This window comes from Natator depressus, chromosome 6 (assembly GCF_965152275.1).
Source record: "Natator depressus isolate rNatDep1 chromosome 6, rNatDep2.hap1, whole genome shotgun sequence".
Classification (NCBI taxonomy): Eukaryota; Metazoa; Chordata; order Testudines; family Cheloniidae; genus Natator; species Natator depressus.
The window spans coordinates 82,966,247-83,110,425 of NC_134239.1; the positions used below are offsets into that span (position 1 = coordinate 82,966,247).

The 144,179-nt window shown below is 40.9% G+C and overlaps 1 protein-coding gene across 2 annotated transcripts; it reads left to right on the top strand.

Moving 5' to 3' along the window:
* The first annotated feature begins 13,388 nt into the window (after window positions 1-13,388).
* Window positions 13,389-89,668, top strand: ARHGAP5 (Rho GTPase activating protein 5). Of its 2 annotated transcripts, none has more exons than XM_074955826.1 (8): window positions 13,389-13,626; window positions 18,663-18,753; window positions 22,786-26,685; window positions 36,341-36,488; window positions 68,953-69,030; window positions 70,318-70,449; window positions 73,671-73,776; window positions 87,911-89,668. In XM_074955826.1, exons 3-8 carry the CDS (start codon window positions 22,960-22,962, stop codon window positions 88,239-88,241), a joined length of 4,521 nt encoding a protein of 1,506 aa, XP_074811927.1. In that variant the 5' UTR covers window positions 13,389-13,626; window positions 18,663-18,753; window positions 22,786-22,959; the 3' UTR covers window positions 88,242-89,668. The 2 variants fall into 2 exon arrangements, with proteins under 2 accessions (XP_074811927.1, XP_074811928.1); XM_074955827.1 differs by having other exon boundaries at window positions 13,390-13,626; window positions 36,344-36,488.
* The last annotated feature ends 54,511 nt before the right edge of the window (window positions 89,669-144,179 follow it).

Sequence of the window (144,179 nt, forward strand, 5' to 3'; positions counted from 1 at the left end):
AAAAGCTGCACGGGGGAGAGACACTTTTTTTGTAAACAGGAATTTGCGGAATGTACTCATTTTTTGGTTGTAGTGGTAGTATCCAGAATTCCACAAAAACCCAAATAAATGTTGCTATTTGGTATATTTGTAAAAATAAATAATAATGTTGTATCATCACTAAGCATTGTCTAATATAGAGCAGTTACTCTAGCTTACTTTGGCAAAAAGGCAAATATTTTTGAAAATTATAATATAAAATAGATCCAAAGCTTGATTGATTGCGCAAGTCCCTGAATGATTGGAATATGATTCATTTTGACTTTTGTAGTAGAGGGAAAGTACCCTAATTGCAAAATAATTTGGTGATAAATTTGTCAAGTTGTTTGATGAAATGGGATTATAGTACATACATACTCGTTCCACTTGCAAAGACTATTTTATGTTCCCATTTCAACGTTGTTATGGATGAGGTATTCTTATAAATTCCTCAATGCTTATATTTACTGTTCACCCAACACTTCCTTCCCATTGTTTCAGTGGCCAGAGATACAGGGGTGTCACACCTCCATGTATTCAAAACAGATTCATAGTCGGAGGGAGAAGTTGGCAGTTTCATGAGGGGTACTCAAGGAGGAGAACAGCTGTCTACCAGCAAAACAATTACAGCTGATCTTTTCAGCCACTTGCTGTACCATTGCTGTGTGTGCTCATGTGCATGAGCGTGCGTGCACACCATGGCAGGTGTTTTTCTGTATGTGTAGAAGGGTAGAGTGGGCGAGAATAAAAAACAATTGTAAGGAGCTATGGAAGCATTTATTAACTGGTTTAGTAAAAAAAAATCATTTTAATAATAGAACAAATAAACATTTTTGTTACAGGTTTCAGAGTAACAGCTGTGTTAGTCTGTATTTGCAAAAAGAAAAGGAGTACTTGTGGCACCTTAGAGACTAACCAATTTATTTAAGCATAAGCTTTCGTGATTTTTGTTACAGACAAAAGGCCTGATCAAGTTTTCTGGAAAGTTTTGTAATCTGTCTTTGCTCAGCAATAAAGGGGAAATATCTCCTTTTATAACATCTGTGGTTTGGCATATAAGAGTTCTGCAACCAACTTGTTCTCTAGCAGACTCTCTGGGAGAAATCCTGGCCCTAGTGACGTCTGTGGGAGTTTTTCCATTGACTCTAATGGGGCCAGGATTTCACCCTATGATTCTTGCCAGCCAGACCTACATATATGGCAATATGCAACAGAAAATGACATTGCAGGGGCCACTGAGAGAGAATTAATAGGAAACAAAAAATCATCAAGAGAAGAATAGGTCTGTAAAACTGTGACAAAGCAGAACGAGTCACATAATTTATGCCAAGAATTACTATGTTAAGGGGTACTTATTGAACTGATTCTGCAAACACATTCAGGCAACAAGTCCATAATCAAGGGAGTAATACCCTTGACTGCAATAGGTCTTCTCACATTTATAAAACATACCCATGTACATACAGGTTTGCAAGAATAGGCTCATTGTCCTGAACTCATATACTGGGTAAAGAAGAAAGCTGCATGAGATGTTAGGGTCTATATTTGAAATTTTTAGGGACCTTTTTCATCTAAGAGCCAGTAGAGTCTATGATGAAAATCAGCTTGTTCTGCAATTTTTATATGCTAAAGATCTGCATACGTTTTCAATAGGGGAAAAAAAATACATGCAGAAAGAATACACTTGTAAAGAATACATTTAATAGTTACATTTACTTGTTTTAAATGAAAATACCTAAAGGTATTATTTACACTGTAGGCTGAAAGGACCAAGTCCTGTTGTCTCTGTTAAGGTCTGCTCCTGCTTCCACTAAAGTTAATGGGAATCTTGCCTGGGTAAAGACAGGTATTTGGCTGCCAAAAAATATTTTACATTTTTTCCTGTTAAGATTTGGCAGGAAAATTTCACTGCAAAGAATACATCTTTTAGTTAAAGATGCGGAATGAATTAAACCAGACCCCAAACACTTTTTTCTTTTCTCCTTTTTTCTTGAGACATAGGTGGTTTTTTTTCCAAATTTGCTTTTGGGTGTATGGTAGAAAAATTATTTATATCAAGATATGAAGCCCGTGATCACAGTGGTTTACAATGCAGTAACAAAATCCTATACCTGCAGTGGCATGAATGCCAATGCTTTTGATAAGAATGCACTTACTGCTTAAACAATATTAGGGCCTGATCCATCTCACAGTGACTTAAATATGTGCAGCTGTGCCTTCAAATATGTCTGTATAAAGTCCCATTAAACCATTTACAAAAACAAAAGAAACTCCAAAACATGTTCCATTTATTATATATGTGCAAATAACTTTTGTGTTTTGACAACATTTTTTTTAAGGTTTGTTTGCCAAGATGACCATTTATTTTATATTTGTTTTAAAATTATGATTTAGAAAGTAAGAAGTTGGCATACAAAACTTTTCTGCTGAGTCGCCTTGGCGTCAGAGCCCGGAACCCTAGATATAAAGATTTTTGTGAGATCAGCTGAAGCCTGCCAGTATACTATGGCCCTTATCCTGCAAAGAGAACAATGCGTATGGACTCCTGTGGGCTGCAGGAAGCCCCATTGAAATCAGCTGGGCTCCATGCAATCAGGGGGCACACAGCTCTCTTTCCAGGATCAGAGCATATGTTGGTAGTTCTGCACCACTCCTATCTCTTTACATATGATTTAACAAATAATTGGTGTGATCCCTACCCAACATTTTAATACTACCATTGACTCCAATGGGACATTTGACTAAGTAAAGGCTGCAGGATCAGGATGTAAGTTTATTTAATAATTAATCAGGAAATACTAGTTAGTTAATAACAAATATCATAACAGGTATGTTTCCTATTTGATCTCATTTTGCTCTCTTCCAAAGCAATTACTTTTAGAACATAGTCTTATGATGCATCAGAATTACAGTACTATGGTACATTAAAGGTTAACTCCAAGTGGATGCCCAAAAAGTATCTAGTTCTTTTACACTTGCATACTATCAAAAAGATATTTTAGAACCCAAGACCTTTTCCATCTATCCCTTGCAAACATAAAAATGCAGTTCCTTTCTTAATAGCTAACCTCTTCCAGCATGCTTTTCTCAGAGCTTGCCCTTTAAACCTGGGAGAGACAAATGGGAACAGCAGCCCTGGAGTTGCCATTTTATGTCTGACTGTTGTAGCTATACCTTCCTCCCTGCTAGTGGGTAAGTACTTTTTGTTCCTATTAGGTTTTCAATTTTTCTTATTTCTGAGGACATGGGATATCCTTACAATTAGTGCTTTAATATTAGAAATCTGTATACAATGTATTATTTTCAAATTCTAAAATGAACTCCATAAATTCAAGTTGTAGCCCTTAAAACCCACCAAATGGGTTTAATTTTGAGGCAATAGTTCTTTTTATGATAGTAAAATACCAAAGTATTTGAATTAACTATTCTTATTGGGGAGGGGAAGAAAATACTTTCCCTATAAAAAAGACTTTTGAAAATAATGATTTTAGTAATTACATATGTTGTAAGAGCCAAGGGGCTAATATCTGAAAGTTCTATAATTTGGCCATCCAAAACCTCTTGGTGTGTTGGTTAGGATTTGACCAACAATACTACAGTCAAATGAGGATTTAGAGTATATATGCTTAGTTAGGTCATCTGCATGCATAGCAGCCTTACAGTGTTTGCAATCGTTTTGAATGGTGTCTAAACATTTTCCACCACCTCTCCTAAGGCATATTTAGCATCTTTTTATTTCATACAGAGAAATCCTCAATTATAGCTTTAAAACATTCGGCAAATAAAATCAACCCATTTCCTGGACTGTTGTATCCCCGAGGCATCAGGGGCTGCAATATTTTGGTACTATCCAATTATCTAACAGAAAGAGCTAAAGGAAACCATCTTCTCCCTAACCTTCCTTCCTCCCCAAAAAGAGCAATGTGCACCTAAATAGAAATGCTTGAGTTGAATGAAAGCAGAGAGGGAGGGATGGTAACAGCAAACCACCTTCATACCCCTGTCCCCAGGAGTCTTCTTTGGTATCTGCCTCTCTCAGCCCTTTTCTTGTTCACCTGTGATAAGTGTAATCTCTCACCAGCAGCTGCCAAAGCCTCACTCATTGATTTCTTCAGTAAGAATGCAGGCAAGAGAAAAAGCATGTTTGTTCACAAAGATCCTTCCTCCATCTCCTGCACCAGACTGGTACCTGATTTGAAATAATTCATAATTATCAAGAAGTCTATGGGAATGGCTATCCAACTCAGTACAGGCTACAACAATTGGCTGTGTTGGCTGAGAAGGATGCTAATGCAGTGACTACCCTGAGCCTCCTAAAGAGGGTGCAGGGGGTGTGTGTGGCGGGGGGGAGTGCCACCGGTGCATTGCATTCCATTGTACTGTACTCAAGATTTCTCTGATGCTGGATTAAGGTAGTCAGGGCCTTGGAATTGAAACTAAGATTGGTTTATTATAAAACAAACAAATAATTGGCTAGCCTACTCTTCAGTTGTGTGTGGGTAAGTAAAAGTTTACCTCTTGTAGAGTTCTGAAAACACCATGAAAGTTTAGGTTCTATTGGCTTATTGCGAAGTGCTAAACTTTCCCTGTAAAATCTCTAAATCAAAAACATGCAAGATCCCTGGCTAAACCTTTGTTTGGTTAATTTTGCGAAATAAAATGAAGAACAGATATTATGTGAAGTGAAACCTCTGGTGACGTTTTAAATATCTGGCATTGTGCAATTTTTTTAAAAATATATTTCTAAGGCAAGAGCAGATGATCTTTGAGACAGTCAAGCTTTTCAGACAATATTTTTAATTGTTTTGCGTTTTAGTCTTACATTTTTTTCTTCGATTTTCTTTATTTTGAACTGCTAGGTATCTATTTAACCTCTCAGACTTATTGATTTTTTTCTTCAGAAGAATTTGTTTTCTGCATTTTATTTTGTTCTTTGGATTCTCCCTATGTTGTCTTTTCTTTTCACACTAAGGTATGCAACCTTCTTCAGGATGATGAAATTCATCCATGGTAGCAGAGGCTATGAAAAGCTCTCAGAGTAGTGAAACCACTGCAGTTCTGGGTCTCACTGGCCAGGAATAATAATAAATACATAATATTTAAATACCACTTTAAATCTTCAAATTGCCCTACAAATTTTAACTAATTAATCCTCTCAACAACCCAATGAGGTAGGCAGATAAGTATTATACCCATTTTATAGAGGGAAGACTGAGAGTAAGTGACCCGCCTAAGTAGGACTAGAATATAGGTCTGTGAAGCCCCAGTCTCATGCGCTAACCATTAGACTATTTGGACACCACACTTTCTGTGTGCAGTGGAGCTGGGCTCCATATTGCCCATTAACGGTGTGGATTTAGGGTTGGGGGAGTCAGGGAAATGACAACTGCATTCAGGTTTACATGTATCCAGCAGCCACCACTCACAGGATCCATGCAGGGGTTGTCCAGGAGAATACTGAAAGGAACTCTCCTCCCATTGTGTGCTCATGGAAAGCAAGGTTATTTGCAGTTCCCTAAGGAGCTCCCAAAAACTGCTTTTTCTGTACACTCCTGGGGAGAACACATTTCCCTAATGGTGCATGGCAAAGATGGGTCTATGGCTCCACCTCATTGGCCCACAAAGTTATCTGGGAGCACAAGGGAGAACAAGCTTCGCTATTTTGAAGTGTGGAACACACAGTGAAGGGAGGGAGGGATTTATACTCGCCTAACAGAGGAACAACAGTCTGTCTCGGTAGTCCACCCCCACCACCAAGGCAATGCTGTGCCAAAAGTCTCTCCTAAACCTGTGGCTTTAACTGAATAAACGTAGTGTTTCCTGAGTATTGATAGGGAAAGAGTGATGATTCTGTCACTCACTGTTGTCAAAACTAGAGTGAAGCAATGGGACGATAAAGTAAATCACTTAGTGATTACACTTAAGACCAGGATCTTGTCATGGAAATTATATCCTACAATATTTACAAAACTCTTCATTTTCTTTAATGAACAATCCATATAAAAATAGTTTATTGACATACTTAAGTTTTACTGACACTTCAGCTTTTTACAGATAAACTATCAACCCTACTCCAAAAAAAGCCAGTAAAGGAGGGATTAATATATACAAATTATCATATTTTCAAGAAGCCTACAATCTCCTACAATGACTATTTATGGATGCACATATCAATGATTACATACAGAGCATTTCTTGAGTTTTTACTGGTCCTCTTTGCTCAATAATTCTTCTAGCATGGGACAGTTCATTTCCGGTATAATAATAAGACTGAGAAAACACCACAGTTATTTTACAAGACAGCCCTACTAATTTATTTCTGCAAATCTAAACACTGAGCTATGGTAACCTAATGGTTTACTAAATGGCACTTTTTGTTTACATACAACATGTCAAGAATTCTTTGCGAAGATGCATCATAGTAAAAGTATGCTTGATTTTGCATAACCTGGCTTCTGAGCAATGATTTACACTAGTTATGAAATTCCTTTGGGAATTGCAAATCATGCAAATATCTCAAAGATACAGGTGAATGCAATAGCATAATTAACAAATGATAATTCAAGCCATGTGAAAGCAAAAGGGGGGATGTAGGGAATACCTTCCCTGGGACTGGAAAGGTATTTTATGTTTTATAACTAGGAAACCAATAGGTTTTTGGGGGTGCTGTCTTTCCACTATAGCTGAATCCCTGGTTGTGAGTCTCTGTGATGTTGTGGGCCTATTAAGTAACTAAAGATGTCTAAGTGATTCCTATCAGAAATTAAATAACATTTCTGTAATTTATAAATACTTTGTGCTTCCAGGTTGACTTGTTTTCCCTTTCAAAAATACTAGCTAGTATGCTACAATAATTAATTAAACCATGTAGTAATAATTAATTAAACCATGTAGTAACAATGTTGTAAGCATTTTGTCTATTAGTTATATAATACAGTATTTTATAACCAATAGACACCATGCTTACACCATTATGGAAAGAAAGCAGTGATAGAAAAGTAAAGGCAATGAAGAAAATACTATGCCAGTGGCAGGAGTGTGTATGTTGCTGGTCTGCTCTATGATTTGTAAGCAAGACTGCATTTCTAACCTTCCAGAAGTGTTGGGGGAGAAGGGGGAGGGAATGGATAAAGACATGAATTACCTTCTCCTCTCCTCTTGCTGCCAGTGAAGGAAATGCGTGTGTGTGTGTGTGTGTGTGAGAGAGAGAGAGAGAGAGAGGGGATGGCAATGAGTTGTTGCTTCCTCTTCACGTCATGTTGCCTTAGTGAGAGATAGAACTAGCCAATGAGTTACAGAGCTTTCATGGAATGCCAGGCACCCAAGAGTGAGACACTTGAGGTACTGTGGCATTTCCAAAGGGGATTTGTGTCGCAAAGAAGGCACAAAGGATAATTAGCAATAAACAGCATATTACTGTAACAGAGAGTGACCCGTAAGTTTACAGATTCATTAAAAGTCCTTCCCATTGGGCTTGCAATGTCATCTGCCAGTTCTTTTGATATTCTTGGATGGAGATTATTCAGGCCGCTTGATTTGGCCCCATTAATCTGTTTGAGGTTGACTTCCACCTCGGATGTGGTAATTTCTACTTCCATGTTCTCATTTCCTGCTTCAACTACCCCTAAGCTCATTACCTTTATTTAAAAACTGAGGCAAAATATTCATTTAGGTGTTGGGCCATGCCAAGATTATCTTTAATCTCTACTCTATACTCAGTGTTTAGGGGTCCCATTTCTTTCATTGTTTTCTTTTTATGGCTATAGAACTTTTTACTATTTTAATTCTCATTGCAAGGTCTAGCTCTACTTGGCTTTTGGCAGTTCTCACTTTTCCCGTACACCTTCTGACCTCCAAGAGGTAGCTTTCTTTACAGATCCTTCCCATCTTCCATTTCTTGTAGGCTTTCAGCTTTCTCTTAATAATCTGTTTGAGATACCATGAGTCAGAAGAAGAAGAATGAGCATTCCCCCTGACTCTACTGCACTCCACTCCTGCAAAGAGACTTTACAATCTCTGCCCCTTTCTCTAGTGGAGCATTCTTGGTGGGACTGAGGGAGGGGGCACAAGGAAATGGTGTTGCAGAGGCAGTTAACTCACTCTGCTTCCATATCTGAGTGAGGAGATTCCCCAAAGACCTGTAAGCAGAAGGGACAATCCTACTGAAGCTCTGAAGGACTGCAACTTCTAATGATGATTTCATATGCTCCTAATTCAGGCAGCCTGCCTCATCTTCATATTCTTAAGGTATGGGCTTGCTGGACAGGTTATCCTGATATTTCCTGGTCCCACTTAGTACTATGGTTTATATAAAAATATAAACCTACTCATATTGTGTTAATTTTACTCCCTGAATGACTTTAACATTCAGATTGCAGGCAAAATGGGTGGTTCATATGTGAGTTGCCTTATACACAAATATATGGGATAAAACATTTTTTAAAAATTCCTTTAAATTACATTACTTTAAAATGTTCAGATAAACAATATTTCAATGCTTTTAGAAAGCTATACAAATAAGTTTTCTTAAAATATGAGGCAAAAACTTTCAGATCGAATTTAAACTGTAACTTGATATACAGTAATGTAAAATGTAATTATAATGCTCAAGTTGTAAACTTTAAACAAAACAGAAAAAGAAAAATACCCCAAGCACTTGAAAGTCAGGCAATTCAGAGTTAAGATTAAAAATTCAAAAGTCAGAAAAGTAGGATGCTGTAGTGGTGAGTTTAAAAAACCCTAAATTGGTTCAGGCCTCTTGTGTGGACACTCTCTTTCATTTCAGTTTTAAAGTGGATCATATTGATTTAACTTAAACCAGTGAGGAATTGATGTAAGCTAAATTGGTATGGGTATTCTTATACTGAAAGTGTTCACACAAGTAGTTTTTACCAATTTACGAAATTGGTTTCTAAACCAATGATGTTAAATTGGTGTAACTTTCTCATGTAGAGAAGAACTCAGAAGAAGCGGGTCTTCAGAAGGGATTAGAAGATTGTTGAACTAGCTGTCTAATTTCCTGTTTTCTTTCCAGAATTTTATAATATGTGTATATATAATTATGCACAAAAGAACGTTATTAAGTCTGCCAAGTTAAGGACTCAAAAGTTAAGAAATGCTGGAATTAGGGAATGCCTGATTTCTCAGGCTTAATGTTTGGTGGTTTTCGTTTCTGTTAATTTCCTATGATTTTAAAAAGGCAAATTGAAAAAAACCCAAACAAATTCAATTTTTTGGCATTGTATGGACACCCACGTGGATCATTGACAGGGCTGGAACCTTTACACTCCCATACGCTTCTGCTGCTTGAGCTAATAGAGTGACTGATAGCAGTAGTAGGGTGGTTTTTTATGCAGACCAGCATTAAAAGGGGATGATACACTTTGTCAGTGGGTTTCAGAGATGTTTGCTGGCAGCAGAGGTATGTTGAGACTCAGGAATTTTGGGTTCCATTGCAGGATCTAAAGGGGACAGGCTCTGTCTGTCCTCTCACAAGCTTGACCCCTTTTGCTTCATCCCCTCCCACATATCTCAGTGATATGTGGCAGGTGGGTGCCCTCCAATCTGCTCTCTGTGCCATCAGCTGGGGTACAGGTCTGCTACTCTATCTGGGCATCTACCGTTCTGCCACTGATCCCTTCCCCCTGGAGCAGTGGTGAGCTGGAGCTGGTTTGCACCGGTTCGCTGGAACCGGTTGTTAAATTTAGAAGCCCTTTTAGAACTGGTTCTCCCGCAAGGGACAACCAGTTCTAAAAGGGCTTCTAAATTTAACAACCGGCCAAAAGTGGCGCCTTAAGCACCGACTCTATGGGTGCTCTGGGGCTGGAGCACCCATGGGGAAAATTTTGGTGGGTGCAGAGCACCCACCGGCAGCTCCCTGCCTGGCACCAGCTCACCTCACCTCACCTCTGCTCTGCCTCCTCCCCTGAATGCACCGCCCTGCTCTGCTTCTCCGCCCCACCCCCCGGCTTCCCATGACTCAACTGTTCGTGCGGAAAGCCTGGGAGGGCTGAGAAGCAAGCGGCAGCTTCGCGCTCAGGCCCAGGGAGGCGGAGGGGGAGCGGAGGTGAGCTGGGGCGGGGGGGCGTGAGGAGGGCTGCCCGCGCTGCAGCAGGTAACTCGGGGGATGTGCAGGGGAACGGCTCCCTGCCCCAGCTCGCCTCCACCTCCCTGGGCCTGAGCACGAAGCCGCTGCCTGCTTCTCAGCCCTCCCAGGCTTGTCGCATGAACAGCTGATTTGCGGGAAACCTGGGGGGCTGGGGCGGAGAAGCAGAGCGGGGCAGCGTGTTCAGGGGAGGAGGTGGAGGTGGAGCAGAGGTGAGCTGGGGCTGGACGTGGGGCGGGGAGCTGCCAGTGGGTGCTCTGCATCCACCAAATTTTCCCCATGGGTGCGCCAGTCCCGGAGCACCCAGGGAGTTGGTGCCTAAGGTGCCACTTTTGATGTGACTGGTGGGGGGAGCAGCTGCTCCCCCTGCTCCCCTCCTAGCTACGCTATCCCGCCTCCAGGAGCCAGAGGGACCTGCTGGATGCTTCCTGGGAGCCGCCCCAGGTAAGCACCCACTTCGTCCCCCGGCAGGTCGCTCTGGCTCTTAGGGGCAGGGCATGGTGGGCACCCACTACGGTGGCCCACGGGACCTTCCTGCCCGGTTCTGGGGACAGGGGAGGGGGGTGGATGGGGTAGGAGTCCCGGGGGGGCAGGGGTGGGCCATGACCCCCTTGGGGGGTGAGGATGGAACTGGTTGTTAAGATTTTGGCAGCTCATCACTGCCCTGGAGAATTGGGTCAATAACAAGGCCAGGTTGGTCACCGGTTGCAGAGATGGACAGGGCTGCTCCGGTACCTTTCCCTTTTGGGGGAGGGCACTGGTGCTCAATCAGATGCTCTGGAACTAATTTACCACACTGAGCCTGCTGCTGGGAACCCTGGATGGTCCCCAGAAGATAATCCTGCAGTCTTTCTGACCAAGGCTGCACCAGGTCTTTGTGGATGTGCTGAGTCTCCCCCTGGGGTAGGGAAGGCAGGGCTTGGTCTGCAACTGCAGCCAGGTCCCTGCCTGCCATTTCCATGTCCTGCAGAGTCTCCTTTACAGTGCAGGTAGTCTAGGGTGGAGCACGCTGGTGCATACTTTCCTCCACCACCTCTGAGGACTCCAGTATGACCAGTGTGTCCCCTCAGACCTCTGAGCTGCCAGTCTTCCACCAGGACCTGGAAGCTAGTCTCTGCAACCAGGAAAGTGGCAGCCACCTAGCGGGAGGATCTCCTCTCAGAACCCCTCCTACATAACCCCCATCTGTGTGTGCAGGTGGTAGAATCTCCCTTGGTGCACTGGAGGTTGGTCCTGGCTGGTACCACCAGTCTGAGACCTCCTGGACTATAATAGGAGAGTCTGAGAGGACCCTATGGTCTTTAACCACTGCATGAGGCTGTCCACCCTGGCCCTCTGGAACTGATCAATGGGTCCCTGTCCTGTGAGCCTCCCTGGCTGACCCAAACATGCAACCAGAGCCGAATGCACAATATTCAGCTGGTTTGCCTCTGAACTGGGCCCAGGAAACATCTGTATTACTTGTGCTTCATACCATCCACTTCCTTGCCCTTGTGTCCTGCCCCAACACCGAGTGGTGGGACTTGTTGCCACCGAAGGAGGGCGAGGAGCCCCAGTGGGCCAGTCTGCACTCCATTCTGGTCCCACAGCTTGCCAGGGATATTAGTCAATGGCATAGACAACTTGTGCCTCCTTATGCTGGGGGGTCACAATCTAAAGGGAAGGACATGTGACCATCCCACATATCTCCTCTGCCCAATGACCTCCCTGCTCTGCGCCCAGTCTAGGCCCCCATGCTTTCGCTGCCCCACCAGAATTAGCTGCAGGGGAGAGGGGGGCTCTGTCCTCCTCCCCTGCCTCCTGGCACATTTGACCATTCTCCCTGGCAGCCGGGCCCAGGAAGGAGCCGCTTCTCATGTTGGCTAAAGCTGGCTGCTCTGGGTCACTGCTCTATGAAGCGCAGTGGTTGCCTGCATGAGCCAAACTGCAGAGGCAGTAGGTTGCCCGCTGCCCAGGCCCGACTGCTGGGGACAGGGGCTGAGGGATCCGGAAATGTGCCTGTGCACCCTGGCTCTCGCAGAGCGGCAACCAGGAGCAGTGGACGTGAGAAGTGGCTGGTCCCCAACCAGACCTGGTTGCCAGTGACAGGACCTGAGTGTGCCAGGGGGCAGGTGCAGCGAGACAAGGACAGAGCCCTTTTCCTTCCCCCTGGCAGGCCAAGCACAAATCTGGGGGAGGTGAACTTGACCTTGCATGCCCCATCATCCCCCATACATTGCCTATGGTTGTCGGTTCCTTCATAGAACCCTGAGCACAGCTGTGTACCTGGTGTGGTTCACAGACACAAACTCCCCTAACAACTGTCCTTTTTGTGTACCTGGTGCACATCTACACAGAATGCATCAGGTTGCAGCCCTTCCTCCAGAACCTCCTACTGAGGTTCTAGCTACACTTCTCCCTGCACCTCCCTATTCACTCACCCCCAAGCTGTAGCCTCAGAAAGTTGCAAGATTTCCTTGTCAGCTTGCTCCTGATGCTGGCTAAGACAGCCATCCATCACAGCAGGAGAAGGAAAGTGGAGAAGGGGGCAGAGAGGAGAAAGTTCGGGCAAGGACGGAAAAGGACCCACAGCTGTAGATCACGTCTCTGGGCAGATTTCTTCGGGGCGGTGTGTCCACTGACTTCTTAGATGACTTTGAGGAGCAGCAAGTGTTGGTTGGAATTCTCAGTCCAAACAGTTATAGTTTGGCAAAGTTATAAGCACTTGAAAACAGTCTCAGAAGGGGAAGTGTTAAGGAAATTTCATAGGCTGTAATACTGATTGTTGTGCCCTCATACTTTTAATTCTTGCTTTTTTTCCTGCGTGAATTAAATTTCCCAAATTATGTTACTAGGTAGGCAAGTGTCACGACCCCATTTTATAGAGGGGAGTATGGGGTGTGTGGGCAAAGGTTGCCTTCCCCTGTTGTAAAAGACCATCTTCATCTGCTCAATGCTTTGGACAGCTACTTTCAAAAAGCTGGGCTTAAGTGTCTGGTGTCCAGGGCCGCATACGTAGCCCTTAATTAGGGTTTGAGGTGGGATTAGAACTGGAGGCTCAACCTCTGCCAGTTCCTTGGACTAGCCATTTAGCCAAGAGGGAGTAAATCAGCCTCAGCAGCTCGCGCCCGTACGGATGCGCGCACTGGGAGTGCGGGAAGGCGCGCGTCCGCCCAGCTTCCCAGGAAATTCGCGGGAGCAGCAGAGCTTCTTCCCGCGCACGCGCAACCGGGCCTCGGGAGCGCGCGGCGGCGGGAGCGGGAGGGAAGCTGCTGAGGTAAAGTTAGGGGGAGAGAGAGAGAGAGAGACTCCGTCAGCGAAGCGAGAGCCGGGGAGGCTCAGCGGCCGCCATTACTGAGCCGAGAGCGCCGGGGAGGTGGGACGGGGCCGCGGCGGCTGAGAGCGCTGAGGGCCGGCGAGTCCAGGAAGCCCGGCGGGGAGGAGAAGCCGCTGGCGAGGAGAGCGCGTCCCGGGAATGCTGCTACCCCCGCCGCCGCGGAGGAGCCGGATCCCGACCGCGCGAGGTAGGGGAAAGAATCCGTCCCCCTGGGATCTCACCCGGCTCCCCACCCCGGGCTGCGGGGGCCGCGGCCGGCCGGCGGAGAAGCGGGAGCTGACGCCGCCGCTGGGTGTAACCAGTTCGGAGAGCCGGGACGGCTGCCCGCTGGGAGCGGCGGAACCGGAGCCGGCTGCCCCAGCGCCGCCCGGCACCTACGCGCGGGGGAGGGCGGGAGAGGAGTGAGCTTGCCTAGTCCCAGACAGGTGAAGGGCAAGGCCTGAGCAATGGGAGGGTCTGAGCCTGCCGTACGAGGCTGCCAGCTGGTCACGGTTGTGGGGGGAGCTTTCCTCGTCCTCTCGCCTTCCTTCCTCCTCCTAATTCTTCCTTTCTCTTTTTTCCCCTTCTCTAATGGATTTCAACTGTTCTCAGTTCTCCCACCCTCGCCCCCTTCTCTCACGCCTCAAAAATTCCTTGAAATTAAATCTCAGCAAACTTCGCTCCCTTAATGATGTGTGTGCGTTTCTATTTTTCCACCAGGTGGGTTTTAAGCCTTTGAAATAGGGGATCCAGGATAAGATGTTGCAATTTACAGCATTTATATCCCTTCCACCGGTGTAACCTTTAGACTTTCTCCACCCAAGGAAAGCTCCAGAGATACATATAGAAATAACAGTACGGTGCTGCAGATGCATGATATAGGGAGGGTGAAACACTGGATCTGTTAAAAAAATTTAGGATCAATAACAGAAAAAATGGGAAGCTACCCCCCCTTTTTTGCCCCCTCTGGATATGAGGCTTTTGGTATATCCAGTGTTAAGGATTTATCTAATAAGTGGGAGTCAAACATTTTAAGTCTAAAACAAAATAGTCGTAGAGGGGTGTGTGTGTGTGTGTGTGTCCTTAAGTTGAGATTCACACAGATAATTAATTTTTTTTTGCTTAGGTAGTGGAGATTGACAGAATTTTTTTTAAAAGTGTGCACTGCAGAATAAAACTGAAATGGATCACTGCATTTGCTGATCAATCGAACGTCCATTTTAACTGTGTGTCTTTGGAAGGCTTTCACTACTATTGAAATGAATTACAGCACTGATACTGGAATACCCATGTCATAAATGAATGCGGAGTTAATAGGTGGTATTTTTTTATTGTGTTGATGTCACGGTGTCCTACCTTATAAGGTTCTGTGGTATGAAAACTGTTTTCAGCTGTGACAACAGTTACCATAATCCCAGAATTATGCTTTTAAAAAAAAAAAAAGAATTAACAGTGCATATTTAAAACTTGTTGGTTTATAAATGAGCATCCAGGTACATTTTTGACATGGGCGCTTATATTCTTTTCCTGCAACTATTGGTTTTGTTTATGGTAATATGCTACAACTTAAATATAGTAATTTTACTATAACATAGTAAGTGTGCAGTTAATATAGTGGTGATATTTTTAGCGGCCATATAGTACATCATACAGTGTCAGAACACTACTTTAAGAGTTTGTTACGTTATCACTAGCTTGTTGCTTTTAATCTGGGGAAATAACATTCTAAACACTGAATATGCAAATTATTAGAACACCTTTTATAAGCTTGATGGGAATGTAAATAGGTTTAATAGTGCAATTGTGAACAACGCAATAAAATGAAAAACTTACAGCCAAGTTTCTTCTTTTGTGGTGTTAGGCTTTATTTTTTCTAAGGTGTGGCATGGGTAACATAATTAATCCAATTAAATATTTTATGCTCAGAACAAATGGTCTTAAAATCCTATTGTTAGCACAGGTATAAACAAACAGAATTTGTTTTTTGAGGTTAAAGCTAGAAAATTTTTTTTGTCCCATAGGTCTTTACTTTCAAGGAAAATTTCTCTATGAAGTTTACATAACCATATTAATATATTTGGGTTTTCTGAGCATCTTTATTAAAGAATAATGCTACTAAAAATAATTCCATTCCTTTTAATAAAGGTATTAAAGGATGCTGACAATCTTATCAGACCACCAAAAAGTACTTCCTTAACTAAAGGTAAATATAGTGGCACTCCTGGAGGATGCCTTACATATAATTTTAAAACATTTATTATTTTTAATAGACTAATATGTGGGGTATTCTTTAAATTTTATAGAAAGCAGCTTCCAGAGTTGATTCTAAATGTGAATTTACCTTTATTGAAAGAATAAAAGTTTGTCTAAGTGGATGTCTGGAATGAATGAGTAATTTGTGACTTCAGAATTTAGTCACATAGAGGGGTGCATAGAGATGTTCTACTGTAAATGGGCAGTTACTAGAGAAAATGTTGAGTAAATCTACAATAATTTTATCCTACTACTATAGTGAGCAATTATTTTAGCACTGGAAGATAACATTTGTTACTGATGATACACTTTTAGAAATCCCAGGCACTGCAAAATGTTTTCAAAGGTAAAATTTGGCCTTAAGTATCTCTTTATAATAGTTAATAATATTTGGTACTTGGAGAGTGCTTTTTATGCATAGATCTCTAAACACTTTGCAAATGTGAGTAAGCATTATTTTCATTTTACAGAGAGGGAAACTGAGACAAAGATGTTTGATTTGCCCAAGGTCATAAAAGTCAGTGGCAGAACTAGAAATAGAACCCAGATCTCCTGACTTTTAGTTACTGTGGTCTAGGCCATCCATCATAATTCCTCCTTAAACAAAAAGGACACTTGATTTACGTGGCACAATAAATATGGGTTGCTGAGTTCTGCTCCACTATTTTCTCTGTCCTTTTAGTGACTGGATTTATTCTCTTTTCTTCCACATGCCAAACTGGTTTTAGTTCAGTTTCACAGTTTCTTCCTCTAATTATGATTTTTCTTTTTTTCCCTCTTTATCACTTCCTTTATCCCATTATCTTGCAGGTTCTGTCTTGAATTCCCCATAATTCCCTTTGGTAATCTTCCTTCCAGCAACACTTTTGTGGTCTTTGAGTAACTATAATGTTATCTGTAAATGGAGAGCCTGACCCTGCAGTCTTTGCACTGAGAAACATTTGTTGAGCAGCATGAATATCTTTAGTGGGAGTTGCTCCTGCACAATTACTACAAGATCAGGCCTAGTCTAATTTTGTGTTACTGTTTTACTTTTTGCTTCTGTTTAAATAATGGTATTGTATCTAAATTTAACAGTTGTCTTTCAGATATTTGAAAATCTTCTGTAGAAGACCAATAGCTAAGTAGTAGAAGACTAATTTAGAGAAAAAAAGTTCAGACTTCCATAATGATGGTAATTTGAACCATTACTGTTTGCCAACATGTGTGTCTTCATAAAACAGTTGTTTGAGATTTCAAGACAACACATGTTGTGGTGGTTCCTGAATGTAACATCCACTTGTAGTTAACTTTTTATCTGAATACAGTAATGTAATAGTCATAAAAATGCTTCCTAGGATTTTAGAAAGAAATTTAAAAATAGCAAATGGTAAATTTATTTGGTGAGCGCTATGTGAAATTGTTAACAGTCAAAATATAGTTACTCTTAGAACAATTGGAATACAAGATCCCATCCTGAGAGCTCTGTGGGGTGTTTTGTTTTTAAAAGTGGAAATAATTTGTAGGTTATGTTAAATCTTAAGAGAATTAGGGATTTTCAAGCTGAGTGTAGTAGTAGTCAGTCAGAGATGAAATGGAAAATCTAGTGGATTGAGAAAGGGACTGAGAACTTGGAACACCTGTTTTTTAAGCCGAGTTTTGCCTTTTTGGGGGGGGGGGGTGGTTCCACTTTGGACAAAGCACTTAATTTTTCTGTCCATCCCAGTTTGTAAAATGAGGATAGCAGTTTCTTTATAGGATTAATTAGGTTGTATTGCTCTTTAAAAATGTAATGTGATATATTTAGAATTCATATAATAAAGAAAACAGAAACAAATAAAAATTTGGATCATCCAGTCTCATCCGCTATCTATTTCGCTTTACTACTTACTGTTCCATTCAACCTAGTATCTTCTCTGATCTTGAAATACCTGCAATGTTAGTGTTCAAGCCACCTCTCTTGGTAGTTTGTTTCTGTATTTATTCTTGTTAGTTATTCCTGTGTTGCACTTATTTCCTGAAATGTAGCCTGAATGTTTTCTTCCTTGGTTCAGTGTTTCTGGGTTTTTAACCGTTTAAAATAATTTATTGAAGTTATTTACACATTTTCAATTTTTTAAATAAATAATTCAGTTTGGTTATAGTCACTCTTACTAAATTTTTTAATGCTTATGAAAGGTGCCCAATTGGCAGTCTTGGATACTTAAGATTAAATATGGTCAGAGGTAGTGCAAGCATTCCTAATGGACTGAGACTATCAACTCATTTTACAAAGGCTGTCATAAGTAACACCTAAGGGTAACTCTTGGTAACTAACATCCTGGAACATCTTGAGATGTCTGAAAGTAATGAAATGAATACTGGTGGTTCAATGGCTCTGGTATATGCATCATCAATATAGTTCATACCCAGCCTTGAACACTAAAACCTAGTGAATGTTTCCCAGGACTCAAGGTTTCATTGTATACCCTCCCCCACCCCCAAAATAAAATAAAATAAAACCAGTCTAATACTTAATTAAGAACTGAATCACCACCAGAGACAGGAAAAAATGAACCTTTGTTCATGTCCTTTTTTCAAAGGACAGCACAGTAAAAGTGTAACACCCTTTCCTCTCTTATTACTTTATTGCAGCATCCCTTGGTATAAATTCAATTTTTGGGGAGGATTAAAATAAAAAAACTTGTATCCAAAAGCTGAGGGTTTTTCATCTTGAGCCATAGCGATGCTTTTATTTTTCTGCTCCAGTTGTTATAACCCACTGTAACTTCCTAATGACAAACATATCTAGTAACTTGTAATGTAATATATAACTGTATTTTAAACATATATTTCTTGTAAGTATTTTTAAGGTACATATATGTGGAAAAAATGTAATTCATGTATTTATAGATTTAAACTAAAATAAATCTTTCTGATGAATAAAATAAAGTTTTGTACCTTAGCCCAATGCTGGTTTTCTTATGTCTTTATAACTTTGAAAGTATTAATGGATCATATGTTCATTTTCAGATACCTCAAGGAAGGACTCATTGAAGGAGATAGTTTAAATGTGTGACATCACTGCAGGGAAAGCTCTGGAAGTTAACCATCTTCTATCAGGGTAAGTTTAGGCTTTTGATCTTCATGATGTTCTGAAAAATTAGTAGAAGTGAATAGATACTGATCACAACATATGTTATGGGTTTTTTTTTTTTTTATAACTACATTCTGAAATTTAAAAACCCGTTCAGTCCCATGGCAAGACATAGGCAATTCAAAGCAACTCTTTTTGCAATGATGTCATGCATTTCCTCAGTCTACTTTAATTCACAAAGCCTTTCTTTTAGGGACCCAAAAATAGAAACTCTGTAATCCTTTAGTAACCCCAAAATCTTGGAAGGTAGGGGATTTTAGAAATGAAACAAAACAAAGGTCTGAACTCACAGCAATCAAAAACCCTAGGGAAAGTTTCTAGAAATTCATCTTTTAATCAGATCTTTAATGATACGTCAGTGTAATTATTTTATGTTGAATAGAATAAGACTTTATAACTCATATCTTACCATGAATTTATAGAAAATGCACATTTGTAAGTTTACAAAATTTGTAAACATGGAACATTTAGAGGTAGGGTTATATTGGTGTACTTAGAAGAAAATCTTGCTTCCCTTTAGGGAACAATATGGTAGTAATGGTCTGTTAAACGCCTAATCATAATGTATAGTCAGCTTATTTCTTTAACAGGTTTATTACTTTCTCATGTATTTATTTAAAAGGCATTTCATTGTCTATTTGTGTTATTTTCTAGTTCGATATCTATCTATATATCTATAGCTATATCTGTATATGAATGAGATGGAAAAAGACCTGCTGGGTCACGTAGTTCATGTTCCTACTAATGCCAATCCTCCTTACAATTTTTTCCTTTGTCCATCTTCTTAATGCTCCAGCGCTCCAACTGATGCAACTTTTACCACTTTCCATGAAAGATCTTCATCAGTCTAATACACCTGTCAGGAACTTTTCACCGCTACTCAGCAAAATTATTTTTCTTTCCTTAATTTCATTCTGTTATTCCCAGTTGAAATAGCTCTTAATTCCTCTTGTTCTTAGGTCTTTAATCTTTTAGAATAACTTCCTTCTCTGTCTTCTCAGTTGTACAACTTGAAAGTTGGTATTATGTTCTGAACCCAGATTCCTTAAAAGGAGAGGAGAAGGAAAGACTTAGTGTGCAGTTTATATATTAAAGGGGATACGTTAAATGAAAAATCAATTATGTCTGAAAACATTTATATGCTAGAATTATGAGTAACTCCAAGTTTGTTATAACTGAAAGCTTAGAAGATTTTTTTTTCTATGATGTTTGTTTACCTCTCATTTGACAGTATTCTGTCTGCAGCTGGTATCAGTCTTTGGTGTTGTCATTCATTTCATCCTGTTTATGCCATCTCACAGCCACAAGGGAAATAAAACTTTTAAAAATCGAAAAGGAGAATGTGAAAATAAAACCTTAAATTTGTAGATATAGTAACTGAAATTATTGTTTACTGTTTTTTTCAACTAACTGGATTTCAAATGATAGTGTCTTGAAATAAATCAGTGAATCAGACCTCCTTGGCCAAGACTTTACATTCCAACTTTCAGTCCACAGCAAATTTTTACTGGACTGTGAGGAACAGAAAGTAGTTTATAATGAAAATGTTGACTCAGCGTCTAAGTCTTATCTTGTGAATGATGCCACTATAATGTGTTTTACTTTAAAAGACAAATAAACCTAGTATTATCTATAAACAATGTTCCAATTTATTTTTGCTAAATGGTTTTGCTGAGAGAGCCATTTTGTTTTTAGCCCTGCATTCTCCGGGTTGTAAGAACAGGGAAAAACCTAGGAAGAAGGAACTTACAATATCTTACATTGTTTTACTCTTTTTGAACATGTTTCTGTCAGAGACTGTTGGCAAATAATATCAAGCATAATAAAATGCATAATAGTTTTGCCTCTTGTGACCAAAAAACTCACTGTGATGTAGAAATCAAGCTGAGTTTAAATTCCTTGTTTTTAATGAAATGTATTTGGTTTTAAAATTACCCATTTTAGTAATAGCAGCATAGCTGAGATAACACTGTAGGTGAAAACTGTTAAATTTTAAGTAAGTGAGTATCATGACAACGGATGGTACATGAAAGCATTTTGCTTCTGATCAGTTTGAAGCTCAGTTTTAGTTCTTTCTAATCTAGATGTCAAATGGAAAGCTGTGTTGAAGTGTTACATTTGTTTTACAAGATAAAGCCATGAAAAATAATTTCTTGACTATTTGACATCAGTTTAGTCTATTTACAATACATTCTTATTTGCCTCATCTTAATTTAGGATTTCAAATATAGATACATTTTAATATTTGCCTATCCGTTTTAAGTCTTGACCTAAACTTTGGCAGGTTTTGGAAATGTATTATGCCAACCTTTTTTTTGTTTTTGTTAGAACTGAGAGCTTGTCTATATGAGACATTAGTGTGCAGCAAGCCACAGTGCAAATCTGCAGCACATTAATTTGCAGTGTACTAACATCCTGTGTAAACAAGCCCTAAAGAAGCTTTCTTGGAATCATATCATTCATATCCACTGTACTTGATGGATTTCTTAGGGTAATAAAAATAAAGACTAAATTATAATTTAAGTCTGATTACAAAATTGAGATACAAAATTGGAATTTCAGTCTGTATAGCCCACCTAAAATTTTTTCTTTGTGTTTTGGTTGCTTATACATGCACAATTGCATGTTTGTTTTATGAGCCCATACATCTGTACAAATGTATGGGTGGTACTCCAGTGTCATCTGATACTCCTTGTTTTCCCAGAAGTCTGTCAAAACGGATCATAATTAGATAGACTATCTATCGAAATGTACTCTACTCTTTCCCCTCTCCCCATAACTTCATAGTTTCTAAACTAAATAGATGATCTGTTAAGAAAGCTAAAAGTTAGTGGTAGTCTTTGTGCCATATTATTGTTTCAGAGATACCATTGTGAACCTGGAGTAACTCCATTATATTTGGTGTTTGTTTAAAATTTTTTTGTTGCTGTTTACAACAAATTCTAAACCTTTAATTTTCTTGAAAGCAACGTGAGTGGTACCAAGTAAAAAATAAAGATTGTGTGTATTTCAGTATTAAGGTTATTTTGTAAATCCCAATTCTGGATGATAACATTTTGTTTTCTTCTACACTTTTAGTGATTTGTTCTGCTCAAATGGGTTGCTGTCAACTATGAAATCTAGTCCATTTAAAAAAAAATACCAAATATTAGTTTTTAGTATGTGTGTGTACTCCTTAGTTACTCTACCAAGTCTTTTGTTTTTATACTCTGTTTTTAAGCATTTCTTTACTGAAATAAGTATTCAAGGACTATCATGCAGATTCCTCCTATGTTTAGTAGGACTTGGATTTTACAAACATAAGACACAAACCCATCCGTGTAACTTTATTCATATGAATAGTCCCATTAACTTCAGTTGAACTACTCACCTGTTTAGAGAGATGCATAAGTTTGTACAGCATCAGTTCCATAGGGAATTATATTTTGTATTGTTTTTATCTAGGTGAGAATTCAGTGTTCTTTTTTTTTTTTTTAGGTTTCAGAGTAGCAGCTGAGTTAGTCTGTATTCGCAAAAAGAAAAGGAGTACTTGTGGCACCTTAGAGACTAACCAATTTATTTGAGCATAAGCTTTCGTGAGCTACAGCTCACTTCATTGCCTTGTGGTATGTGAAAGACCAAAACAAACAAAGGAAACAATGGAACTGATTATGTGTAAAGTGCTGCCAAATGCACAGAGCCAACAACCTGAAAAATACCCCACAAAATTTATTTTTCTCTCATCTTTTAGAGTAGTTTAAAGTGTTAATTTAGCAACAGTAGTTGAAAATTTTTCAGACACAAGTTTAAGTTTTGGTGCTTTAAATAATATAAAAGGGTGCATTCTGAACTACAAATGTTTTATTTAAAGTATTTATAAAATTTCTTCCTAACTTGAAAAGGGCATTTGTAATATATTTGTAAATTGAAATTGATTCACTTTTGCTTATTGATTTTGTATCTTAAATATTCAGTGAAACCATAATCAACATTTTAAAAAAGGACTTTTTTCTCTTATAGGACGATGATTCACCTAATCCTGAATATATAAGCTCTCATGGTGATGGGGGAAACAAGGAAAACTGAAAATTAATCCTGGAGACGAGGATATACAATTTTAATTTGAAGAGTTTTTTTCAGAATGAAAATCACATTCAGTTATCTTGATGAGTGCAGAAGGATGAGAAGAAAGTTATGATGGCTAAAAACAAAGAGCCTCGTCCCCCATCCTATGCTATTAGTGTGGTTGGACTATCTGGAACTGAAAAAGACAAAGGTAATTGTGGAGTTGGAAAGTCATGTTTGTGCAATAGGTTTGTGCGTTCGAAAGCAGATGAATATTATCCTGAGCATACCTCTGTGCTTAGCACAATTGACTTTGGAGGACGAGTTGTTAATAATGATCACTTTTTGTACTGGGGTGACGTAACACAAAGTGGTGAGGACGGAACAGAATGCAAAATTCATGTAATTGAACAGACTGAGTTCATTGATGATCAGACTTTCTTGCCTCATCGGAGTACGAATTTACAACCATATATAAAACGGGCAGCTGCCTCCAAATTGCAGTCAGCAGAAAAATTAATGTACATTTGCACAGATCAGCTAGGCTTGGAGCAAGACTTTGAGCAAAAACAAATGCCTGAAGGGAAACTGAGCATAGATGGCTTTTTATTATGCATTGATGTTAGCCAAGGATGCAATAGGAAATTCGATGATCAACTTAAATTTGTGAATAATCTCTATATCCAGCTCTCAAAATCTAAAAAACCTATAATAATAGCAGCAACTAAATGTGATGAATGTGTGGATCATTATCTAAGAGAGGTTCAGGCGTTTGCTTCAAATAAAAAGAACCTTGTGGTAGTGGAAACATCAGCAAGATTCAATATCAACGTTGAGACATGTTTTACTGCACTGGTACAAATGATGGATAAAACTCGTGGCAAACCTAAAATAATTCCGTATCTGGATGCCTATAAGACACAGAGACAACTTGTTGTTACTGCAACAGATAAATTTGAAAAACTTGTGCAAACTGTGAGAGACTATCATGCAACTTGGAAAACTGTTAGTAATAAACTGAAAAATCATCCTGATTACGAGGAGTACATACATTTGGAAGGAACAAAAAAGGCCAAAAATACATTTTCAAAACACATAGAGCAGCTTAAACAGGAACATATAAGAAAAAGAAGAGAAGAATATATTAATACACTACCGAGAGCTTTTAACACATTGCTGTCAAACCTTGATGAGATTGAACACCTGAACTGGTCAGAAGCCTTGAAGTTAATGGAGAAAAGGCCAGACTTCCAACTTTGTTTTATTGTATTAGAAAAAACACCCTGGGATGAAACCGACCATATAGACAAAGTGAATGATAGGAGGATTCCATTTGACCTTCTCAGTACATTAGAAGCTGAAAAAGTCTATCAAAACCATGTACAGCATCTTATATCTGAGAAGAGGAGGGTTGAAATGAAGGAGAAGTTCAAAAAAACTCTTGAGAAAATACAGTTCATTTCACCTGGGCAGCCATGGGAAGAAGTTATGTGCTTTGTTATGGAGGATGAAGCGTTCAAATATATCACTGATGCAGACAGTAAAGAAGTATATAGCAGGCATCAGAGGGAAATAGTTGAAAAAGCCAAAGAGGAGTTTCAGGAAATGCTTTTTGAACATTCGGAACTGTTCTATGACCTAGATCTTAATGCAACACCCAGTTCAGATAAAATGAGTGAAATTCATGCAGTTCTGAGTGAAGAGCCGAGATACAAAGCTTTACAGAAACTTGCACCTGATAGAGAATCTCTTCTTCTTAAACACATAGGATTTGTTTATCATCCCACAAAAGAAACTTGTCTCAGTGGCCAAAATTGCATGGACATTAAAGTAGAGCAGTTACTTGCCAATAGTCTTTTGCAGCTTGACCATGGTCGCTTAAATTTGTACCATGATAGAGCCAATATTGATAAAGTTAATCTTTTCATTTTGGGTAAAGATGGTCTTGCGCAAGAGTTGGCAAATGAGATTCGGACACAATCCACTGATGATGAATATGCCTTAGATGGAAAAATATATGAACTAGATCTTAGGCCAGTTGATGCAAAGTCACCTTACCTTTTAAGTCAGTTATGGACCTCTGCCTTTAAACCGCATGGATTTTTCTGTGTGTTTAACTCTATTGAATCCCTCAATTTTATTGGAGAATGCATTGGAAAAATAAGGGCTGAAGCATCTCAGATAAGGAGAGACAAGTATATGGCTAGTCTTCCATTTACGTTAATATTGGCTAATCAGAGAGACAGCATTAGCAAAAACCTACCTATTCTGAGACACCAAGGTCAGCAATTAGCCAATAAGTTGCAGTGTCCTTTTGTAGATGTGCCTGCTGGTACATATCCACGTAAATTTAATGAGGCTCAAATAAAGCAAGCTCTAAGGGGAGTGCTGGAAGCAGTTAAACACAATTTGGATGTTGTAAGCCCAGTTCCCACCATTAAAGATCTGTCAGAAGCTGACTTGAGAATTGTGATGTGTGCCATGTGTGGAGATCCATTTAGTGTGGATCTTATTCTTTCACCCTTCCTTGACTCTCACTCGTGTAGTGCTGCTCAGGCTGGCCAGAATAACTCTTTAATGCTTGATAAAATTATAGGTGAAAAAAGGAGGCGGATACAGATAACCATATTATCATACCATTCTTCAATTGGTGTAAGGAAAGATGAACTAGTTCATGGGTATATACTAGTTTATTCTGCTAAAAGGAAGGCATCTATGGGAATGCTTCGGGCATTCCTTTCAGAAGTACAGGACACTATTCCTGTCCAGTTGGTGGCTGTAACTGATAGCCAGGCAGATTTTTTTGAGAATGAAGCTATCAAGGAATTAATGACTGAAGGAGAACATATAGCAACAGAGATTACTGCTAAATTTACAGCTTTATATTCTTTATCTCAGTATCATCGTCAGACTGAGGTTTTCACCTTGTTCTTCAGTGATGTATTAGAGAAGAAAAACATGATTGAAAATTCCTATATGTCTGATAGCATCAGAGAATCAACACATACGAGTGAAGATGTTTTCCTGCAGTCTCCCAGAGGAAATTCTCTTGCGTATAATTACTACCCAGATTCAGAAGATGATACGGAAGCACCACCCCCCTACAGCCCAATTGGAGATGATGTGCAGTTGCTCCCAACACCTAGCGATCGTTCAAAATATCGATTAGACTTGGAAGGAAATGAGTATCCTGTTCATAGCACACCACTCAACTGTCATGACCATGAACGCAACCACAAAGTACCTCCTCCTATAAAACCCAAGCCGCTTGTACCTAAGGCAAATGTGAAAAAACTGGATCCAAACCTTCTAAAAACAATTGAGGCTGGCATTGGTAAAAACCCAAGGAAACAATCCTCTCGAGTGCCTTTGGCACCACCAGAAGATTCAGACCAATCCGATAATTATGCAGAACCTATTGACACTGTTTTTAAACACAGAGGTTTCACTGATGATATCTATGCAGTTCCAGACGATAGTCAGAATCGTATTATTAAAATTCGAAACTCATTTGTTATAAATGCGCAAGGAGATGAAGAAAATGGATTTTCTGATAGAATATCAAAGAGTCATGGGGAAAGAAGGCCATCAAAATACAAATATAAATCCAAGACACTGTTTAGTAAAGCAAAATCTTACTACAGGAGAACACATTCAGATGCAAGTGATGATGAGGCTTTTACCACATCTAAAACAAAAAGAAAAGGAAGACATCGTGGAAGTGAAGAAGATCCACTTCTGTCTCCAGTTGAAACCTGGAAAGGTGGAATCGATAACCCCGCTATCACTTCAGATCAAGAGTTAGATGACAAAAAAATGAAGAAGAAAACTCACAAAGTAAAAGAAGATAAGAAGGTAAGTTAGCTCAATCCATTTTGTTAAATGGTGTATAGATGAGTTCCATGAAGCTAAGACTCCTTTTTTTTTTTTTTAAACAGTTCTTTGGCTGTCCTAACTTATAAAGCATTAAAATTCATTTCTGTGATTAAAAAGTGGCACTTTATTTATGAATAGATCTGCTCTTTGTATGTATTCAGAGTTGTATTTGCTTTCTTTTGTGCAAGTTTTTACTCTTGTTAGCACTGAACAGCCAGTTTAATATGAGGGAATGAGCTGGGTTTTTTCTCCTTATGCATCAGTTGTTTACGAAGTCCTAGACAGGTTCACCTTTGCAAACACATGGAAGGCAGTGGGGTTGCATGTTGTCCCAAAAGGGATCATTTGTCCTCAGATCCTTTATTTTTAGTGATGATGCAAGAAAAGGGGGGAATAAAGCCGGCTAGAATTTTGGATCCTCGGTAGAGTTTGCAGAGTTAGCATTTAGGAAAAAAAATTTTTTACTTGTAAATTATATACATTTTGCGTGGAAACTGGGACTCTAAACATAGAATTCTACAATACTGTTTTTAGATGCATTCTACATAGAACTGCACTTAAAATTTTTTAATATTTATTTGCAGTGTTCAGAAACATACACAGTTACTCTGCACACAAGGCTAAATAGATCTGTGTGCAGATATTGCATCTTCGTTTTAAAAAAAATACTAGTAAGAGCAATGGTGTGATTGTTTCACATGTGCAACCACATGAAGGGTTTCTATTTTTCAGGATCCCTTTTCTAATTTTTGTGCTCTGGTAGGTTAAGTTTCTTCGTTTAAAATATCTAATGATATAAAAAGAATGAAAACTTTGTGGTACTTGTATGACCTCTACTTTTTTAACTTACGGTGTCTAAGGTAGTTGTGCCACACTTTAGTCTCACAGGAATGCTTTGGTCATTGTACTCCTGGTTTTCACTTAGTATGATACCAGAAACACATTTGGTCAATTAGTTGTCGTTTTGGTCACTATATAAATAATTGGTAGATCTTATGGATGTTGCCTTTTGCAGAATCTCTGAATTTCCCATTAATTTAAGGTTTATTTGCTGTTCTTGAATAGCATTTACAAATTTTTTTCATGTAAAATGAAAATCCACATTTTATAAATGGACTACTTTCTGAAATACAGTATTCAGTACGAAGTCACTGCCAATTTCTTGAGGTTCCCAAACTAGCACAAACAAAGCCTTCATATTCATGAAATATCTTCAACAAAGTTGTGCAGTTACAAAAATACTCACTTTGAAGTTATGCTTTTTAACTAAGTTCAGTGCAAACAGTCTTGCTGTGTAGAGTTGAAAATGTCCTTTGCTGTACTGCGTTACTGGCACAAAATTGCTCTGAAGCTGGCATATATAGCTCCAGCAGGATCACCTAAGTGTTGGAGGATTCTCTGGCAGAGTGGAAGTTCAGTTTGGAAGGGTGTAGTCCTTTCTGTTTTCCTACACTTTTTAGATGTCATTATTCCTGTGGGAATTCTGCAACAGTGTGCATGTGCAGAATTTGTCCCCTGTAGATTTCTTTGCTTCTCTGCAGAAAAATTGTTTCCCCATCAGAATGTCAAGGGAAGCCACAAGAGCAGTCATGCGACCCTCCCCCGCTGTATGTTTTGGGTGCCCAGAGCAGCCGGCAGAGAGGTAAATCACTATGAGGCAGGAGGTGGGACTGGGGAAGATCTAGCTGGTGGTTCCACTCCTCCAGCATCTAGGTCCCCCACACCCAGGCCCCTGTGCTGAGCTCTATTGCCCTCACGCTGACCCCCTGCTGATCCCCAATCACCTTCACCTAGGCCCCCCCCGCAGAGTCCCATTAGAATTGCACCCAGAACCCCCCCAACAAGCACCTGTGCAGTTAGATGTCCCCCCGCACCTGGGTCTCCCACTGAGTTGTTTGCACCCAGATTGCCCCACACAGAATCCTCTCAGCCCACACCTGGATCCCCCCACACTAGGCCCCTCCACACTTGTATCCTGCCTTGCTGAGCCAGCCTGCCCACAGCTGGTGCACCTGGCATGAAGGGACAGGGTCCTGGGATGTTTCTGGGGCAGGCCCAGTCCTTGCGCTGCGTGGGTTGGGTGCAGCCTCACTGCTGAGTCCGTGTCCCGGGGGGGTGGAGGGAGCTGCACAGTGATCTCCCACCTCCGTCAGCCAATGGCCTGTGCTCCCTAAGGCCATGCTGGCGCTTCCACGTTTTTTGACAAAATTTGCAGAATTTTAAAATTGTGCACAGAATTTTTAAATTTTTGGTGCAGAATGTCCTCAGGAGAAAGATGTAGTCTTTTGGCACTTAGTGAATTTTTTAATTGCAGAATGAGACTCTTATACTACATCTATTCCTCACTGAATAGAAGAGATATGTTGCACATATGACAAACATCCAGTTTCTCCTAGTACCAGCAATATAAAACTGTTATTGACTTTTGTTTTGAGGCTTTTTAGCTTTTCCCCCTTCAACCATGAAACGACTGCTGTTAGAGATTCATGGTTAGAAGGGTGTATATACAGGCTTCTTAAATTTGTTGATCAGTTTCAATTGTTCAGCTGTAGGTGGTGGTACAAGACAGTTGGCTACCTTTCCCAGCTAGTGACTATTTCATCTATGACATATGGTACAAAATTCATTATTTTTATGTTATCATTAGGCAAGAAATACTTTGTGGAATGTACTGGTATGTTTCAGATAGATTTATGGCCCATATATTCATAAAACTGTATTGAAACTCCTGTCTTGATTGCAATAAGTATGTAAAGAAAATGAATGTTAAAGAAACAAACATGCATGGACTCCTGTCCTCTCTTTCTCTGTTGGTGCCATGAACACTTACCATTCTATAGTTACTGAGAAATTCCAGATAAAATGCCCTTAGAAACTTCTGGCTACTCAGTTTAAATGATTGTTTTTGAAACACACTCTCCTTTCTTTTCTGGCTAAGGGAGTGAAAGACTTGGTATTTAATCTGGGTCTCTTGTATAGAACTGCAGAGGACGCTTCACGTAGAAGGTTGTGGAAAATCTTTAGGTTTTTAATCTTCTGTCTGCTATGAAGCAAAGTAATTATGTACCTGAAGGCAGAATTTTCCAGTATAGACTTTTACACTTAGAGTTGACTCTTTGTTCCATAGTCTCTAACCAAGACAACGTATACACATCTTTTCTTTTGTCTAATGTAAAAAGCTTGATATATTATTGGAAGTAGAAGTAAGTATTTAAAACAAAATACCCAGACAATAAACAAAACTTATGCAAACTAATTTTTTCTTGTGCTGTGCCAAAAATAAAAGTACTTTTCTGTAGAGTATACAAATTGGATGAGAGGATAAAAGTATATTACGTCAGCATTTGTGTGGCTGCTGTTTCTCTATTTAGAAATGTCTTTAGCAAAGAAAATCTTGCTCTAGTTATTTGCCAGTAAGATATTTTTATATTTCTTTATATATGTATATAAAGAAATCAGAAAACATTTGAATGCAAAAAGCTACATCTATAACTACCCCTGCTGCCATGTTATTGCTTTAAAGTTAGGGTTATTGGTGTATAATGTAAGTATTTTGATTTTCTCTAATAGTTGAAACTAGGCATATAGCTGAGTTTTGTTGAGAAAATAAAAATCCAATAAGCTGGTCAGGTTGAGGGGTTGTTAGATCTTTGAATTTCTTTGTACCAGGAATTAGCCCCATTTTTAACCACTAGTGTAGCTGCACTGATGTAGACTCTTTCTGTAGACAGTCACAATTTCCAGTGGTGGCGCACACCTGCTGGAAATTCAGGTAAACTTCATAAGTGTGAACTGACGTTCTCCTCATCTGTACTAAGGGTTTGCGCTGTTGCAGCTACACTCATGCCTGAAATGGAAATTAATTCCAGACAAGGTCCTTAGGTTCTGCTCGTAAATTGTAATACTGACTTCAGAAGTAAGATGTTGAAGATGGTTTGTTTTTCTTCACCTGGTTCTTGATCCAGGTACTATTAATCATCTCGAGGTGTTCAGTGTATTCCCCTTAGACTTGACACTAGTACCACAGCCTCTTACCTTTATAGGCTAAATACACAATGGTTCATATTGCAGCAGTCAGCCTGTTCTACGAGTATTGCTAAGAAGTCATAATCAAAGTAGCCTAGGTAACCTTCTCTAAAGTTTACCACCTAATATTTGGGAAAAATTGCATTGTGATACATAAATCGAGAAAATCTTCTGTTAAAGACTTAGAAATGTGTTAGCGCTCATGTTCTTTTATAAAATTATGGTCTTTTGAACTCCAGGACATGTACAAATAGGTTGGTGATCCAAAGTAAGGTCAGTTTAGGATATAATACACTGCTAAAGGAGCACATTGCTATTTTATGAATGGGGAAAAGTGGTTTTTGCTTTTCCTGATCAAGAAATTGGAGAAGCTGTATTGTGACTGAGCATACACTGGGCATGTGGAGGAATTTGGTGGAGATGCAAAGTATGAAAATAAAGAATCTGCATAGTTTAACTTTTTAACTACAGCTATACAGTGAATTGCTTGGAAATGAAAGAGGAGATGACCCAAAAGTTACATGATGCATGTCTCGCCTGATTATATATTGACACTTTCCAAGCCACAATAACTGCATGTGTGGGAACATTGAATAGGATAATTTGGAGACAATGAGCTAAAGGACAAGCAATGACTTACTTGTCCACAGAATTTAAAATTGTGGCAAATGGAAAAACACCTAATAGTGCTTCCAGGACGACCATAGATGTTGGATTTTGAATATCCCTATTAGTTCAACCTTTATGAATCTGCAAGAATTAAATCTTTTTATAGAAAGCATATATAACAATTGCCCAAAGGCTAAAAAGCTTGAAAGTAAGTTTTTTTTTCGGCTGCCAGTGAGTTGCGGATGACGATATTTATAAACCAGGCTGCTACAGGAGGATATTCATGCATGTCTCAATCCTTCCATGCGACAAAATATAGGGAAAACTACTGTAAGTGATGATGTTGAAGTTAAAATTGTAGTAAGCAGAAGGGCAGATCTCTCTTTGGGGCATATGTTTCAGGAAAACATTTACATTCAAATACTTGTTTAAAATGTATTGTTTATAATTCACTTAAATTTCCCTTTCTTCAATCATGATTGAAACCTAATAGCATTATTTTTAAATATTTCTATAAATGTGGCTGAAGATTTTTGCCCATTTTGAAACTAAATATTAAATGGACCCTGTTGGGATTTAAGGTGGGAAACTGAGTCCACCCAATTTAGGCTTGCTTAATTTCTGCCTTTATTTATACCATTTCAGACAGACTTGTCACTTATACTGTCTGAACATATATTTCTGACAGCCAATAAACAATAAGACAGAATTGTTATGGGTCCCAAATTACCATATTCTGGGGCACCTAGAAGTTCTCCTATACTCCATGATGGTTGTCAACTCCTCTGATCACTCAGTCTGTTCCTTCAGTCTCTGGTCTGCTATTTCTCCAATTTGGGCCTTGTTTATTTCGGTCCTTTTATACATTTCCTCATTACATATTTTTTAACCTTCAGTCAGTTTTAAGCACATTAAGCAAGCGTTTTAGGTAATACGCATGCACACGCTTCAGTTTACACAACTTTTGCTGTTTATTTTCCATGTCGTCATGTTTCAGTGTCATCCTTCCCCTGGATTTTCCCATGAGAAGGGGGTTCTCATTATTACAGGTTTGTGTATTTTTATCTCAGAACTTCCAGCACAACATGACACCTTTATCGTGTCAATAATAACATCATTTTAAGCAAATCTGTATGAGAGGAGGAGAATTGGCAAAACCACACTCATGCCAATAAGGCCTTGACTTAAGTGTTACCTTATCTAAGTTCATTAATTATTCATAAATATAAATTATTAAAATATAACTCTTAATCTTACCATTTAGCTATTTCATATTTATATTTCAGTAATATAAGTCACAAGCAATATATGTGTGTCGTATTCCTACCCATGAATCTACTTGGTGGGGGGACCTTTTAATATCACCACCAGTTTTTTGTCTTCTGCAAACGTATTTTTCAAGGGACTTTTGTCACCCAAAGTCCAAAACCTTATATTTTTGAATACGTGACAAATGGATTTGCTCCTCTCTACTTCTTCAACCTCCCCTTCCCTCTTTCGTGTGTGTGTGTGTGTGTGAGAGAGAGAGAGGAAAAATTGATAGAGCTGGATCCCCCCGAGGAGGAAGGGTGAAGAACCTCAGGAGGAGCAGAGGTACATTGATGAGCAAGAGGAAGATGTAAGGCTGGGAGGTGCATACATTGATCGGCTGGGGGACAGGTCAAGATGATGCCGGGGACAGCACAGAATTCATTAAAATTTTGGGATTTGGAGAGAAGTTGGAAGATCCACATCATCAGGCAGCCTGCGAGAGTTCCTGCAGCAGGGGCCAAAATCACCTTACTTTATGAATTGGGAGAGTTGGCCACACTGTTTTGCCATACACGCATTCAGGATCACCAGGGGGAGTTCAAAAATGAAAAAATTTTCTTGTACTTTTTGGTGTATTTAAAAAATACTTGTTTTTTGGGCCAATCGTGATTATTTTGGGGTCTGACTCCTGATTTTAGAACTTTTGGGGGTTGGCAAAACTGAGGACTTTTCCTGCAATAGCTCGTCCTGGCTACCCAGGGCTGGCTATGTAGTGCTGAGCACAAAAAGGGGGAGCAGGAAAACTTTCATGTGTACTAAATACCCCTCTCTCCCACCCCGAACAAACCCATTTTACCCAGGCACCATGCAGTAGTGGAGGAAATAATTTAACTTGCTTGATGAATGCAGAGAGGGAGGGCAGGAACAAGCTGGAATAGACAGGAACAGGCTAAAAACAGGTGGTAAGAGGGCAGGAGGCATGTGCATGTGGATAGGAACGGGGAAGGGACAGGAGCAGTGTTCATGTGGATAGGAGCTTGGAAGGTGGAGTGGGTGGGTCAGGAGTCTGACAGGGGAAATGGGGCAGATAAGGGCAGGGAGTATCTGTGAAGGGGAAGTGCAGAAGTGTGTCTTAACTCCTAGAAAACATTCTCCTCCAGAACTTTCAATTGAATCCAGGGTCTTGGAATCTCAATAGTTCTGTGCTGTCTTCCAAATAGCTGTGAAACGCACTGGCAAAATGTCTTTTCCCTTTATAGTTTCTATTCTGCTCAGTGGCTAACCGCTATCAGTTACTCAGTTAACTCAAATAGTTTGGGTGATCTGTGCTCTGGCTCTCATGATTCCAACTCTTCTAATGAGCTGTCTGGTAGTCATGGTTCCACATGTAATTCCTGTGGGGTTTTTTTGTTTTCAATAGGCTTTTAAAAAAAATTAGGAAGTTACCTTTAAAAATACCTTAAGAAAATATTACAGTTGCAAAGTCAGGTACTCAAAAACAAGGAAATTTCAGTGTTGAGGTTCACACTGCTGTGTCTGCAGCTTTTAATCTTATTGGCAGTGGGTCAGCTTTCATTTGAGTGCAGCATGATCTTTCTCGTGCAGGAGCGTCAAGGTCAGGAAGTACCCACACTGTCAAGTCTTTTCAAAGCCAAACATCCTAAGTCCCTTATGTCTGAACTATGAGTGAAGCACATACTTAGAGGGATCTCTGAAGAAAGGAGTTGATGAGGGTGAGAACTGACCCTGAGAAAAGCACACTTTTTATCCTTCTTAGCTTTTTGTTCTCTTGCCCTATCCCACTGCCAGCAGGCCTCTGGTGTGGCTGTGCACAGAATATAGTGCTCATGTGCAGGCATGGCTTTGCCTCAGTTGCCTTACCTGTCCTGCTCAAATTGCTCCAATGGGAAGATGCACCAGCACCGCTTCTGGCCTTCTCCTTGCCTCCTCAAGAAAACACCAAGAGAAGAACTTAACACATGTATCCATCCTCACTGTAGTATGTGAGTGCTTCTCCATCATTAATTAATTTTATCCTTCACAATACTCATGTGAGGTGGGGAGGATGTTATTCTTGTGTTTGTTGGTCTAAGACTCCTTAGAAGGAGCAGCATTGCAGTAGGCAAAGGGGTAATAAATAACTTACAAATACTCAGCTTTGGGGGGAAGCAGTCACTTTTAATAATCTGTTATATGCAACCCAGTTTAGAAGGTAGACATTTCTATTAAAGTCTGGTTTTTTTCACATTATTGGGGAGGATGCTGCAGTGTTTTATCCTGTGCAACTTCAGTTTGCTTTGACTGGAAACAAATACATTTTTAATTACTTTCACACCAAGGAAAATACCCTCTTGTAAACATGAGATTGAAGAAATTATGTGAAATTTCAGAAGAAATAACTTCCAAAAAATTCTGTCTTCATATATCCTAATAGGTCCTTGTGTCTTGCAAGATGATGAGTTGGTATGGAATTTTTTCCTAATATAAAATCTTGGATTATATGCTGTACTTTAAATATTAATTCAGGTGATAATCTTGTGGACATATCAGCAGAACTGTAATTATGGTTAGCAGTTTAAATAATGTTTTATTGAAAAGTTGCTTAACAAATTTAAAAGCTTTTGTGGTTTTTAGATGGCCCCCAACTCACTACTCTTGCACTATTTTATAAGTGTTGACTCATAATTGCATTTTTGTGTTGACACATACTTGACCCTGATCTTAGTTTAGTTTGACATTTTTGTATGTCTGTAACTTGTAAATGAAATGTAAAATTTTATTTCTGGTTGCTAGTTTAATTTCCACATTTAGGTGCTGATTTTACAAGTGAAATGTAAAAATAAGTGGATATGTAGCTGCAAACAGTCCAGTAGTACTACATTTTTGACAGATAAAATGTTTGATATCAGGATTATTTTCATCAGTTTAGTAGCTGAAACATGAATTTCATTGTGGAAAGCTCCTGCACATGCTAATAGTAAAAGACTTGGACGTGAAATTCAGCCATTTTCTCTTTAGTTTTCACCCAGTACAAACTTTTTTTTTTTTTTAGCCAAAATCACAAGCCGAGTGGCAAAACTTTTAATGATAAGTACCAATGAATGGGTCCTAGATGTCAAACTGATGCTACATTATACTTTTCTTTTACATTTGTTGTGGGATATTCTGCGTGTGTGTGTCTGTAAAATAACTGGTGCGCAGAATGCAGTATCCTTAGTATAAAACATACTGAAGGGTCATTCAGAGTTCAAGCAACTTGGTTCTCAAAAGATGCAGAAATATTCTTTCCTCTTTTGTTGTCAGTGTGAATCTTTATTACATCTGTTTTTGTGTATGCATAATCATAACTGACTTCTGTAGTTTTGTTGTGAAAGATGGCATCATTATAATTTCACTCTGAATGGTGTTTCATGTTAACATGTTAATTAGTTTAAATACAGAGGAAAAAGCATCATTGCAACTCTAGACAAATAGTATATTATGATTCTTGGGGCTTCATATTTGTTCTTGTCTTTTTTTTAAAAATCACCCTGTTTGCTTTCTGGTGCAGATATGACCTAACAGAATGGAAATGATTGAATGCTTTTTACTTAAAGCACACTATTTTAAATATCTTTTTACTTAAGTTTTGCTGTTAAGGAAAACTCACATACTGTAGATGTGATCTTAATTGAGGGTTTGTATTGTGAATGTTTTATTACACTGCTTAATAATATTTTTGGAGTAACTGTGGTATGTTTTGTTGTAGCAGAAAAAGAAAACTAAGGCATTCAATCCTCCAACCCGTAGAAACTGGGAAAGTAATTACTTTGGGATGCCCCTACAGGATCTGGTTACACCTGAGAAGCCTATACCACTGTTTGTTGAAAAATGTGTGGAATTTATTGAAGATACAGGTAGGATAGAAGTATTGTTGGAAGAAAGATTTTTACTCTTTTCAGCGAGGAATGTGTGTCTTTCCTTTAGTTGTGAAATTGATTTTATAATTTGACGTTGACATACAAGTATATATTCGTACAATTTTAAGATTGTTTACTGTAAGATAAAAAATACACTTCAGGAATATCAAGTATGTTTAGATCATATGCTTAAAATGACTGGTTTTATGGGTATTTACACACACAATTTTTAAATATAGCCACTGCAGCTCTTTAAGTGGCTAGCTTCATTTTTAATGTCAGTAGAATTATTTAGAATTTTAACACAATGGCACCATGATTGTCGCTAATATATTTTGCATAATCATAGATTAAAAAAACTCAATCCACATTTTTCAGGTGGCGAAAACAATTTCTTGATTTTAATGAGTGCAATTTGTTCAATAAAATCCTTTCTACCAACTTAAATTTTCTTTTTAAATTGACAAAATAATGCTCTTCTTAGTAGTTCTCTTATGATATTTAACATTTTTCATGTAGAAATTACTGTTCATGCAGTACATTGAAAGAAAAATAATTTGATTGTGTAGTCCAGTTTAACACTTCTGAGAATTCTCTAATAGTGAAAAATATTTGACGACAGTATATGCATGCACATTCTGTAATACAACATAACACACATACTTAATCTGTTTTGTATTTTTTTTTAGGCCGGTGGAAGTATCATACTAAGATGTTACTGATTCATATTGGCCAGCATTCTTATCCCCCTGTAGCATCCCATTGATCGTAGGGTGACAAAATATATCTATTGCTAGTAAAATGAAACTGGATATTTTTATCAGTAATACAAATGCTGTTTAGTATGTGCTATTGTAATGTTTCTAAGAGAGCTACTACAGGTGATATGACTAATAGTCATCACCATGGAGAAGTTCCATCTGTTATACATGGCATTGTTATGATGTACATACATTAGATGAACTGATCAGCCATTGACCTTTTGTAGCATCAGAGAATTAAGAAACTGAATTGTCTGTCTCTAACACTTTTCTTTCATGGCTTCCATGCCTGAAGGCAAGAGCTGGTGTTTGACCCCCACCCCAAAAAAGAGAGAGAGAGAGAAGGCACTGTATAACAGTAGTCTACTTGATGTTGGCTTGCAAAAGTTACTAGAGTATGGCAAATGAATATGTTTGTTGGTGGTGAATCCATTGCCCAAATCAAAAATGTTCTCTTAAAAATGGGAATAAAATGTTCTAAGTTAAAATAAGGTTTCAGAGTAGCAGCCTTGTTAGTCTGTATCTGCAAAAAGAAAAGGAGTACTTGTGACACCTAATTTGTTACTCTCTAAGGTGCCACAAGTACTCCTTTTTTTAAGTTAAAGTAACTTTTTTATCAACAGATATTTTAGAAAAATTACTTTTTAGAAAGTTTACAGATAGGTAATATGCAATCTTATCTAAATAAACTCTTGCATATTCATAGGTCTTTCAGCTGTCAAATGAGAAATTGGACGTTTAATTTTGTGAGAGCACTTTCAATTCTCTGAGAAAAGTTAATTTAAAAAAATTGATAAAAATAACATCCTAATACCTGGAGTATTCAAACTATAATTGTTATCAAACATAGGGGATGAAAATATGACTTCTGCTTTGGGCGGGGGGGGAGGGGAGGGAAAGCTCTAATGATTTGGAAAGTGGGTTACTCTTCCTTTTATGACAGGTTTCAGAGTAGCAGCCGTGTTAGTCTGTATCCGCAAAAAGAAAAGGAGGACTTGTGGTGCCTTAGAGACTAAGAAATTTATTTGAGCATAAGCTTTCGTGAGCTACAGCTCACTTTCAATCAGCTGGAAAAGACTTGCCATCTTTATGTTCTCAGCCAGTAACCTGCCTTCACTAATCAATCCCTTTTCTGCCTTTGAAGGGATCATATATTTTAGTCAGTCTCTTGGCTTGTGGTGACCTCTCAAAAGAGGAGACTCAGAAAGTGCTGATGTGGATTGGGCATTCAGTTGGTTGCAGATATTCTACAGGAAGCAGCATTTGATTTGGCCCTATCTGTTCTACTGATAGCATCCTAAATTTCAGAAGTATGTTATGGATTGGGTTCCAGAAGGCTTAGTTCTGTCTCACTGCCACCCACTTTGAAAGGAAATGTGTTTTGGGATGTCCTGGATCAAAAGCTACTTCCTCCCAGTAAAAAAAAAAAGGGGGGGGGATATCTATCCTTTCCCCGCTCAGGCAATAGTCCTTCCTTTTGTCATTCCTCTTACAGACCCTGGAGCAGATCTTTGTTCTAGGGCTGGGATAGGGGGTTGGGTTTGGGAATAGGCGCAGGCTCTGGGCTGGGGTTGAGGGGTTCGGAGTCTGGGAGGGGGCTCCGGTGCACAGAGACATCCAAATCTTTGTTTGCCATGGTGCTCTTTTGACATGCTTTTCAAAACTGTCCTCACGTAGTGGGAGTTTGGCCAGTGACTTGTCCTTTTTGATGACTAGATTGAGGCACGAGCAATTCAGATCTCTGTGTGTCTCCTTTTCTTTTTCGCTCTGGTCATACAGCACTCCTACCAACTTCCTTGCTGCAGAAATTGCAGCTTGTCTGTCAGTCTTTCCCAGCTTGGCAGGACTCTGAAGTGATAAGCTACATTTGTTTTAACAGCATTAAACACAGACCCCCCCCCCAATACCAAATAGGGATGACAGTCACATCCTGTTAATACGTGTACAGCAGGAAGTACGTTGCAGAAGTCAGGAGTGAGTGCATCACAAATTGCATGCACAGATATGAAATGAAGCTTGTCAGTTGTGCTGATAGTGGTGACTGTTACAGTCCATATATCTGTGTTCAATTTTTTAAAAGAACGAACAGCAAGGAGTAAAACATCTGTCATGTGACCTAATTACTACGGTTCCTTTGACACCAAGAGGCCCAAAACCCATATTGGTATATACAGCATGCAGAAACATCCTTCTGTCTGCTTCCTCTTAAGTACAGTAACTCCCCACTTAACATCCTCTCGCTTAATGTTGTTTCAATCTTACATCCCTGCTCAACTACAGAACATGTTCCATTTAAAGTTGTGCAATGCTTCACTAGAACATCGTTTGGCTGCCTACTTTGTCAACAGCTGACAGCCCCCCATCCGCTCCCCTACGCCCCCCGCGCCCCCACAGTGCCTCCTGCCCCCCAGCAGACCCTGCGGATCAACGCCTCCCCCCTCCTCCTGCCCATGGCAATCGGCTGGCTTGTGGCATTCAGGAGGGAGGGGGGAGGAGCGAGGACTCAGTGCGCAGGCTCCCCCTCCCTTCCTTGCCTCCCAAATGCTGCAAACTAGCTGATTGCCGCGGGCCGGAGGAAGGGGGGAGGCTGCGTGCTGAGTCCTTGCTCCTTCCCCCACCCTCGTGCCCCCTGACTGTCACGAACCAACTGATTGCTGCAGGCAGGAGGGAGGGGGGAGGAGTGAGGATGCGGCCTGTGGAGTAAAGGGGGAAGGTGCGGGGGAGAAGAGGCGGGTTAAGGGTGGGGGCTTGGGGAAAGGGGTAGAGTGGGCGGGCTGAGGGTTGAGCCCCCTGCCCCTGGTGCTTGCAGAGTCAGGGAAGCTGCTGCTGCGCAACGTGCTTCTCCTAGCCTACAGCACCTTCAGCCTCCTTGCTTGCCTCATTGTCTCCAGTGCCAGTGGGCTGTGCCTGTGTGGGGTAAGGTGCGGGCATCACCCAACTATAGTACTGTACTGTATGGTCAAAAAAAATTTCGCTGGAACCTAATCCCCCCATTTACATTCCTTCTTATGGGGAAATTGGATTCGCTTAACGTCGTTTCACTTAGTCACATTTTTCAGGAACATAACTACAACATTAAGTGAGGAGTTACTGTACTGTATAAGTCTTGGGCTTCTTCAACACTTTTGCTGGTGATGGACTTGGCTACTTAATAACAGGGAAAGTGTCCATCAGGAAGGAGTGGTTTTGTACTGGGTGTGCTCCTTCACTCTCAGGTGCATTTGGAACCCTATATTAACTGGGGAATTTTACAGGTGACTGCTTGTTGAATGTCAAAGGGTGTCCATGGAGGCACAGAGCATCCACCAGTCACTTGGTATTGCTTGCAGCTTAACCTTATATCCTGTCTTGTGCTGTCTTTCTGCATTTTTTAGAGATACTATTGTCATATCTTTCAAAGACTTGGATTACAGAATTAATCCTTTTAGGACACGCATAAAATGCTTAGCAGCCAATTCATCGAAAGTGTGGAGTTTGTCTCCAGCCATCATTGGTATGATGGCCATGGCATCGCTTATGTACACTGTGGATTATTTTCTTGTGGGTTTTTAGCTCATGGATTCTTTCAGCTTAAACTCCTAGTTGATGCCCTAATTTAGCTCTGTCTGACATAATCACCCAACAGGATTATGTGCCTAAGAACAGTTCCCATTGAAACATCTTTGTCTTGCTAAGGACAGGGCTCTGTGGAAGCAATTTCTGGACTGATAGCTACTGTGATTCTCCTTCCCTTGCCAAACTTCAAATTTGGTCTTCTTGGCCATGTCAGCAGATGTTTTGATGACAGATTTTCTTGACTGAGCTGAAGAAGCTAGATGTCCCATCAGAATCAAGTGTACTTCTCACCAATCTCTCCATTTGTTCTTCACCAACATCTGCTGTTGTTAGTAGAGTCTCTTGTATATCTGATGTTACATGCAGTCTGGTAGATATGCTGATATTCACTTCTAGATGTGATTCAGGATCAATGGGTTTGTCAGATTGTTAACGACATGGTTGGTAAGAGCTGTAACATGCTTTGCATCCCTCTTCAGTTCAGAGAACCATAGAATCATAGAATATCAGGGTTGGAAGGGACCTCAGGAGGTCATCTAGTCCAACCCCCTGCTCAAAGCAGGACCAATCCCCAACTAAATCATCCCAGCCAGGGCTTTGTCAAGCCTGACCTTAAAAACATCTAAGGAAGGAGATTCCACCACCTCCCTAGGTAATGCATTCCAGTGCTTCACCACCCTCCTTGTGAAAAGGTTTTTCCTAATATCCAACTAAACCTCCCCCACTGCAACTTGAGACCATTACTCCTCGTTCTGTCATCTGCTACCACTGAGAACAGTCTAGATTCATCCTCTTTGGAACCCCCTTTCAGGTAGTTGAAAGCAGCTATCAAATCCCTCCTCTTTCTTCTTTTCTGCAGACTAAACAATCCCAGTTCCCTCAGCCTCTCCTCATAAGTCATGTGTTCCAGACCCCTAATCATTTTTGTTGCTCTCTGCTGGACTCTTTCCAATTTTTCCACATCCTTCTTGTAGTGTGGGGCCCAAAACTGGACACAGTCCTCCAGATGAGGCCTCACCTATGTCGAATAGAGGGGAATGATCACGTCCCTCGATCTGCTGGCAATGCCCCTACTTATACATCCCAAAATGCCATTGGCCTTTTTGGCAACAATGGCACACTGTTGACTCATATCCAGCTTCTTGTCCACTGTAACCCCTAGGTCCTTTTCTGCTGAACTGCTGCCTAGCCATTCGGTCCTTAGTCTGTAGCGGTGCATGGGATTCTTCCGTCCTAAGTGCAGGATTCTGCACTTGTCCTTGTTGAACCTCAACAGATTTCTTTTGGCCCAGTCCTCTAATTTTGTCTAGGGCCCTCTGTATCCTATCCCTATCCTCCAGCGTATCTACCTCTCCTCCCAGCTTAGTGTCATCTGCAAACTTGCTGAGCGTGCAATCCACGCCATCCTCCAGATTGTTAATGAGAATATTGAACAAAACCGGCCCCAGGACCGACCCTTGGGGCACTCCACTTGACACCGGCTGCCAATTAGACATGGAGCCATTGATCACTACCCGTTGAGCCCGACAGTCTAGCCAGCTTTCTATCCACCTTATAGTCCATTCATCCAGCCCATACTTCTTTAACTTGCTGGCAAGAATACTGTGGGAAACCGTGTCAAAAGCTTTGCTGAAGTCAAGGAACAACACGTCCACTGCTTTCCCCTCATCCACAGAGCCAGTTATGTCGTCATAGAAGGCAATTAGATTAGTCAGGCATGACTTGCCCTTGGTGAATCCATTCTGACTGTTCCTGATCACTTTCCTCTCTGCTAAGTGCTTCAGAATTGATTACTTGAGGACCTGCTCCATGATTTTTCCAGGGACTGAGGTGAGGCTGACTGGCCTGTAGTTCCCCGGATCCTCCTTCTTCCCTTTTTAAAAGATGGGCACTACATTAGCCTTTTTCCAATTGTCCGGGACCTCCCCCGATCGCCATGAGTTTTCAAAGGTAATGGCCAATGGCTCTGCAATCACATCCGCCAACTCCTTTAGCACTCTCGGATGCAGCGCATCCGGCCCCGTGGACTTGTGCTTGTCCAGCTTTTCTAAATAGTCTCGAACCACTTCTTTCTCCACAGAGGGCTGGTCACCTCCTCCCCATGCTGTGCTGCCCAGTGCAGTAATCTGGGAGCTGACCTTGTTCTTGAAGACAGAGGCAAAGAAAGCATTGAGTACATTAGCTTTTTCCACATCCTCTATCACTAGGTTGCCTTTCTCATTCAGTAAGGGGCCCACACTTTCCTTGACTCTCTTCTTGTTGCTAACATACCTGAAGAAACCCTTCTTGTTACTCTTAACATCTCTTGTTTGCTGAAACTCCAGGTGTGATTTGGCCTTCTTGATTTCACTCCTGCATCCCCAAGCAATATTTTTATACTCTTCCCTGGTCATTTGTCCAATCTTCCACTTCTTGTAAGCTTCTTTTTTGTGTTTAAGATCAGCAAGGATTTCAGTGTTAAGGCAAGCTGGTTGCCTGCCATATTTACTATTCTTTCTACACATCGGGATGGTTTGTCTCTGTAACCTCAATAAGGATTCTTTAAAATACAGCCAGCTCTCCTGGACTCCTTTCCCCCTCATGTTATTCTACCAGGGGATCCTGCCCATCAGTTCCCTGAGGGAGTCAAAGTCTGCCTTTCTGAAGTCCAGGGTCCGTATTCTGCTGCTCTCTTTTTTTCTCTGTGTCAGGATCCTGAACTCGACCATCTCATGGTCACTGCTGCCCAGGTTCCCATCCACTTTTGCTTCCCCTACTAATTCTTCCCGGTTTGTGAGCAGCAGGTCAAGAAGAGCTCTGCCCCTAGTTGGTTCCTCCAGCTCCTGCACCAGGAAATTGTCCCCTACGCTTTCCAAAAACTTCCTGGATTGTCTGTGCACCGCTGTATTGCTCTCCCAGCAGATATCAGGGTGATTGAAGTCTCCCATGAGAACCAGGGCCTGCCATCTAGTAAGTTCCGTGAGTTGCCAGAAGAAAGCCTCATCCACCTCATCCTCCTGGTCCGGTGGTCTATAGCAGACTCCCACCACGACATCACCCTTGTTGCTCACGCTTCTAAACTTAATCCAGAGACTCTCAGGTTTTTCTGCAGTTTCATACTTGAGCTCTGAGCAGTCATACTGCTCCCTTACATACAATGCAACTCCCCCACCTTTTCTGCCCTGCCTGTCCTTCCTGAACAGTTTATATCCATCCATGTCAGTACTCCAGTCATGTGAGTTATCCCACCAAGTCTCTGTTATTCCAATGACATCATAATTCCTTGACTGTGCCAGGACTTCCAGTTCTCCATGCTTTTCATAGGCTTCTTCCATTTGTGTATAGGCACTTGAGATAACTTGCTGTTTGTCCTGCTTTCTTAGTATGAGGCAGGAGCCCTCTTGCACTTTCCTGCTCGTGCTTCCTCCCATGTCCCCACTTACCTCAGGGCTTTGGTCTCCTTCCCCCAGTGAACCTAGTTTAAAGCCCTCCTCACGAGGTTAGTCAGCCTGCTTGCGAAGATGCTCTTCCCTCTCTTTGTTAGGTGGAGCCTAGCACTCCTCCTTCTTGGAACACCATCCCATGGTCAAAGAATCCAAAGCCTTCTCTCCGCCACCACCGGTGTAGCCATTCGTTGACTTTCACGATTCGACGGTCTCTACACAGGCCTTTTCCTTCCACTGGGAGGATGGACAAGAACACCACTTGCGCCTCAAACTGTTTTATTCTTCTTCCCAGAGCTACGTAGTCTGCAGTGATCCGCTTAAGGTCATTCTTAGCAGTATCATTGGTGCCCACGTGGAGAAGCAGGAAGGGGTAGCGATCCAAGGGCTTGATGAGTCTCGGCAGTCTCTGCATCACATCGTGAACGTTTGTGAACTTTGTCTTCACTACTTCTTGTTGGGCCACTTCTTTCTCTATTATGAATAGCTTTTGCATATTCATACTATGAAGCTGTGTATTGTCATGCATAACACCAATACTGACCTGTGCAGAAGTGACACAGAATTAAAGAGCTAGTCTCTAGAATATTTCAAAATCTAGTAGTGCATGCACAGGCTATTACAAATTAAAACCTTGTACTAAGGCTATGTCTGCACTACTGCAGTAAGTCAACGTACGCTACGCAACTCCAGGTACATGAATAACATAGCTGGAGTTGACGTACCTTAGGTCGAGTTACCGCGGAGTCTGCACCGCAGGGGGCCAACAGGAGAAAATCTCCCCTCGACTTAACTTACTCTTCTCATCAGGGGTAGAGAACGGGGTCAACTGGAGAGTGATATGCAGTCGATTTGGCGGGTTTTAGTAGGCCCGCTACATCGACCGCCTGTGGATTGATCTCACTGTGTCGATCCCTGCCGTAGTGTAGGCATGCCTTAAGAAGACTAGAGGATGCATTTATGAACAAAAGCTGACAAATCGAGAAGCATTACGTTCGGAATTCACATACATTTATATCTGCCAGCTATGCTATGCGAGCTATGAGAACGCATGCTCCTGGTGCATAACCTTTAGTTTGAGGCTGATCTGGTCAGCAATGTTCAGTTGCAAATATAGAAAACTGTTATAATCACTTGTGAAATACTTCAACAGTTAAGAATATGCAATGTGCAAATATTTCATGTTAATATGTTGCAAAATGTTATTTGCTATTTTTGACACACGCTAAACAGTTTAATCTTTTTCGGGGGACAGGGAGGGAAACCCTTGACCATTCAAAACCACTAAAAATCTCTTAATATGCTGTCATTTGGGAGCTTTGACCAATAAATACCACATTAAGGTGTTGAGATTAATATAATCGGTAATAACTATAGTCAGTAGTCATGTTGCAATGTTTCTGGAACTGTGCGAAAAAAAAAAAAAGACCCTTTCTTATTATGGGTACCATTGTTTCACCTCGCCTACTAGCACCACTTGGCAGCTCCACATCAGATCTCATCTAAACATACAGAAAATAAACTTTCAAATCCTATACGATGTGGGTGTGTATATGGTGGGTATATTAAATTCCAAAAATATGGACCTTTTTGGATAATTGCCACACTTCTACTGAGGTAAGGAAGGGACTTAACATGTTAGGATCCTGCAGTTTTATCTACATAGGTGAAAAATCAAGGACGTCCCACTCTCTCAAAGTTCTGGAAAGTGGGCATGTTAGCTTAACTGAAACTGCATTTAGCAGAAAAGTATAGTCTACTGTAGTATCTCTGTAAGGTGGAAACAGATATGTAAATTGTATGTACAGTTCTTAACATTTTTATCTCCCACTCTGACTACACAGTGTGCTAAAATTATGCTCTACTTATTAACCTTCCGTTGTATAGGAAAACTTATGTGTTTATCTGAGAATCTCATCAGATCTAGTTTATCCTGGGCTAAAACAGTGTTGTTATACAAACTGGTAGCTGTTAAAGTGGAGGAGAAAATTCTTAAGATCTTCATTAGAGAACTGCAAATTCATAGTTTCTCTGTTAGAGTTCACTGTTACAAATGTTCACGTTGACTTCTAGTTATAATTACAGTATTCTTAGATGTGAAAGTTTTCAAACCATTGGCCTATCCAGGAAAAGGACCACTTCTTTACTGCCAGTGGCTGACAGGTCTGATTCTCTCCTCAGATCAGCACATAGGCTGAAGATTGACTGCAAGGTTTAGTAGACCTTCCTACTAAAAGGAAGCTTTTACATAAAAATGAATAAATTTTCGTAACATTTGTAGTTGCTAAAAGTTGATGGTACTATTGCAGGAAAGCTTGGATTAAGTGAGTTTTGCACTTAGCTCTGAATTCTGCTAATGCTGGTTATTCTTATTTCATCTGGCAGTGAGTTCCATTGTCTTGTTTTGGCTCCCATGAAAGTTCTGTTCTTGCAGTCATAAGTTTGCCATATAGATCAACAGTTTCATTGTACCAGTGTCGCTGTCATGGGAGGTTGTCGTGGACAGAGAAGCATTCTGTCACGTAGGACTCTGAAAATCTTGACAATAGTCTTGAACCAGTCTGTGTGTCACTGGGGAGTCAGTGCAGAAAATGGCAAGTTGAGGTAATATATTCCTGGCAATCTGTGTTTCTGAGCAGGCAGGGTGCTCTGTTCTGAATCTCTGCATGGGACTTCATTCCTAATACAGAATTACAAGAATTGGTTAGATTTTCCCCCACATAAATTCTGCAGTGCAGTTTTATATTGTCAATACAAAAGTAGGTGGAACATTGAAAAAGTTAGGAAAAGCATATTAACAAAATAAGTACTATTTGGATTATACTCCTTTGTGTATTTAGTTAAAATCTTTATTTTAAATGTGTTTGAGGCTGATCCAGAATTTCCAATGTACTGCTCCAAATGTGCCAGAAAGCAAGTGATTTTGTTTCATTGTACCTTGAGCATTGCTTAAGAGTCCCGCTTGCCACACCCCAACTGAAAGACTTCCTGCCCCAGATGTATCAGGATACACCAGTCTTCCTGTGTGGATCATGACACTATTATATATTCTTTGTATTACAGCAGTGCCTAGCAGCCCTAACTGGCATTGGGTTACACTAGACGTAACCTCTGGACCAGGAAACTTAACTGTTGATATAGACAAGACGAAGAGTGGGAGAAAAGTATGATTAACCCATTTTACAGATTGTGAGTTTTTAGGTGTAGAAAGAAAAGGAGTACTAGTGGCACCTTAGAGACTAACCAATGTATTTGAGCATAAGCTTTCGTGAGCTACAGCTCACTTCATCGGATGTAGCTCACGAAAGCTTATGCTCAAATACATTGGTTAGTCTCTTAGGTGCCACTAGTACTCCTTTTCTTTTTGTGAATATGGATTAACACGGCTGCTACTCTGAAACCTGTCTTTAGGTGTAGAGAGATTGACGTGTTGAAGGTCGCAGGAAATCTGCAGTGGACATGGAAAGTTAACCAAGAATTTTCTGAGTAACAGTCCAGTGCTTTTAATCCTGGAATGTCAGGGTTGGAAGGGACCTCAGGAGGTCATCTAGTCCAACTCCCTGCTCAAAGCAGGACCAATCCCCAATTTTTTCCCAGATCCCTAAATAGCCTCTTCAAAGATTGAACTCACAACTCTGGGTTTAGCAGGCCAATGCTCAAACCACTGAGCTATCCCTCCCTCACAAGGCTGTATCATTTCTCTCATTGTTGAGGAAGGAAAAGATTTGTCTGATTCAGCCGGTGTTATACAATTGTTGGGCTTCATAGCTGTAACAGTATTAGGAGTCACGGGCATATCTACCTATGAGGCAGTCTCAGTGGTCCCATGCTGCATGGCTTTCATGTTTTAGTTATGTAATTGAACTAAAATAATATAAATACATACAACTGAAGGCTAAGATACTGAAAGCCATTTGGCCATATGTGAATCTAATTGTCATTAGTAGGAAAACTGCCTTTCTTTCATTTTCAGAGGTGTGGGAGCACGCCCATGACCTCTTCCTCCCCCCCCCCCGTTTAGCATACCACTAACCGATAGTTGTCAGCTATTATACGTTATTCTTGTTTAATTCTGTTTTCCTCCTTCGTCTCTTTAGGTTCAAACTTCCAAGTACAGAACATATTTAGTATTAGCGTTGAGGAGTCCTAGTATAGCACTGAGCTTTTGAAATGACTGAAGAGAGATTGAAAATAGCCAGGGTGGATTTGATTTAAATTAAGTTGATTTAAATCATGGTTTAAATCACTAGTCAGGAAGACTTGATTTAATCATGGATTTCTACATAAAAGTGCATTCTTGTTGGTGGTTATAATCTTAATACATAGTCTTCACAACTCAGAGATAGATGTAGGTTTCATTTTTAGAAGGTACAGATTATACATTTTTAAAGTGATTTATTTTGAAAACTTTTCAGATTAGTTTTACAGCTGTATCAGAAAATGAATGATTGTTTGCTTATTTCATTTACCAAAGGTAACTGAAGCAGATATTTATGGAGTCACTGGGAGGTGATTTCTAATTCAACAGGTTAATCATTTAATATTTGGAGGATTTTCTTGCCATGCTGTATTAGGAGGCAAACATCACCAGACAGCCATTTACATTGCTTTATTTAACTAAAACAACAACGTTAAGTATTCTGGATTTTTTTCTTCAACCGCAAACATATAATATTTTATCAAAACAAGCATATGAATTTTTGAATTTAGTTAAACATTTAAGTTTTTTAAAATCAGATTTGTTTTTGTTAAACTTGTTTTTAACTAAAATAGTTAAATGAAATATTTTTAAAAAAACAGCAAAAATTAAATCGACTACGTCAGCCACGTCAACATGAGAAACTTAAAATATTGGCTTCTGCAGCTAACTCAGTCATCTTCACTTCATTTTCCTGTTTGTTCATAATCTGGAAAAGAAAAACAAGCTTTCCTGCTTTTTCAGGTCCCAAAGGATTTCTCAATTTGGAATGAATTAGTCCAAAAGAAGAAAATATTCTTTCTACACTGGCAGAAGAAGCTACTGCTGTTAAGTGAGATTATCACTTCAACGGTCTCTGAATCCAAGTGCTTAAGTGACCTCCACCAGTTCACTAATGTGACTTTCTTTAAAACATCATCAGCAAACATATATTTCTTGAATGGTTCACCCTTAGCTCTGAAGTTTATTATACTTGGCATTATGGAGGGGTGATTGCTGGATGTCCATGTCATAGCCAACTCCTCTTCTTCAGCAGTTAAGGTTTGACCCTGGTACCGAGTATTGAGAATATTTGCAAGAAAATGAGCTGGAGATAGTGCTTATCCCATTTGTTTTTTTAATGCTTGTAATTTAACTCTGTCGTTGCATATTTCTGTTTTTAAGATCTCACTCAGTTTCTTCCAAATTTTAACAGCATCAGCAATAAAACAGCTATTTCCCTGCATTTTGTTCAAGGCTACAGAAACAGGCTTTGGGGTACTCAGCATGTGTTCAACACATCTCTTAAGCTGAGTGTTGAGAACTTTGGCTGTGACAGTGCCATCTATTTTTTCACAATTTTGTTCACAAACTCATCCGATTAAGCTAGTTCTTGATGTAGTGCTCAAAACAGTCCACTACTGAGTTCCATTGCACGTCTTGTGGGAGAGTTAGCTTTGTTCCTCCCCCTTTTTTCAGAGCAGCTGCTGCAAAGTGGTTGTTACAGAAGTATTTTGCATTTTCAACAACATTAGCCTTTATTTCTGGAACACTGAAGTCTTTGGCTAGGAAGTGTGCATCAAATGAGCACTGCAACCATATGTTATTAGTTTGGGACTCTCTTCTAAATAATTTCTTCTCATCTTGGATACATTTGCAGGATTGTCTGTGACCAAGCTGTGTACTCGACATTTGAATTTTTTTTCACAGTTTGTTATAGCTTTTACTGCTACTTCTTGTAAGTATTCTGCTGCTGTGTGTGCATTTCCTGATGTATCAATTGTTTCTGTAAGGAAGACATTCCCTTTTTCTGTTGTCACACAAGCACGTTCAACAGGATCATTGTGGACATTGCTCTACCCATCAAGACTCAGGTTAACAATTTTACCCTCTAGACCAGTGGTTCCCAAACTGGAGTTTGTGAACCCCTGGGGGTTCGCAGAACGTTACAGGGGGTTCGCCAGAATAATTTCACTAATGGCGGCCAGAGGCCCCCGGGCATTGGAGGCACCAGGTGGGACCCGGTTACCGGGCAGACAGCCTGAGCCCCAGGGAGAGTGGGGCCGGGCAGTTTGGGCTGGCAGCCCGAGCCCTACCCCTGTCAGCGGAGGAGCCGGCAGCCTGAACCCCAGCGCTCTGCACGGGGCTGGCAGCCCAAGCCCAAGGAGAGTGGGGCCGGGCAGTTGGGGCTGGCAGTCCAAGCCCTGGCGGTCAGTGGGACCTGCAGCCCAAGCTCAGTGGAGCTCAGTTGACTGGGGTGATCAGCGGGGTCCAGCAGCAGGAGCCCCATGGAGTGCGGAGGAAATTTAAACGTAAATCCCTGGAAATACTCATTTTTAGAAGGGGGCTTACGAGATTTCACAATTTAGTGAAAGGGGTTTGTTTGCAGGCTGTTAAAGTTTGGGAACCACTGCTCTAGACCTTTTGCACACTGCTCAGTTTCTCTTTCATACACTTTATCCAGCAATTTGCCTGTGACATCTGCTCTGTTGGGTGGACTGTGTCCTGGTCTTGATGACTGAGCCATGTTAATGAAGTGTGGGTTCTCAATTATACGGAAAGGAGAGTTTGTTGCATAAAGAAACAGGGCAATTTTTTCATCAATTACCACTTTTTGTAGTCTGCTGGTTCTTATCACAAACTTATCTATGGTTGTTTCTGGATGATGGAGATTTTTTTTTTTTCCTTTTTGCTACAGGTGATATACTGTGGTTATGTGACATACATGATGTGACTGAAACACTATCATTGGCAGATAACTCTGAAACTGTAGAAAATGATGGTGATCTTGAAGGTGGATAGTCTTCAGAATTCTGTATGTTGAGGATGGATTCTCCTAAACAAAATAAGTCAACGCAGTTATTTAAGTATTATTACCACACTGCTCATTTAGTATTACTCATTGCATTCACTGACACTTAGTACTCCTTTAAAGGTGAAATTGTAAAAGGAAGATCTGCCTATTTCAGCTATTTATTTTTTATCACAACTGCATCTAAAATTATAGTACCATAGAATAACAACTATATTTTTTTTGCTCAAACATGAGAATTAGAATAGTACAGAAGGAAGACAGGCAGTCCTTAAGAAAGAAGTATGAAATAAAAAAGTTTACCAACCTGAAGATCCTGCATGTTCAGACATGTTCCTGTCATCCTCATCAGTGCAGCTTCGTCCTGAGAAGGAACACTTCTCATGATGATGTTTCATTCAGGCAAGCAGGCCTTGCATTTCTTTGTTGCACTGTTTGCATTTTGCACGCATGCCTGTCTTACCCACAGGTAGAGGAACTTCATTAAAATATTCCCAAACTGGGTCTGTTTTACGGCCTGCTGCCATTATAGGTTTTCCCTGCTAGTGGGAGAATGGTATGGTAGATCTCAAATCAATGAAGGCTACACACAGAAAGACCTCAAGACTTCTGGAATATGCTGCTCAAACAGTTTCACTTTTTTGTTTCTGCTGCCTATCCCTCCCTTCTCACATTTATCTCCAGACTTCTTCTCCTTGTCCAGATCTGTTCTGCCCCCAACTTTTTGAAACTTTGCACTTTTAGAGAGAGGTAGGGGATTGACTCTGCGTACACAAATTTGCAGCGGGACAATAGGGTTGAGGTCTGTTATTTCTCACCTCTATATATTATTTAATTATTTTAAAACATTTTTGCTGTTATCTCTGGAGACACAAATCCACAGTTTGAGAACTGCAAAACGAAGCATCTCTTATGGTATCTTCTAGACTGAGCACTGCGTCTCATTGGGTAGATAGAAAGATTATTTAGGTTAATCTCTGCAGAAGCCCCTCAAACCCTGTAAGATTGGGTCCCTAATCCATAAGCTATATGAACTCATTTTCCAATTTTTTCTTAAACATTACATGAATATATTGTCTAATACTACAGAATTAGAATTTATAATCCCTATTCCATGATGAGGTATCTTTGAGCTATAATGTATCTTAAAACTATCTTTAGATAAAATGCTTTTTGCAAAAAAATTATTTAAAAAATCAGATTTAAATAAAATCAGATTTTTTTTTTAAATAATTGATTTTTATCCACCCTGAAAATAGCTTCACCATCCACCCTTTCCATTTGTACTGCCTCCTTAAGGTTGTATATTCAGTGAGTAATTGCTGTAAGAATAAACAACCGGAACTTCTGCAAAGATACTGATATTTAAAACATGCTGTAAAACAAGCATTTACTCCATTTACTAAAGCTTCTGTTTTATGACAGGTAAGCAAAAATAAATGTTAAAGCAAATCTGTTTTCAGAGCAGTGTGATATCCTAAGTTTTTAAAGTAGAGTGGTTGGATTTTGCCAGTTTTTTCCCCCATCCCCCAAGCAAGTTTTTACTCTTGATCTTTGACACCAACATTACATGAAGCTTTCCTTAGAGTTCTAAACTGCTGTTGATTTTTCCAGTGACTTAGTACAGTGGTTCTTAGCATTCCTTCCAGGTCCTTTCTGAATTTGTAAGGAACACTTGCTGTCTTGGTATGCCAAGGTCTGGCAGTTTTCTTTTCTCTTCTGTTGCAGGCATTGACATATTGTACAGAAATCACGTGGACTGCTCTGAAGTGGTAATTTTGATGGCAGAAATAGAAAAAGGAGAAAATTACAAAATAATTCAATTATATACATTCAGAATTACTTTACTTTCAGCGCCAGTTTTCTTACCAATTGTTTCAAAGAACAAGACAAGTAAGCCTCAGATTTGAGGCTTAATCTTTCACCTTTCTCATTCCTCACCTCCAGTTGTAAGACTCCCATTTTGTTTTATTATTCAGGACTTTGCTTTGTGACTAATCTCCTCTCAGTGGTGATTGAGGGCTAAATACCCCTTGTGCAGTATGTAGTTTTCTCTGTTTCTGTGTGAGATGCTCAGATGGGAAAACACTTAGGGCATGGCTACACTTGCAGATGTAGAGCGCTTTGAGTTAAACCAACCTCCGTAGAATGCAGTAGGGAAAGCGCTGCAGTCTCTCCACACTGACAGCTTCAAGTGCATTGGCGTGGTACATTTGCGGCACTTTCAGCTGCATTGGGAGCGATGCATTATGGGCAGCTATCCCAGCATGCAAGTGGCTGCAACGTGCTTTTCAAATGGAGGGGGGTGGAGTGGAGTGTGACAGGGAGTGTGTTGTGTGTATGTGGGGGGGAGAGCATGTGAGCATGCTGTCTTGTAAGTTCAGACAGCAGCAGATCTCCCCCTCCCCCGCCTCTCTCTCAAATAGCATTTCACACTAAAGGTTGCTTTGTCTTGGAGCAGATAAGCAGCCGGCTGTCAGAAACAGAGCTTTCAAAGGGCATTTCCGCATTCCTACAGGCGATTCCAAACAGTGACAAGAGTGGCCTCTTGACTTAAGGGGATTATGGGGATTTCCGGAGGCTGATCAGAGTGCAGTAAAGCAACACCTCGTTCACACTGGCACCGCAGTGCTCCAATGAGGGCGCAGCAAATGTTATTCCACTCGCCGAGGTGGAGTCCCAGCAGTGCTGTTGCCGCGGAGTCAGACCGCTCTATGTGCCTTGCCAGTGTGGTCGGGTAGTGAGCTAGTGCGCCTGGGGCTCCTTTATTGCGCTGTAACTCGCAAGTGTAGCCAAGCCCTTAGTCCACACACTGATTTATTCTGCTTAATTCTCTAACGTTATTCAGGAATACGTGTCTACACATGGAGTTAATCAAGAAAAATTAATCGGGAACAACTCGATGTGTAGCCAAGCCTTCCCTTAGTCCGAAGTGATCTTGAAGATTCTTGTTTCAGCATAAGCCTTTTGGCAATGAGATCATTTGGAAAGTGCAATAAAATTGTCCTTTCATGAATGCTGTTAGAAGTTCTGCTTATAGAAAGCAACAACCACACCACCATTGTGCACATCAGTAGGAAAGGAGGCACTAGAAACAAACAGATCCAGAAACTCAGAAATCCTGCCAATGTCTGTAACATCTAGACCTCCATTTTGGACCACTTACATCTAGTGGAAGTAGCCCACATGAGGCTGAGAGCTCTCTTCACAGAAATAAAGTAAAATGAGCTAGGATATTCATAGAATCATAGAATATCAGGGTTGGAAGGGACCTCAGGAGGTCATCTAGTCCAACCCGCTGCTCAAAGCAGGACCAATCCCCAATTAAATCATCCCAGCCAGGGCTTTGTCAAGCCTGACCTTAAAAACTTCTAAGGAAGGAGATTCTACCACCTCCCTAGGTAACGCATTCCAGTGTTTCACCACCCTCCTAGTGAAAAAGTTTTTCCTAATATCCAACCTAAACCTCCCCCACTGCAACTTGAGACCATTACTCCTTGTCCTGTCATCTTCTACCACTGAGAATAGTCTAGAACCATCCTCTTTGGAACCCCCTTTCAGGTAGTTGAAAGCAGCTATCAAATCCCCCCTCATTCTTCTCTTCTGCAGACTAAACAATCCCAGTTCCCTCAGCCTCTCCTCATAAGTCATGTGTTCCAGACCCCTAATCATTTTTGTTGCCCTTCGCTGGACTCTCTCCAATTTATCCACGTCCTTCTTGTAGTGTGGGGCCCAAAACTGGACACAGTACTCCAGATGAGGCCTCACCAATGTCGAATAGAGGGGAACGATCACGTCCCTCGATCTGCTCGCTATGCCCCTACTTATACATCCCAAAATGCCATTGGCCTTCTTGGCAACAAGGGCACACTGCTGACTCATATCCAGCTTCTCGTCCACTGTAACCCCTAGGTCCTTTTCCGCAGAACTGCTGCCTAGCCATTCGGTCTCTAGTCTGTAGCTGTGCATTGGGTTCTTCCGTCCTAAGTGCAGGACCCTTGTGCTTCTAGCCCAAAATAATTCTTTCTACAAGATAACCTTGTTTGCAAATTACCTATACAGAAGTTTCATTGTGGAGTCTTGGAAGATACACTCTTTTTTCCTTCCAGTTGAGGAGTGCTTGACTTGTTGCCTTCTATTTGTTGGTAAAAGTAGCTTGGAAGTTATATAGGGATTATGCCTTTTTGATTCTAACTTTCCAATTTTGGCCTCGCAGACGATGGTTCTCTTATCTACATCAGACTAATAGCTACTTTTTCTCATGAGATGCTTAATTCATCAAGGTGCTTTTCATTATTCAGACCTCCTGAGACTCCAGTTGTTGTCTTATGTAGCACAAATACTTCAGACAGCTATTGGATTTCCTCCTTAAATTAATAAAGGCACACTGAGGAAGAATAAAAGAACGTGCAAGAGGATGGGTTTTTCTAGTGTGTCCAAAAGCAACACCATCTCTTGCAGGCCACTAGTAAAAAAAAATGTACTGGTTCCTGTTACCTGTTTTTCAAAAGGCCTGAGCCTCTATTACAATAAAGGCCAGGTATCTGCTGTACAATCAACCAATTCTTATCACTTAGTCTGAACACCAGTTCTTCCTCCTTGTCTTTTGAGATTTTTGGCTAGGAGATCTTGATAATCTGCCTGCTCCTATTGAATGGAAACTCCACAACGACAACAAGAAGGAAACCAAACTTAACAGTGACATCTAATTCCTGAGCAAAGGCAAGAAACAAAATATCATCCCCAGAGGACTCACCTTTTACAACCTTCTGACTACCACATACGCTGCATAAATGTCCACATACGCTGAACAGCTCTGCAGACGTTCTTTGGAAAAACTGAGGAACCATCTTCTGCACCTCACATACTCCAGAAGGGATCGTGTCAAACGAAATCCATTACATTGTCCCACACACTGGAAGAAAAAGTAATTATGTAAGTTACTGGAAATCATGCAGGAACCCCAAAACAACTATCGAAAGAACATGGTGACAGCCTGTTACCCTGGAATTCAACATTCCTGCACCCCAGAACTTGATGGTACTGCAGTCAGTTATTTTGTATGTTCAGCCATTGCCAGCTGAAAACCAAATGCCACATAGCGAGGAATAATTTTAGGCCTTTGTGAGGCAAGGTCAGACAACTGCATACTTGCAGTTTGCTAATCAGAATGGGAGAATGTGACACACCAGCTATGGAAGAGAGTGAGTGAATAGAGACCTTGTTTTTAGCTGCCCCTGACATATTGTTTTTACAGCTACAAATGTTTTGAGATAGTGAGTAGTTTGTTGAAATTAGGAGAATTGGTGATCCAGTAGAGATTATGATGATGACCCACTAGGAGTCCCTATAGATTTTATGCTTTGTTATAATTAGCTCTAAAAGATTAGGTAAAAGTAAATACCTCAGAGCAGTTCGAGGGAGCTTTTCATAGGGCAAGGAGCTGACCTCTAAACTCCCCATCAACTCGATGGAAGGAGGGTCCCTGGAAGCCCTGCTGGAGATCACTTGAAACCATCTCAGACTATGGGTAACTATACCTGGGATATTCTCAGCCTGTTGCGGGGGTGTGCTTAATATCTAATAAATAGTAGTTTTAGATAAAAGCATGCTTGCTTGCTTTTATCAATCATTTATGAGATGGAAGCACAGTGTTCCCATTGATTTGTTTGTTACTCCCTGGAGAGAAACAGTTAAGTTACCACTGCTTAGGGTTCTGAAAACCCTGGGTAACAAGCCATCCAACACAAAAACAAAAAGTGGAACCAAATATAACTCCACAAACAGAACACCACCTCTAGAGCAGTGGTTCTCAAACTTTTTCAGTTGTGCCTCCTCTTCCCAGTAATGGAATCTGTCTGCGCCTCCCCTCTGTTACTGCACAGCCAACGCTTCCTCAGCAGTGGAAATTAGGTTGAAGGCAGAGCTGGGGGCAGAACTGGGGATGGGGAAGGAGCTGGGGATAGAGGCAGAGCTGGTCTGGGGATGGAGAGGGAGTGGAGGTAGAACCTGGGCCTGGTGGTGGAGCAGGACTGGGGGCTGATTGGGGTTGGAGGTGGGGGTGGAGTGGGGCTGGAAGTGTGGCTCCCCCCCCCCAACGTTTCTCCACAGTTGCACCCCACCTCCAATGCACCCCACAGTTTGAGAACCACTGCTCTAGAGTAACCATGACAAGGGACTGAACTCCTGCACCACTGCAGAAACTGGTATCATATTAATGTGGTGAACAAAAAGAATTGTTTCACTGACTCTGCCTCAGAAAATTCTTTCACAACAAAGATGATACTACGCAGAACTACCACATCCTGGACAATCATAAGCAAAAGGAATCCTCTGGCTGGACACCCCCCAGTGGACAAGACCACACAATGAATCATTACATCGATTGTATCAGAAAAAATATTGACTGTGAAATCCTTAACAAACATTATATCCACCACAATTTCTCCTCGACTGAGAGGGTAGTTATTCAGTCCCTGACATTCAGCTATGACAGAGATCAAACCAGCAGACAAAGGGGGTGCCATTGTAGTCCTTAACCGTGATGAGTACGTCGATGAGACCAACCGACAGTTCACTGACACAATGTACTTTATAAAACTCAGAAGACCCCACACCACGCTTCACACAGGAATTTAAATATATCTTCAAATACTTCTCCCAAACAATATGCCAGTCTCTTCATGGGCCACCTTCAGGAAAAATTTCTGGACAAATGTACCACAAAATCAGTAATATAATTAGATACATCAATGATATCAAGCCAAACAACTACAAGAGAAACTCTATAACCTAATCCCCCATGAACCTGCCCCAGGGACTTCTACATGCTTCCCAAGATAAAAAAGGGAACATTGCCAGATGCATCATATCTGGCTACAACACTCTTACTAAGGGAATATCAGATTTTGTAGAAACTATCCTCAAGTCATTCACTACACACAGGGCCAGTTTCCTCCATGACACAGGCAACTTTCTCCAGAAACTCCACAGCATGTTAACTTTCAGAACAACCATCCTTGCCATCATGGATGTCACTTCCTATACACCAACATGCTTCACAATGACAGGAGGTTGAGGTTGAGCTTTTCAGTATTCCTTCAAGGGCTAAATCACAAAAAGGTCCTTGCTGTGCATCCCTGTATCAAAATGTTAGAGGTGGGTTACTCCACTCTAGACAAGGCTTTTTCTTTTCCTATGAATCACCACTAAGGTTTACAAACTCAGTTTGACTGTTTCAGGATCTCTGGCTGCCCCACCCCAATTTGGAATCGGCAGTGGCCCCTTATTTCAGGATTTCTAGTCTGTGACTGGAGGCAATGACTGCATGAATGAAGGACTGATCAGACAGATACTCATCTGAGGAGATAAGCCTGTTGTCCCTTGTACATCTACAGCTGCCATCTGAAGGCTAATGGAGGTCCATTTGGACAGAGTACTCTGTTCCCGGCTTCACAAACTAGATTGCAGAAATCTAACTAGGTGTCTGCTAGCTCTGAATAGTCTCAACATCAAGGCTCAGGTCTATAATTATCTTGAGGCTATTGGTTTTTGTGGAGGCTTTCATCTTAGCAAGAGGAGCCCCAGAAGTTTGGCACAGGGGAAGTTTCTATTTTCAAAGCTCAGATCTTCTGATTTCTCAGAATTCTTTTGTGAAGTCCAGTACTCAGCTCTCTAAGAGACCTGGTAGGAGAAAAACCTCCCTGCTTTATGCATGTCTTCGCCATCTTGGAATCACGGAGACATTTTTTCCCTTTTATTCTAGGAGGGGCTGACCCAGATCTCTATATCTGCAAGTCCTCAGTTAAGTACTGACCATACCAGCCCAAGATCCACCCATACTGGGCTCATTCGTCTCAGAAATCTGACACAAAAACTTAATTTTTTCCCAAATGGGAAAAACCCAGTAGAAGGCAGCCTTGATTAGTCCTTTGCTCCCTTGGTATCCAAGCCTTTGTGCAGGGGAAAAAGGAGCTGTGGAGGAGGAGGGTTGGCACTATTCCTAGACATGTTGACCAAGGTTATAAAGAGAACCCAGGCTCATGATGTCAAGGAGAGCATCCCAAACCACTGAGGAGACTGGGGAAGCCAGGAGTAGAGATCTACTGAGAGTCCTCTCTCTTCTGTTAAAGGGCAGAGAAGCATGTGGAGTCTCTTTAAAAGTGCTCCATATTCCCTGCCCAGTTGAACACCCAGTCTGACTGGTTTGACAGAATATAGATCCATCCAAGGAAGGAATGGTTGCTGTGCAAGGAAGTGTTATTGTTTAACAGCCAACATTGAGAGGTCGTTGAGTTAATCTTCAACTGGATACCACAGTGCTATAGCCAGTATACAGAATCCAAGGTGTGGGCTAAGATGTATTTTCTGTGTTTTATGTACACATGGGAATTTTTTAGTTTACTCCCACTTTTAATTTGGAAGTTTATCAAAAAGGCAAGTAACAGCATAGGCCCACTGACCTAGTGGCTCTGGATTGGCCAAGAATGTGATTTGCAGATGTGCACTAGTTGTCTCAAGGTCTCAATCTTCCATTTCCCAGAAGACCCAACCTTGCTTGATAAATCTGTTCTGCATCACAGTCCTGCAATTTAAAGGCTAGTGGCCCACCTTGTAAACAAAGCGTTCCAAATAGATCAAGCATGTCAGAGTCCTAATAATTCTTCTTCAGTCCCACTGAACAGCCCTTGTTTGCCTGCTACATGATTTGAGCCATGCACTTAATGTGAATTTCTCAAATTCTCCAACAGAAAACTGTACTGCTGGTAATTTTTAGGTTTCATATGGGCCAGTGTTGGTAACAGTCTGACAGTTAGCTTCTTCCAGGTCCAGGCCTCTTCCCTTTGTTTCTTCCAGGGTCAGGTAGATAGGATTCATAATGGATTTCATCTGGCCATGTGTGGATTTCTCAGTGACTTATTTTATCTAAGATATCCCCATCCCATTTTAGTTTTCAGACCCTCTGAAATCTCAGATTAGTGTAGCAAAAAATACCTATTTTTAGATACCTCTGAATACTTGGAGTGCCTCTCTCTCTTCAGTCTTGGATAGTTTCCATTTAGGTGGCTAGCCCCTTTGTCTGCAGAGGGGTGAACTTGCTGTCCTTGTTTGTGATTTAGCCTACCAAATTTTTCATCAAGAAAAATGGTTACTCCTATCTCTCATTTTCCCCCCCCAAATAGTGTCAAGTTTTTCTTTAAGCAGACTTCTTTCTCTGCTCCTCTCCCAAAACACAGATAGAAATTTGGTCACATTCCTTAGATGTGTGGTGGGGACTAAGATTTATCTTGATTTCACCAAGGAATTTAGGGAATTCCAATCCCTTTCTTATATGTGGATTTTAAGAAGGGAAACCAAGCCTCTAAATTTGTCCTCGGTGGATTAGAGCCCTAACTCCAGACTCACTCTGCTGAGATAATTCCCACCTCCTGGGAAGAAGAGGGAGAAACCTCAGAGGACAAATTGTATCAGACTGCTGTTTGGTACTCCATGAACCTTCTCCAATTTTTCTGTATACGTTTGATCCTTTTCAGCTATGGCATAAGACAGTAAGTGCTTTGAGCTGTAGTCTCTTGTTCGACCGAGGCTACCGTTCACGGGGGAGAGGATCAATTTGTCACTCCTTTATCCGCTTCTGACTTTGTCACTTTACCTCAGCCTGGGCTTTAGCTTTCCCTCCATAGCTTAGGGGTACCGCTAGTAACATTATGTGATAGAGATTTCTTACCTGTTAATTGTTTGTCATGGAGTGACCATGTATTTATAAATGCCCACCTCATTGGACTTGGGGCCTGGGCTGAGTGACAAGGTTAGGAAAGACATCACAGATTAACTTGTATTATGTGAGTTTGGAAATAATAAAGTGAGAAGTCTGCCTGAACAAATACAGAAAGGGGCAGAGGCCAACATGAAAAATCATGTATCCTGATTGGACACCACATGTGCGTTACAGAGGACAGAAACATATCAGTAGTTTGTACTAGTGTGGGGCATCACAGAAAACAAGTAAGAAATAAATTAATTTTTTATGTATCATAGAAGATCTTGAAATGTCACATGTTTTGAAATATACAATAATGTTGTACATTTCAACTATCTACTAATTAAGATATCTTTTCTGAGTCAACACAGTGGAAATTATGTAAAGAAGATATAAATCATGTGAGCATAAATCTAAACGTGGGTGTCAATATATGTTTTCACTGTCTTGACTGATATACTGCCCCCCCCCGCTCCCCAGAAGCAGGAAACACCTGATACAGTTGGGTGCAGTCAAATTAAATAATCTTCACATCTGAGTTACTCATCTGTTAATAAAATAAATGCATAGGCACCTCATCTAGGACATCTGCAGGGAAAGTGAATTGCTGCTTGTAGTGTCATATGAGTAGAAATCTTATTCGGTTGTCAGCAGTGTGAACACACTTTAGGACACAAGACTGTGAATAGCCATGCTTGCTGTAGTGCCAGAGGGCTTGTTAGAGATTGGTTAATATAAAAATTTTTAGTATTTGCAAATGTAGAACTGTTAATTCAACATCAGATGAAGCTCTCCATGTTTTTTACTTTTGAAAAGTTTCAACTTTAAATAAACACGCTACTGCCTACTGAAAGTTCTTAATGTTCACTATAAATTGTTTCATTAGCGCAGTTAGATCACTTCAACGTTGAAGTTGTCTGGGTTTGGTTTTTTTTTTTTAAACTTATGAATGGTACCTCGTTTTAGTAGTTTGTAAATCCCACCCTTTCTACAAATTAAAAAGATTAGATTAAGAATGTCTGCTCTTCTAAATTTATCATTTGTATAGGTTAATTTCATGTGAAACTTTAACATACTTGAATAAGTGATTTGCTTTATTCTTTTTCCCCTTTCAAAATAAAATGGGTTAGATTTTCCCCACAAATTACTTCATTTACGTAGGAATTGCCATACAGGATGAGACCAATGGTTCATTTAGTTCAGTATGGTCTGACAACATATCTGATGCTTCAGGAAAGACCCAAGAAAACCTGTCGTATGCAATTATAGAACAACCTTAGATTACTAATAATTACTTGCATAGTGAACTCTTTGGAGCAGAGGTTACCTTTTGGTTATATGTTTGTACAGCATTAAAATAGTCTGGAAAATACTGGAAAAGCTCTGATCACATAATTAAGGATTGTATCATGCATACACACTCAAATGACAAATTAATCTAATTCTTTTCCTAACACTTGAAAGATTGACTTTGCAATCATAACATTCTTTTAACGTAGCTTTTTGTGTGTAATTTCCTAACTTTTTAAAAAACAAATCAGAAAAACAAATTTCATCATTTTTGGGACTCATATTGACCATTACCTGAGTCATCATCAGGGCTGGAACTTTCATGTCCATAGCACAGGCCTCTACCACTTGAGCCAACTGTATAACTGATAGTACCCCTCTCCATCCACAGGGCCATCCACCTGTAGGGCATAAAACATGCACTTTGCCAGTGGTTTTTGCAAATATTTGCTGACAGTAGATGAAGGGGGTGACTCAAGAATTCTGGGTTCCATTCCATGTCTTGGAACAGTGTACTCTACTGGGCACAGGCTTCTCTGTTCATGTCTCTTGCAGCCTGTTGTGCCAGTTCTCTCCCCCCCCTCCCCCCTGCTTTGTATCCCAGTCCATCTCCTTGCCTAATCAATCCCATTCTCAATCCTTGGCTGACCTCTTCCATCATGGATCCTGTCTCCGCCACTCTGCTTTCCCACCTTGTCCAAGTGTCTTCCTCCAGTCTTCTCATCCAAGTCCCAGCCCCCAGACTCCTCATCCTAATCAGTCCCCTTTTCACTTCAAGGTGGCCTAACACTTTTCTTTTTTTATTTGCTTTGCCAAACTTTAATTCTTTGATCTGAAATTTTCCATGCCAGGTGGCTGCTTTGAGCCATATTTTGTTTTTAAAGTTTCAACAAAAACTGTACAGCCATTTCTTGGAAGAAGTTTCGGGAAAAATAGGTTGTTTTGCCAATGTTAAATTCTTACACCTGTTTCAATGGAAAGCTTCAGTGCCTTTGTGTGAGATTTTCAAAACCAAAAGTCAAATGTAGCTGTGCTTCTAACTCGCTTAGGTGCTTTTGAAAATCCCATCCTCCATGTTTTGAAGTAGGAACTTGAAATTTGGTGGGACTAGCCCTGACATAGACGCTGACTCTATGGGTGCTCCGGGGCTGGAGCATCCATGGGGGAAAAAATGGTGGGTGCTGAGCACCTACCAGCAGCCCCTTTCAGCTCTCCCTCCAACCCCCCCAATGCCTCCCGCCCACCAGCAGGCCTGCGGAGCAGCGCCTTCCCCTCCTGCCCACCGCAGTCAGCTGTTCTGTGGTGTGCAGGAGGCTGGGAGGAAGTGGGGAGGAGCAAAGACACGGCAGGCTCAGGGGAGGGGGTGGAACTTGGTGGGAAAAGCCGGGGTGGGGAAATGGGCCTTGGGGAAGGGGTAGGGCCTGGGGCAGAGACAGGGTCGAGCACCCCCTTGCACTTTAGAAAGTCAGAACCTATGAGCCCTGACATCAGATGTGCTTTGTGCTGTCACTGTGAAAATCTACTCAGATTTGCCCCAATTATAAATCTATGAAAATCACTGTAACACATGTTCCTTAGAGATTTGTAAGCAGCTAAAATCTCAAAACATTCTCGCTGGGCTGAGATGAACTTCTCTTTCAGTTGTTTCCCTTGACAGCTGAGGATTGATGCGGTGCCAGTGACGAGAACAGGGAGAGACTCTCCTGTGCTCTCAGCACTCCCCCTGTTGGTGTTCAGGGAGTGTGGAGGAGGAGGAACAACATAACTCAAATGCAGAGGCCTGAGGATCAGAGATGGGGGGACAAGAAATTGATGCAGGTGCAGACTTAGAAGGATGGGATCAGATGGGGTTCATGCTTGGAGGGGAATGGAATAGGAGCAGGGGAGAACAGATTAGAGGAGGAGGACAGGCTAGGAGGTGCAGAGTTGGGGGAGCTAGAAACAGAGGGAGACTGAGTGATAGGAGCAGAATGAAAAAGAGGGAGGTGCTAGGGGACAGGAACAGAAGGGGACAGGCTGGAGTAGAAGGGAAATAAGGGATGTGTGGGAGGAAGAAGAGGGGAGGCTGCCTTAGGCTCTCCTGCCTCTTCCACTCCCTGCCCCAAGCCTTCAGGCTCTTTACTTCATAGTCTGCTCCTCATTGCCTCTGATTCCCACTAGGTTATAATAAAGACCAAGTTACACAGTTCAGTGTAAGATTTCAGTCTACAGAAAATACCTGATTTTATGGTGTGGAAGAGAGAATGGATTGAGAGATGTCAGTAGTAACTAACTAGAACTGTGTTAATCATATTAAGAAGATACAGTTTTTCATTACTGATCTATAAATATCTTTCTGACTTCCTTCATTTATTTTTTTAAAGAGGATCTCGCATACAGCAACTCTTCCAACGGTATAACTATCGCTAGTCCTGGTATATGCTTAAAAATTATATCAACCTACATTGCTCAGTGTTGTGAAAAATTGTGCTCCCTGAAAAATGGTGCTCCATGTTAGCTAGACTGACAGAAGAATTTTTCTGTCAACATAGCTGTGTCTACACTAAGTCCAACCCAATACAACGCTGTATTGGGATAGACTTAGTGTAGACATGGCTATGTTGACAGAAAAATTCTTCTGTCAGTCTAGATAACACCTCTCAGAGAGGTGGATTAACTACACAGATCGGAAAAACTCCTTTCCTCGATGTAGGAAGTGTCTACGCTACAGTGCTTCAGCAGCAGTGTTGTAGCTGTACTGCTCTAGCATCTGTAGTGTAGACATACCCCTAGACTTTTTGAGTTACGCATTGTACTAAGTTCTTTAATGCCAGCTTCAGGACACTAATCATCAATAATCAAGTGGGTGGGAGGAGTTGAAGTCTTTGATCCTTGTTTGGGATAGCTTTATCTACAGAGCTAGGCAGAGAAAGTCCTGTCTCCAGTGAGGAGAAGCCCCAGACTCGGAAGGTGGAATGAGCACAGGAGAGTTTGGTACGTAAAATAAATAATATGTTGGAGGAATATTTAAACTTATAAATGGGGAAAGCCGACCGTAGCTGAGGAGCACACAAGTCAGAGTCATCTGATAAAGATGGTAATACAGTGGTATTTGCGAATCCAGTAAAGGATAGGGTGCAAATTACAACTGAACTAGAGCAGACAGAATAAGGACACAGAGGTAAATTCTGCAAACTCAGCAAGGTGTTAGATTAAGGTGTTAAATAAAGACAGGCACTTCATCCAGAATAAAAACTGTAAATGTCTGTATACAAATTCAAGAAGATTAAATACTAAAATAAGCAAACCGGAATGCCTTGTAATGGATGAGGACCTTGATATAACATGCATTACAGAAATGTGGTGGGAGGATAAAAGCCAGTGGGGATATGATAATACCTGCACAGGAAAGACGGACTAGACTGAAGTGTTGGGAGAGTAAGGTTGTATATAAGGGATTTCAGAGAATCTAACAAGATAAAAATTCTGAGTGGCCACACAGTTGAATCTTATATGGCCACAAATTTCAACCTGAAAAAATTATAAATATATTAGTTGGGCAGTACTAGTGATCTCCAGATGAAGAAAAGGAAATTGAATGCATAATGTTGAAAGCTCAATGAGGCAGTGAAATCTAATGATAACATACAAATTGGTCAAATGGCACAATGGAACAGTCTTCAGAGAAACAATTTCTCAGTGCTTAAGTGATTGCTTCTTGAGACAGCTTGTTCTAGATCACACAGGAGCAGAGGTTATTCTTGGCTTAGTCTTAAGCAACATAGAGGTTAATTCAAGAGGTGATCATAACTGACCCACTAAATAACAATGACTGTAATCTAATTAGGTCCAGTATCTGAAGAGCAGGTAGCATACCAAAAAGTCACAGTGACACTACACTATAGAGAAAGAGATTTCAATAAAATGAGATGGGTAGCCAAAAAGGCCCTAAATTTAAAAGTAAAGGAAGTAAAATCATTGGATGTGACTTGGATGCTATTAAGAAGAACAATAATAGTCACAGAAGATGTGAATACTGCTGAATAAAAAGGGAACCAGGAAAGCAAGGAGGAAACCATTATGGCTAACTGGCAAAGTTCGAGAGGCTATTTGAGCCAAACAGAAATTATTCAAAATGTATTTATCTGACCATAATGAAGTCAATGAACAGTAACATAAATTACAGCAGGCATTAAGAAGGAAGAAAATGAGAGAGGCTGAAGTGGAGTTTGAAAAGCAAATAGCTAAAGGTACAAAAACAATTAGGAGTTTGTTTTTTTTTTAAATGTATCAAAAGTAGGAAGCCTGTGAAAGAATCTGTGCATCTGCTGGATCACCACTGATTAAAGGGAGTAATTAAGGAAGATAAGGATGTTGCTGAGAAGCCAAGTGACTTCCTTTTATCAATATTCACTACCCACAATGTTGGGAAGATTCCTAGCCTGAGCATGCTTTTTCATGATGATAAAAATTATATACTCTGAGAAGAGGTGCTGGAGCAAAATGGTAATTTAAAATAGAATCTGGCTCCGAGCCCAGGTGGTACATCCAGGAATTCTAAAGGCACTCAAGTAGGAGGTAGCTGAGCTGCTAACAATACATTTTTATTAAAACATTTACTGTTCTAGTGGATTGGAAGGTAGCAAATGTTGCATCCATAAAAAGGCCATTGGAGTGATCCAAGGAATTGTAGAATGGTTAACCTTACATCTATACGTGGTAGGTTGGTGATTTGACAATTAAAAATAAAATAATAAAATGTTTGGAAGCTCTTGATCTGCTAAGTCTAATCGGTATGGATTCTGCAAAGGAAAATCATATCTCATTCTTTGAATGTATCAGTAAAGCAGTGGATGAAGGAGAACTAGATGACATAATATAATATATGTAGAATTCCAAAAAGTCTTTGACGAAGTCCTGTGCAAGAGGCTACTAAAGAAACTAAGTAGGCACAGGGTGAAAGGCAAAGTACTGTCTTGGATCAAAAAGTGGCTAGGAGACAAAGCAGAGTAGGATTAAATGATCAATTTTCAACATGGTAAAAGGTTAACAGCTAGGTCTCTCCATACAAGGTCTGGTGTTGGTTTAATATATTTATTAATGGTCTGGGAAAGGTGGTGGGGGAAGTGAGTAGTGAGATAGCAAAACTTGCATATGACACACAGTTATTTAGATTAGTCGGGACCAGAGAAGACTGTAAGGAACTACAGACAGACCTAAAGCTAGGTGAATAGTCAATATGATGACAAACAAAATTTCACATCAACAAATGCAAAGTTATGCACATTAGAGGGAAAAAAATTAAACTACTTTTACATCTTAGAGGATTTTAAATTAAGTTTATCAACCCAAGAAAGCAACTTTGGTATCACTGGTGACAGCTCAATGGAAATGTGCAGTGTGCCAGAAAGCCAACAAGATGTTAGGGTAGCCAAGGAATGGAGGATAATATTGAAAACATAATCCTTTTTATACAGTCAATGCTTCGGCCTCAGCTGGAATACTTTTGTAATACTTGTCACCCCAACTCAAAAGGGTATGGCCGAGCTGGAAGAGGTTCAGAGAAGATTGATGAGAATAATCAAAGGCCTGGAAAACTCTCAAAAGATTGGGATTGTTTGCCTTGGAAAGGAGATGAATAAGAGGGGGCATGATAAAAGTATATAAAATAATAAATGATATAAAGAAGGTAGATCTCAAAGTCATCTGTTCTCTTTTTTAACTAAGAACAGGGCATGTTCACTGAAATTAAAAGGTAGAAAATTCAAAACCAATAAAAGGAACTAGTTTTTTCACTCAGCATGTGATTAAATTGTGGAAGTAATTGCCACAGGAAGTTGTTGATCCAAAGAATTTATTAGGATTCAAAAAAGGATTATGTATTTACATATCAATATCCAAAGTTTTTGTTAATGACAGTGCATTTAGAAATTATATTAAACCTTGGACTTCATGATTTAAGCAAATCTCTGATGATTAGCTCTAATCCTTCTCTCTTTCGTGGTGGGGAGATTATTCCACATGTGTCTAATGCAGGCATGTATTATGGCTAAGGCTGCGAGTCTGTCACAGAGATCACAGATTCTTTGACCTCCGTGACTTCTGCGGTGGCTGGTGTGGTTGGCCCAGGGGCTGCCAGAGCTGCTCAGGCTCCCATGGGCTATGGTTCCCAGCCAGTGGGAGCGGTGGAGCTGCAGAGCCCTCCGGCCATGCCTCCACCTAGGAGCTGAGGGATATGTTGTTTCCGGGGAGCCGTGTGGAGCTGGGTAGGGAGCCTGCCAGCCCCTTAGACCTCCCCAGCACCAGTGAAGGTCCTTGGCCACACCCCTCCCCTGAACACCCATGGTGCCCCCAGGCCACCCCCCTTCAGAGCACCCAAGTCATGCATGGACAGGTCATGGGTTATGAATTTTTGTTTACTGCCTGTGACCTGTCCATGACTTTTACTAAAAATACCCACGACTAAAACGTAGCCATTGTCAGAGACAAGAAACTGGACTAGATAGACTGTTGTTCTGAAACAATATGGTAATTCCTATATAAATGTAATATCCAGCAAATTATTTTGAATCAATTTATGTGCAGAACACATTAATTTCTACTTTTCATGTATGAATGAATACTTATGTACAGTATGTCCATCTCATTGTTACTCTGTAAAATATATTTTTATGTTTAAAAAAGTTTTTTTCTTTCCCCAACCAGGACTATGCACTGAAGGCCTTTATCGTGTTAGTGGGAATAAAACTGATCAAGACAACATTCAGAAACAGTTTGATCAAGGTAATTGTAGCTGGTTTTCCTGGTACAGCAATAAGTCTCTTCTCCAGAATTATTCTTAATAGCTATTTTTGGAAGGGAATTGGGGTTCAGTATTGGTCACTCTAGCATCCTGCTGTTATAAATTAAATATTATTCATAAGAGTTCTTCAGGTACTTTGTTTTCTAATTTCTTTTAGATTGCTCAAATGAATGTCGTTAGTTCTTGAGTTCTTCTACTTCTAACAGTGTATTTTAACATATCCCCTTTACCACTCCTAAAGCGGAATACTGATTTTGGAAGTGAATTAAGATAAAGTGAATTAAACCCACTTCAATTCTGAATGTTTGTCCACATGGGTTTAATGCAGTTTAATCCACTGTAAATTGATACCTTTAGTTAATTTGGATTAATTTGCCTGAGTGTTCCCATGTAGACAAGCCCTTAGTGTTAGTGAAGAATCCAAGTCTGTTACTGGTCACTGTGAGACAGGATGTTGGTTAGATGAACCACTAGTCTGATCTGGTATGGCAGTTCTTATGTTCTGACTGACATTTCTCAACTGTAATTTGCCAAAATACCTCTACTTCCTTTCTAGCTTAACTGTTGTATTTTTGGATAAATATTTGTATTTATTAGTATTTGGCATTCATGTTCTAATTAAAAAGCAAGATGTATGACTAATGAGGATTCTGTTGTTCTAGTGAATTATATTTTGAGTAATCTTGTTAAAATGTTAAATGTAGGTAGTCCACTTCCAGTGCAATGTAGAGCCTTTATTCATCTTGTTAGAATGTACTTGAATGCAAATAGTGTATTGTGGTTATAATCTGGATCTTCAAGGGAAGATGTCCTGTATTATTATTGGTATTTATTATTATTCCTCTCTGAACTTCACCCTGTAATATACTGCCCCAGTCATGTACATAGAAACACTCTGACCTTGATTCCCACAGTAACATTCATCATAGACAGTGGCAAGAGTAAATTAGATTTTTTTCTCTGCCACATTGAAGCCAACATCTTCTGTACAGAATATATAAATCTATATATTAAATATTTATCTAAAATATCTTAGCGCTTCAGCTATATAGGTACATTAGTGGATTTACTCACGTTTGGATCAGAGCATGATTGCAGGCATGTATTTGCCTAGTGGTGGACCTTTTCATTCAGTTACTTTTGGAATAGAATTTTTGGTGGTATATCCCTTTTTTATATTATAGATACTTATTAAAAATAAGGTATGTGCAGTGACAGCTGTTGGTTTTGCTTACACTAATAAATTGCTGTTTCATTGTGTCTCACAGATCATAATATCAACCTAGAATCTATGGAAGTGACAGTAAATGCTGTGGCAGGGGCTCTTAAAGCTTTCTTTGCAGATCTGCCAGATCCTTTAATACCGTATTCTCTACATCCAGAGTTGGTAGAAGCATCAAGTAAGTAGTAAATCTAGTCTCTCTTTGATTATGTTCTGTGGGTTATTTTACTGTAGGTTTTAAATTCATTATATTTTGACATGACTAGCTCTTGTGAAACTGAATTTTTTAAAATAAATTGGTGCTCTCTGGTGTGTCTGTGCAGTTTTAAAATGACACTCTTTAAAATGAATAAGCACTATTACATAAAGAAGTAAAACCTTTAATTAATATCTCAGACCAAATTGTGATTTTATTCTTTGTCTTATTTGGATAATTCATTTAATTGAAAGAATTAGCTTTGTGCCAGTCTGTAGTAAAGTTGAAGATGAAATTTATAGAATAGTAATAGAAGCATGCATGAAATAAATACTTTGTTCAAAAAGGTTTATAAGTTAAAAATATTTAATATTCGTTTTACTTGGGAATGTTCCCAAATTCGTTTATTAAAAAAACCCAAAAACTATACAGTGTTAAATCTGTTTACCTTTCATGTATGTTTCATACACTTACAGCTGAAAAGCATAACTTTTATGGATCTCCCCCATTTGAAGGCCTTCTTTCTTTGAATCAGATTAGGTCAGGGAATTGGATTGCAGCAAACTATTCCATAAACGTAAGCCAATGTTACATATTTTTGCAGGGTGGAACTATGACACAAATAGTATTGTTTTCTTATCCAAAACATGACAGTATATTCATCACACTAAATCTGGAAACTTGGTACGGAAGACCAGCTTGATTAACCTACCTTTTAACACATGTATCTTTGTATGTTTTGGTTTTATCTAGTTGATATCCATAAATACTTCATTTACAGGAAAAGCTGTTCTTCGAGTAGTGTTCCTATGGGTGCTCCACTTTAGGTGTCTGTGTGCCCCTGCACCTCTAATGGGAAATTTTTGGTAGCAGTGTCCCGTTGAGCCCACGTATGTGCTCTCCCTCCCTCTTGGTCTGCCTTGAGGCTATTTAGCACTGCACGGGCAAACCCCCCTCACTTCCTTCTCTACCGCCTTTGGCCTCTGACAGAACGAGCAGTTGTCCCTTCCTTATCTGTGTCATTAGCATAAGTAGTGTTTGTTTTGTTACCTTTGTTCTCCCTAAAAGAACTCAGGCTAGTATTTTATTGTATTTTATTCTATTTTATTCCTTTGGTTTAAAAAGAAAAGAGAAAAAGGAAAAGAACTTCACTTTCCTTCCCTGTCTGAGGGCATTCTCCCCCCCCCCCCCCCACCCGCCCACAGGCATATCTAGTAGACTCATAATTATTTTCTTTTTCAGTTTAAAAAAAAAAAAGTAAAGACTGTTCATAAATTAAATTTTATTGTTGCAGAATAATAATCCCAATTTGGGAACAGATTTAATGCTGTGTTGTATGGCCCTGCATTTCAAATTTGTTTTTAGTAATAAAATCATGCAGATAACATTTTAATGAACTAGATGCCAAATGGCATTAACTCCACAGAAAGTGTTTGCATGTTCAGCGCAGAGTGGAAACCTGATGCCTACATATTGTTTAATTGTAGCATTATTTTGAGGCTGGGTTAGAGACTATTTGTTCCCTGTTTTTAATAAAGCATTACCAGTCAGAAGAATAAGGTAAAAATATTATGTACACTAACAGTAAAATTGATGGATCAAAAGAACTGGTTGTTTTTTTTTGTTGTTGTTGTTTTTTTTTTTAAAGAAAGTAATAATCCTAACACCATCTAAATAGGAAAGCATACTAGAAGTCTCTTCCTCCATATGACACACACTGAGTTCCTGGCCCTAAACACAATTCCATTTCAGTCCTTTTTAAGCTGTAAAACAGCATCACTTCCTTTAGCAATATCATTTGGCCAGTTGACCCCACCTCTCTCTCAATTTTTAAAACTCGAGAAATTTTCACATATACATCTTGGTGGGCTACCCAGAGAAATGCATGATGGCATCCTTTATGTTCCAGTTCTTTAAACTTTTATTCAATCAGCCTTTGAAGAAATTATGGGTAATTATTTTTGTCTAACCAACTGTCTTCTAGAGAATCAAGAGGGAGCTTCAGCCCTTTTGCTGCAATTGCAACTTGCAGCAGTACTGAAACTGCCAGTCCTGTTGCTCCACTGGGAGCCACAAAATATTTCCCAAATATCAGACAAAGAGGGTACCTTCGTCATATCGCTTCCGAGAGAGATTAGCAAAAAGAAAAGGAGTACTTGTGGCACCTTAGAGACTAACCAATTTATTTGAGCATAAGCTTTCGTGAGCTACAGCTCACTTCAGCTCGCTTATGCTCAAATAAATTGGTTAGTCTCTAAGGTGCCACAAGTACTCCTTTTCTTTTTGCGAATACAGACTAACACGGCTGTTACTCTGAGAGAGATTAGGTCCGTTCCAATGGCTCTTTCTATTACTGTTACCTTAAACTTTTTATTTTATATTGAATGATCTTTCCTTATGTGCCAGTCCTTATATCTAAACACCAAGAACGCACCCTAAAATTACAAATTTATTTCAAATAATTTCTGCAGCTGCTGTTTGCAAAGGTTTGGATAAACTTGTGATTGCTATCCATACAGAAAAATTAGCCTATGTACATTGCACTTTTAATAGTGTGTGGAAGGCTTCTCTGTTAATTTACTCTCTAGGCTGTTGTCCGTACTTGCTCTTTAAAATTTGTATGTTTGCCTGCTTCTGCTAGTTTCTACCTTTTTTCTCTTTTAAACTGAGTGGTTTTTAAATTCTCTGTCCCAGGCTCAATCATGTTATTTCACCAGTTGGACTAGTTGATGGGCTTAACATATTTTCAGTTCATGGGCATAAATCATGTATTAGAACAACCTCTCCCCCAAATTTTGGGAATCTTGTGTCTCTGAATAAAAGTCTTATAAAATATTTTGGGTAGTAACAGTGAAAACATAGAGGAATCTGACAGGAAATCTGACTCATAAGTGAGTTACTGGTGATCATCTCACAAGCCAACAATGAGCTATTAAAATGATTTTCCAACATTAAACACAGATAAATAATTTTATCAGGCGCTGACTGTGTTCTACCTATGATAGAGAAGTGGAACTATATAATAGTTCGTCTAGATACAATTCTTCATGTAACTATCAAATACTGTTTCTCACCTTGGCATTCCTTTTCACTATGGATGCTTTCTGTCCATACAAACTCATGAGACGAATTGGCAGCACCATTTGTAAAGGTTTCCTTTTAAATATATAGGGAAAATTGGTGTTTTGCTATTATCTCTACAGAGATCTTGGATAAGACAGAACGACTGCATGAGTTAAAAGAAATTGTGAAGAAATTCCATCCTGTGAACTACGATGTCTTCAAATTTGTAATAACTCATCTAAACAGGTTTAGTATTGTTATCACTACTAAAAATCTATTTAATAATTACTGAATATTTTATATGGTCTTATCACTCATCTGTCAATAAAAATATTGAATGCATGACCAAACTGATACTAAGGGCAAAAAAAAAGGAATGCAAGAAAGTGGATTTGAAACGTAAGTTAATTTGAAAAGAAAAGAGTTAATGGTTTGTGTAATAGGTTTGCCTTACTCTATCGTATTAATTTGTGATTAATTGAAAAATAAACTGTGATTTATTGAAGTAGGATAATCTGACACTATCACTATTTTGTGGGATATAAGAAATTTTGCTCTACCTTGAGTAAATGTCTCTGTTGAAGAGACAGTTGCGTGCAACACTTGTAGATTTGGGAGTTATTTAATTAAAATTCAGCACAAAACCATACAATGAACTAAATAACATAAGAATGCAATAAATATTTAATCTACTGTCATGTTCTGCAGTCTAGATCAGTAAGGGGTTGTGTCACTGCCTGCTTTGTAACCCTGGTGCCTTAAATGCTCTGTTGTTGTGGCTTACAGTCTGCAGACAAGCATGCAGTATCATGAGTGTCTGTGTGCTGTGGAGCCCTGGTTCTCCGAGTAGATGCAGCTGTGTATTTTACTTAATGTGTGCATACCCAGTTCACAGGAGCTGGAGAACTTTGCCTAGCGATACCTGTTATGAGCACACTCATATTCTGTGACTTTTTAGCCTCTCCCCAGGCCATATAAGGGCAATGCTGTCCCGACTCCCTCCGTACGTTCTGACCACTTGTGGATAGTGTCGGAGTTCCATGTGGTGTTTTTCACCTTCTGCTTTCGGTCTCAGTTTCTAAGAATTTTTTCTTGAATATAGTACCACTTAGTTTAAGTTTAGTGTTAGTATAGTATTAGTTTGAATTGTTGGCTGCCCTGTGTGTTTAAGCATTGTCTGTCGTGGGGTGGGTGCGGGGGGCATCCCCAACGGTGATCCCCACGTAAGGTGCTTGTGTCTTGATGAAGGACACATTAAAGAGTGGTGCACCATCTGCAAGTCATTCACAGTGAGGACTCGGGTGGTGAGAGACAAGCACCTGAAGGAGGCCCACTTAGATGAGGGCTTCAGTGCCAGATTGGTGGTCACCTTCAGATCTGGCAAGTGATTGCTTGGGCTCTGGGATTTCCCCAAGAAGAAAAAGCAGTTGTTATTTTTCCTCCTTTGGTATGGCGAGGAAGAGATCCCATAAAATGAATCTGGACCATTCCAGGGCTTGAGGAGGCTTCTCCTGATATTCTGAAAGGAGCAGTGTACTCCCACCAGCACACAGGATGGAGCAGTATCGTCTAATTGCTCCCTGGTACCACTAAGAGAGCCTGTACTGTTGACTCTGGTTCTGGTCATGGGGCATTCATTGAGTCTGGTACCAATGATGTTGGCACCACGCAACTGTCTCAGTGCTGGCAACATAGCAAACAGCATCAACCTGCTTTGCCTCTCAGTCCCAGACTCTCCACTGGTTCAAGAGTTTGCTGGTGATATGGCCTCTACAGCCTTGTCCTTTCTTGTGCCTTTGGTATCTTGTGGCCATGTTGCAGAGCTCCTGGGTTCGTCATCACCAGAGCACCATCTGGGCCTCAGACTGTGGAGTTGAGGCCAACATTGGGCCCAGTACTGAATGGCCCCTGATGTTGGTGCATCCTTCAGCACCATCATCATGGCAGCAGATTCCTTTGTCAATTTCAGTGCTGCCCTTAGTATTGATACTGGTGCCTCTCCTAGTACCAGATGGGACTCTCTCTCTCTCATTCAGTACTGCCATTGCTGATCACCCATTCCTCTTCAGCACCGATGCCGCCCCCATACTGGACTTTAGATGAGTCTGTTTGCTCCGTTGTCACCAGAGAAGCTCCAGGACTCCTGAAGCCCCAGGTCCGTGTCATCCTACCCTTCGTCATCAGATTGGCATCACAGATCCCCCTCGATCACCATCAGTACGGAGATGGGCATCTGTTCTGCAGTTGGGACAGGGGCTCTTGGCCCAGTGCCTATTGGCCAACAACTGTATGCCCAGTGGCCTCCTTGGAAGCCCTCGGATGCTTCTTTGCTCCTGAGGTCCCACTCCTTGACCTACATCAGAGCAAGATACCTGGTCCCACTGATGGCTCCCACTACTAGGCCGTCTCGGCTGCAAGCAACTGCTGAGCTTGTTTCCCCCTGGACCTCTGGAGTTATTGCGATCAGATCCTATGGTGCAAGAACAGGATCCGTCGCTGATGCACCAAACCTCCTCCCTGGATGACTGTCCTGTACCAGAACCTTTCTCTCCCTCAGTGACCTAAGGATTTTAAGTCTTATCAGGACCTCCTAAGGCATTTGGCCACTACCTTGGGTATTCTCCAATCATTAGCTTCAGGGAGACTGTCCCTTCTGATGAATGAGGCTCTTTTGGAGCCTGTAGAAGCCCTCTGGAATACTGCAGCTTCATTGCCTCCCATGGCAAAGCATTCAGAGAAGCGGTACTTCATTCGCATGCCAGGTTTTGAGGGTTTCTACTCCCATCTGGCTCCTAACTCTCTGGTGGAAACTGCAGCAAATTACAGGGCATGGCAGGGAAGATATAAGTCCACCCCTAAGGACAAAGAGTCCAAAAGGATGGACTTAATGGGGAGGAAGATTTATACTTTCTCTTCCATGCAAATGTGCATTGGGAACCATCTCACATTTGGTTTTGGTCTCTAAATATGACTCTTGTCAATTGGGCAGCCATGTATATAGTTTGTGGATAAGTTGCCAGAATCCTCCCAGGGAATAGTTTATAGCACTCATTGCAGAAGGCCGTATGGTGACCAAGACTGTTGCAGTTAGCTCTGGACATGGTAGATGCCGCAACCAGAGTTACAGCATTGGCTGTGACCATGAGGAGGGCCTTATGGCTGCAGAATTTGGGCATTGCACATGAGGTGTAGCAGACCATTGGAGACTTACCATTCGATGGTTGGGATTTATTTTCAGAAAAAAAATGATGAAACCCTGCACTCTTTTAAAAACTCCATAGCTAAGTCCTGTTCTTTGGGAGTATATACTCGGGCCATAAAGAGATGCCACTATTGCGGTCAACACAGCAACGTTTTTTCCTGTAAGGAAGAAGGACTACTCCTGGAAGGGCCACAGATCCCAGAAGAGAGGGTTCTCTGGTTCTGGGTTTAACCTGCCAGCTCTCCCATTCCCCCATTTCCCTCTCTCCCCAGCATCCAGCAAGCGCCTATTTTGGCTCTAGTGTCCAGGACTAACCCAGTGATGATCTCTCTTTCTCCTTTCCATCTGTTTTGGGCACAGGCTAGCTTGTTTTTATCATATCTTGGGCTCAATTACCATGGAAAGCTGGGTCCTAAGCACCATCAGATTGGGTTATGCCATACCGTTTCTTTCCATCCCTCCTCCCAACCCATTGCCTTTTCAGGGACTTCTCTCATGAGAATGTGCCCCTCAAGCTGGTTCAATCTCGGTTGGCCCTGGGGACTATAGAGGAGGTTCCCCGGCAGCATTGGGGATGGGGGCTTTCCTCCTAATACTTCCTGGTTTCCAAACCCAAGGGAGGGAAGAGATCTGTCCTTGACCTCTTCAATCTCAACAAATATATCATATACGTGAGATTCTGTATGGTCACCCTAGCAACTATCCTCTCCGCCTTAAATCACAATTTCTGGTTTGCTGCTGTGGACCTGTGGGATGCTTATTTCCACATATCAATTGTTCCGAGCCATGGGAGGTTCCTCATGTTTGTGGTAGCTGTCCAACACTACCAGTACAGTCTGCTGCCTTTCAGCCTATCTTCTGCTTCCTGGGATTTCCCAAATACATGATTGTGGTAACAGAATGCTTCAAGAAGAGGGGTATTCATATCTTTCCGTATCTGGCTGATTGGTTACTAAGGGTGAAGTCCAGAGAGGAAGTTCTCTGTCAGGTTCACTTTACACTATGCCTACCTGGTCTTCTCAGTCTCCTCCTAAACAGCGGAAAGTCAACATTGGTTCCAACTTAAAGAATCAAGTTCATTGGGACACTGATGGACTCTACAAGTTCAAGAGCATTTCCACCAGCTGAGTGAGTCCAGGCAATTCCCCACCTATGTCTGGAGCTGCAGGCTCAACCCTCAACTACAGCCTGAATATGTGTGCAGTTGCTAGGCCATATTGTTGCATGCACACACGTCGTCCAATATGCAAGTATGTGCCAATGTCCTCTTCAGAGGTGGCTGAAGTTGGTTACCTACCTGTAACTGTTTTTCCTTGAAATGTGATGCAAATGTATATTCCATGACTCCTGCTCCATGCTGTCTGCATCAGAGTCTGTACTTCTGACGTTCTGTGTGAAAGAACTGAGGAGATTGGGGCGGTACCACCTTTATATGGCCAGGGGAGGGGCTAGGGCACAGGACATGAGCACTGCCCCTATGAATACTGCTAGGCAGTGTTTTCCAGCTCCAATGTGCTGGGTGCATGCACACACACCTAAGTAGAATACATGTCTGCATCACATTTATAAGAAACAAGTTACAGGTAAGTAACCGTTTGTTCAGCTCTCTGACCCTAGCAGCCTCTTTACAACACAATAGCGCCATCCCTGGTTTCTACAAGTTTTGGTTACACCTGGCAAGATGAACCCAACACACCTACAATCTCAAATTTGCCCAGAACTGTCTGCCCTGAAGTCTGCAGTGCTCCCCTGGACTACTCAGAGAAATCAGAAGGTACGTTTGCTCCTTTAAAGAGACAATACCCAGCAGCCTACCAATTTAACTGGAGTTAACAGTTCAGTTCAAACACAGCACTGGGTTGGGTTAGATGAAAAATAAAACAAGTTTATTAACAACAGAACATAGTTTAAGTAATGCTAAGTAAAATAAATAAAGGTAAAGATGGTTAGTAATAGAAGTGAAGATATGAACGTAAAAGTCTATAACTTAATCTAGCAAGGTACGGTCTCTAGGATGGTTTCTTTCACCAATTATTCTTTGTCTAGCATGACTGACTGTCTCTCAGTTAGGACCTTCTACAGAAATTCAAGGTGCTGGCTTCCCTTGTCTTCACAGGTGAAAGATAGAGATGGAGTTTCTCTGTCCTTTGACAACAAAGCCAATTTTTTGGGAATATAAAGTTAGGAAAGCCACCTGGGGATTCAGTCTCCTGTCTCTTTCATGGCAGGAGCCACTTTAATTCTCTCTAGAGTTCAGGCTTAAGACAGCCTCTGCAGGTTTAGCTTGATAGTTTTGTTTATGGCTGTCACAGGTTTCCTCCTCCTTTCCCCTGTACCCTGTGCTTAGGCTGACAAAATAAGAATCCTCATGCCTTGTTCCAGTGTTTCAACCTCGTGCTTTTATTTACAGTGCTACAGTGTAGTCCTCTTTATCCCCCAACAGTTATCCCCTTTCTAACCCGTTCTAGGGTCTCCTGGCCCATGAGGCTCCCTTCCTGTGGTGAGGAGACAGCTGTAGCCTCCTGTCCCCTCCCAGGCTAGCCTCCTTACTGAGCTTTCTCTAGGGCTTTTATAGCCCTTCCCTTCCTCAGCCCAGCTGCCGCTACTTAGCTCAAGTCCTTGACCCTCGTTAGGGCCTGCATCTGGGCTCTCTGCTGGCTGCCTGGGCCCCTGCACCTGGCTTCTCTACCAGAAAGCAGGGCTTAACCAGCATTTTGGCAGGGCATTCAAGGGGTTTTACCGCTGCCCTGTCACAATGGCTCATATGTAAATTTGAGTTAAGATCATATTCCTTTGTCTAGGACAGACCTGTTTATCTCTTTTACCTAGGGTAGGCTGTCTTTGTCTTTAAATATATTCTAGTAATGTTATACAGAGGGAAATCATTACAAGACTTATTTTGTACAAACATTGCAGTAGCCTGTAAGGTGTGAATACAGGGGTACTTAGGAACATGTCTATTTTGCTCCTGGTTTTTCATAACATCTTTAAGTGTTGTTTAATAAAACTGCTTGAAAACAAATATTTCTTATGGAGTGAAATCTTATATTTGTCTCCTCAAATCTGGTCTACATGAGCATTTGATGCTGTCAAGGTTTTTCCTTGATTTTAGCAAATAAGGAATTGTTTTTAATCTTTAGACTAGCAGATGGGCACTCCCCATACTATGACTTCGTGTGTATGTACGAATATGTAATGTTCAGAATAATGGAAAGAAGAGTGAAAAGACCAGTTTTGTCATCTGATTTCTCACCCCATCAATGCAAGAGTATGCCCTGAAAAGCCTTGGGTCTGATTGTGATCACAGTTACACTGGTATAAATTAGAATTAACTCAACTGAAACTAAACTGGTGTGACTATAGAGTAGAGTGCATTGTAGTGACTTTTTGTCCAATTTTAAAAAATCTGTGCAATGGATGAGGCTGTTTCAAGTCATTATTAAGAAACCCCCTGATTCTTAGATTATTGTATATATTCTTCTTCTTAACTTCATCTAGAGCAGAAAAATCTCATAATGACTAATATTTCTTAAATAGCACAATATAGTATAAAGATTTTATAATACATAGGCTCAAAGTGACATAGGTACAGTTGAATATTCAACCATAATTGCATTTCTGGACTTAATTATGGCTAGCTATACAATTTTAATGTTGCATTCTCCTGGACTTCTAATGTAGTTATATAATTGATTTATTTGGGAATGTATTTTATAGTAAAATACATTACAGGGTAGTATTATGTTTAGTTCACTGTAACAGTAACATGTTGAAAAATAAAATGCTAAATAAGAGGTCACATGTTGCAGCTCTGTGAGCTCCCAGCTGAATCCTTTTAAGATATTCATTCAAAAAACTATTTGGCTCCCCGACTAATTAAACCACAAAAATAGCTTTCTGTATCTCCCTAGAGAAACCTTTCTGAGCACTAGAAAGAAGGTCCTGCTAAGTTGGGTATTAAAGTTAACAGCTCTAAAAGAGTGGAACCAGATCAAAATGCAGTATGCAGAACCAAACTCATGCAAGAGATTGCCTTAAATTTGATCACAGTAATGGATGGTAAAAGGATTTGAAAATCATAGACCTGTAGGACTGGAAGGGACCTCGATGGGTCATCTAGTCATCTGAAACCAGTGGAATAGACTGGCAGCCTAAGAGCTTTAAAGAAACAAACATTCTATTTAAAAAGTCTGCAATTTTCAAAACTTCTTCAAAGGCTCCTGAGTAGAAAATGTAAAGACTCCTAGGCTACCTTGTGTTTAAACTAATGTGGGAATGAAAATGGCAGTTACTGTTTGTTAAAAAAGATATTTTTAAAAATTTCCTTTTTAGTTCCCTGGTATGTGCTTAGCTTCAATAATTGTGTTAAATGGACTATCTCCTATGATTTATCACAATCTAACCTGTCATGATCTTAATGTGGGGCAGTCTACACTTTCCATATCAGTTACAGAGAGTGTACTGATTAAGGGGGTCTATACGAAATATGACTTATCTTTTTTATGGAGATAGACACCATGCCCCTGAAAATTCTTTCCTTATTGTCCATATATTTCCAGCTATTGATATCTTATACCTTGACTAGGCTGGGTAATTAAAGGTACTCTCAAGTTCTTTCTCATGTCAGGGTACAGTGCAGGTTTTGTCATGGTGACTGAGAAAGGAAAGGATGAGGAGGATTTAGAAGCAATGATTAAAAGATCATGTTGAGTTTAAGATGACCCGTGGATATCAAAAAGACAGGCTGAGATTTTAGCTGGGACCAGGAGCAGAACAAGTTCAGAGTAGAGAAGTAGATCTGAGTGTTGTCAGCACAGAGAAGATAGATGATAGAACAAACCTATCTCTATATGATAACTTTTGCATACAGAGAGGGGAGTTGAGGGCTAAGGAAGAAGCCCAGTAGAACGCTCATTATTTGGAGTGAGAAGAATCTTCCAAACCAAACACTGAAGTAGCAATTGGAGAGGTAGAAGAGCCAAGAGAGAATAGTCATGGAAGCTGAGGGAGACAAGATTTCAGGGAGAGCATGGTCAACAGGGTAAAAGGCAGCCTGACAGGAGGTGGGGATAGAATACTGTTTCTGAGACTTAGCACTGAAGACGTTATTAGCAACGTAAGTGAGAGCAGTTTCAGAGAAGTATAGAGAGCTGGGAGTCTCACTGGAGAGGGTCAAGGATGGAGTTTAAGACAGAGCTCCAGATAGTAGGTCTAGGCAGCATGTTGAATTACTTCAGGGAGAAAAGGGAGAAGGTTCTGTGATAACTTTAAAGGCTGAGCATTTGTTCTATCGTAAAACATGACCTTTTAATAACTAGTCTACTCCTCTCAGCAGGGTATTGTGTACCATTTTAGCCTGTTTACATTTAAGTGTTCTTAAAAGTTTAATTCAATTATTCAGTTGGCAACAGACTGATTTATTACTTTTCCTCTGAGATGTAGCCTAGGAAACAATTATATGTAGAAGAGCCCATTTTTTTAAAAAAAATCCTTGAATACAAGCATTTAACAAAATGCAACCTCTTCCCTGTTGTCTTTTGAATTCTTTAAAATTCTGTACATGGAATATTGATAGCATTAACTACTCATTGAAATGTAAGAAGATGTTCTTAAGAAAGAGAATGTGTATATTGCCCTAATTCAGGAAGAGTATGTAAATATCTCTGGACATAATACGTTCAAAACAGACAATATTTGATACATCCTATACTACTTGATAAAGGTACTACATTTATTAACACAAAATATTCCCCGTTGCAATTACTTCTTCCACTGCAAATGGGAAAATATTTTCTTGTACAATGGTCTTAATATTTGGTGTATACATTGAGTCCTGATAATGTCCCAGTTGTCTATCAGATTTATTAACCAATTATTTTCACACTACAAATCATGAACTTGGTGAACCTTAATCATATATTAAAAACCAAAATAGATAAAACTCCGCACATTTCCAGATAAACAACAAATCTAAAACCTTAAAATCTGTAATTGCGGCACAAGATGCAGACTTATGTCTGGAGGCAGCTAAATGCAGGTGGTTGTTTTCTATTTTAAAGGTATAGATTCCTTATCTAAAACCAGTTTGATTTTCAGTAAAGCTGAAACAGTAGTGAAATATTTAGCCTAGTAAATAGGTGTTCTTCTTACCTCAGATCACACACCTGGCAGGAGTGCAGGATATCAAAGATCTGGCACCAAGATGGAAATTCTCATTTTATATGTTGAAAACAAGAAAACAGTTGTTGTTCTTGTTAATAAATATACGTAGCTGTATTTCAAAGTAGGACAGAATCCTACATTTTCTTAGGAACATTTAAACTGAAGAAACAAAGGCACAGCAGAAATTCAGTTGCAACTTGAAAACTTTAAAGAAGCAAGAGCTTTCGCGTGATCACATCTAAATCACAAGGAACTCTCATTTCAAACCGTGTGTGTGTGTGTATTGGCTACAAAGCCAGCTGTTACTTTAAAAATGTCATTTCATTAACGTCTCCACTCAAGAGCTGATGATAAAGCATTAAAATCATTTAAAATTTTATATAACGCTTAATTCATTCTCAGGAACTTCTGTTATAAAACAAATATATCATTTTCTGAAGAACCTAAAAATCTAACACATTGCTGCTGCTGGATAAAGTACAGGGTACAAGGGACAAGCTTGCCAGTGAGTTTCATAGATTGTAAGGCCAGAAAGGACCATTATGTTCACATAATCTGACCTCCTGAATAACAGAGGCCATAACATTTTATCAGTAGTTCTTGCATCAGGCACATAACTTCTGGTTGAGCTAGAGCATATCTTGTAGAAAGAGAGCTAAACTGAATTGAAAGAATTCTAGTAACAGAGAATCCAGCATAGGTAAATAGTTCCTAGGTAAACTGTTTCAATGGTTTATTACCCTCACTGTTAAAATTTTACACCATATTTCTAGTCTGAATCTCTAGTTTCAGTTTCCAGTAATTGGAAATTCTGTCTTTGACTGTTAAATTAAAGACCCCTCTACTGTAAGACATATTCTTCCCATGTAGATACATGCAGACTGTGAAGTCGTCATCACTTAACTTTCTCACAGGAAGACAGGTTTCCCAGACCTCAGATCATTCTTGTACCTCTTTTCTGAAGTCTTTTCAATTTGTCAACATTTTTTTAAAATTGTGAACACCAGAACTGGACACAGTATTTGTCTTATCAATGCTTTATGCAGAGATACCTTCTCCCTAGTCCTGTTTGATATTTCCCTGCTTATACATCCAATAATGGGATTAGCTCTCTTATGCGTAGCATTGCACTCCTTTCCAAAATTCAGGGCTCCCCTCCCCGTTCTGTAAGTTCATTGTTCATAGATGTATGACCTTATATTTCTGAGTATATTAAAATGGTTCAAATGAGTCCAACTTACCAAGCAATTCTGATTACTCAGTAGAACTGACTTCTCCTTAAAATTTACCACTCCATCTATTTTGTCATGTGAAAACTTTACTAGCAATGTTATATTTTCTTCCAGATCATTGATAAAGATATTGAATATCATTGGGCCAAGAACAGATCCATGCAGGACCCTAGAAAATATGTTGTGTGATGATTCCCTATTTACAGTTCTTTTTTGGGATGTCCCAGTGTTTAGTCCACATAATGTGTACTATGTTGATTTTTGTATAGTGCTGATTGGTTAATCCAAATATCATGTGATATTAAGTCAGATGCCTTACAGAAGTCTATTATGTCAACACAGTTGCCTTTGTCAACCAAATGTATAATCTCTTTAAAAAACAAAAACCACACATATTTATTTAACTAGATAACTTTTTAAGAAAACCATATTGATTGGCATTAGTTATGGTACTGTTCTTTGTTACTTTACTGTTTTAATACCTATGCATCTTTTTTGGACTTTTTTATACCTTGAGTGCTTACAAATTCTGTCACTCCCCTGAAAGGGCAAAATCCCCTATTCCTGTTTGGAAGCGTGTATAACCATATGTTTTTGAAAAAAATGTATAAAGATCCAAAAGACAGTAGGATATACAGAGCAATATCAGTAGTTAACCTAATCAATAAAATACCGACAAAAGTTGTTAAAAACTGCCTATTTCTTGCCCTGTCACTACAAATTCATGTTGGTTATATATGCACAGATTAACAATCAGGGATCTGGCCTGTATTGTGCCAGGTGCTATATGTGTGTAATTTTAAAAAACTCCCAAAGACCTTACATATGGTGAAAGACAACAGGTGAATAAAGCAGACCAGTGAGGAAGGGGAGGACAAGTTAACAGTGAAACAGTCATGCTTATTAAAATAAGCAACAGCTATCGGACAGGGGCTGAGCCATGGCTTGTGCTTGATTAGGCAAACCTTGCAATGGGGGGAGTCAAGGGGAGTGTAGTGTTATCTACTGAGATAACAGAGGAGAGGCTGAGGACTTAGAGAAGTCACTGATGTGGGTAGACTGGCATTCTCAGAAGGGTTGGATATGGCAGGGACTAAAAGGAGGCAGGGGATCTATGTTGAAGGAGAAAAGGTGATGGTCAGGGAAATCAGCAATGGAAAGTGAGTGAGAGAGCTGTTCCAAAGTTGCAGGTTAAACAAGGCCCTTCATAGCAGAGAAAGTCTTCATTTTTGCCCCCCTGTATAGAAGGTTTGTGTGTCAACAGGGACAGTCTCTTAACATAGACCTGTTTTGTGGAGACAGTCTTGATTTCAGGATAATGATTCAACAGTGTACAACAGTGGTCACCAACCCGTCAATTGTAATCAACTCGTTGATCCTAGGGACTCTCCCAGTGGATCACGATCTCTGGCTCTGGCAGCGCACCAGGGCTGCTGCAAAGGCAGGCTCCCTGCCTGCCGTGGCCCCATACTGCTCCCGGAAGTGGCCAGCATGCCCCCACGGCCCCAGGGGGGAGGAGGGGGCAGGGGTCTCGGCATGCTGTTCCTGCCTGCGAGCACCGCTCCCGCAGCTCCCATTGGCGGGGAACAGGGAACTTCCGGGAGTGGCGTGGAGCCGGGGCAAGCAGGGAGCCTGCCTTAGCCTCACTGTGCTGCCAACCGGGAGCCACCCGAGGTAAGTGCTTCCCGCTGGGAGGCCGTATCTCAACCTTGAGTCCCCTCCCAGGGCCAGCACTCCATACCCCCACCTGCACCCCAAGTCCCTGCCCCAGCCCTGACCCCCTCCCAGAGCCAGCACCCTGCACCACCTCCTGCACCCCCACACTTTGCCCTAGCCCGGAGCCCCCTCCTGCACCCAAACACCCTCCCAGAGCTTGCACCCCTCACCGCCTCCTACACCCCAACCCACTGCCCCAGGCTCAGCCCAGAGCCCCCTCCCACATTGCGAACTCCTCAGCCCTAGCCCAGAGCCTGCACCCCTCCCCCTGAGCTTTGGGGAAGGGGCAGAGTAGATCCTGGGTTGCCCTTAAATTCAAAAAGTGATCTTTGGCATAAAAAGGTTGGAGGCCACTGGTGTACAATAACTATCAATCTATACAAATATCTGAAATGTACAATACAGTTAATTTTTTCCCTCAGTATGGAGGATTACTCTGAGTCTCCGGATAATCACTGAAGCAGCATATTGGTACCTTTTTATTCTTTCCAGCTTAATTTATGTCCCTTCATTCAACAGCTTCCATCTTGCAGAACAAAAAGAAAAATGCATGACCTGGCCTCAAGTGTTTGTATTTTAGATTTCCCCTATTCCCCACCCAAGCTAAAAATACCTTTTTAGCATCTTGAACTTGAGTACCAGACCTAAAAAATGAAGTCAGCTGGAACTCAAGCTGCTGTGGTGCTTTTGCGCAAGCTGTCAACGATATAAAACTGAAACATCAAATTGGGAGGCGATTTCTCAAGAGAAACTTTTAAAAAAAAATGGGACTTTGAAATTCTGTGAAAAATAAAATTGGGAGGGCTCAAACCATTCAAAATGAATAGGTGAAAACTTTTCTATTGAATTTCGCAAAATTCATTTTATCCAGCTTTGCCCAGCTATATTAAATTTAAACATTTTAAAAAATAAAAGTTAATCTTACTGCTATTTATACTCTTCTTTTGACATTAGCTAGTGTTGACATGGCAGAATCATCTAGCTTTCAACAGCGTATTCCTCAAAGTAACTGTGCGGGGAGACATGTTGCACTTCAACCTGTGTATCTTGATGTGAGCAGAACACCTACTGATAACAGTGGGAATTTGCTTAATAGCACAGCTTAATTTCAGACACTGTTTTATCACTGGCCAATATGAAAAGCATATAATCAAGTGAAATATTTCAATCTTTACTTGCTTTTTTCTTTTGATATCCAGACATCACTAAATATATGTTCCTCTTTTTATAGGCATGCTGTCGTCTTTTTCTTCTAGAATAGGTGTCCCCAAACTAGGAGTCGCAAGGTTCTTAGGTGGAGCTCATGAGCTGTAAGCCCCCACACATGGCAGGCTCCACTTGTAAGCCCTAGCCCCGCACATGTTGGGGCTGACAGCCTGAGCCCGTCCAGCCCTACTCTGCCTCCAAAATAGAAGTTTGCTCGGGGGTGCCATTTTCCCTAAGGCTATCCCTAGGACTGAGACAACATTAGAGGGCTTGATTGTTCAGCAGCTATAGAGCTGCATTAAACCAAAGACCAATCAGAACACTGAGATCGGCAAAAAAAAGTAATTTATAATTTAAAAGTCAGACATATAGGCAGGGGTGGTGCTAGGGGAGGTCTTTTGTGGCCTGTAGCCACTCCAAAATTTGCTGTAGGCCTTCTTCTCCCCCCCCCCGCCCCCCCCAGTGCAAAGGTCAAACATTATGCAGAAGTAATGGATTTTATCTTGCAGGGCAGGAAATCCCCTGAGAGTTGCTGGGCTCTACCTGTAGGTTCATTGTCACGACTTTAAAATGTTTTAAAACTTTTTGCATTTTAATTTTCACCATGATTCAAATTTGAATAGTAAAACACTGAGTCAAAGTCTTATGTGTTAGCTGTGTAAGTCTGAAATAATTTATTCATTTCTGGATTTGCAACAGTGTAACTAATCTAAGAATATGGGCTATTGTTTTAATAGATATTTGTAAAAATATTATTTTGAATTAACATCATGTTTATGAAAATATTTAAAATCAGACCTGTTTGTATATAATTTTTAATTGTTCTTTGTGAATGTGTTCTGAAAATGTATTCTCATTTCAGGGTTAGCCAGCAAAATAGAACCAATCTTATGACTGCTGATAATTTATCAATTTGTTTCTGGCCAACTCTGATGAGACCTGATTTTGAAAACCGAGAGTTCCTGTCTACCACCAAGATTCACCAGTCGGTTATAGAGACCTTCATTCAGCAGTGCCAGTTTTTCTTTTACAATGGAGAGATAGTAGAAACCTCCAACCCTGTGGCATGTCAGCCACCACCATCCAACACAGTGCAGATGGTGGAACCCATGGTACCACTTCAGTTACCACCACCATTGCAACCTCAGCTGATACAACCACAATTACAAGCAGATCCTCTTGGTATTATATAAATAGAAGAAGACACAGGCAGCCTGGCATTGGACAGAAAATAAAGCTAGACATGCATGTTTCAGGATTCAGTAATGTACTTCATATTTATGAAAAATAATTCACATCCAAACTGATGGGACATTTTTGTTATAACCCATACTGTATTTCCTCATTCATACACACTGCAGATCAAAACCATGGGATAAGCATGACTGGAGAGATTTAATTTTTAAAAACAAAAATAGCTATAAAGTACAAAGCTGCTGCTGCATGAAACCTTATTGCAATCACTATATCATTCCTGTGGCAGTTTGTCACAATATATTGTGAATAAAATTTTTCTATAGAAATTTAATGATTTAAAATATCACATTTTTGAGACATTCAGTGCTTACAGCCTGCTTTATGGCTGTTTTTGTTATTTAATGTGCTATTTTTGTCAGCGTTATTCACATTCAAGCATTCTGTGTAGACAACTGAGGCCCAGCTGTAGTTTATTTCGTAACCTCCTGGCTACTTATGCTATAGTATGCTTGGGATGGTTTTTGAAAAAATGCAAAATGCACTGTTGAAAATATTACAATCCTGCACCTTCCATCTTTACTTCTAAGTAAACCTGTGGGACAGTTTGTTGAGGGGTGGGTAAACTTGCTTATTATTTCTTACAGCACAATGCCAAGGACATGCTTGTTGTAAAAGTGAATTTCAAATATTGTGCAAAAATTTTGATGTCTCCTAGTTATTTCCTTATGTTCCATTACTGAATTAAACATTTTGTAATACTGTTAATTCTGTAAACAGCTGCATGTTTTAAAGATCATTGATGGTCTTGTAAACTTAATCTAATATATTTTAGATATTTTAATTTTTCCCACTTGGGAACACATCTAGTGTGTAGAAAATAGTTCATGACATTTTCATATAAGGTTATTAACTTTTCATACATAAACATGAAATTTGTTGTAGTAAAATTCTGTAAACCAAACAATGTTTTAATCTAGGACTTCAATTTAATCTGTTCTTTAAATCTATTTTTATGTGGCCCTTGAAAGATATACAAAAATGCATTGCTAATATATAGCAATAAATACTTTGGGTACTGACAATTAACCTCTTTGGAGTGTATATATAAAATCACAAATTTGTATTCATATTTTTTCTGTGGTATGTTGTACTAAAAATTCAAAATTACTGACATTTTGCACCATTTTTAATTATAACTTTTTTTTCTTTCATGTTGGTACCAATTTTGCTTTAAAAGAGTGCTGCTTTTTTAATTTTTATTTTTTTTAAACATTTAATTGGTGGTAACCGTTTTAGAAGACTACACATTGTAGCAGAATTGAGAGGAGGCCATACGTAAAAAATATTTGAGACTTTTAGCAGTTTTTTTCTTTCATGCTCAAATTATAGCTTTTTTTTGGGGGGGGGGGTCTGGAAAGGGGGAAAAAAATAAATTTGGTTCACTCAGCTGCTAGGATATGTTATGTGTAGTTTAAAAAAGCTTTATGATGGTCACCGTTGTAATCTTCATTCATAATGAGATTTTGCAATCGTCTTCTATGTATTATAGTAAATAGATGATTTTGAGAATTAAGGGTCTTAAGAGTTTTTGATTTACTCCATTTTCCTAAAATAAAAATTGCCTTTCCCAATTATGTCCTAGGTATTGTACTTCTAATTATGACTTGGATTATCATTCTAGATTAAGATGATACCATAAACAAGGCTGCTGTTGAAGTACATACATATGATAAATTATCTTGATATTTGTGTTATATTCTTGCAAGTAATTATCTTTTCTAAGAAAACAAGAACAAAAAGCCCTATTCCTGTTGCAAAGCACACAGGAATTGATAAAGTACAATAATAAAGTCTGTCCTGTAAATTGTAGTATTCTTAACTTGTTCTACATTACATCTGTTGTCTACATAGCTTTTATTTATAGGTGTCAGTCTAACATTGGCATGTTTAGCAAAGAAAAATTAAACTTCAAGAGTTTTATAAACTGTTTCTAGGTTGCTAAAGAATTTATTTTTCTACTATATATGGTATAGACAAAGCATCAAACTGTACAGGAAACAAACCTGGCTATTTCTAATGGAAGTAGGCTAAAAAGAAAACTATATTTAAAAGTTCTAGCTGGTAAAACAATTTTCAGTCTTTGTGTTGTGAATTTCATTTTTAACTTTCTGCTTCCTGTGTGGAAGTATAAGTTTAGTTGGCCATGATGTTAAATTCATCTTTGATTACAAAATTTATGTATTTTTTATGTTACAAATACATTTCCACAACTCCATTTCAAGTTAAGCTTATTATAGATCCAAAAATATTTGCAATATCATCTGTTTTTGTGTATTCTATTATGACTGCATCACTTATTCCATAATGAGTTGTTAAGATGCTGCTCTTATATTTGGCCTGGTTAGAAATTGTCTTTAGCTCTTACTGAAAGGTTCATTTAAAAAAAAAAAAAAAAAAAAAGCTTGGTATGACACTCCTACTTGCTGACATTGTCAGTATTTCTTGTGTAGTCTTTAGATTAATATTAAAATACTATATGGCTATATATATAGTAACTGAAAATAAAGATACTAGAAAATTATACCATTGCTATTTTAAAGTGAAGTTTATAGGTAATCTTTAGTACTGCTATAAAGCAAGGAATAATGTCATTCCATACTGATTCTCCATAGTTTGGCTAATGGAATTGTCTTATAATTGTTCTAATGAAAGTTCAAACCATGAAAAGCATTGCTTTAAATTTTTTTAAATTGAGCATTTTTACAATAATCATAAGAGCAGTATCTTGATAAACATGAAAACATGTTATGTTGTCTTGAGCATCTCACATTGACACTTTAACTCGGATTAGTATTTTATGTATTTTGTTATAGGCAAATTTTGCTACTAAAATGTATTGCTTTTAAATGTGTTCTTTCAGTAGATTATTCTTTGAATATTTTTTAAATCCCACACATTGAGTTTGAAAAGTGGCATTTTGTTAATTAATGTTTTACAGATTATTTTAAAATTCATTATATACACAACTTTATGGATTTTGAGCATACATAGTGTGTATAAGTGACAGATTTCTGACTTCAATGAAGAGAAACATTTTTTTCTTGTATGTTTTTTGCATTTCTTGAATAGTGGTTGCTAGAAATTACCATAGACTTGTTTATTTTCAAGGTACTGGAATTTTGTTCCTAATATCTCTGGTAAATATATACAGAGGGAAACTTAACTGGAGATTTAAAAAAATGTAGGCCTTAGCTTCCATGGTGATTTCAGTTTTTATACAGTATTTGTGATGCTATTTGTCAACTGGAATGAATATATATATATATATATTATAATTTTTATATATATATATATAAAAATTATAATTTTAAAAAGTCAGATCTTTGTTCTTTGTTTATAATTAATGTAATCCTGTGTTGCACCACCAACAGAATACTGCAGTGAATTAAATATCAGTGAAACTTATTCTGTATAAAGAATTCAATGAATAAAACATTAAGATGCTTACTGTGTACAATGTTCAGTTTAGTTGCCTATTAAAATTTTAAAGGCAAAATCACCCAATATCTTTCAATTAAATGCCAAGGTGAAATTTAGCAGTCCGTCTTTACAAACTGACTACGCCAAATGTTTTATAATTCAGTAGTTTTCTTCTATCTCTTACATTTCTTACAAAACTTGAAAAGCTGTTTGGTTTCTTGAATATTTAAGTATAAAAGCATTCCAATAAGGGATAACTTCTCCCCTTGTGTTGATGCATGCAATAATTGAGTCATCTTTAGGAATATATTGCTCCATGAAGATGTATATACACATACACTGAAGAAGCATAGACCCCCTGAAAATGACAAAACCTGTAAAATATTTTTATCCTTTACGAACTGAGGACTTTGTTCAACAGAAGTTAAATTCCGTGTTTCAGATAATGTCTCGATATTTTTTTAACCTGATTTGAGCTGTTCAACAGGAAATTGGTTATGATTATGGAAACATTTTTCTTGATATTGGCGTGCCGAGAAACTGTTTAAAAATGAAGAATTATATTTTTTTTATCCTTGCTTGGAACACTAATCCTCAACTAAAATTATCTCTGCATATTTTGAGGCTATTTTTAGATTCTCTAATTTATATAATATTGGTCAATTTTCCATGGATTGCTGTTCTGCTATTCCTAGACAGGAATACATCCTCTAATTTTCAAACTTGATACTTACACTGTTTTAATTCTTGCACATGTGGCCATTCAGGAGGTATTTGCTATTTCAATGTCTGTCAGAGTGCAATGAGCAATATAGCTTATGACAGTGGTTTTCAACCCGTTTTCATCTGCAGACCCCTAAAAAATTTGGAATGGAGGTGCAAACCCCTTTGGAATTTCAACCTGTGGTCTGTGAACACCTACCATAAAAGTCTTAGACTGAAAACTGACTGAACAGAATTGAGCTATGAATGTTGCATGTGTTCAGCACGGCATTTGATACAGTGCGAGAAAGGGTGCTAAACTGTGGGCTTCTATGATAATGACAGTGCTTCCAGGTTTTGACCTGTAGATGGGGGCATTCACATAATTTTGATTGATCAGAAAAATGGAAGGGCTTTTCTGGGATCTGAAACTTTAATTTCATAGTCACTTTTCACGGACCCCTTAGATATAGTCTGCAGACCCCCAGTTGAAAACCACTGGTTTATGATGTAGTAATCACTACGAAAACTTTCTGGCTGCCTTCAAATCCAGATTAACCCTATATGTTTTCTTAGATCAGCAAATGTTGTTATCTGAACATTATTCTGTCAAAGATGAATGTCCTTTGCCTGCATCATATTTTAATCTTTCATTATATTTTGCCATATGCAAGATTCTCAAGATTTTCACTAGGTTATTTAAGTGATTCACTAGATTCTGTACACTTCCCTTTAGCTTCATCATTTCCTGTGCTGAAACTTAACTATAATAAAGTGTTCAGACTTTAGGGGTAAAATTTGTGCTCACTTGGGGTCAATTTATCCCTGTTGGTAACTCCATTGGGCTTCAGTGGACTATAGCAAGGATGAATTTGGTCCACTACCTTGTTTGTCAAAGTGAATGCTACCTTTCCTTATCCACAAGCTCTTTTCAGAAATGTATAGGAGCTTTACTACAGCTAATCCTTGTTACCTGTCTTCCTTCCTAGATGGATGTACTGCATATATACTTTGATCTTTTTGGTGTTGAATTGAGGTTCATTGACATTTTTCCGCCATTATAGTTCCTTTGGACTGTACACAACAGGGTTTTAAATACTGCCTGATTATATTGCATAATAGCTAGATCCATTATCGTTTTTTTCAGTAACGATGATTAGAAAATATGATGAATTTAAATTCTTACTGAATGCCTATAGTGATAATGTATTAGCTTTCAAATTAGGACAGATTGAGATTAGGGCTAGTGTTACTTTTCTACTTGCAGCTTGACCCTAAATCCAGTCCTACCAAGGAGAGCTGTCAAAGGAATCTGTTTTAGGGTTATGTCTACAGAGCAGCTGGGAGGATGCTTCCTAGTACTGCTAGACAGCTATGCACTACCTCTCCTTGAGCTAGTGTGCTAAAATTAGCAGTTTGAGCGCAGTGGCTCATGTGAACTGCTTGAACAGGTACTTGAGTTGGGTGGGATTGTACTCAAAACGGCTAGCTTGTGGTGCTTCTGCCACATGGCTATTTTTAATGTGCTAGCTCAAGGAGAGCTAGCGTGTCTCTAGGTACTCTTGCTGGGAAGCACCCTCCTGTCTTCTGTGTAGCAATACCCTTAGGTACTTATGACTCCCATCACCATAGCATCTGAGCACCTCACAATCTGCAGTGTTAATCCTCGTAACACCTCTATGATGGTGGAAAGCACCATTGTCCCCATTTTACAGATGGGGAACTGAAGGGAAGTCATATATCAACCACGACTGCCTTCATCCCTCAGGATTGTGAGGCATTAGTGAAATTTATCTGCAGGGAGTTTTGCTTTTTAAATTTGTGGAGCTATATCTTGTGTTTTGAAGGTGTGATTGGACTGGTTTTGTGGAGGGAGATGAATTGGTGAAAAAGTAGGGCATTATGAGGAAGAGTCCTCCATGAGGGAAAGCAGGTCTGTTCTTGGAGTTTATCTGAGCCCCCAACAGTGACAGCTTGGCCCTCCCAAAGACCAACATCAGCATGGACTTCTGCCCCAGATTCGCTAGCCATTTTCCCTCTTTCTTCATCTGTCTCAGGTAATCTATAATCAAGGTGACCTGTGAGGACAAAGCTGGTAGTGAGGAGCCTTCGTATCAATAGTGGAAGACAAGAGATTGTTGTAAATTCCTACCAAATTATCAGTAGAGAAAACGCAGAAGAACAACTTTATCCCTTTTAGCTGCTCAGAAACTCAAATGGCTCATCAACTTCTGAGGGCAAACTGTCAAAACATCAGTCATCTTATTGGGACTGGTGTGCCCTAACTTCAAAGATAATGGGCAGTCCTGGATAGAAAGGTGTTAATATCAATTCCTCTGCCTTCCACCCCAAGTCCAAACACTTGATCCAAAGCATATCCAGCCTCATGAATGGAGCTTACAACTACCTGGGACAGTAGAATGATGATCATGGCAGCCATGGAATTCTAAGTTACCAGTCTTGGTGATTCCAGCACCAGTGTAATAAGGAACCTAATCAACCCAGAAGGCTCTTTTGTATTAGTGTGGGGCAACCTACATGCTTACACTAACCCTATCTTATCCTTAATTTGATTGCAGTATACGGAATATTTAAAGATAGTGAAAAACTGCCTTTCTTCAATTCTGCTATAGCTTCTCAAACATCTCGCACAGCAGAACTGTGCTGAGTGATTGAATCCTCGTTGTGTCAACTTGGTTGCAGACTGAGTTTTCCCTTGTGGAGAGCTTTCATGTTACTTTGCAGACGAAGTTCAAATTTGGACTGAGGTACCCATTGCTATGGAAACTCAACCATATGTGGAGAAGGACATGAGCTCGTCGTCTTTGCTTGAGTTGCAGCCAGTATTACTCTGCTTTCTGCTGCTTTCTGACAATGTGTGAGTTGCAGTCTTATCCTTTCTGGCTAGTGAAGGCCAGTGAAGAAGTAATGGGTCCATTACTTGTCAAGATTGTGAATGTTTTTCTGTGGGTGGATGAGAACAGGATCCCAGCACCTTTTAAATAAGCTATTGAGAGATTCATGCTCGTGAAACCAACTCTTGATGTTCACATTCTGGCTACCAGCCTATGTCCCATCTCCCATTTTTAAGGAAGGTCATTGAGATTTCCTTGGAGTCAAACAGGTCATAGGCCCGAACAGGGGGTAGAAACCCCCCTGGTTGCATTAGTTTATTATATCCAAGCATTGAACAAAGATTAAGTGTGTATGATTCTTATAAATTTGTCAGCAGCTTTTGATACAGTTGGCTATGAGATTTTGTTGACTCATTTACAGACAGGAGCAGGGATGGATGGCACTGCTTTTGAGTGGCTATTATCTTTGAGGACCCCAAAGGGGAGTTGTGGTCAATGGTTTCTCTGTCCCAAGAGTGCTCTTTTGTAGCTGCTGAAGGGGTCTATACTATCACCTTTCTTGTTCATAGGGTATATGAGATTGTTAGCGAGGAGACATGGGTTGCCGTGTATTTAGTGCACTGATGATATTGAGCTTAATGAGAGAGTACAACAGCACTTTGAAAAACACAGGGTGCTTTTAGATTCTGTGCTACTCTTCGATGCTCAGATAGGGCTGTGGCCAAGAGTACTTTTTCTACCAACTCTTGACCAGAGTAGTGTAACCTTTTCTTTCCAATGAATTCTTTGTCACCTCAATATTAGATTGCTGTAATGCACTCAGGACCATTTAGAAGCTGAGCCTACTGCAGAATGCTGCATGTGGGAAGCACAGTAGACCAGTGTTCTGCACTGGCTTCCAGAAAATTTCTGGTGGAAATGAAAGGTGTTTAACCTATAGAGCCCTAAATGGGTTGGGACCTGATATACCTGCGATATCTTGTAGTCTCCTCATACTGCCACAGCAAAGATGCTTGAGCTGGAGCTGCCATTCTATGGATGAGAGGGATCTGCTGTCAGGACATGCTCCGAGGAGGAGGATTCAGTTTTGAAACAGGGTCCGCACGCTTGGATTGCCAAAACATATGTTTGTTAGGCTTTGCAGTGTGCCCAGAAGGCTATATTCCCCCCCCCACACACACACACACACAGTCTCTCTTTCTCTTTTCTAAGGTTGTTGAGAAGGTGCTGGGCTCAGGTGACTCTATAGGCAATCCTTTCCTTGTTTCTGTTATTTAACTGATTAGAAAATATGATTAAATTCTTGCTGAATGCTCACAGTTATAATGTGTTAGCTTTAAAATTATGCGATAATTGTGCAGAGTCCTGGGTGTTAACTTTTATTTTAGAAACTTAAAAGAAATGAATAGCTAATGGTTTCTACAAGAGAGTTAGATTCTTCTGTTGTTGCAACGGTTAAGGAATCTACACTGGAATGTTTAATTTTCTTCTACTAACCATTGATACCAAAGGTGGTCCTGACTAATTTAGATAAAGTATATATGCAAGCTGTCACTTGTCTGAAGAAGGGTATGCCATGTAATACCAAAATTGTAGGTGGGGAGGAAGGTCTTCTATGAGATGTGTTGAATATGTAATCACATAAGCATCAAAGGGTATGTGTACACTGCAAGGTAAGCCCAGGGGTCAAATCAGACTCAAGCCTAAACCGCACTTCTGTCTAAACACAAATTGCACTAACCCAGTGCCGCAGGACTCCATGGGGAGGGAAGATCCAAGCCTGAGTCAAGCCAGGACTCAGGGTTCAAGCCTTATTGCTTTACAGTGTAAATACAGCAGCACGAGACTCATGCTCTGGGAGTCCACTAAAAGCATTCCACAAGCCTCCGGGTAAACTTTTTGTCTGGACAGTCAAGTTTTCTCACTGCACCCACCAGCAAAGGCCACATTTTGGGAGGGCACTAGAAGTTGTAGATATGCGTGGCTGGATGCAAGCCCGCATAATATAGCGTAGACACCGAAGCCCCAGGTTGGGACCCAGGGGTCAACAATCCCTAACCTGGGGTTACAAATGAGTGTAGACGCTCAAGCCCTAGGTTAACAAACCCAGAGTCTACTAACTTGAGTTCTGCTAAGCCTGGGCTTACATTGCAGTGTAGACATATCCTAAGAAATAAGCTCCAAGGGTGGGATCCGCAAAGGGATTTTGGCATTAGGCATTACAATGCTGAGTGTCACAGTGCCTAGAAAATCACAGGAACAATTCTGCCATCCACAAATCCAAGTTTGGCACTTAAGCTCCTTATACAATGAATAGGGAGAGATAGGTGCCTAAAAATGGGATCCACAAAAGCCAGCATGCTAGAAAGGGTGCCACCTAACCTAGCCAATGGGAAATGCTGATGATGGGGGGGGGAGGGTGTTAAACCCCTCTTCTCTCTGAGATAGGTGCCTAAGTCCAGGCTGCAGGGAGGTGCCTGTCTGCTCAGAACCAGCCACCTGGAGTCAGATGGATCGGCGCCTAAGTCACTTCTTGCAGGAATGAGTTCAATGCTTGCCTCACACTACGCAGATGGTTGGAGGAGGAGGTGGTGATGAGGGCCTTCCCCCTCATAACTTTTAGCCTAGTAGTTAGGGCACTCACCTGGGATGTGAGAAACTGAGGTTAAATTCCCCCTCTCTCTGCCAGAGGTAGAGAGGATTTGATTAGGGGTCTGCCACCTCTCAGGGGAATGATCTAACCACTGAGCTATTCCGATGTGGGCTTCCCTCAATTTCTCCTGTTGAAACTGTTCCACTGTGGATAAATAATGAAAGAATGGTTGGAGCAGGGGGACTGGACCTGCAGCCTCCCACCTCCCCAGGTGGATGCTCTTACCACTGGACTACAGAGCCATTCTGTCTCATGTGCTCCCTCCCACGCAACAGTCTTTGCGTCCGAGAGAGAGTGAGTGTGCCTTTGGGACCCACTCCAGTAGATGTGCTCAAAAGCTGCCTAGTGGATCGGGCCCTGCATGTGACTTAAGCGATAGGACAGGACCTGATCTGCTAGGCATGCTCACGGGCCGCCAAGTGGATCAGGGTCTGCATACAACCTAGGTGGATGAAGATGTATCTTCCCCTGGTTTGTGAATTGCCCTGGGGCATAGGGCTTAGGCAGGAGATGGACAGCTAGAGGGTGGCAGCAGTGTACTTAGATTCATAGATACTAAGGTCAGAAGGGACCATTATGATCATCTAGTCTTACCTCCTGCATAACGCAGGCCACAGAATTTCACCCACCCACTCCTGCGAAAAACCTCTCACCTATGTCTGAGCTATTGAAGTCCTCAAATCGTGGTATAAAGACTTCAAGGAGCAGAGAATCCTCCAGCAAGTGACCCGTGCCCCATGCTACAGAGGAAGGCGAAAAACCTCCAGGGCCTCTTCCAATCTGCCCTGGAGTAAAATTCCTTCCTGACTCCAAATATGGTGATCAGCTAAACCCTGAGCATATGGGCAAGATTCACCAGCCAGATACTACAGAAAATTCTTTCCTGGGTAACTCCGATCCCACCCCATCTAATATCCCATCACAGGCCATTGGGCCTATTTACTATGAATATTTAATTACCAAAACCATGTTACCCCATCATACCATCTCCTCCATAAACTTATCAAGTTTAATCTTAAAACCAGATAGATCTTTTGCCCCCACTGCTTCCCTTGGAAGGCTATTACAAAACTTCACTCCTCTGATGGTTAGAAACCATCGTCTACTTGCCCCAGGGTCTACAATTTAGCTACCTAGGGAACTTTTACAGTGGAAAGGTAGGCACCAAGTGAATTTAGGTGCTTACAGGGTTAGGTGACAGCCAAGCAGGAGTTTTATGGATCTCAGTGATGCATATGGGGACTTAGGCACCTAACTCTGGAGTTTAGGTATTTAAGTCGCTTTGTGGATCACACCAAAAGCTTGTTGAATTATCAGTAAGGAAACAACCATTTAAGAGGGAATGGGAGTTTTGACTACTTATTCAAACCATTTTTTAACAACAGATGATCAGCTGGAGGGAGATATGGTAGATGGGTCTTTAATCTTTCTAGTATGGCTGAGCAGACATAGAATGCAAACCACCCTGCTTATCTAGTCTGCCTGGCCTAATGAAATGCTAGGTGCACTTACTACATTAACTGTCAACATTATTTACTATTTATAGCTTTACCACTCTAAGTGCCATCAGAGAATGTTCTTGATGAGAAGAAATAGGAGACAGTCTGCTCCAGCTTCCCTCCACAATATGAGACTTGAGCTGCAGAGAAGATCGGGACTTTGGGTAAGCATGTTTTATTCTAAAGTGTATCAATGTCTTTGTCTTTTTTTTTTTTTGAAAGCTATGCTTGAATTTACTGCTGAAATACTTTGTTTCTGCTTCTCTGTTCTCTCCAGTTGTGGGTGCTAACAGAAAACTCTGGATCCATGACTTTTGGTGACTCCTAAGAAGCTTGTACACTGCCATCCTGTGTTGGAGGCAAGTACTCCTTATTGGAAATACACAGACGTGAAGATGTTTCCTTCATGGCATCTAGTATGTTGTATTTTTCTCCACCTGAGTTAACTGATGTTTCCTTTCAGCTGCAACTGACATTTTTAGTTCTCCTCCAGAGACAGGATTTGTTTGCAAGTCTATAATATTAAATCACAAAATACTACATTGTGTGTCAATTAAGACAGGTCTATACACAACATACCTAACACAAAAGCAATAGTTAAGACAACTTACCCTCTATTCCACTTAGAGAGAGAGAGACCTCACCATTGGAGCAATCGTCATACACCCTTAGCTTTGCCCTAGTATTGATGCTAGTCTTCCAGCAACCACTCCTCCAAGCTTTCATACCCACCACAGAGACAAGACTAAGGCCTGGTCTACACCTAAAACTTTGGTCGTCCTAGCTACGTTGCTCAGAGTGTGAAAAATTCGCATCCCTGAAAGACATAGTTAAGCCAAACTAAGCCCCGGTGTAGCTACCACTAGGTCAATGAAAGAATTCTGTCTCTGAGGAGGGTGGGTGGATGTACTACAGCTACAACAAAACCCCTTCCATCACTGTAGCAAGTATCTATACTACAGCGGTGGAGCTGCAGCTGTGCCACTGTAGTGCTTGTAATGTAGACATACTCTATGGCAGTGGTTTTCAACCTGTGGTCTGCAGACCCCTGGGGATCCGCAGGCTATGTCTCAGGGATCCGTGAAAGGTGACTATGAAAATAAAGTTTCAGATCCCAGAAAAGGCATTCCATTTTTCTGATCAATCAAAAGTATGTGACTACCTCCACCTACAGGTCAAAACCTGGAAGAAGTGTTGTTACCATAGAAGGCCACAGTTTTGCACCCTTTCTCATGCTGCATCAAATGCAGGACCTGAATAGTGATGGATTTATCAGGGATCTTCCCTAGGGCCTGTGGTTCGAAACCACCTGCTTAATAGGCTCCTAACTAAAGACTCACCACAAGAATCTGGATAACCTGATAATCTGCTGCAAAATGTGATGTTGGATTAGCAACTGGAGATCATTGACGATGTCAGACTGCAGTTTATCAGTATCTGATCTTCTGATATTGGCCAAAGTTTCGGCAGGCCCACCCTGGCCTGAACTTGAATAAATTCCCTCACCCCCCTACAGATCTCTGCACTATCCTAAGAGCAGTGACAGTCAAGGTTCTGAAGTGTCTGAGGCATCTGTTTGGGGTCCTTGTTGGCTCCCAGTACCAAGTCTTGAAATCTATTCACCTGTAATTGAGACAAATGTTGGCTATGCCACCTTTAATCCCAGGGATATGTTTAGTGGTAAAACAGCTGTTACAGGTTTAAACATTGCAGGATAAATACTCTCACCAGCCCCAACACGCTTAGTGATTTGAATAACTAGCTGTTAATAACATGCACTACCGCCAGGTTTTCACTCCAGAATCTCACTCTGTTGTTTGCAGACTGCACCCCGTAATTTGTCACTGCAGCTAAAATGAGAGGAAGTTCCATGAAAGTCATGTCCTCAACTACTCCCCTTTGTATCCAATCAGTGGGCCATCTCTGAGCATGCCATGTGCTTTGATAGAAAAATTTTATCCAGATGCCCCTGGATTGAACTTTTAGGTCTACCTTTGCTATCGACCAAGTCTATCCATGCCATCTTTAAGATCAATTATACTGAAAGCCACCAGGGCTATAAATACCATCCTGGCTACTATTAAAAAGAAGTGATTAAATTCCAGAATTATAGCTTACAAAAAACCAGACTGTAAGTTCACATCACTCTGACGCCTATCTTATCCACCTCCCCTCTACTCCACCTTGAGTCCTATCTTATTTTACAGCTGCTTTGACAAGAACTGCCAGAGTTAGAATCAGTACTTACACTTTGGAAAGTTTGGAATTCTACCTTTCAAATAGCTAGAAAATCATTAATTTCTACTTTTAGTGGTTCCTGAGATACTGCTACTTAACCATGCCAGGGTTGTATGATGACACAGTCTCGCTGGGTAGAGATGATGAAGAAGCTATTAATGGCAGGGTGAACTTGAACAAAGGAGAGTGCATTTCTTCAAAACTGTTGTTGAATTAAGTGATGCAGAATACAATATGCTGTTCATATTCAATGGACACATGCTGAATGCAGCAATACTATTGTCCTCAATTATCCTGTAATACTTCTCTTTAAAATATTGCATCATTCTGGTATGAATTCCATAGTAAAAAGAGTATTTTATTTTCTTTCAAAATGATTCAAATACTTTAAAAGAACATGCATCATTAGGTTAATAAGTGAGATGTCTTGACTGACTACTTGTTCTGTACTACTTGGATATGCACAGAATGTCAATTTAATATCCCTTCCAGAGTATATAATCATCTCCTTAAAACTTCTGCTTCTAAAATGAAAAGATGAAGTTTTTCTTGTAGCATTCTAGTTTTGTATGTAATGAAATTAGTGCTATGGTATAAATAATGCAAGCTTCTTCTCTGAAGAATCCCATCATAAAGACTGCATTTAGTATGTGCTAATTCAAGTTTTAATGTAATGTTGCCATAAAGTTTGTTGAGTTCCTTATGGAAACATTGCATTACCCTTCCTTAGTTTTAGGCATAGAAAAAACAAATTTTTCAACTGATGAAAGAAATGCTAGTGTCTGAAAGTGTGTGTGATTTGCTTTTTTTAAACACGTGGTTCTTTTCCTCTCTTTTCTTTTCTCCACCACAGCCCTCATTTACGTTTGTAGGGAGCTGAGTCCTCACTACTACAATGGATTTCTTCATTGCAATTCTTATCAAGAGTAGCCATTGATAGTTGTACTGATTTCAAACCACAATGCCAATATTCCTTCCTTCAGTCTTTATTGTTGATATGTTACAAAATACATGAAAGAGTAATTCTTTAAATGACAGAGTAATTAACTTTTAGTAAATCTTTAAAAGGTGGAAACATTTTATGCATAAAAATAACATGTGAACCATCTTTTTGCAATGGTTGGTTATTTAGATTTTTGTATAAAACATTTAATAATGTATAAAGTGTGTGTGTATACAGCTCAAAATATAATCTAGATATAAATATATTATGCATTACGCAATATTGAGTGGAGTGACACTAAGGGTTTTATTAACATGAGTTCGGAAAAGCCACATTACTCCTGAGTGGTAAAGCCATTGTATAGATGTACTGTGATGTCTATATAAAAACTTTGACAGGAGTTGCTACACGCTTCCCCTATAATACACTAATATATTTATAATTCCAGTATCATGCAATATCCCTCTGTAATGAAATAGGCTTGTTTACACAATACAACACAGTGTCTTTCTTATTAAAAACTCTCCTTATACAAATGATATACTCTACATTTTACATCTTGGAAATATGAGCTAATACCAGATTTGTTTTCCCCATTCTTGTATATTTAGGTATATTATTGTTTTTTTAAAAAACAATGAACCTATTGGAAAGAAAATGTTTAACTAAAATATATCATGAATATTAAGATGAACCGATAATTCATTGGTGCAGGGCTAGGTACTGATTGTTCAAAGCCACATTCTGATTGGCTGGTTGTGCCTTTCAGCTGACATCCAGTAACTCATAATGATTCCAAGTTTGAACTCTTTCACTACATTGTACACACAGAAGTCTCCATGCCCATCATGTTGGATGGAGAAGCCATGCTGAGGGGAGGACACAGATAAGGCACTGTGTGCTGCTTTCACAAAAGCATTTTGGTGCCTATCTGCCAGTTTAAGTGCCTCAATCCAAAATTTAGATCCTCAAACACTCACTCAGCTGCTGCCTATCCTGTTGATACCTAAGAACTGTAGGTCCCTAAATTTCTGCTGCTGGGCATGTACTCAGCTACCTAGCTCAAGGCTGAACCCCAGTGAGATCCTCAAACTAGGTGTTACCCTGCTTAGCTCACCCGTGGGGCCTGATCTGGTAGGCATGCCTAACCTCACATACAAGGCTAATGGTGGTGCTGTTGCCACCCCATCCTTAAAAGCTAGTTGTTAGAGCAGTAACTCAGGATGTGAGAGTTCTGGGTTTAAATCCCCTCTCTGACTTGAACCTAGGTCTCCTACCTCTTAGGCCTGGTCTACACTACGAGTTTGTTGAATTTAGCAGTGTTAAATCGAATTAACCCTACACCCGTCCACACAACAAAGCCATTTTTGTCGACATAAAGGGTTCTTAAAATGGATTTCTGTACTCCTCCCCAACGAGGGGATTAGCACTGAAATTGACATCGCTGTTTCGAATTAGGGTTAGCGTGGACGCAATTTGACAGTATTGGCCTCCGGGAGCTATCCCACAGTGCATCATTGTGACCACTCTGGACAGCACTCTGAACTCCGATGCACTGGCCAGGTGTACAGGAAAAGCCCTGGGAACTTTTGAATCTCATTTCCTGTTTGGCCAGGCGCGCTCATCAGCACAGGTGACGATGCAGAGCTCATCAGCACAGGTGACATGCAATGCCAGAATCGAAAAAGCTCCAGCATGGACCGAATTGGATATACTGGATCTGATCGCTGTATGGGGAGACGAATCCGTGCTATCCGAACTATGTTCCAAAAGACGAAATGCCAAAACATTTCAAAAAAATCTCCAAGGCAATGATAAAGAGAGGCTACAGCAGGGACGCAACACAGTGCCGTGTAAAAATTAAGGAGCTCAGACAAGCATACCAAAAAATCAAACGGACGCTCCGGGACAAAGCCCCAGACATGCCGCTCCTACGCTGAGCTGCATGCAATTCTAGGGGGGCCGCCACCATTACCCCACCCTTGTCTGTGGACTCCGATGATGGGGTACTCTCCGCCATGCCTGAGGATTTTGCAGACAGGGAAGATGAGGAGGAGGAGGACGACAAGCTTGAGGAGAGCACACAGCACACCATTCTCCCCGACAGCCAGGATCTTTTTATCATCCTGACTGAAATACCCTCCCAACCCAATCAAGCTGGAGAAGGGACCTCTGGTGAGTGTACCTTTTTAAATATAATACATGTTTTAAAAGCAAGTGTTTTTTAATGATTAATTTGCCCTGAGGACTTGGGATGCATTCATGGCCAGTACAGCTACTGGAAAAGTCTGTTAACGTGTCTGGGGATGGAGCGGAAATCCTCCTGGGACATCTCTATGAAGCTCTCCTGGAGGCACTCTAAAAGCCTTTGCAGAAGGCTTCTGGGGAGAGCAGCCTTATTCCGTCCCCCATGGTAGGACACTTTACCACTCCATGCTAGTTGCAAGTAATCTGGTATCATTGCATGACAAAGCCTGGCAGTGTACGGTCCCGGTGTTTGCTGGCATTCAAGCAATATCCGTTCTTTAGCTCTCTGTGTTATCCTCAGGAGAGTGATATCATTCATGGTAACCTGGTTGAAATACGGGAATTTTATTAAGGGGACATTCAGAGGTGGCCATTCCTACTGGGCTGTTTGCCTGTGGCTGAAAAGAAATCCTCCCCGCAGTTAGCCAAGCAGTGGTGGTGGGGCCAATGGAGCTGAACTGTTCGTGTTTGGCTAGCAGTGAACTTCCCTGAGAACAGCCACGTGCTGGGGGAGGGGGGAAGTGATCATCCCAGAGAATTGGATGTGGGGGAGTTAGTTTGATTTCTGCTGCTGCACGTTAACACAAAAACCGCAGCACTAAATGGCCAACTCAATGGGCTTTGCTTGGTATGGGAAAGGAGGGTGCTGCTGTTATGAAGGTTGCAGAAGCTGAAAGACTATGGCTTACCATGGCCGCCTGCAAGCCAAATTCTGTTGCCCCGCACTGCATGTGTGATCTCTAACACCAAGGCCGCAGGCACTCAATATAAGATGCAAAATGCAACCTTATACTGAAATCACATGTGCTATGTAATGTGAATAGTGTTGTTCACTGTGAAAGAGTATAGCCATTGTTCTGTAAAATGTATCTTTTTAAATACTTCACTCCTTTTTTTTTGTCCTGCAGCTGCAAATGTTTCAAGCCTCCCTCCTCCGTCCCAAAGGCTATCTCAGATAAGGTGGCAAAAAAAAAGCACACACAATGAAATGTTCTCTGAGCTCATGCAGTTGTCCAGCACTGACAGAGCTCAGCAGAATGTATGGAGGGACACAGTAGCACAGTACAGGAAAGCAGCCAATGAACGTGAGGACAGGAGGGACGATCGAGATGAGAGGTGGCGGCAGGAAGATCAGAGGAGGCAGGATGCAACGCTGGGGCTACTGTGGGATCAAATGGACATGCTCCGGTGTCTGGTGGAGGTTCAGCAACGGCAGAAGGATCACAGACTGCCACTGCAGCCCCTACTTAACTGCCCTCCCTCCTCCCCAAGTTCCATAGCCTCCTCACCCAGATGCCCAAGAACACGGGGTGGGGGGGGGGGGAGGAGGCTCCAGGCACCCAACCACTCCACCCCAGTGGACAGCCCAAGCAACAGAAGGCTGGCATTCAACAAGTTTTAAAGTGGCCTTTTCCTTCCCTCCTACCCTCCTCCCACATCCCACCTGGGCTACCTGGTGAGTTATCGCCCTATTTTTATAATCAATTAATAAAGAATACATGTTTTTTAAACGATAGTGACTTTATTTCCTTTGCAAGCAAGCTGTGATCGAAGGGAGGGAGGGCGGGTGGCTTACAGGGAATTAGAGTCAACCAAGGGGGTGGGTTTTCATCAAGTAGAAACAAACAGAAGTGTCACACGGTACCCTGGCCAGCCATGAAACTGGTTTTCAAAGCTTCTCTGATGCGCAGCGCTTCCTGCTGTGCTCTTCTAACCGCCCTGGTGTCTGGCTGTGCGTATTCAGCGGCCAGGCGATTTGCTTCAGCCTCCCACCCTGCCATAAACATCTACCCCTTACGCTCACAGAGACTGTGGAGCACAGAGCAAACTTCTGCCCCTAGCCCTGGTCACAACAGGTTTGCGGAGTCACTCTTCTCCACTCAACAAATCTTGGAGGACCCTCGCTTTATTCATTTGATCTACTTGTACACCAGGTATACCTTGTTTTCTCTCCTCACCCACTCCATCATGGGCCTAGGGGTGAGTGTCAGGTATTTGTATGTACTCTTATTTTTTTTCTTCCTCCTTGCTAACTCTTCTGGGGGCTGGACTGCTATCATCAGTCCATAAAGGGCTTGCTGGTGGACAGGATGTGTCTGTGTCCTTTTCCCACTGCAACAAATGTGCAGTGAGCCAGCAAACACCTACTTTAGTCAGCTGAGGGCCAGCCAGGTAACATAACCCCACGTGTAAGTGTTGTGTAGGGAGGATGATGAGATATTCCCCCTAGGAGGTTCAAGTTCATCATTCAGATCTCCCAGTGACTATCTGGGAGTGGGCTTGCTGCCAACCCCTGTGAGCAAACCTGGAGAGTTGAGTGTAAAAACCTTTGAGAATCGAACCCTGCAGGGTTCACATGCCAACTCTTTTTTTCACCTTCCCCGAAATCTCCCTTGGTTATAAGAATTTACCAAATATCTCTTTCATACTAAAGCTCTCTGTTTTGGATTACTTTCCCCCAAATGCATTAGCTTGTGTTTCTCCATGCTAAAAATCCCCTTTCTGCCAATATTTCAACATCTCTAAATCCCCTTTCTCTGTTTTCAATGGTGCTCATGAGATTTAGCACCACCTGTGAATTTGACCAGCATTCTGCTCTCTTCTTGCATCATCCTTTCAGTTCATTAATAAAGCTGTTGAATAAAACTGTGCTAATACACATCCCTATGATACCACAGCAGATCCCTTATTGCAGTTTGGTGCTGTGCCATTTATCATTATCCTTTGTTTATGGTTAGGCAGCCAGTTTTCAACTGATATGAGATGCATACTTAAGCCAATTTGAATACATTTCTCAAGTATGGATTCTTGAAAATTACTGAATGCTAGATAGATAGATAGATATGTAATATGTACTATTATATACCCTGCATTCCATTCATCCACTTTGATTCTTAGACTAAAAAGATTGTTTTGTGTGGCATAATTTATGTGATTTATTCATTACTGGTCAGATTCCCTCCCATTTCATTCAGTGGGCATTTTCTCATTAACTTTAACTGGAGTTGGATCTCGCCCTAGAGAGCCACATAAATTTCTGATGTTTTTTTCCCCCAAAAAATATGTTCTTGGACTTTTGGAGGTGTTATTTTTAAATACTGACATTTCATTAGTTTTTTTTTAGAGTAAATGATTAGTATTTAATCAGATTTGTATGTTCTTGTGAAGTCTCCTTTAGCTGTTTAAGATTAATAGTCCCATCTAGGCTTTAAAATGAACTCATTCAAATTAATGAGATGATCAGTGGTAGGGTTCAGTCACCAGAACTCAATCCTGCTCCCATTGTAATAAACTGTAGAAATAAATAGGACAAGATCAAGCCCTTAAATGAATAGGGTAGTTGCTCTTGGTATGGTTCATTCACTTATCTGCTTCTAAACTGGCGGGGCGGGGGTGGAGAAGGAGAGCACACACATCCCAAACTCCAAATTTATCCCCTCCCTAGGTTTGCCTTATTGTTAATAGTATTGGCAAACATAAATCTCAGCCTGAGATTCCGGCAAGTATTATTCTTTTAATCTTCATTTTTTTGTTTGTTTGTGGGTTTTTGCATCCGATTGGGGCCTCTCTTCCCCCCTCCCCCAAAATGATACTTTAAAAGAAAAAATGATGGTACATTGATGGTCATGGCAAGAGCATGTCTAGTGGGTAGAACACAGAAGCCAGAACTCCTAGCATCCAAATCTATTCCAATATTAGGCGTTATCGCCCCAGATAATTTACATAACCTTTTCATGCCAATTTCCCCTATATAAATGGGAATAAAGCTACTTTATCCTCTGCTAGCACCTCAGACATTTTGGGAGGCTTGATATTTGTAGTTAAAGATAATTGTTCCTGTGAAATAGAGCGTTTGTTTATCGCTACTGTTTTATTTGGCTACTATTTAGGGAGCAGGGCACCTAGCTGACCAAAATATCACTGGCTTTTTATACCTGTTTACAGTGGTGACTAGGTGAGTCTCTGGGAATGCACTTAGACGTTGTTCATGACAAACCAACAATCCTTATTAAATGTTATTCTTCATGATAAGGAGATTTTTCTTTCTAGGGTTTGTATAATATTTTGATCCCTCAGTTAAAGATACAATAAGCCATCCTAAGGCGTCTGAGTTAACCTCAAAACTCTAGAACATAGCAAATCGATAGTGAGCATATAAATATAGACTTCAATGCACCAATCCTGTATGATGGACACAGTATCTAAACGCATTAAATCTTCCTTTAACCCGAGGAGTTGTATTATGGCAGAAATAATGGCTGTATATGCTTGGGGCTAACCTTGTGAATTAGAAATCCATTTGTTCTGTTTCTTTGGTAAAGCTCTTACGTTTCAGGAACCTGAAGTGATTCAAAAAGTATAAGTAGACAGGCTGATGTTGATGAAAGTAAATATTATAGAAAATTCATTGTAAAGAAAAGCATTACTGATAGTTCTGAGTATGGAATATCCCATTAGAACAAGATTTTTGGTACTACCAAAGTACAATGGATAACAGATACTATGAATTTCAGCTAATTCATGTTTTTGATGATGTTGTCACAGTCTTTGACTTGGTGCTGATTTGTGTTTGTATATCAACCTTTATTAAATGTTTACATGTTTAGAATATTTTGTCTTCCAACATGCTAAAATATGTAGTGGTACAAACTACCGAGCCATGGCCATCATTTGATTTCCCCCACCCCATAAGGGGGCACAGAGCAATCTGTGGTGGTTGTGGGTAAGAGGGTCCTGCTTACTATGCTAGCTCATTGCAAGTTCCCCCCCAACAGCTGTGCCAGCTCCTCTGCTGGACAACCAGTGTGACTTTGACCACAAGGAGTATAGCCAAATAGTGAGAGCCAACCTGACTGAGCAAACTAAGCATCACACTGAGAACAATGGACTCTTAAATTCTAATCCTAGCTCTAAAACTGACTCTCCCTGTAACCTTATTCAAGTCACCTTTCTGCTGAGGGATAATACTTACCTCATCTCAAGGGGATAGTGATTAATTAATGTAGCTAAAGACTTACCAGAAAGCAAATACAAAGCTTTGGTAGATGGGGGATAGTGAGTCATATCCCCCTGGCTTATTTGAAAAATTGTCCATTGAAAAACTGGTATAAGTAACTGGGCTCCACTTCATCTGTTACTGGAGGCTGGGTACAGACCCCTTCTTTTTATATAACAAGAAACTGATAAGTATTGAATTGTCCTGGGGGAATTCCGCATCACTGCGCATGCACAGAATTCATGTCTTTGCTTCCCCGCAGAAAAATAACTTCTGATAGGAAAGCAAAGGGAAGCCGCAAGAGCAGTCATGCACTCCTCCCCAGCAGCTCATGCAGGTCGGTTCAGGTGCCCGGAGCAGCTGGTAGAGACGTAAATCACCCCAGAAGGGGGCTGGACTGGTGTGTGTATGTGAGATTTTCTGTCCCTTTTGTTCGGCATGGAGGGACAGGGTTTTAGGGTGCTTCTGAGGAGTTAGGTGTGGGGCAGGCTCTGTCTCCTCAGGCAGAGCAGAATGTAGTAGCCTGCCTGCTTAGTGAATTGTTCCTGTTGTCTTTGTGAATTCCCTCAGAAGTATAAAACAGGTGTAAAAGTTTTAAGGCTCCTTTACATTGCCAGAGTGGTGTAAAGGACAGTACAGGCTTATAAATGCTTATGGTGCTTTAGTGATTAGAACTGGTCTAAATTTTTGGACTGAAAAAAATTCTTATTAAAATGTGCTCCATGAACTGTTTGTTTCCTTTCTGGAGATGGTCAATAGCCAAATTAAATTGTGAGTTTGATTCCCCAACCCTCACTTGCTCTTCAGTTGCCTATGATGTAACACTGAGCATATGGTTGCATATATTTGTTGACTAATAACTAGAAATAAAGGGTCAAACCTAGCTACAGTACTATTAGACAAAGGGGCTTTGGGGATTTCCTCCAATGCTCCCCACTCCCATTCTCCATCCATTGGATTGTAGTTTAAATAAATTACCAAAATAATTGAAACCAGCATGATTATATTGCTTTATTTTGACAAATAAAATATGCAGAATTTTAAAACATTGTACTCCAAATTTTTTTAATATTTTGGTGCAGAATTTTTAATATTTTGGTGCAGAATTCCCCCATGAGTAGTATTGGAGGTGTCCCATACAATCCTCTCTTATTCTCTAGAAAATCTGAAAAACAAACTCTGTGGATAGAGTTATGATTATAATGGATAGGAGTGAGATAGGGCTGGCTGGGACCTGAAAAATGATTCTGTAGGGCCATCCAAAATGCTTAAGCTAATCTCTAGAGAGACAAGGTGGGAAAGGTAATATCTTTTTTTGGCCCAGCTTCTGTTGGTGAGAGAGAGACAAGCTTTCAAGCCACATAGACCTAAAGAAGAGGCCTGTGGTTCAAAAGCTGGCGAGAAGAACAAAGATTCACAATGTTTGCTTTCAGGTTACAGTAAAACTGAAAACCGATCAAATTTGCACGTTTTGATCTTACTTGGAGCTGGTTAAGGTTGTCAGCTCTTCGGAGCAGGGTCTATATTTTTGTTCTGTGTTTGTATGGTGACAAGCACAATGGGGTCCTAATCCATGAGTGAGGCTTCTAGGTGCTGTAATAATAGAGATGATGGTGACTATTAATAATATTAAGCCAGTTTTATAGAAAAGTCTCTCCTTGAGAAAGCCATAAGACAATATGACAGGTTTCAGAGTAACAGCCGTGTTAGTCTGTATTCGCAAAAAAAAAAGGAGTACTTGTGGCACCTTAGAGACTAACCAATTTATTTGAGCATGAGCTTTGGTGAGCTACAGCTCACTTCATCGGATGCATACTGTGGAAACTGCAGAAGACATTATATACACAGAGACCATGAAACAATACCTCCTCCCACCCCACTCTCCTGCTGGTAATAGCTTATTTAAAGTGATCATCAAGTTGGGCCATTTCCAGCACAAATCCAGGTTTTCTCACCCTCCGCCCCCCCACACACAAACTCACTCTCCTGCTGGTAATAGCCCATCCAAAGTGACCACTCTCTTTACAATGTGCATGATAATCAAGGTGGGCCATTTCCAGCACAAATCCAGGTTTTCTCACCCCCCCCCCACCCCCACCCCCAAAACCACACACACAAACTCACTCTCCTGCTGGTAATAGCCCATCCAAAGTGACCACTCTCTTTACAATGTGCATGATAATCAAGGTGGGCCATTTCCAGCACAAATCCAGGTTTTCTCCCCCCTCCCCCCCCACACACAAACTCACTCTCCTGCTGGCAATAGCTCATCCAAACTGACCACTCTCCTTACAATGTGCATGATAATCAAGGTGGGCCATTTCCAGCATAAATCCAAGTTTAACCAGAACATCTGGGGGGGGGTAGGAAAAAACAAGGGGAAATAGGCTACCTTGCATAATGACTTAGCCACTCCCAGTCTCTATTTAAGCCTAAATTAATAGTATCCAATTTGCAAATTAATTCCAATTCAGCAGTTTCTCGCTGGAGTCTGGATTTGAAGTTTTTTTGCTGTAGGATAGCGACCTTCATGTCTGTGATTGCGTGACCAGAGAGATTGAAGTGTTCTCCGACTGCTTTATGAATGTTATAATTCTTGACATCTGATTTGTGTCCATTTATTCTTTTACGTAGAGACTGTCCAGTTTGACCAATGTACATGGCAGAGGGGCATTGCTGGCACATGATGGCATATATCACATTGGTGGATGTGCAGGTGAACGAGTCTCTGATAGTGTGGCTGATGTTGTTAGACCCTGTGATGGTGTCCCCTGAATAGATATGTGAGCACAGTTGGCAACGGGCTTTGTTGCAAGGATAGGTTCCTGGGTTAGTGGTTCTGTTGTGTGGTATGTGGTTGTTGGTGAGTATTCGCTTCAGGTTGGGGGGCTGTCTGTAGGCAAGGACTGGCCTGTCTCCCAAGATTTGTGAGAGTGTTGGGTCATCCTTCAGGATAGGTTGTAGATCCTTAATAATGCGTTGGAGGGGTTTTAGTTGGGGGCTGAAGGTGACGGCTAGTGGCGTTCTGTTATTTTCTTTGTTAGGCCTGTCCTGTAGTAGGTGACTTCTGGGAACTCTTCTGGCTCTATCAATCTGTTTCTTCACTTCCGCAGGTGGGTATTGTAGTTGTAAGAATGCTTGATAGAGATCTTGTAGGTGTTTGTCTCTGTCTGAGGGGTTGGAGCAAATGCGGTTGTATCGCAGAGCTTGGCTGTAGACGATGGATTGTGTGGTGTGGTCAGGGTGAAAGCTGGAGGCATGTAGGTAGGAATAGCAGTCAGTAGGTTTCCGGTATAGGGTGGTGTTTATGTGACCATTGTTTATTAGCACTGTAGTGTCCAGGAAGTGGATCTCTTGTGTGGACTGGACCAGGCTGAGGTTGATGGTGGGATGGAAATTGTTGAAATCATGGTGGAACTCCTCAAGGGCTTCTTTTCCATGGGTCCAGATGATGATGATGTCATCAATATAGCGCAAGTAGAGTAGGGGCGTTAGGGGACGAGAGCTGAGGAAGCGTTGTTCTAAATCAGCCATAAAAATGTTGGCATACTGTGGGGCCATGCGGGTACCCATAGCAGTGCCGGTGATCTGAAGGTATACATTGTCCCCAAATGTAAAATAGTTATGGGTAAGGACAAAGTCACAAAGTTCAGCCACCAGGTTAGCCGTGACATTATCGGGGATAGTGTTCTTGACGGCTTGTAGTCCATCTTTGTGTGGAATGTTGGTGTAGAGGGCTTCTACATCCATAGTGGCCAGGATGGTGTTATCAGCAAGATCACCGATGGATTGTAGTTTCCTCAGGAAGTCAGTGGTGTCTCGAAGGTAGCTGGGAGTGCTGGTAGCGTAAGGCCTGAGGAGGAAGTCTACATAGCCAGACAATCCTGCTGTCAGGGTGCCAATGCCTGAGATGATGGGGCACCCAGGATTTCCAGGTTTATGGATCTTGGGTAGTAGATAGAATATCCCAGGTCGGGGTTCCAGGGCTGTGTCTGTGCGGATTTGATCTTGTGCTTTTTCAGGAAGTTTCTTGAGCAAATGCTGTAGATGCTTTTGGTAACTCTCAGTGGGATCAGAGGGTAATGGCTTGTAGAAAGTGGTGTTGGAGAGCTGCCGAACAGCCTCTTGTTCATATTCCGACCTATTCATGATGACAACAGCACCTCCTTTGTCAGCCTTTTTGATGATGATGTCAGAGTTGTTTCTGAGGCTGTGGATGGCATTGTGTTCTGCACGGCTGAGGTTATGAGGCAAGTGATGCTGCTTTTCCACAATTTCAGCCCGTGCATGTCGGCGGAAGCACTCTATGTAGAAGTCCAGTCTGCTGTTTCGACCTTCAGGAGGAGTCCACCTAGAATCCTTCTTTTTGTAATGTTGGTGGGGAGGCCTCTGTGGATTAGTATGTTGTTCAGAGGTATTTTGGAAATATTCCTTAAGTCGGAGACGTTGAAAATAGGATTCTAGGTCACCACAGAACTGTATCATGTTCGTGGGGGTGTAGGGGCAGAAGGAGAGGCCCTGAGATAGGACAGCTGCTTCTGCTGGGCTGAGAGCATAGTTGGATAGATTAACAATATTGCTGGATGGGTTGAGGGAACCATTGCTGTGGCCCCTTGTAGCCTGTAGAAGTTTAGTGTCCTTTTTCTTCTTTCCACAGTATGCATCCGATGAAGTGAGCTGTAGCTCACGAAAGCTCATGCTCAAATAAATTGGTTAGTCTCTAAGGTGCCACAAGTACTCCTTTTCTTCATAAGACAATATGCAACTTGCACATAGGCTTTGTTGATTTCAGTGGAATGTTTCAGAATGGTTGTCAAACAAAGTGACTTATTGTCTATCAATTATCTGAGAAACTGTTTTATCCCAGGACTGGCCATACAGGCTATTTCAATATAAAATAAACCTGACGAAGTTTAGAATGATACAGCTGAGCCAGGAATAGAATGTCAGGAAGAAAGTGTAAATACCTAAGATATAACTTGCCACTTGAAAAACTGTGCAATTTACTTAAGAAAAAATAAGCATCCCCAAAAAACCCAAACAAAATTTACACTTAAAAATATACGTCAATCTAATGCTGTCAAGGTTCCTTACCCACTCTGAACTCTAGGGTACAGGTGTGGGGACCCGCATGGAAGACCCCCTAAACTTATTTCTACCATTCTACTATTTTTTTAACCTAAGGCACAAAGTCTTTGCCCTTGGATTAGGTAAAACGCTGCCACTACCAAGTGCTTTAACAATGAACCAGGGAACAGGACCACTTAGAGTTCCTATTTCCCCAAAGTATCGCCCCAAGCCCTTACACCCCCTTTCCTGGGGAGGCTTGAGAATAAACAAGATGAGCACAAACGAGCCTTGGATTTGTAAGACCCAAAAAACCCAATCAGATTCTTAAAAATCAGAACTTTATTAGAAGAACACAAAAAAAAAAAAGATAAGAGAACAACTCTGTAAGATCAGAATGGAAGATAATCTTATAGGCAGTCAGATTCAAAACGCAGAGAATCCCTCTAGGCAAAACCTTAAGTTACAAAAAGACACAAAAACAGGAATACACATTCCCTCCAGCACTGAATTTACAAGCCAAAACAAAAAAAACCTAACGCATTTTCTAGCTAGATTATTTACTAACTTTACAGGATTTGGAGGGCTTGCATGCTTGATCTGTTGCCAGCAAAGGTATCACACAGACAGACAAAAACCTTCCCCACCCCCTCCAGATTTGAAAGTATCTTGTCCCCTCATTGGTTATTTTGGGTCAGGTGCCAGCGAGGTTACCTTAGCTTCTTAACCCTTTACAGGTGAAAGGATTTTGCCTCTGGCCAGGAGGGATTTTATAGCACTGTATACAGAAAGGTGGTTACCCTTCCCTTTATCTTTATGACAAATGTCAAGAAAGAAAGAAAGCTCTGCATGTTTTATGGAAGTTCGTCTAGCTCACTTAAGTTTTTGAGCTGGGTGTGTGTTTAAGAAATATTGGTAAGATGGGTTTAGAGGACTTCTGTCAGATAATGCTCATGTTAAGAGCTAGTTGATGTGATGCAAAAAGATTCTGCAGCAAGCTGACAAGTTCTGTGCAATTAAAATGTTAGGAGAGATGGACTGCAGGGAAAACTCCTATTTACTGTATACTGAATTGTGAGCTGGTAAAAAGTAGTATGTTGGAATTTTATTAAGACTCTGTAGTGTTTACCCTATATTTTATCAAAAGTTAATTTAATTTTATTGTCCTGGTCTTGATTTGTGACTTGGAGCTGGCAGTAGAAGATAAAACATTGTGGTGGAGGTATGGCAAAATTTGTCCAATTGGCTTGCTGTCTGCATGCAGATCCAATGGGCTTCAGTTCTTATTTATATTAGATAACTTACTATGTTGCATTTACATCCATGTATATCTTACTCTCCTGTTTGCACCTCTGTCCAATTCTTTTTTTAAGGTAGTTACTCTCTTTTATCGTTCTTTTGTGCACGATTCTATTGCATTTATATTTATAATACTGAGTTTAGGCAAGCATATTGGTAGACTTAATTTGTATTCTGTAGCTGTTCTCTAAAGGTCTTATTTTTAATATTTGTTAATGTTTTAATGTTTAATTACTTTTATATACAGATAATACAGGGTTTTCTGGACTCCAGTAGCTTTACTCGCAATATTGTGAACACAATACATTCACTTCAATTTGTTTTCATATCCAATTCTTTATTATAAGATTTTAAATAGGAACAAATCCTTCAGTCTTTGTTTGGTTGAATTTTCCATTAAAGTCAGTGGTAATTTTGTCTGTGTAAGATCTAACTAACGCAGGATTTGACCCATATTTGTTAGCTATTAATAGACACACACATCTGCTCCTCGTACAGTCATATCACTGCTCTTACAAAAGATAAAGAACTGGATGACTCATAATGGCAACAACATTTATTACATATTCCAAAAGATTGAGCATTGTTAGATCAGAATGAGCAAAACTGAACAGACATGTTCATACAGTATATGTGGCACAAAAGAGTATACAACAATCATAGAATCATAGAATATTAGGGTTGGAAGGGACTTCAGGAGGTCATCTAGTCCAAACCCCTGCTCAAAGCAGGACCAATCCCCAACTAAATCATTCCAGCCAGGGCTTTGTCAAGCCTGACCTTAAAAAATTTCTAAGGAAGGAGATTCCACCACCTCCCTAGCTAACGCATTCCAGTGTTTCACCACCCTCCTAGTAAAAAAGTTTTTCCTAATATCCAACCTAAACCTCCCCCACTGCAACTTGAGACCTTTACTCCTCGTTCTGTCATCTGCTACCACTGAGAACAGTCTAGATCCATCCTCTTTGGAACCCCCTTTCAGGTAGTTGAAAGCAGCTATCAAATCCCCCCTCATTCTTCTCTTCCGCAGACTAAACAATCCCAGTTCCCTCAGCCTCTCCTCATAAGTCATGTGTTCCAATCCCCTAATCATTTTTTTGCCCTCCGCTGGACGTTTTCCAATTTTTCCACATCCTTCTTGTAGTGTGGGGCCCAAAACTGGACAGAGTCCTCCAGATGAGGCCTCACCACTATCGAATAAAGAGGAACGATCACGTCCCTCGATCTGCTGGCAATGCCCCTACTTATACACCCCAAAATGCCATTGGCCTTCTTGGCAGCAAGGGCACACTGTTGACTCATATCCAGCTTCTCGTCCACTGTCACCCCTAGGTCCTTCTCTGCAGAACTGCTGCCTAGCCATTCGGTCCCTAGTCTGTAGCGGTGCATGGGATTCTTCCGTCCTAAGTGCAGGACTCTGCACTTGTCCTTGTTGAACCTCATCAGATTTCTTTTGGCCCAATCCTCCAATTTGTCTAGGGCCCTCTGATCCTATCCCTACCCTCCAGCGTATCTACCTCTCCTCCCAGTTTAGTGTCATCCGCAAACTTGCTGAGGGTGCAATCCACACCATCCTCCAGATCATTAATGAAGATATTGAACAAAACCGGCCCCAGGACCGACTCTTGGGGCACTCCGCTAGATACCGGCTGCCAACTAGACATGGAGCCATTGATCCCTACCCGTTGAGCCCGACAATCTAGCCAACTTTCTACCCACCTTGTAGTGCATCCATCCAGCCCATACTTCTTTACCTTGCTGACAAGAATACTGTGGGAGACCATGTCAAAAGCTTTGCTAAAGTCAAGGAATAACACGTCCACTGCTTTCCGTTCATCCACAGATCCAGTTATCTCATCATAGAAGGCAATTAGATTAGTCAGGCATGACTTTCCCTTGGTGAATCCATGCTGACTGTGACTGATCACTTTCCTCTCGTCTAAGTGCTTCAGAATTGTTTCCTTGAGGACATGCTCCATGATTTTTCTGGGGACTGAGGTGAGGCTGACTGGCCTGTAGTTCCCAGGATCCTCCTTCTTCCCTTTTTTAAAGATTGGCACTACATTAGCCTTTTTCCAGTCTTCCGGGACTTCCCCCGATCGCCATGAGTTTTCAAAGATAATGGCCAATGGCTCTGTAATCACATCCGCCAATTCCTTTAGCACTCTCGGATGCAACGCATCCGGCCCCATGGACTTGTGCACGTCCAGCTTTTCTAAATAGTCCCAAACCACTTGTTTCTTCACAGAGGGCTGGTCACCTCCTCCCCGTGCTGTGCTGCCCAGTGCAGCAGTCTGGGAGCTGACCTTGTTCGTGAAGACAGAGGCAAAAAAAGCATTGAGCACATTAGATTTTTCCACATCCTCTGTCACTAGGTTGCCTCCTCATTCAGTAAGGGGCCCACACTTTCCTTGACTTTCTTCTTGTTGCTAACATACCTGAAGAAACCCTTCTTGTTACTCTTAAGATCTCTTGCTAGCTGCAACTCCAGGTGTGGTTTGGCCTTCCTGATTTCATTCCTGCATGCCTGAGCAATATTTTTATACTCTTCCCTGGTCATTTGTCCAACCTTCCATTTCTTGTAAGCTTCTTTTTTGTGTTTAAGATCAGCAAGGATTTCACTGTTAAGCCAAGCTGGTTGCCTGCCATATTTACTATTATTTCTACACATTGGGATGGTTTGTTCCTGTAACCTCAGTAAGGATTCTTTAAAATACAGCCAGCTCTCCTGGACTCCTTTCCCCCTCATGTTATTCTCCCAGGAGATCCTGCCCATCAGTTCCCTGAGGTTGCTTTTCTGAAGTCCAGAGTCTGTATTCTGCTGCTCTCCTTTTTTCCCTGTGTCACGATCCTGAACTCGACCATCTCATGGTCACTGCCTCCCAGGTTCCCATCCACTTTTGCTTCCCCTACTAATTCTTCCCGGTTTGTGAGCAGCAGGTCAAGAAGAGCTCTGCCCCTAATTGGTTCCCCCAGCACTTCCACCAGAAGATTGTCCCCTACCCTTTCCAAAAACTTTCTGGATTGTCTGTGCACCACTGTATTGCTCTCCCAGCAGATATCAGGGTGGTTGAAGTCTCCCATGAGAACCAGGGCCTGCGATCTAGTAACTTCCGTTAGTTGCTGGAAGAAAGCCTCGTCCACCTCACCCCCTGGTCCGGTGGTCTATAGCAGAGTCCCACCACAACATCACCCTTGTTGCTCATGCTTCTAAACTTAATCCAGAAACACTCAGGTTTTTCTGCGGTTTCATACCGGAGCTCTGAGCAGTGATACTACTCTCTTACATACAATGCAACTCCCCCACCTTTTCTGCCCTGCCTGTCCTTCTTGAATAGTTTATATCCATCCATGACAGTACTCCAGTCATGTGAGTTATCCCACCAAGTCTCTGTTGTTCCAATCACATCATAATTCTTTGACTGTGCCAGGACTTCCAGTTCTCCCTGCTTGTTTCACAGGCTTCTTGCATTTGTGTATAGGCACTTGAGATAACTTGCTGTTTGTCCTACTTTCTTAGTATGACGCAGGAGTCCTCCCCTTTCATGCTCTCCTGCTCGCGCTTCCTCCCAATATCCCAATCAAGACCCAGACAAGATCTCATTCAACCAAAAAAAAGTGGCAAAGTTGATTTCTTATTGTGTAAAGAGAATAGCTTAGATGTGTCAGTATGAGAGGAACTCAATTTCTACCCAAATAATTTTGGGAAATTAAATCACCAGCAGAGATTGATTCAAAGAGTCAGTTGAACTAGTTTAAACTTTATGAAGCCTAGTTTTCCTATTCCACAGTGTACCCTTGTTGACAAGAAGACTAATGGCATATTGGGCTTCATTAGTAGGAGCATTGCCAGCAGATTGAGGGAAGTGAATATTCCCCTCTATTCGGCACTGGTGAGGCCACATCTGGAATATTGTGTCCAGTTTTGGGCCCCCCTACTACAGGAAGGATGTGGACAAATTGGAGAGAGTCCAGCGGAGGGCAACGAAAATGATTAGGGGGCTGGGGCACATGACTTATGAGGAGAGGCTGAGGGAACTGGGCTTGTTTAGTCTGCAGAAGAGAAAAGAGATGGGAGATTTGATAGCGGCCTTCACCTACCTGAAGGGGGGTTCCAATGAGAATGGAGCTAGGCTGTTCTCAGTGGTGGCAGATGACAGAACGAGGAAAAATGGTCTCAAGTTGCAGTGGGGGAGGTCTAGGTTGGATATTAGAAAAAACTATTTCACTAGAGGGTGGTGAAGCACGGAAATGGGTTACCTGTGGAGGTGGTGGAATCTCCATCCATAGATGTATTTAAGGCCCATCTTGACAAAGCCCTGGCTGGGATGGTTTAGTTGGGGTTGGTCCTGCTTTGAGCCGGGGGTTGGACTAGATGACCTTCTGAGGTCTCTTCCAACCCTAAACTTCTGTGATTCTAAGATCTCTTTCTTGAGTGGCAACAGCTAAGTTAAACCCCGTCATTTTATATGTATAGTTGGGATTATATTTTCCAATGTGCATTACCTTGCGTTTATCAGCATTGAATTTCATCTGCCATTTTGTTGCCCAGTCAATCAGTTTTGTGAGATCATTTTATAGCTCTTCACAGTCTGCCTGGGCCTTAATTATCTTGAGTAGTTTTGTATCATCTGCAAATTTTGCCACCTCATTGTTCATCCCCATTTCTAGATCTTTTATGAATATGTTGAATAGGACTGGTCCCAGTACAGACCCCCGGGGGACACCACTATTTACCTCTTTCCATTCTGAAAACTGACCATTTATTCCTCCTCTTTGTTTTCTATCATTTAACCAGTTACCAATCCATGAGCGGACCTTTCCTCTTTTCTCATGATAGCTTACTTTGCTTAAGAGCCTTTGGTGAGGGACCTTGTCAAAGGCTTTCTGAAAATCTAAGTACACTATATCCACTGGATCCCCCTTGTCCACATGCTTATTGACCTCCCTCAAAGAATTCTGTTAGATTGGTGAGGCATGATTTCTCTTAACAAAAGCCATGTTGACTCTTCCCTAACAAATTATGTTCATCTATGTGTCTGACAGTTTATTCTTTACTACAGTTTCAACCAGTTTGCCCTGTACTGAAGTCACGCTTAGCGGCCTGTAATTGCCGGGATCATCTCTGGAGCCCTTTTTAAAAATTGGTGTCACATTAGCTATCCTCCAGTCATTTGGTACAGAAGCTGATTTAAATGACAGGTTACGGACTACAGTTAGTAGTTCTGCAATTTCTCGTTTGAGTTCCTTCAGAATTCTTGGGTGAATACCATCTGGTCCTGGTGACTTATTACTGTTTAGTTTATCAATTTGTTCCAAAACCTCCTCTAATGACACCTCAGTCTGGGATAGTTCCTCAGATTTGTCACCTACAAAGAATGGCTCAGGTTTGGGAATCTCCGTGTCCTCCTCAGCCATGAAGACTGATGCAAATAATTCATTTAGTTTCTCCGCGATGGCCTTATTATCCTTGTGTTTGCCTTTAGCATCTTGATCGTCCAATGGCCCCACTGGTTGTTTAGCAGGCTTCCTGCTTCTGATGTACTGAACATTTTTTTTGCTATTACTTTTTGAGTCTTTGGCTAGCTGTTTTTCAAATCCTTTTTTGGCCCTTCTAATTATATTTTTACACTTCATTTGCCAGAGTTTATGCTCCTTTCTATTTTCTTCACTAGGATTTAACTTCCACTTTTGAAAGGATGCCTTTTTGCCTCTCACTGCTTCTTTTACTTTGTTGTTTAGCCATGGTGGCACTTTTTTGTTCTCTTAGTATGTTTTTGAATTTGGGGTATACATTTAAATTGAGCCTCTATTATGGTGTCTTTAAAAAGTTTCCATGCAGCTTGCAGGGATTTCACTTTTGGCACTGTACCTTTTAATTTCTGACTAAGTAACTTCCTCATTTTTGTGTAGTCCCTCTTTCTGAAATTAAATGCTACAGTGTTGGGCTGCTGTGGTGTTTTCCCTGCCACAGAGATGTTAAATTTAATTACATTATGATCACTATTACCAAACAGTCCAGCTATAATCACTTCTTGGACCAGATCCTGTGCTCCGCTTAGGACTAAATCAAGAATTGCCTTTCCTCTTGTGGGTTCCAGGACTAGCTGCTCCAAGAAGCAGTTATTTAAGGTGTCAAGAAACTTTATCTCAGCCAATCAGATTCAAAACATAGGAAATCCCTCTAGACAAAACCTTAAGATACAAAAAGACACAAAAACAGGAATACACATTTCCTCCAGCAGAGCGAATTTCAGAAGCCAAAACAAAGAAACCCTAATACATTTTCTAGCTAGATTACTTACTAACTTTACAGGAGTTGGAGGGCTTGCATCCTTGATCTGTTCCTGGCAAAGGTATCACACAGACAGACAAAAACCTTTCTCCCCCCCTTCCAGATTTGAAAGTATCTTGTCCCTTCATTGGTCATTTTGGGTCTGGTGCCAACCAGGTTACCTGAGCTTCTTAACCCTTTACAGGTAAAAGGACTTTGTCTCTGGCCAGGAGGGATTTTATAGCACTGTATACAGAAAGGTGGTTACCCTTCCCTTTATATTTATGACAGAAACCCACCACAATAGCATTTAACTTCCAAAAGGGGACCTATTCAAAAATGAGGTAGCTAGTTAAACAGAAATTAAAAGAAACAGTTACAAGTGTGCAATGCCTGCAAACTGCATGGAGGCTCAAACTAAATTTATACCCCAAATAAAAACAAAACAGTAAGAGGATTAAAAAAAATGCCACTATGGCTAAACCGCAGAGTAAAAGAGGCAATTAAAGGCAAAAAAGCATCCCTTAAAATTTGGAAGTCAAAGCCAGGAAAATAGAAGGGAACATAAACTCTGGGTAAAAGTATAAGAAGGCAGGTCAAGAAAGCATTTGAAGAGCAACTAGCTAAGGCCACAAAAAAGAACAGCTATTTTTTTAAGTACCTCAGAAGCAGACAGTCTGCTGAACAGTCAGTGGGGCTACTGGATGATCAAGGTGCTAAAGGAGCACTCAAAGAAGACAAGGCTGTTGTGGAGAAACTAAATTAATTTTTTGCATCTGTGTCTTGTGTCATAAATATAAAGGGAAGGGTAACCACCTTTCTGTATACAGTGCTATAAAATCCCTCCTGGCCAGAGGCAAAATCCTTTCACCTGTAAAGGATTAAGAAGCTAAAGTAACCCCATTGGCACCTGACTCAAAATGGCCAATGAGGGGACAAGATTCTTTCAGATCTGGAGTGGCGGGGACAAAGGGTTTCATCTGTCTATGTGTTGCTTTTGCCAGGAACAGATCAGGAATGCAGCCTCACAACTCCTGTTAAATTAGTAAGTAATCTAGCTAGAAATGCGTTAGATTTCCTTTTGTTTAATGGCTGGTAAAATAAGCTGTGCTGGATGGAATGTATATTCCTGTTTGTGTCTTTTTGTAACTTAAGGTTTTGCCTAGAGGGATTCTCTGTGTTTCTAATCTGATTACCCTGTAAGGTATTTATCATCCTGATTTTACAGAGGTGATTCTTTTGCCTTTTCTTTAATTAAAATTCTTCTTTTAAGAATCTGATTGATTTTTCATTGTTCTTAAGATCCAAGGGTTTGGGTCTGTGTTCACCTGTACAAATTGGTGAAGATTCTTATCAAGCCCTCCCCAGGAAAGGAGGTGTAGGGCTTGGGGGGATATTTTGAGGGAAGACATCTCCAAGTGGACTCTTTCCCTGTTCTTTGTTTAAATTCTTGGTGATGGCAGCATATGGTTCAAGGACAAGGCAAAGTTTGTACCTTGGGGAAGTTTTTAACCTAAGCTGGTAAGAATAAGCTTAGGGGGTCTTTCATGCAGGTCCCCACATCTGTACCCTAGAGTTCAGAGTGGGGAAGGAACCTTGACATCTTGACTGCAGAGATCTCCACACCCAAGTCATTGTTTTTAGGTGACAGAGCTGAGGAATTGTCCCAGATTGAAGTGTCTGTAGAGAAGGTTTTGGAACAAATTGATAAATTAAAATGTAATAAGTCTCCAGGACCAGATGGTGTTGACCCAACAGTTCTGAAGGAACTTAAATATGAAACTGCAGAACTACTAATTGTGGTATACTACCTATTGCTTAAATCAGCCTCTGTACCAGATGACTGACAGACAGCTAATGTAATGCTGATTTTTTAAAAAAACAGGTGCAGAGGTGATCGTGGCAATTACAGGTTAGTGAACCTAACGTCAGTACCAGGCAAATTGTTCAAAACTATAGGAAAGAACCGAATTATCAGACACATAGTGTGACAGCATCAGGCCAGATGGCTATAGAAGAGTAATAGAAGGCAGATATATTAGCCCCAGGCTAAGTAGGTCCCTTTTCCCTGGGTAAGGTAACAGGGAAGGTTCCAGAACAATCAGGAACCTTCTGGAGACAATTAAGACAGGCTGATTAGAACACCTGCAGCCAATCAAGAAGCTGCTAGAATCAATTAAGGAATACTAATCAGGGCACCTGGGTTTTAAAAAGGAGCTCACTTCAGTTTGTGGTGTGCGTGTGAGGAGCTGGGAGCAAGAGGCACTTGGAGCTGAGAGTGAGAACGCGGACTCTTGGAGGACTGAGATGTACAAGCATTATCAGACACCAGGAGGAAGGTCCTATGGTGAGGATAAAGAAGGTGTTGGGAGGAGGCCATGGGGAAGTGGCCCAGGGAGTTGTAGCTGTCGCACAGCTGTTCCAGGAGGCTCTCTAGACAGCTGCATTCCACAGGGCCCTGGGCTGGAACCCGGAGTAGAAGGCGGGCCCGGGTTCCCCCCAAATCCTCCCAACTCCTGGTCAGACACAGGAGGAGTCGACCTGGTCTGTGAATTCAGAAAAACGGCCAAGCTGAGGGCTGCCGTGAAGCTCCAAGGCGAGCAAATCTGCCAATAAGCACAAGACCCACCAAGGTAGAGCAGGAACTTTGTCACAATAGATAAAGATGATGTGTTGGGGAAGTGTCTGCATGGCTTTTATAAAGGGAAATCATGCCTCACCAATCTATTAGAATCCTTTGAGGGTGTCAACAAACATGTGTACAAGGGTGAACCAGTGGTTATGGTGTATGTGGACTTACAGAAAGCCTTTGACAAGGTCGCTTGCCAAAGGCTCTTAAGCAAAGTAAGGAGTCATGGGATAAGAGGGAAGGTCCTCTCAGTAACTGGTGAAAAGATAGGAATCAAAGGGTAGGAATAAATGATCAGTTTTTACAGTGGAGATAGGCAAATAGCAGGGTCCCCCAAGGATTGGTATTGGGACATATGGTGTTCAACATATTCATAAAAGATCTGGAAAAAGTGGTGAATAGTGAGGTGGCAAAACTTGCAGACATTACAAAAATTTGTCAAGATAGTTAAGTCCAAAGCAGACTGTGAAGAGTTACAAAGGGATCTCACTAAACTGGGTGACTGCATGACAAAATGGCAGACGACATTCTATATTGATAAGTGCAAAGTAATGCAAATTGGGATAAATAATCCCTACAAAATGATGAACCATTTTTACAGAGGAGATAGGTCGAAATTAGGTGTTACCACTCAAGAAGAAGACTTTGGAATAATCCTGGATTGTTCCCTGAAAGCATCTGCTCAATGTGCGGTGGGAGTCAAAAAAGATAACAGAAAGTTTGGAATTATTTGGAAAGCCATAATAAAACAGAAAAATATCATAATACCACTATATATCGTGTGTGTGTGTGTGTGTGTGTATAAAAAATAAATCCATGGTATGCTCACACCTTGAATACTTGTGCAGTTCCAGTTGCCTCATCTCAAAAAAGACATTAGAATTGGAAAAGGTACAGGGAAGAGCAACTAAAATGATTAGGGGTATGGAACAGCTTTCATATGAGGAGAAGTTAAAATAACTGGGACTGTTCAGTTTAGAAAAGAGACAACTAAGGGGATATGTGATAGAGGTCTATAAAATCATGAATGATATGAAGAAAGTGCATAGGGAAGTGTTATTCACCCCTTCACATAAACACAAGAACTAGGAGTCACACAATGAAATTAATAGGCAGCAAGTTTAAAACAGATGTAAGGAATTCTTCACACAACTCACAGGCAGCCTGTGGAACTCGTTGCCTTGAGACGTTGTGAAGGCCAAAAGTATAAGTGGGTTTAGAAAAGAAATAAATTCATGGAGGATAGGTCCATCAATGGTTATTTGCCAAGATGGTCAGTAAGACAACCCCTTGCTTCAGGTGTCCCTAAACCTCCACTTGCCAGAAGCTGGAACTGGATGATGGGTATGGATCACCCAAGTTTGGCCTATTCTGTTTATTCTCTCAGAATCATCTGGCACTGGCTACTGTCTGAGACAGGACACTGGGCTAGATGGATCATTGTTCTGACCCAGTATGGCTATTCTTATCTGATAAAGTGAGAGTGCAATTGAGATCTAGAGGACTCTGGAATAGTCTTATAAGGAAAGTGGTGGAACCTCATTCATTTGAGACACTGGATGTAAAACTAGTTAACATATTGCAGAGACCACTGGCAGGGTCAGGGACTGGATGATCTAATATATTTCTTCTTTCTAGAAATGTGTATAATCTGAAAGCAATTAACCTTGGATCCTTCTGCTGTTTTATTTGCTTGCCTTGGTCCCACATATGGACCATGGCTCGGTAAAGGTACGTTTCCTGAAGAGCATATCTTAGAAGTCATTACATAAAGGGATTAGCTGCATTTTACTACTTCCCCTTTCAGCTCTCGAGATCAGACTTATTCTGCAGCATTAAGTGAATTCCCCCAGCTACTACTACTTTAAGCACTGTAGTGTAGTATTTCTGGAAATGAAGCACTTGGAAATGATCCTTTAAAATATTTTTAGTTGCTGAGTACTGATAGTAGATAAAGTTTGTGGGTATTGTAACTGCTTATCCTGGAAAAGAAGTTGCAATCAGACCTGCTGTGTGAAGAGCAGATCCTTTCATCCTTGGAAATCAATGGGATTTCTTACAGAAGAAAATACTACTCAATCTGAGTATATGTGGGAGAGTCTAGTCCTGAGAGTCTGCTGTGGTGGTATTGGACAGCTTGGGAGAATATTTGGTTAATTTTTAATTCTTCACGCAAGTTGCGTAATTGATTTCTATATGACCAGCCTGAGCTGTCTGATTCAGTTTTTCAAATTGTACTTAACAGCCAAAGACAGATGGGTCTTTGATTTGAGATGTGCGTGAAGTGGATTTATGGTGCTCATGGCAGAAATTCAACTGGACCCCACGTTGTCAGTTTAAGTTTTAAATTTTTATTAAACAATAGAAAAACCAAATCAACAAACAGTAAATTTAGATCCTCATACCTGACTGGGGTAAGAACATGGTCAGAAGAAACCACCTTGAATTCTTTCTTCAGAAGAATCTCTCTACTTGAGGGTTTCAGACATATTGTTTAACATACCAGACTTTTCCAGCTGATCCCTGCTTGCCAGGATATTATCTTTAAAGCAATATCACACTTCTCTGTATTTTCATTATAAACAATCCAATTTTGGTGTGTATTAACTAAAGCAGACTATCGATAATATCTTGCATTTCTGTATGGAACTCTGCATCCAAGGAACTCAAGATGCTTAAAAACACTAACAAATTAAGTCTTTCAGCATCACTCGGAGGTTTGGCACTACTGACATTCCCATTTTACAGATGATGAATCAGTGGCACAGAGAATTTGTATTACCTTTTGAAGATAATAAAAGAAATGTATAGGAAAGCTAGAAATAGAACCCAGATCTCCTGACCCTCATCCTGTACTTTAATCTTTCCACATATTACATGGCTTTATATCCTTTTAACATCACTCTCTTTTTCTGAATGTGTGTTAATTTCTCTCTCTTTCTCACCTCCAACTCATCTACCTTTCTTCTGGGACAGTTATGTTTTACACAGGATTTCTCTCCGCTTAATCCTGCCTCAACCATTTTCCCCTGTCCCTGTTTATTTTTGAAGAGCTTTTAAACTCCTTAGGACTTAATTTGTTTTGAAGCAGACGGCTATTTCAGAGTCTTGCCAATAACAATCCAAAACAGTAAACAGAGAATGTGAAACAGTGAAATCTAAACTAAACTCCCATCTTCTGAAAAACTAAATGCCTTCAGTTTTCATAAGTGCAAACAGGAACTGTCATACTGGAACAGAACAATGGTTTAATCCAGGCTTTACTCTCCAATTTTATTAGACTCTGAAAATCTCCATTATGCACTCAGTCAATTGTGCAATACTCTACCTCAGTAGAAACATGTTCCTGATATGAGCACACAGTTGTTTGTTACAAAGCATGAGGATTTATATTTCTTGTATTTTTCTTAATGATATTATTTTATATAGTTCCTTTCATCACAAGATCTCAAAGCACCATAGAAACATTACATTACCATTTATCCTAGTAGTGTAAATACAGCTGCTGTTCATAGTCATAAGGATCTTTGCTTCTGAATTCTGTGGCAGAGGTTAATTATAAATTGCCCAGATTAAATGTTTCCTTTTAATTACATAGTGTCCCTTGGTTTCTTTAAATAGGACAAGTAGGATCGTTCACTTAGAACTTTTTGTACCTTTTATTATTTTGTGTATTTCTGTTATGTCATATTGCCCATTTCCTTTCCAAATTAAATAATCCTGGTTTTTAATTCCTCCTCATATGCCCCATGCCCATTCATACTTGTTTATTCTTGAACTTTCTTTGAACCTTTTCTGTTTCTGTATTTCTTTGTCAGACTGTGACCAAAACTGAATTCAGCATCCAGTCAATAGCATCAATTTATATACTAGCACTGTAAGAAGTTGTATATTATTTGCTCTCTCTTCTTAATAAAGTCAAGCTTGGAATTGATTAGACAAAGCACAAACAGCAGGACAGGAAAGAGAGAGGGAAGGATGTGATATATGAGGGAAGGGGTACCAAGATTCTTAAACCTGCATTCAGAGGATGCTGAGGATTCAGCTGATCAATGGTGGTGGCTTGTTATTCAGCTGATCAATGATGATGGCTTGACACGAAGGCCAGAGACACAAACGTATCTGAGAAATCCTGAGTCTGCACACAAAGAAATGGGTTTTCCCTTTGATGAGACGAGATCTCACCGGGTGGGGGTGGGGTGTGTATGAAAGGGGTAAAGAGATGGCTGGGCATGCCCAGGGAAAGAATTGAGAATCAAACGCAGCGATTCTACATTCTCACTAGAAGTCACGTGATCCTCCATCACCCCTATTGCCAAATACCCAGGGAGATCATTTCAATAAGTAGGATTTAACGGGATTCATATGATTTCTCAGCTTTCCTTTAGATCCAGTGTGCAATAAGATATTCATGCCAGAGTTGATCTGCAGTCTCCAAAATACAAATATGGGCTTGTGCACCTCAAACAACGAAAGGGAAGTGATGTTCCCACATGCTCTTCTCTTGGAGCTCTACCTTCAAAGACCCTCTAAAACAGATTGTCCAAAGCAGACCAATGCCAAACAGCCCTTAACTATCTTATAATGAAAAACCAGATGTTATTGGAGAACATTTACTCCCCTTCCTCTGTTGTGTTTTTTTTCCTCCAGAGAAAGTATTATCTTAACCAAAGGAATGGGTGCTTGGTGCAATAAATGATGACACTTAATAACATAGCTCTTTTAATTCACTTACTAATTGACCCCCACAAAAATTGTATAAGGTAGACAAGTAGTATTATCTACATAATAACCAGCCTCAGTTTTACTAAGTAACTTTCCCAAGGCCACACAGCAAATTAGCATCAAAGTCTAGAACTCCTGAGTAAAGCTGGCTAGAAAATGGAAATCCCTTTCCATGGAAAAAAATCACATTTAATTTTTGTCCCAAATCAGGACAAGAAGTCAAAAACATTAACTTTTTCACAGAAAGAGATTCCAGAAAAATTCCATTTTGGGAGAAAAAAATGGGTTGTTTTTTTTTTAAGCTTAGGGACTGCCCAACATTTCACTTTAGCACAGAAAGCAACAAGGGAGTCAAAGTACTTGTAGTAATGGTGGCTTTCGGGATGTGAACACTAGGGACTGGACTGAGTTCACCAGTTCATTTAACTTAGGACACTGAAAAGTCATAAAATGGGGTGGGGAGGGGAAATTTTGTTGCGATCAATCTGAGCAGCACTCAAACTAGTGACTTAGAGAGAAAAGGCTTCTTATGCTCAAGGGGTTGTTGATGGGATATCTGCACCTTTAGGTGCCTAATTACCCTTGAAAAGCTGGCCCTCAGTCTCTTTGATTACTTTGTCACACCTACGCCAGTCTGATCCCTGCAGTACTAGTGTTATACCAATAAAATAAAAACCGGCAGGATCTTATAAAAGGGAAAGAGGCAAAATACCACATTTATTGTGAATACAGAAAGAATCATAGTAAGCAGTTAGTTATAGCTATAACATTCCATTCAATCTCATATTTATTCACACATTCATTCATACAAACACACACACAGGTTCTGCAAGGTTGTTATCATAGTTACCAGCCTTAGAGTTGCTCATGCCAAGCCACTGGCCAGGTGGCCTGGACATGAGGAGGGAGAAGGGCCTTGTCAGATGCTCATCTGATGCTCCTGGAAGTTGGTTTGCAGAATCAGACCCCAAAGTTCTCACTTTCTAGAGTCCATTTTTATAGGAATTTCTTCCTATGCCAGTCTATGGGTATTGCTTCATCGTGCTGTTGCTGAATCAATCAGCAGATAGCACATTCCTGACGGCTCCGTGCTGCTAGATGTTATCTTGTTCTTTGGTTCTCCCATTCTTGAGGCTGTTGGGTGGATTCCAGTCTGCCCTCTGGGGGTCCTCTGGTTATTTCCACTTGACGCTTTCTTCAGCCGATGGACACTGGATTCTTAGGCTGGAACCTCCCTGATCATTCAGTTATTATCCACACCAAGCATCCATCCACATACATCCTCTATCTCTATTTTAATCACAATTGTTAATACAACAAAAGGGTGGGGAGTCTCTGGGTGCTGTTTCTGTTGTTACTGAGCATTGCTTTGAGTCTCTCTGTGTGAATTGCTTTGAGAACAGACTCTGTCTTAGAATGTACTAACGCAATTAGCAGCTTGCAAGTTTCACACATAGAGGGAGAGAAACAGTACCAAAAACCAAGAGACCTCTTAATTAGTAATACCCTGGAATTTAAACTATGGGGAATCAAACTCATTTGTGATTTTAATACAGAACGTCTTTAATATGATCCAACACTAGCAAAAAATATCTCTCAGTATTGTATGTAACAAAATTCAGAATCAAAATAAAATGAAATAAACCACCATGTACTATTTTATTTGTAAATATTAGAGATGTATCTAAAATATGTTTTGAGTGGTTTATTCTTTGCTAAATGAAACTAAAGTTTCTGTAGCTGACATGTGCATGCAGTTTTCTCTCCACTCTACTAAAAGTAGCCTACAGCTGAATGGCCTAAAAATGTGCAAACACAGTAAAGACATTAAGGTAATGGTAAGTGTATTTTCTTCTTTTATAGGTAAATCTTTTGGTCAGTGGCTTAATGCAATGATTGATTAAAATGTTGTTGGTGGCTGACATTTGGGATATTAATGGATGTGAAATCAAATTTTTTTGGCATTAGAGAAGAATGTGGTCTGCATCTTTCTAGAGGAAATGTTCAAATGGGAAAGGCCCTTGGATTTAATTTTAGACATTGTATTTTAAAACTCTCTTACCTTGTTAATTTCATAGCCTGTACTTATTTGCAGTCCCGTTGCTCTAGTGAATTATCTTGTGCAAGGAAATCTGTAACTGTACAGAGAAATCATCTTGAATTCTATGGGCCAAATCCTGCAGTCTTTTTTAAGCAAAATTCTCATGGAAGCCAAAGGACTTTTATCTGATAAAAAGTGAATTAAAGAGTTTAGCACTTTTCTCTGCATCATTGCTGCCTTTTACAGTGCACCATGAGCATTGCACAAGGCTGCGATTGTGAGGTGCCAACTCGAGGATTTTTAATGCTGTAAGACAAAGGGTTCCCTCAGCTAAAAATAATCTTTTCTTTCCTCCTGTTTCTAAGCTTCTCCCTCTACGGAACAGATTCATTATGCTGTGTAAATGTTCAGTGCACTGAAGGAATTATTGAGGTTTTATGACATCACAGCTATAAGCCTTCCTCTTTTGCCCTGAGGACTGTGCTCTAAGCGGTGCCGTTTTGTTTTTCTAAAATTCTACGTTACTGTAGTAACACGTATTCCATACATGTGCAGTATATCATCCCCACTCCAGGCATGTAATTTGCAAATAAAGTGTGCCGATAAATAAGGTTATGTGAAATATACCAAAAGTTTCCATATATTGTAGGATTTATTAAAAACAAACAAAAAAACACCCCAACACTCCATTCCCCTTCAAACCCCCCCCCCCCCCCATCGATAAGATTTTACATGGTTCACTTGTCAGACAAGAGTGTGCTTGGAATCCATTTCCAATGGAGGTCAAAGATCAGAAGTGCTGAGGCAGTCTAGGGAATGATTCCCCTCTGAGACTTTTGCTGTGTATTGGTGAAAGCAGTGTGGTGCATGGATGAAAAAGCAAACCAATGTTTTTTTTTCATGGCAACATTGGATTCTGAAGCTAAGCACTGCAGGTCGGAAGAGTCTACACAGATTTCAAAAACACTAGCCCACGCATACACCCAAGTACTTCTCACGTACTTTTAACCCCGAATACATTTATTGGACAAATCCTAAAATGCACCTACTGTATTCTTTCATAAGAGAGTGGGTACTCTTCTTAACTGACCACTTGTTGATGTGAGTGTGTGACACTGATGCGAAGTCATAATGTATCAGGTACCACATATAAGACCTCAGCAGAAGAAGCAGATTTCCCTGACAGAACTGCATTAGCAGTTAAATGTTTTTTATTTTTAAACTGGAACATTATCTAATTATGATATTTAAAACCAAGGTCCTTATCCAATCTGTTATTAAAGGTCCCACAGCATTTTTCACAGCGGTAGAAATGTCTATGCATGCCATGGTACTTTAGGAGCAATTATATTGTGCTGACCTAAATACTCTGTTTTAATGGGATAATGCACATTTCTCTTCCTGCCTCTAAATAGTTGTGTAGTGTTTTTGCTATCCTACTGCTGCATTTTGGTGGTTAGTTAACGGACGCTTGCAAAATATGCTATTTTTATGTCAATAAATGATGATACTGGGTATGCCACCTAGAAAAAAATTGTCAGGGGATTGTATGACTCAGGGGATTAGTAATGGAATATAGAGTTTTCACCTCTAGGGCACTGATTCAAACACAACCTAGGTCATTAGTGAGCAAAAATCATTAGTAGCAGCTGCTCAGTGACCTACAGTATGTGAAATGAGTTTGTGGTTTCAGTGCAGTTTCTAGTAGAAACATAGCCGCATCACAAAAATCATAATAAAATCTGGCATCCTTTTTGGCATTGTCGCTGAAGCAGCCAAAAACTAAATGGAGGCGTAGAGTGACTAAAACTACTCACGCTCCTAAGTATGAAAAGCTTTTGAGTGATATATGTAGCCACAAGAAATCACACTGACAGCATGGTTAAGAAAATGTACAGCTGACCTTTATTGATTGAAAATAGTGTCTTTCCTAATACAGATAGATTCTCTTTCAATTGACTTGCGCTTTGGACATCTGGAGGCCTTGAGTTAGATGCGTGGTTGTTTTATTGTAGTGAACATTTTATACCATCAACAAAGAAAAGTATAGTGGGTGAAATAATAAAACCTTAGATTTGCCAAGCTATGAGTTTCAGTTTCTTAAAGTTTAGGTAGGGATGCAGCAGTAGCACAAACAATGTAGGTGGACAGATGTAGTGGGTGGTGGGAGGGATTTCACTGCAGATTTTTCTACTGAATTAGTTACTGCTTTATCTTTTCACCCCAGTTATATGTTAATGCTTCTGTTGATGGATGTAGAAAGAAGATAATTTTCTTCTTGGTCTTTTGGCTAAGAACATATGTACTATCAGCTTAATATCCGATGCATCTTCATGAGAGCCCTTGCAGTGACATGGACTTAATAGGGGTCTTTTCCATCTCTGACAGGGGTCTGAGGGCAACTAGAGCTTGACTGTGTCAGGACCTCAGGATTTGACTCTGGGTGAATTTCTTTCCTGTCTCTGTGGTCGATAGCAATAAATTTCCTTAGAGGAGTTCAATTTTTCCTTTTTCTTACAATATTCCCATCAAATGAGTATATAGTGTAATAACTGCTCTAGAGTTTTAAAAAGCTCTTCAGTATTTCAGACAGAAAACTATTTTCCCCTCTGAGGTAGGCACACTTTATTTAGACAATGGCAATACACCTGACTGCACGTGAGAGAGGTTTTTATGAGGAGGAAAAGAGGAGGCTGCCCTGTCTGTACCTCAATGAAGCTGCAAGCAGCACACAGCACCAAAGGTTACCTCGGACGTATCCTTTGATCAGAGGACTCCGAAAAACATACATGAAAAAGGCAAGGGAGGTTTCAGACTCTTGACCATATACTAATTGCCTTCAGTAGTGCTGGGTATGACTCTGAATGACAGTTCTCTTGACAAGGGATATGGGGCAACATAAATAGTCTTCTTACCTTTGCAGAGAGTGGGCAAATTATTTAAGATGACATTTATATGCTATATAGGACTGTGCCAGCCTTCCTTTGAGGTTTAGTTAGCACAGCAGTAAAGTGAGTACCCTTGAGGTCCACATGCTGTAGTAATTTATCCTCATAATTATGCGCATTAGCTGCAATTCTCTCTGTAACATGCTGACACACAGTAACCCTCCCTTGCAAACAAGGTTCAAGTAAATTTGTTTTAATGGCCCAGATTACTCCTTTCATAGTGAAAAACCCGTTTGGGGGCCTGGAAACTCCACAAAGTGAACCTGTCTGAGTTTCTGCTGGACCATTCCTTCATGGGGGCAGGGATCCTCCACCATTGGAACAAACTGGGCAATCAGCAGAATCTGCAGCTTGCTCCAGAGCAGCATGGAATTCAGAGGAAAGATTTAAGGCTGGGGCCAACCAAGTGGAGTCCCAGTGCTTCTGCATTCCCTTCCAGCTCTGTCCATCCCCATCCCGGCTCATGGCAGCATCAGTGCATAAGAACTATGCCTCTGCGGCTTTCCTCACTGCTCCTGAACCACCCTTTGGGGTGTAGCAGTGGGATGTTAAATGAAGGGAGGGTCTCCACCCAAAAGTGAATACTGACTCCATCTGTGTGAACTTTTGCGTACCACCCTAAGACTGGGTGGAGGGAAGTTCATGAGTGGAGAACACCTGATTCTGCTCTGATCCACTCCTTCCCTAGCTGGGGGTGTATGTTTCCTTGGGAGCAGAGAAAAGGAATGCAGGGGTGGGGGATGCAACACAAGTAGCACTCCCCATTCTGCTGCCTTGACTGAGTCTACCTGACTTTTATTTCCTCCCTCCTTGGTGGCAGAGGGAACAATTTGGTCCATAATTTGCATTTTATTTATTATTTGCATTATTGTAGCACCAAGAGATTCCAACCAAGATTGGGGCCCTGTTGTGCTGAATGCTGTTCATGCAAACAGTAAAGGTCAGTCCCTGCACTGAAGAGCCGGCAGTCTAACCAGATGAGATAAATGAAACACTATCATCCTCATTTTACATATGAAGAACGGAGGTGAGAGAAATTACGTAACTTGCCCCAGGTCACACAGGAAGTCTGAGGTGGAGCAGGGAACTGAATCTGTGTCTCCTGAGTCTCAGTACTGTGTTTTAACTACAAAAACATCCTTCCTCAGCTTAATCCACAGGGTAAAACAAGCTCTTCAACACAATGTATAACAGTGCTTGAAATGTTTTTTCTTTTATCTTGAGTGAAGTAATGTTAAATGTGTTAGCTTCCTTTCAAAGGTAGGACTCTATCTCTGTGGAAACATGGTCCCATGTATAAACAGATGCTATTATTAAACTCTTCAAAATCACCTTTGAACAACCTGCCACTTTATACTAAAAGTCCTTTGTAAAGTTTTCTTCCGTGTTTGAAAAACATATGATTATTTTAAATCAAATTAATTCTCTTAAACTGGGGCTAGCTTGCCTGAGTGGTGTGAGGGGGCCTGAGAGAGAGTAGGGATGCTTCATGGATCCTGTTACTCACCACATGGAAGGGATGTGTGTCAGGCTGTGTTGGCCTTGCAACTGTCATTGGCCTACACAACAGAGAGGAGCATGCTAACAAACCTCCTTAACTGCCTAATCTTCATAGGGGCAGGAGTGGGGCAGGGATGTTAACATTGCTGACTGTCACCATATTTGCTCACCATGGCGGCTATAAAAGATAGAGTGGGTAGGGCCTGGCTTCTTCCCCTGTCCTGAGCCTGTGCAATACAGTTGTTGAGGAAGTAATTGTTTCCTCCAGTGAAGAAATTTGACCAACACAAAACTTGCACTTGTGCTCAAAATTTTCAGTTTAAACGTGAACATTTTCCAGCATTACCAGAAACATTTTGGTTTTTCCACAAAAACATGGACATTTTCCACAAAAATGGGTTTTTCCTTTTTTTGCTGAAAACGTTCTTTGTGTCAAAGCGCTGTTGTTTGCTAGAAAACATTTCAGTGAAAAATTTTAAACTGCCTCTACTGTGAAGTTTTTTCTCTTATTCACCATCCCATTCAAGGCAGAAGATGAGACGTTTTGAGGGCTGGTCTAAGGTATATGGAATGGCTTTACAAGTTGGAGGGACGTATGACAAGATGATTGACGTAGGAGCCTCTATTATTACATTATTTTATTCACTGCTGTGCCTGTGTCTGTGGTTCCTGGGACAATTTTTATAGTGTGGGTGCTGAAGGCGGAAACCATGTAGCTGGGTTGTTATTACTACTTCAACCAGCGGGTACGGCAGCACCCCTAGTTCCAGCACCTATGGCCTGTACTTGCATCACGGGTTTTAAATTCTATATTCTCATTTTTTTCCCCTGAATTCTGCTTGAGTTTTTTTTCTCTCTTACTGAGTAGTTACAAGTTCTAGGTTGACAGGGGTCAGGGAGAGAAAGCCCTTGCTGAGGTGCAGTGAAAAGGGCTAATTGTTAGGGACACAGCTGGCTCCCAGCCTGGTCGCTAGGCAACCCAGCAAGCTCAGCTGGGCCCAATAAGCCCCCCTCCAAATGGTTATGCTTCCTGATTGTGCAGGGGAGCCAGCCGTCTGCTACTTGAGCCTTGCAGCAGCAGCAGTGGAGTACCGCTCAATATATACCATGCTTGCAGATGTGCTGACCCTGCTCTCATTTCTGCTTCAGCTTGCTCCTAGCCCCATTCCTGCTTCTGCCTCTGTACCTGCTCTGTTCTGGTTCTCGCTCCTGGCTATATCATTGACTACAACTTTGGCTTCTGACTCCTGACTACAACTCCAGCCTACCCTTCAGGTTAAGCTTGGCTTCTGACTCTGGTTCTAAGCCTGGGCTTGGCCCCTAGATCCTAACTCTGGCTTCACCGGTGGATCCCTGGATCTATACTTGTCATTACCCAAACTGCTACCATAGTCACTGGGCAAGGTCCTGCTCCACCCACTACATAGGCTGCCTTTGTCCCCTCAGCTTAAACTGATTAGCACAAGAGCGGGGTGCATAGCCTCTGGCTTGCTGCATATGGGAGCATGCAGGAATTACTCCTCCCTCAGATCCTAAAAGAGGCATTTGTCAGGAGCTGATGGACACTTGGCTGAACCAGTCTTTCCTTATAAAAGCAAAGAGGACTACTTACATGTGGGGATTCACAAGCAGTTAGGTGTAGTAGCTACTACAATGGAATAGCACCCAGTGGTCTCAGATTTATAGGTAGGTAGGGAGGAAGAGTTTACAGCAGGTCCCCTCCAAGACTCAGTTAACTTGCAGGAGCTATCTTCCCTCAGGGATCTGTTGACAGTTGGAAGTAGCTAGATAAAATATGGTCAATCCAGGCAAAATTTCTGAAGGAATGTAAACTTCATATTTAATGTATATATGTCTAACGTGGCCACAAAATAGTTCATTTTATATATTATTAAAGCCTGATTATCTGAAAAACTCATCTTATCCAAAGTGAGGTTATGGCCCCTCAGACTTATTTTATTTACATTAAACTTTGATGTCCTTCCATGTCCAAGTTCCTTTCATACTCCTGTTTCCCTTCAAATAATCAAGGTATTACTGGTCTGTATTTATGCAAAAGAATACATTTGAATACTGCAAATGGAAGAAGACTGTGACTAAGCCCCAAATGACTAAGTAGTTTAATCTCATGCTGTTTGTGATCTTTTTCCCCTTCAAACTTTGTTAAATCACTGGGCTAGATAGCACTTGTCAGTTAACATTGAATTAACTGTTTGAAGATTTTATTTCTAAAGTTTAAATACACGGCTAGTTTCTATTTTTAACATAACTATTCCAGGGACAGTCAGAGGTTGATTGTAACCATTATTGGTTGATTGTGTGGTCTTTCTGCCACCTTGTGGAAAAAGATCACTAACCTCTTAAGAAAAAGGAAAAGCAGAAAGGATATTTAAACTTGCCCTGTTGCCAAACAGATCCAATGACTGCCATAACAGAGCAAAAATTAATGATCTATATTAACGGGATTTTTATTTGTTTTGTTATGATCAAATGAGCTGAGATTGCCTCTATATATTTGGCATCTGAACTGACAACTGTCATAATTATTTCCATATTTGTCTCACCATCTCAGCTTTCTTTGTCTCTTCCCTTATGTTCATCATAGTGTAAGCGGGGGAATAGTCCCGCTATTGTGGGGAACTTTCCTGGCTTCTGCACTACCCCGGTGAAGTGGGCTAGCGAAAGGATCTGAGTCCTCGCTTCCACTTCCTTTACCCAGTGGCCTCCCTGCCCTTGAGGACTCTCCTTCCACTCTCCTGTCTGGCAGAGTCCTTGTAACCCCAACAAGACTGGGCCCAGGATTCCTGGGGGGCTTGACCCCCAACCCTGCTGTGGTCACCTAAGACAGGGGCTAGGGTGTCCCCACTCCGGGGTACTCTCTCTGCACTGGGCACTTCTCTGACCCACTGACCACTACATACAAGTTAAAGCAAATGCAAGTTATTTAATCAACAATTAATTTCTAAAAAAATAAGGAAAAATGGGAAAGGTTAAAGGAAACACATCAACCCGCTCTGTGGCAGGGAACATCACAAACAGTGTCTCTGGAATGTCAGGGCAGTTCACAGTCTGATCCTTGTAAGTCCCAGGCCTTCTTCTCAGGCCCTGGCTTTGCTGCAGAGATGCTGTAGATTAGATACTTGCTCTGGTGGGTGGCCTCAGCTCTCAGGCTCTAAGTGGGAGGACCCTTCTTCCCAGTGTCGCCACCGCCGTGTCGGGGTTACGATCCAAGCCTGGCCTGCAGAGCCTCTTGGCTGAGGTGTCTCCCTGTGCTGGGCCCGCTGCCCAGGGTCCCCCTCGCTCTCCCCAGCTGCTCACCGCACCCAGCTCTGGACTGCTCCAGCCCCAGCTCTACCACTCTGTCTCAGCGCTGCTGCTGCTGCTCTGCCTCCAGCTCCCTGGGCTGCTCCTTTGGCCCCTCTGCCTCTGGTTGCTACAGCTCTGCTCCCAGGACAGGTCTGCTCTGCAGGCTGCTTCTGTGACTCTGCTCCCAGCACTGACCTGCTTCCTGGGCTGCTTTTCTTGCCCCTCTGGCTCTGGTTGCTGCACCTTTCTTCCCAGGGCAAGTCTGCTCTCTCTGGGCTGTGCCTCTGGCTTTGGGGCTGCAGCTCTGCTCTCTCTGGATCTGGCACAGCTCTGCTCCCCAGCTCAGCTCGGGCCCCTGCTTTCTCCTTAGCTCGGCCCCACTCTGTCTGACCCAGTCAATTCCAGCTCACATGGAGGATGGGACCTCCCTGGCCTCCTGACTCCCTGATTAGCCTGCCCACCCTGTCATTCAGGCTGACCTGGAGCATTGGCCTCTCCCCATCGTTCCTGGGGGCTGTCAGTCTCAGGGTCCTGATTCCCCATCGACTGTTCCCACTTTTTAGTACTGGGAGCTAGCAACTAAGACACCCCCACTGAATGTTAGTAAGGGGGCAGCAGTCCCCTTACAATAGGAATCCTTATGGCCTCCCCTGTCAGTCATCTTTGCTATTATAGTGATTCCTTTTCCTCATATGGACTTGGTACCTTCATGTATTTGGTTAAATGACGTATTTTTCCTTTCTCCTCACTTAATTACTTCAGGTAACTAAACTAAATGACATGGATACAGACTATTACAAACAGGAAAAAGTACCACATACCACTCATTTTCCCCCGCCCCCTTCTAATTCCTGGTTGGTCTTTCAGCACTCTGATCTGTATGTAACCACTTAAATAATACTGTTAAATTAGGGTAATTTCTGCCAAAGATAACTAGGTTACCATTTCATGATGAAATTCAATCCATTAGAAGCAGAATTTGCTTGATCCAGGCATGTCAGTAGCTGATTGGGTGACCTCTTTATGCTCTTTCTTGCATATAGACAAACATTGAACTTGTTAGGTGTGTACAGAGTATATGCGATGCTGGGCAATGTTACATTTCAGTCCAGTTTCCCTTTGTAGTGCTAATAAAAAGACATTGGGTTGGATTGTGATATTAAGCCATTGAGGCAGCATGGAATCTCACTGCAGCAGCAGCAGCAGGAACTCCAGGAAGCACAATGTCTCCCAGAGCTCCCTAGCACATAGGGGAGCATGCTCACTGCACCACAGCTTAAAAGACATCTATAGTATGTGCTCTATTCTACACTTAGCCAACTATAGCCCGGCATCCTCCCACCCTTTTTGGGAAGCACAGGGACTTCAGCTGGGAGCACATTAGCACAAGGAAACGGGGGGACACCTTGCACTCTCTCTTTCAACACTTCTGCATGTCCAGGCACAGACCAATATATTGATCATGAGACTGGAGAGCAGAGCCCCTTTGATTTCCTTGCTGAAAGTTTTACAAAGTTGGACAGCTGAAGGGTCTCAGAGAAAATTCAGCTATTTATTTTGTATAACTAATGGACCAAGAGACCCCCAACCAAAATGGGGTCCCCATTGTGCTGAGTGCTGTACATATACATAGTAAGAGTCAGTTCCCAACGTATTTAGAGTCTAAACAGACCAGAGAAACCAAGTGTGGGTAAAAGGAAGTACTGTTATCCCCATCTGACAGACAAGGAACTGAGGCACAGAGTATGAGTAAGGCTACTCCCATGGGCAAGTATTCATAGAATTGGGCCCTAAGTGACTTGATCAAATTCACCCAAGAGGTCTCTGGCAGAGCTGAGAACTGACCCCAGATCTCTTTTATCTCAGTCCAGCACCTTAACCTTCCATACGTCTCAGGGAGGCACTGAAAATTATATTTTAATATAATTGTACTTGAATTAGATTTTAATATTGTGTAGGCATTTCTATATAACTCATTACAATAGCTTCTCAATTCTTTCAAATTCAGACTAATGCATTTTATATTTTTAAAAATTACATCATGCACTTCAATTACCAAAACAAAAGTAAATCCAAAGCCCTCTTAGCTTACTCAGATCCTATAGCTCTGAAGAGAAGGGACTTATTCTTGGATTTCCCTTTGGCTGAAAAGAAAACATGATCTAGTTGTATGCAACATAGTTGTAGCTGTGTTGGTCCCAGGACACTAGAGAGACAATGTGGGTGAGGTAATATCTTTTATTGGACCAGCTTCCGTTGGTCAGAGAGACAAGTTTCTGAGCTTACACAGAGCTCTTCTTCAGGTCTGGAAAATGTACCCAGTGTCACTGCTAAACACAAGGTAGAACAGATTGTTTAGCATAAGGAGTTAACATATTTCAAGGGACCATTCAAGATATTCTTAACCTTGAGTCAAAACAGGAGGAGGTCTCTAAAACTGTACATTCCCCTTTGTCGACTGAAAACACAACAGAGCCCAGTCTCAGCATTCTGCCTGCCAGCTATCATTTTTCTTTCTTTGCATGGCAGAATACATGGGCTTTCTATGTTACAAGAGCAACTTCCAGTTTTGAAACCTTCACTGTCATGTTGTTAACCTTGGCAATCAGTCAGAAGAAATCTGCTAGATTTCACTTTTACTACTAATTATTACCACTGTACTAGTAGTAATTGCTACTGCTTTCAATAATAATACTTATCTACCTCATAGCACTGTTGAGGACTAGTTTTGTGCAAGGGTCTGTGAAACTTATGATGTTTCTTGCATAGAGGTGTTGAGGAGTCTGCACAGAGGAAACAGGTAGAGTGACTTTCCAGTCCTTCTGGTATTGGAAACAATGAGGAAGGGAAAGTCCCACTCCCACAAAGAGGCTGCTGTTTCCTGATGGTGCTATATACTATCACCGCCACCCCCATTAGCTCCTCTGGGCAGCCCCACCCCTGTGCCTAGGGAGGGGGAAATTCTGCAGAGAATGGCTCCTCCTATTCCGAAACCTACCCACAAACTTTGCAGAGCCCCATCTCCATGGAACTCCATGCAGAATGCCTTCCATATCATTCTATGAAGGCAGAGGAATGATGCTACAGCAGTGGCAAGTCTCTTCTTCTATGCCTTCCTCCTCAGGAGAGAGACACTGTTAGTGTCCTGTCCATGTAAAAGCAGAGGGACTGACTGTGGAGAATGAGCCCCATATGCTCTGTTAAAGTTAACAGAAACTAAGCATGTTCAGTACCATGCAGGACTGGGCCCAGTGTTTGTAAAATATTTTCAAAACTCAGAAGCACTTATGTAAGTGCTATAATTATATTATTTATTATTACACCTCTTTCTTTCCCTCATCCCTCATGTTGTTATAGGAAACCAAGTTTACACTGGAACATAACCAGAACATCAAAACAACCCAGCTAGAATTAAAATCCTTACTGAAACAAAGGAGCATATTTGATGACAAGAAGTCCAGTCTATGGACATTGCCATGATGTGCAGTCATGGATTCCCTTATGCACCCACGTACTCAATGGCTCTGTATCTGTGCACTTATAGACAGGGTGGGGATATTACTTGGCTTTTGTGTACATTGAATATGTTTTCCATGTTGATAAAGAGTCCATATTGTAGGGAAATTGTTTAGTTTTCCGACATACTGATTGTCACATCTCTGACTAAACTACTAAGGTGAGAACCTGCTAAAGGTCCCTCCCAATGTAAATGTTTGATCCTTGTACATTATTTTTTATTGAAAGGAATTTGCCTTGGAGCGTGTGACCTTTTGTCATGAATGAGAAATTCTGTGCTGCACTTAAACTCATGCAAATGCTAGAAGTCACCAGTTCCACGTTAAATACATCAGCTAGTGACAATAAATCACATATCACTTTGACTTTGCATGCAATGTCCTATAAAGCAGGAGAATTGTAATATATGTCATGTATAGAACAATAAGAAATAAAGAAAGTAGAATGATCTTTTAAGTGGCCTTTTGTATCATCTACTTTTTTCATATGGCTTCACATACTGTACTGTCCTTTTTTGTTTTCTCCATCCAACATTTATAAAGAGGTTGAGTGCCAGACTGTGGTTAGGCTCAGTAAAAACAGGAGACCTAGTTGAAGGGGAGCAGTACCTTAGCACTTGATAAGCATGTAAAAACAAAACCATTTTCCACTGTTCACGCAACTACTAGTTTGATGTGTCGGACAAGTTGCTTTGTATTGTATATAAAACAGCCTTGGCTAAGGATGGAATTTTCAAAACCATCTAAGTGACTTAAGACCCTAAGGCCCAGATTTTTAAAGGTATTTAGGCATTAGAACAGGGGTGGGCAAACTTTCTGGGCTGAGGGCCACATCTGGGTGGGGAAATTGTATGCAGGGCCGGGGCAAGGGGTTGGGGTGCATGAGGGAGTGCAGGGTGTGGGAGGGGGTGCAGTGAACAGGAACAGGCTCAGGGCAAGGGATTGGGACAGGGGAGGGGTGTGGGGTGTATGAGGGGGCTCAGGGAAGGGGGTTGGGGTGCGGAGTGCAGGAGGGGG

Bases quoted from the DNA above. Each gene is read 5' to 3' on its own strand.
- ARHGAP5 (XM_074955826.1), top strand. From the start codon at position 22,960: ATGATGGCTAAAAACAAAGAGCCTCGTCCCCCATCCTATGCTATTAGT. The intron at 69,031-70,317 runs GTAATTGTAGCT...TGTGTCTCACAG, and splicing joins TCAGAAACAGTTTGATCAAG to ATCATAATATCAACCTAGAA. The intron at 70,450-73,670 runs GTAAGTAGTAAA...TTATCTCTACAG, and splicing joins AGAGTTGGTAGAAGCATCAA to AGATCTTGGATAAGACAGAA.